This window comes from Misgurnus anguillicaudatus, chromosome 15 (assembly GCF_027580225.2).
Source record: "Misgurnus anguillicaudatus chromosome 15, ASM2758022v2, whole genome shotgun sequence".
Lineage (NCBI taxonomy): Eukaryota > Metazoa > Chordata > Actinopteri > Cypriniformes > Cobitidae > Misgurnus > Misgurnus anguillicaudatus.
This window is the reverse complement of record NC_073351.2, coordinates 21,504,539-21,630,000: the sequence shown is the minus strand read 5'-3', so window position 1 is coordinate 21,630,000 and position 125,462 is coordinate 21,504,539. Positions and strand designations below refer to the sequence as shown.

Sequence of the window (125,462 nt, the reverse complement as noted above, 5' to 3'; positions counted from 1 at the left end):
ACATGGAAGCTGGTGCCAGTCTAGAAGAGAAAAAGCAAGTTGTAAACGTCTCTTTTATGAATGTGTACAGACATTGACTGGTAATAAATGTTGAATAGTAGCTTTGAGGCACTGAACATATTAAGTTTATGATAATCAAGTTTGTATAGGAGATTGAAGATTTGATGCAATGTTTTACTTCTAGATAATACTGTTATGCCAAGAACATTTTTGGATTCTGTTTTTGTTTAAAGGAAACATATCATGAAAATCTGACTTTTTTCTGTGTTTAAGTGCTATAATTGGGTCCCCAGTGCTTTTATAAACCTAGAAATGTGTAAAAGAACAACCCGGTTTTGGTAAACCATTCTCTGCATGTGGAAAAATAGATTATTGAAATCTGTCTCCCCTTGTGATGTCAGAAGGGAATAATATTGTCCCTTAATCTGCACTATCAAACCACGACACTGCCATTTAGTGCAGAGATCAGCTATTCAGTGGCAATTTTAGCATGCTATAATAAATTATCTATATGGTATTTTGAGCTAAAACTTCACATACGTGCTCTGGGGACACCAAAGATGAATTTAACATCTTAAAAAGTCTTGTGAAATGTCCCCTTTAAAACAGACCAGTAGAAATATTTTTAGCATTAATACTACTCAACCAAAATCCAAACTCAGAATAACCCATGAATATAATAACGCAATGCATAAAAGTCCAAAGCAGATGAAAGAGAAAACCTTTAATCAAAGCTCACAAAAAAATCAAATTTTTAACTACACTTTAACTACACTAAACATGAATATACTAATATCAAAAATGAACCTATATATAATATTGTACACTTAAAGTCCCTGGCGATTCCAATTTCTACAGTCCTTCTGAAAGACATTGACATAAAATAGCAACAAAGCATAGAGAAGCATTTCCTTAGACAGAATAAGAGTCCTCCAATGCTTTTTTAACCTTTAGTGGATTTTCACATTCTTCCTATCGTTTTAAGGTTTTAATAAATGTTGATTAAAGCCTCGTTTTTTTTAACATACACAGATGCCATAAAGCAAAATATTTATAATTTGCGATCCTTTCCTTATACTTCACTGAAAAAATTATTCATTCAATTTACTCAATTCTTTTAAGGTAAGTGGTTGCAATCAATTTATTTAAGCTACATTTAAACAAAACTTTTTTTAATTTTATTTTACTAATCTTTTTTGTTTAAATGTAGCTTAAATAATTTGATTGCAACCACTTACCTTAAAAAAAATGAGTAAATTGAATGAATAATTTTTTTCAGTGTTGGAAGATAGTTTGTGTTGGACACTAAAGGATGGATGGTATTACAGGGATGTAATAGTTGAATATGGATATTATTGGGTGCCTTGAACCGGACAATATATTATGCCGTCTATACACTGAAAAATTTTTTCATTGAATTTAATCAATTTTTTAAGGTAAGTGGATGCAATCAATTTATTTAAGCTACATTTAAACAAAACTTTTATTTTATTTTATTAATCTTTTTTGTTTAAATGTAGCTTAAATAATTTGATTGCAACCAGTAAATTGAATGAATCATTTTTTTTAGTGTTGGAAGATAGTTTGTGTTGTTGGACACTAAAGGATGGACTCTCCACAGTTTCATATTGTTACGTCCCATCCATTCCCCTAAATATCTTTTGGGATCGTAACAAAAAACATTGTGTGAAAATACAAACCTAGATATCTTTAATATTGACTGAGTAAGGTTTTGTTAAAGATTGTAATTAATGAGTAAAATCTAACTTTAATGCTCCAAATCTCAGAAATAAATTATAAGACTTTAGCCTGGATTTCACAGACAGGGTCACATATATAAACGTGTTATATAGTACAGAAACCCTACACTCCGCAGGCTAATGTTACTTTTGAAGTTTCATCTGCACATATCCTAACAGATAAAAGTACTTTTCTATTAACGATAAACACCGATCAACACATTTCACCTGTTTTGCATGTTCAAATATTACTTCCAGCATTAACTAACAATACACTGTAAAAAAATCTGCATGAAGTTAAAACAACATTTCAACCTACTATTTTAATTTGTAACTGGTGACAAGTATGTTAATTTGTTAAGTTAAAGTAACATAAAAATAGGCTATATGTTGATTTAACATAATTTTTACAGTGTACATTTACAGTTAAGTGACCTTGCCTGGTATTTTCTTGTGATTTACCGTTTTCAATAAAATCCTAATGTAAAGAACATTCTTTGAAAATATAATTTTAATATAATAATCTTTAATATTGAAAAAGTAAGGCCATGTCAAACACTAAAATAAAAAAAATCAGTGATTGAAACCAAACTGTACTGCTCCAAATCTCATAATTAGATTATGATACTTTAGCCTGGATTTCACAGACAAAGTCTCATATTTTTTAAAAGTGTTGCCTTACAAATTTACTTAATGGTCGGCAACAAAAATCAGCCAAAGGATGCTATCAAGATGAACTCACAGAACTCCAGCAGATCAGATGATTTGTCTCTGGGTCCTCCACTAAAGTCCAGAGTTTAGTGAGGAAAGCAGGTACATTGCTGGCGTATCCCCCATCCACACCTACGGAGCCTGGATTCTCCTGCATGACTACACTTAGCCTGTTGTTTCTTTAATTCAGAAGTAATTTAGTCCATTTCCAAGTCTATGCTTTCCTGGAACCTGCGTTGCTGATGCCGTTTCTCTGTCTCCTCCTTTTCTCTATCTGTGGATTGGTCATAGGGCCATATCGGTCCCTTCCATTCTCACAGGTCAGAGTCAGCATAAAGCAGTGCCCTGCAGCATCACCACTCTACCCCCATTCAACAAATGAGAACAATACAGACCCACACAAAGCCTAGAATAATACCACACTGTCACGCCAAACAACACAATGCCCAACCTGCACGGAGAGTGTGATGATGTACAAAGGTATGAGTTTGAATGGTCATTTGTGTATTTAGGTTGTTGTTCAGAAAGTTGCACTACCTAAGCTGCTCTCAAGAGTTCTCTTATGATATATTGATATTGGTTTGTGATCAAAAATCTGAAATGTTTCTAGCTACTGTACTATAAAATCATAATAAAGTTATAAAGTTGAGAAATATGTACCACCCATTTATCTGCAACACTGTTGTAAGCTAACTTTAAACTTTAAGAAATAGAACGGCTTAATTCTGCTGTTAAATTTAACTTTAGAGTTAATTCAATAATTTTGTATTAAAACTTTAATAATAAAATAATAATATGCAAAAATACTATATATTAAAAATATAGAATTAAATAAAATATATTAATACATATATATTTTAAAATAAATATCTTAATAAAACAAAATAAAAATATGTAAAGTTTAAATCAGCCTTATGCACCCAGTTATCAGACACAAAAGAAATGTTCTCTCTCTTTCCAACAGCAGGGGGAACTATAATCTTTAAGTATTGAAAAAAATGCATTTTGGTGCCCAAGACAACACTCTTAAAGAGTCAACAAAAATATTTTTTTGTAAAAATTAATGAATAAAATTTCCAAATATTTTTATTTTCCTGTTTTACATATATGAGTTCTTTTAAGGCCACTTTATTATAACCTAGCTCAAATGCTATTTGGAGTGTGAATATTATTTGGATTTTTATAATAAAATAAATAAAAAAACAACCAAAAAAATTTTATTGAAATCAATGAAATTCTTCAAATATATAAACCAAAGTATAAAGTTTAATAAACACAAAACATGAATATAAGTAACTCAATATGGTTAGGTGTTTATATGCATTGCAAACCAAGTAGGTAGATAACAGTTGGGGAGATGATTAGTTAAGTCATTTCAATATAGCTTTAGTACTATATTAATATTACAGCAACTATTTAACCATTTATTCATGAATATGACAGTAGTCCTCTATGTGGGTATAGTATTTAGGTCCCATTGAATTAAAGTAAATGTGATTAGCAGCTGATGCATAAAAAATTAATTGCTGGTCAGCATCTTTACATGACATGTAGGACTTTATGAGCACTTGCTTATTTTACTTTCCTAACTTGTAACATCATCCAATGGCAAATTCCATGTTGTGATGTATACTTGGCACCAAAAGAAATTCCTTATATTTCCTGCATTCAGGGGCGTCATGCACCAATTTTTTAAGGGGGCACAGTGTGCACAGCTCACAGAACTTTGTGCATACACAGACATCTAACAAAATATTATAAAGCTTTCAGTCTTTTCCATGGCACTTACATTTCTAACAATCTGAAAACCCCTGCTTTCATGCAAAAACCTCCAAAATAAAAGTGTTGACTAACTTTCATATCAATTACTATTCAATCGGAATAATGACACTTTTGCATCATATTTACATCTGAAACGGCATGTTTTATTTATTTAAGTTTTAATAAATGACATGTTTAATTGTGTCATTAATGCATTTTGCACAATATCTTATTGCTGCATTATCTTATAAAATTAATGTAATTTTAAATCCACAACGAAAATGACATAAGCTATAGCCACGTGATTGATTTTAATGTTCAATAATGATTTAAAAATATATGTTTAAAATTTAAATTTAAAAACGTTAGATGAACAGATTTTTGCATTAAATTTTACCTCATATGTGAACATGTGTGATTCCGCGCCCCGTGAACTCTGGCGAACTTTGGCGTTGTTCCACCAAGAAGATGAATCTACAAATCTCTTCTAATATAACGTCGAGACCGTCACATTTTAAACCATACATTGTCTACACAGAGGAGGTTAACTGCACATTACCGTACTGGGGTTTGAAAATGTTATGAGCGTTCCTAACACGTTTTAATTCCTCGGATAGCCAAATGCAGCAGCAACAGCAAAGAGCTCTTGAGCGCGCTCAGACGCTGATGACGTCTGCGACTGCGGTGACTGCAGTGCCAGCTGCCGCCAGAATAAAGTCATGTAACACGATCAAAAACACTATAAAAATGGCAAAAATCTCAGAAAAGTGACTAGGATGCAGCACAGAAATTATAATATTGTGCATATTAAACAGATTAAAAGTCAATTAACAGATAAATGGACGTTATTTGATTTTGAGGTTGCATGCAAAGTCCATTTGGCTAAAAAAAAGGGGGGCACGTGCCCCCTCAGTTTGAATGGGCATGACGCCTCTGCCTGCATTTAAAGAATACAATTTAGACATTGGACAATGAAATTAAGTAAATTATTCATATGTACATTGATTTGCATCAGGATGCACGTGAAGATGCACAGTTTAGTCATATGAGAAGTGGCTCTATATGTGTATGTGTAAAAATGCACTTAACAATAGGTGTATTCGACTTCTTGAGGAGCTGTGCAGACCGATCGGCGTATGACATAAAGGTATCGCGCGAGCGATTCGAAATAACTCTCGCGATACTCTGATGTCATGCGCTGATCGACCTGCGCAGCGCCGCGTGAATGGAACACGCCAAAAATCACCAGTGATTGATATAAAACCCTCAGTCAAGGAAGAGGTCAAACCGTGATGCAAACAGATCCCCAATGCCTGCTGCTCCTAGGTCGGTCAGTCATTCGTGATTTTGTTATTAATATGTTGATATAGTCAGGAGGATTGATTTAATGACCCTGGCTGCTATAGACACCCATAGCTGTGATACAGCAGCGTTTATGCAGCACTGTGCTAATGCTAATCTGATCACTGAACACAATGTATTAGTGATTAAACTAAACACTCATAATTAGTCTGCTGTACCAGGGTGTATATTCATAATATTTAATTAGAAGTCAGGTTAGACCCAGAATCGAATTGAAGACATAAATGGCTTCTAATGATTAAGAGAAACAACTTCACAAATTGAGATGCAATGAACACCCTGAGGTTGTCAAAACAGATTATATTAGACATACACGAGAATGATAAGAGTGAAGCGAGAGAGTGGCAAGCCTTTAATTTCACTGGTGTGTTTGGACTGTGACATTTCATCTTCAGGTGGAACTTGGGCCCTTGAGATCAAGAGAGGCTCCTCGCTGCAGAGCAATGGGTTGAGCAGCTTGCTCTGCAGTGAGCACCAAATGGAGATCAAAGCCACATAAAAAACTAATTATCCATATCATACTCTAAAACTAAAGGTGTCAAAGAATGCTGTGAAATAATATGTTAAAGGGATAGTTCACCCAAAAATGAAAATTCTGTCATCATTTTCTCAGTCTCATGTTGTTACAAACTAGGGGTGAGCCGATCCGATATTCAGTATTGATATTAGTTCAATATTGGCGAAAATGGATGGATCGAATATTGTAGAAGTCGGGGTGTACAATCCGATCCGATACCAACACGGACCTTGTCATGGCAACTTGCTGTAATGCGCGACTTCCTGAGCAACATGAATTTGCACAAAGTTGCACTTTAAATGTCCAAAGTTACACCTTAAGTTTCATTTTGAATTTTTGTGCAGCAGTATTGCACAATGTTTTATTGAGTCTTGAATTTACTCAGTCATTTGTTGCACAGTTAAACATTTGAGTTTTGTAGCTATGTTTAAGGTTTTTGTAGAGCTAACCAATGTGTTATTTGCAGCTTAATTGAGGGCGCTAAAGATGGTATCGGATCTGTATTGGTATCGACTCAAGGTTGTGGTATGGACATTGGTATCAGACATGAAAAAGTGGTATCGGCCCAGCCCTATTACAAACCTGTATAAATTTCTTTGTTCTGCTGAACACAAAGGAAGTTATTTTGAGAAATGTTTGTAACCAAACCGTTCGTGGACCCCATTTACTTCCATTATATTGTTTTTTTCCAATTATGGAAGTGAATGGGGTCCACGAATGGTTTGGTTACAAACATTTCTCAAAATATCTTCCTTTGTGTTCACCAGAACAAAGAAATGTATGCAGGTTTGTAACAACATGAAAGTGAGTAAATGATAATCGAATTTTCATTTTTGGGTGAACTATCCCTTTAAATTGTTCTTTGATATTTACATAGATGGTATGTAAACATATCCAGAAAAGTTTTTTTTACATGTCCATTTACAACCCTAGGATTTGTCCTATGAATGAAATGGTCTATTTTTGCTCTTATTGAAAGGGTAATAAATAATAGTGTTAGCTCTGCTCTGATTGGCTCTGCTGTGCTCTGCTTTGAGGCTCATGCCAGTAGCTCACAATAATAAACATGTTGGTGCATGCGTTCATCTCGACTGTTCATCACAGTCAGTGTGATGTTGAGATTGGCTTGTTTTCAAGCAGTCTTTTGGTTTACATAAGAATGAGGAAGCAAATGCGTTTGAGGCTCACAATATGTCATTACAATGTACAGAAATATTATTCATCTATGCCTAGGTAAATACAGTTTTTTTATTCTATAGCACCTTTAATCAAAAGCAATTAACAACATTTTTTTTTAAGAAGTGCTATACAAAGTTACAAAGTTTCAACAAATGTTAAAGATAATATATTGGAAAAGGCAGAAGAAACGAGAAGGGATTTATGTAGAGTTTATATAGAGATTTTATATTGAGCTTTTTAACATGCTCCTATTAAATATCACTGGAAATGATATGAATTTTGAATCACCTGTAATGGTTGGATTGCTTGTGCTGGAAAACCAGCTAGTAGAGCACTCCAATAGTTCAGTTTAGAAATAACAAGGGCCTCTCATTTTTGATGATTTATTTGATATAACAGCCATTGTTGACCAGTAGACCTCAAGCTATGTCAAAAACCTATAGTGTACACTTGTACTTTTGTATGTACAAGTGTGTAATTTAGTACGTCCGTAGCCTGCTTTTGTCCGATTTTTTCTCATTTATACTGTATATACTGTAAGTCTAGCATCATAAGTAGTCTCAGGGCTCATTATAGTTGTGCGTACGTTCTACAGTGGTTTTCATATGTACTTGAGTCGTCGTTCGCTTCGATGTGCAAACACACATGCAGAGCGCTGGCAGGCAATATCCACGTGTGTAACCACAATAGCAGCTCAACTGCCAAAGAAGAAGCAGCTTGGTCAGTTAACCCACAAACGAAGAAGAAGCAGCAGCTTGTTGTGTATGTTTTGAGAAGACCAGCAGTGATGGAAGTAAATAGCCAGTGAATAGCCTTTTCTCTCTTTGGTTGCTCCTAGCAGATGGTAAAGAGGGTTTGTTACCCTCGAACAAACCAACAGCAAGCCCAGCTTGATGATCTGTGAAGGTGATGTTTACAAGTTCAGATTCTCTGCTGGCTCAGAATGCAAGAGACCAGCTGTCACTCAATACTGCCATGTGTGTTGAGAGTGCAAGTGATGTAGTATTGTTATCACATGACTTCAGGCACTTCCCCTGCCCTCACTGGTCATGTTGCAAACAAAAACAATGCAATGCATCCGCTTAAGGTCAAAAGGACACATTGGTCCTTTATTTGTATTAAAGGGGTGGTGATGGCGCAGTGGATAAGACACATGCCTTTGGTGTGAGAGACCTGGGTTCGAATCCACTGTGACACACCATTGTGTCCCTGAGCAAGACACTAAACCCCTAGTTGCTCCAGAGGCATGCGACCTCTGACATATTTAGCAACTGTAAGTCGCTTTGGATAAAAGCGTCAGCTAAGTAAATAAGTAAATTCACGTTATACAATTGATATTATCTATTAAATTGGTATTTATGGCAGGACTGTCCATATAATATTTAGCATGCATGTTAACATTTTCTAATGGCCCTTGGTAAGGATACTGTTGAAAACAAAACAAAAAATCCTGATTTTTTTTTTTCATTCTGATTAGACTCACATCTGTTTGTGAATTACTGTATAGACTGTCATACATAATGTCAATATAATTTAGATTCAAATGTCAAAGCATGAAATTAGATTTATTTATGTTTAATAGGCATCCATAATATGCCTCTGTCAAGCCTGCTGTGCTAGATTAATGGAGGTGATGTGGGTGATTGTATTGTGGTCATTGATTCATCTCGCTAATTTCTATGGCACTACCCTCATCAAATGAATTTGAAAAAAAAAATGTAGGAGCAATTTTCCGAATGGGTTCTCCACCCCCCAGTGTTTGGGCAAACGGGTGCCCCTCCTTTAATTCACATTCTTGATTGGGCCAATGTTGCTGTGTAAATAAAAATCTGATAGGGAAGGTTTTTTATGTGTAAAAGTTCCCCTTTATTTTTTTGTTGTGTGCTTGTGAAAGTGCTAGAAGTGTATTAATATTTTAAATCTACTATGTGCCTGTTAAATGCTTTATCCTGATTGGTTGAGAAATGTTCCAAGGGTGTTGATTATTTTTTCTGTAAGCTGCACACCTAAGCTGTCAAATGTCTTAAAATAACCACAGAACAATATCTAACTGTGGTATAAGCAGAATAATTAACTCTGCTTCAGGTCATGCCGCATTACCACCTTGGGTGTTCATTATTTTCAAATAATTCAATGGCCCTTCATCAATTATTCCTTACATATTAAATTTTTTAATATTTAAAAAAAATTTGGCAGCATATAATGCAAATTATGTAACATGTCATATTTTCTGCATTTTTGACCATATCTGATTTTTTATCCTGCCTGTTTACACATAGGCTACTTTAGACGCGCCTCATATCCGATGTGCGTGTTTACCAGTGGCGGCTCGTGATTGCTAATCCGAGGATGCGCTAATTCAAAATAAGTGTTCGGGTTGTCACGTGTGTGGTTCCCTTCCAAATAAGTGTCCTGCGTGTCGAGAGATCCTGTGTGCATCACGTGTCTTGTCAAAATAAGTGCCTGCTGCACACGCATCAAAACCGTTTATGATAAAAGAGACGCTCACGTTCCCAAAATACACGCTAGACACTTCCTTAACAGTAAACTCGTGATTACGCATGAGATTATGCGAGTATGTGGCAAACGCGAGCATCTCTTTTATCATAAACCCTTTAGATGCGTCTGCAGCAGGCACTTATTTTGGCATGACACGTGATGCACACACGATCTCTCAAAGCCCAGAACACATATTTTGAAATTACGAACCACACACATGACAAGCTACATACATGTCGTCACGAACTTTGCATCGTGCTCCCTCAAATAAAGAAGTTACCAGCTGCCACTGGTGTTTACATTAAACTCCCGCCCAGACAGAATGCTAGCTTAACTGGGTATAGTGTTAGTATACGTTAATTGTATGATAATCACTTATTTAAAGTAAAGGCCTTTGCTAATGATTACCTTCGGCATCATCATCCACATTGTCTTTCTCTGACTCAGAACAACGTTGTGTCTTGACGTCATGTCACTGTTGGGTCTTGACATCTGATCAAAGTTGGCCTAACATCAACTTGGCCTGATGTCAAGACCCAACTTTGACTTGACTTCAAAATCCAATGTTGATCCGACGTCAAGACCCAACGTTGATCCGACGTCAAGACCCAACGTTGATCCGACGTCGTCAAGACCCAACGTTGATCCGACGTCTAGACCAAATATTGTGCAGACGTCAAACTTTAAACTTTGAAGAAACAGCACACAGCACCGTCAAGTGTGCACTGTTCAATTAGTGTTTAGTAATCTCATCTTAACCATAAAGTACACCTTCTCTAAACCAAAAGTACACTGAAACGCAAGAAATAAACAATAACTTTATGCCATCATTATAAGAAATTAAGACTTGCTGCTCTGATTTAAGACTGTTTAAGGCCTGCAAAAAACCAATAGATTGAAAATCTGTTGAGATCTTCGGGGGGTCGGCAGCTAGGTTTATCGCCCGAAATTCTCTCCAATTGCTCATAAAATGGGCAAGTCGTTCTATCTTGAATACTGGGGTTAGTGTGATGCTTAACTTTTTAATACTTGGCTTTAATGCTCTTTATTTTGCGCTGGCATTGCAGCCAGATGCAGCCGCGTGTAACTCCTCCTTACTTCAGGTGCGAAATGGTGACAGTCAGCGCAATCTGTCGTGGAACACTGACATCATAATCGAGCTGAATCGGATATGTGTGTTTAGACGCAGTCAGATGTCTGGATATCGGATATGAATCTGATAAAAATCTACATTTGGAAGTGGCTCAGATTGGATAGGAAAAATTCGGATCTCTGTAAGTTTTTTGTGTTTACACACATGCAGCAATATCCGATCTGTGTCAGATGTAAGAACTAACTATTTTTGCGCCAGTGTAAATGCAGCCTTAGTTAAAGTGGTGTTCTGGCTGTTTTATTCAGGAGGAAACTGAATGAGAGAGTCCTTTTGTGGGCTAAGCCTCAAGTCTCTCATCCTCTATGGGTCTGTGCATTATTCAAAGACAGTGCTGTTAAGAGCCAAAGTAACATTTCATCTGCTCAACTGAACTGACTCAGACTGTCATCATGATAAAAACATCCTACTAGTGTATGTTGATGTACTGGTTTGCGGAACATGAGTTGAATGTTTTAAAAAGTTTTGAATGTGCTGAATAATTCATATTTTATACAGACATGTTTTTTCTATTTTCGGTGTAAACAATGTCTAGCAGAGGCTTTAATTTTCCTCTTTATTATCAAACAATTATTTCATACAACACATCATGTTGCTGTAAATTAGTTTTCATAAATTGTGCTGGTGCTTACTGAAGCACAACGCATTGCCAGGATGCTTGTATTGAGTGAAAAGCATTCACCCCTACTATTCTGATTTCAAGATATGTTTGGGATGCTTTGCTGTGCAGTTGCAAAAGTGTTTTTGGTGGTTGCTAAGGCAGTTTTTTTAGACATTAAACGGTTTCTTACTGCCGTGGGTCATTTAGGCGCACCTAAATATCAAGACCTTTGGGTTATTCTGATCCTTATACACTTTTCTAGGGATCTTTTGCCTGTTTCTCATATAAAATTATTATAATTAATTATAATTATACCGTATCTGTCCCTGTAGCTTAGTGGGTAGAGCATTTGCGTTAGTAACACAAAGATCATGGGTTTGATCCGAGGGAACACATGTACTGTTAAAAATTAAGCTTTTACACTGAATGCATCAGTTGCCATTGATAAAAGCTTCTGTAAAGTACATAAAATGTAAAAATTTAATCAGCATCGCTTCGTAAGGTTGTAACAGATTTAGTCCAGAAAATATAATATTGAATTAAAAAATAAGTTTAATTTCACTCTAATTAATTTCAAAACTTTTTTCAGAAGTTTTTTGTATTCATTTGGCAAAGCTAGATCCTACACATTTGTTTCCTGAATGCTGTTTATATTTAAAGCTTTTAGCAGTTTATTTCAGCACATAATATACAAGATATGTGAGCCTGCAGCACACTGCTGTTGAACCTTCATGTGGGTGGCTTTAAAAATGTAAAATAATACATTATGGGAAGCAGTAATTGTGTTATAAAGAAATAAATTGTTTTAAAGGAACTACAGTACGTTGTATGAATTCACATCTATGGAGTGTGCATAGCAAAGGTCGAGCTTTCAATGTTGTCATGGAAAGGTTGGTTGTTTTTAGTCACATGACCTGCAATCGTTTCCAGCGCTTCCAGCACTCTGTCTGTAACTAATGTCGGAAAAAATCGCCGACCACGGTAGCCACGTATCGGCCGATGCCAATACACATAAAACTCGCAAATATCGGCCCGATATATCGGTATATCACTATTTACAAGCACAAAATTTTGTCACTCCGATTGAATTTACGATTGAAGGTTACGACGATACAGTTTACATGCACCCTAAACACTGCAATCTGATTAAAATGTAAGTTTACATGTACATTCTATAGAATCCAAACCGAACGTCTGCGCAAGCGCACAGCCAGGGTTGCCAGATTCGCGTATCAGAACCATCCCAAATGGACATTCAAAACTAGCCCAAAAGCATCCCAATGAATATTTACAGCCCAAATACCAATAACTAATGAACGAAATACTTTAATTTTTAACCCACAGAAAAAAAAACACCTCGTGGAAACAGTTTAAACAGTAGCTCAAATCTAAACTCTTGGCAACCGGACCGCATCTCTCGTCGAGGTCGGGCTTTATCTCTGGATTAAAGTCAAAGCGAAGTTGGAGAAAGTTTTTATTAAGAAGTTTTCGATATAGGTACTGAAAACACACTTGTCAAAAGGCACAACGCTATTATATTGCTTTAATATAGCCTTATGTCATAAAAGTACACATAAACGCGGCAGAATGTACATCGCGTGACCCCAGTAATCCCCAGTTACCTAATAATGCGTGATGGCCACTGCCTTGCTATTACGTGTTTCTGTGATGAGAATCATGTGATATAAGAGTTTAATATATGATGTGAACTTGAGCACAAATGTTTTGCGCATGTGCACAATGTATTTTTGCACCCGATTGAGAAAATATTACGATTCATGCGTTTACATGCGCACTTTTCTCCTGAGAAGTTCACCACCCCCTTCAATACGATCCAAATTCGCATCCGATCGTCCTGAATCGTATTGATTAAGGTGTACTGTAAACCCCAATGTTGAATTTTACTTGCTTTTCGTGAGAGAATACTTTTGTGAAAATATGTATTTGTAAATAAATACAGACATGAATTTATAAAACATTTTAAATCCCCAATGTTTTTCATTGTTCTTCAGAACCCAAATACAGCTTTTTTTACAGCTAGAAAAGAGTTGTTTGAGGCTTTTCTGATTACTTTAATTAATTGTAAACATCTTGGTCACCATCTACTCCCATTGTAACCAGAAAACCCTTCAAGCTTTAAAATGACCTAAAAGTCCACGTGACTTGTGTATTTTAAGTGTTCTGTAGACATTCACTTCTCTATTTTTTTGTGGGTATCACTTTTATTTAATTTGTTACATATTATTTAAAAAAGTTAACATTCTAAAACTGCCTAAACCTCAATTTACACAGAGATAATGTGGAATGAAAGACAGGCAATACTTAAAAAATGCGGCATTTGGTTTATGAAGAATAAAGAAAGCATTGGGGATTCAGTGTATGCTGTAGCATGCTTTGGTCCAGATAGTGGGTAGTACACAGATTACACAGATGGATGTTTGGTATTGGTCATTTGATGCACTGACTTTCAGAGACAGTTCAATCCTAAACAACAATTTCCTTGTACAGTCCTTGATAGAAAAGTGATTAAAAATGTTGGTTGGTTTGTGCCTGCAGCCCAAGATTCCTGGCATGTTTGTCTCAATATATTACTTACAAGGACAAACACTGAAATGGTGCTCGGGGGGTTTCCATAACTACACTGTTTTTCAATACATCTTTTTTTTGCCAGTGTCTTCCTTCAAGACGAAATGAAATAATGTTTAATGGTGACAAAGTCTTTTTATGTGGCCTGTGAACTCCTGTGTGAACGTGGCTGGGTAGTGTGAATTAAATCCCTTCACATCTTAAGATGTGTTGCTGTATACTGTACCTTCTTGCTCTCTTTCTCTCTCTCTCTCTTTATTTTATATGCTCTGTTTGTACCATAAGCTCATTTTCCACCCCCACCTTTTTAAGATATATTATGCAGGACAGAAATTGTATGTTCCAGATCTAGAAGCTGAGCATTGTGGTTTCACTGTTGTAAGAACACACACTAAGATTCGGCTTAGTTGTTGCAGATAAAAAATGTTAACGTCCTTTGATGAAAGGAACTGAAAGTGAACAGTTTAAGAGGAAGTCATGAATCTTTGTGCCAACCTCAAAATAACCGACGACTTAGATCACAGTATGTAACATAAAACAAATGTGTAATTAGACTAACAGTAAAATGGTTTGGTTTGTCTAAAACATATAGGCTACAGTGCCCAAAAACGTATTTAGACACACGCACATCTATTTTTAAGTGCCCAACAATTAGGTATTATGATTTTACAGATGGATTTATTACACGCCAAAACCTTACGACTGAAACAAATTTGCCAAAATACAGAAAGCTAATATCTTAATTTAGGCACATCAAGCTGAAGCTGATGCCAAGAGCCTTGTAGAAATGTTTGTGGCTATCAACAGGAACGTCTATTAAATTTCAGTTTCTTTTAAACAATTGTGGGTGACCAAAATCAACTTGAAAGTCTTGCAAACCATAAAGGACCTTACAACCGGACTCTTTCGTAAATATTGAGTAATTTTATTTCTGTTGCAATAGAGGAAATTCAGTCTGATTCAGGATTTGATGGTTCAGTTGTACATGGCAATCATCAAGTTAATTACCTCATGAAAGGGGTCAGTCATACTTAAGCGTGCCTTTGCCACATTGCTCAGCAGAAAAGTTTCTTTTGTTCCCTATTCTGAGAATTTATGAATATGCTCAACACTAGTGTCTGTCGCCACAGCTTCTCTCATTTTTTACCATCACAATCATATTACTTTGTCAGCATGTGGCCTATAAAAGAAAAACAATCATTATAGCAAATATTATACTACTAAATTAAGAGAAGAGGCATACATAGTGGGTCATATTTGGCTGGTTGGCAATGGCCAGCCATCCCCTGCTGGTAGACGTCACAACTACACCATCTGGATAAAAAGCAAATTTCCTTTCCATGTTTGACTTAATTGGTGACCATAAATCTTAGAACTAATATGTAATGGGTGGTAGTGGGATTTCTGAATTGAATGCCTTTAAATATGCCATAAATAACTCCTTGTATCAGGGTCATGACCTCATTACCTCTGACCTTTTGATCACAACTCGTCTGGTGGCAGAATTCAATTATCTTTTTTGATGACACAACCATTTACAGATCAATAAAATAATTTCAAAACAGTTTAAATTCCCACAAAGCTGAGTGACACCAGCAGAGTTTGATTTTCAGTTCATAATCTTGTAAAAAATATGTAGATGTTGCTTGGAAGAAATGATTTTGAGGGGTGACATAGTCAGAAAGATAAAACCTGGGTATATATATAGCAAAAAATACACTGTATTTGTCAAAATTATTGTTTAAATTTTTTTTTCTTTTTTGCCAAAAATCAATAGGACATGTAAAGATAATGTTACAAGAAGATATTTTGTAAGTTTCCTACCAGAAACCTTTAAAAACTTTTTTGTCATTTGGTATAATACAATGTGTTTGCTTGGTTTATGATTATAAACACATTATTTCCAAACATACCATACTGCATATGTACTAGCTGCAGATTTCATTCTCTTCCTGAAACGCATGGATTTGAAAAGCTCTGTGTCCCTGTTTGGCCAGCTAATCTGTACGTTGTGATTGGCCTGAATACCTCTGACGTCAGCAGGAAATGTCACGCTCCTTACCATGTTTGAAAGATTCGGTTGCTAACAGGAGTTAACCTACAGGCTGTGAGTCCGAAGCGGGAGGAATTATGATAATGTCGGTCTTGTCTACATCACCAATCCCAGGAAGTAAACTGTTGCCTACAATCAGTGTAGATTTTTCCAGATTTTCAAATATTTGTATCTCGGCCGAATACTGTCATGGTCCTGTCTTCAGGTCACAGTTTTCCAAGTTATTACATGATCATGGCAGTCCCATGTTTTGTGTGAAACCACTGGCTTTGTTTATTAAGGCCATGTGCTTTCTGTCTCGTCTCCTGACCCCGCCCCCTCGTCTCCTCTTTAATCACCTTGTTATTGTTTCCTTTATATCATCTGTTTCTCCCTTGATTTGCTCCCTTATTTAATGCCCTTGTTGTGTTTGCTGTCCTGTGCTGTCGTCTGTAAGGAGTATTGTTCCACGTGAGTTTTATAGTCAAGTAAAGTCATATCAAATCTAGTCAAGTTTATTGCCTGGTCTACCCCTTGGTGGGTTTTGTTTTTGTTTAAAGAGCACCAATGGTCCGATTCATGATTTTACATTTTCTTTGGTGTGTAGGTGTGTAGTACATGCACCATATGGAAAAGGTACAAACCCCAAAGTAAACGATGATGTGAGTTATCGTCTCCAACGTAAATCTCTTTTCTTGGACTACAACAAACACACGGATTGTATTGTAGGCAACAGTTTACTTCCTGGGATTGGTGATGTAGACGAGACGACATTTCATAATTCCTCCCACTTGGACTCACAGCCTGTAAGTTAACTCCTGTTAGCATTGCCTTGTGAGCGAATCTTTCAAATGTGGTAAGGAGCGTCCAATTCCGGCTGACGTCAGAGGTATTCAGGCCAATCACAACGTACAGATTAGCTGGCCAATCAGGGACAATTTTGTACAAAATCTGTGCATTTCAGGAAGACAGAAAAATCTGAAGCTACAAAAATGTATGGTATAAACCATGCAAACACATTGTATTATACAAAATACACTGAATAACTTTGTTCTTTAGCAGTGAAATAGGTGCTCATTAATAAACCCATTTAGTGTTCACCAGTGTCAGCAATTGGGTTCTGTCTTACAATCATGACAATTGTCCTATCTAAACAAACCACACATCAATGGAAAGCTTATTTGTTCAGCATTTATATGATGTACAAATCTAAATAATAAAATAATCACCCTTATGACTGGTTTTGTGGTCCAAGGTAATAAACTATAAAAAAGATATTATGTGCAGTTTCTACCTAATGCCTAATCAGACCTTTAGAAATTTTTGGTGGTAAAAACTAATGTAGTCACATTGTTAAAATAACCTAAAATATATTTAACATGAATAATTTGATGAAAAATTCAATGCATATAGTTAGCTGCAATGAAAACATAATGTTGGCTGCTTTCACAAAGCAATACAGTAATTCATGAAGTGTGAAATCTAGAGATATTGACAACAGTATGAATCTCAATAACACTTTCGTTATCATAAATCTTGACTGCTTCTGTATTTTAGGGGAATTCCATTTTAATCTTAAGATTGCACTTTCAAGAGGATTGGAAGAAATAAGAAAAACAGATCTAAGTCTGTGTCTCACTTCTAGTGATTGTCTCTATAGCTCTCCATTACTGGGGTGAACGTTTTGTTAGAGGAACGTCAGAGACATGAGAAAACATCATGGTGGACTTAGTAGCCATGACACTGGTTTCCATCTCAAAAATAAACCTAAATGTTAATATTCTGTGAATGCACTTTGCTTTCTTTTAGAGAATCTAAACTAACAATCTTTAAAATATGTGGGTAAATAAAGGAACTTAGAGTGATTATAGCCTACTTTTGTATAACTGCATGTGCAGCGACATTGACCATGTACTGTAAATGGTTATATGCATTCTTATAAACATTGAAAACAAGCAGGTGTGAACTGCTTTGTAACAGTGCGTGGGTGGATATCCACTGCCAGATTCATCGTTTCACTCCTACCAGTCTTTCTCTCTCACATATTCTCTATTTCATTCTCTATGTCTCTCCCCCTCCTCCTTTATCTCGAATAAGACCAACAAAGCTGGATTGGCTTGATTGTCAATAATAGGATCTGTTAAGCATTCAAAATGGTTGCCATTGGAGAGAGTGTCACCGCAATTGAGTTTTAAAATCATCCTTTTAAATTTTGTGTTCTGATGGCAAATAACTGTACTGTAAATCCACAGGGATACTGACTGTTACATCATTGAGCTTGCACAGTATGTCTAGACGTACTGTCTAATGACTAGACATATAGCAATATCTTGCTCAATTGCCTTTAAAGCTAGTGTTTATATATTGTGCATGTTTTAATAATTTTGATAAAAATACTTAAGATTACATTTATCTACCTAAATTGAACAAACTGAAATAAACACCTTTATACCAGGGGCTGTTGAATGCTTGATTCTGATTGGTTGAGAAATGTTCCACAGGTATGCATTATTTTTCAATAACTCCACACTTAACCTTTTAAATGTCTTATACCTCGAGCCTGTTGAATGCTTTATTCTGATTGGCTGAGAAATGTTCCATGGGTGTTGATTATTTTTCTGATAACCGCACACCTAACCTGTCAAATGTCTTAAAAATAGGCAACACACAGCAATGTTTGTGGTAACCGTAATGTAAGCTGAATAATTGACTTCAGTCCTTCGTGCTGCATTCCCACCTTGGTGCATTATTTTAGAATAATTCAACGGCCCGTCATCAATTATTCCTTATATAACCACCGGAGAAATGTTTAAGCAATGTCTGTGGTATACCAATAAGCTGAATAATTGACTCCGGTCCTTTGAATTATTTGAAAATAATGCTTAATTCCACCTTGGGTGTGTGTTATTTGTCCAATAATTCAGCTGCCTGTCATCAGTTATTTCATACATAACATAAAATGCATTGAAAGTGTTGACAGAGGCTGTTAAATTTAAATATGCTGACAATGAAACTGGACTAAAATTTCCATACTCCATGCCATTATTGTTATAATATTATTGGTTTACTATACCACACACACACACCATCAGAATTTTATGTAGCCTATGGTTTTAGTGCATTTTATTTTGGGAAAAGGGCAACTCATTTATAATATTAGAGATGAAAATATTCACTTTGAGATTTTTTACTTGATTAAATGGGTTTAATATATTTAAATAAACTGGTGCATTTTTAATGATTTAATGAGAAAATACTATACTATATTATTTACAATAGCAGGCTAAACTGTAGTATTTTTTAACCTTACAATTTATATATTTATTCTAGTTATAATACTACAGAATACTTGTACTATACTATGGTATAATAATAAAATTACTGCAGTTTACTATAGTAAATACTATTGCATTTTTTAATTGGTTGAGTTAGATTTACGTTTAATTGTTTTATAATAAATCAGATTTAGTGAAATTAAACCCCTTTTAAATTAAAAATGAAAATATTCTGTTAACTTTTCGTGTTAATGTCAATATTTTTCATTCCCCCATTAGGTTTCCAGTCTGTTGATGTTGCTTTTACAGATTGTCAACACTAGGCTAATGGCCACACCTTTCTGTGATTCTTCCTGTGGACAACGGTTTTAAATCCACCATGCTTTTACCGTCAGCCCCATTCTCTTCCGTTATAACCACAGCATAGGCTTTACATATCCCTCATACGTTTTAAATTGAACTGGTTCGCGAAATATAAAGCGAAACTCGATTATTTCTCATCAAGATAACGGTGTAAACCTAGCGGTACTTAACGGCGCGCGACTCGGATGCGTGCTGCTCGCGCGCGCCCTCTCTCTGCTCGTGACGTCAGCGAGATTGTGTGAGAGCCTCGAGCCCTGCGCGCTCTCTCTTCATACTGACCCTCCATTGTGAGCACGCTAGCGATGCCAGCGCTCGCAGTCGCCGCCGCCGCCCAGTAGAGACCCCGAGGACCGAGCACCACGACCCCGCTACAAACACCGAGAGAGCGCGAAAGACACGGAGACAGTCTTATGCCCCAACCCAACGTTGGCTATTGCGGGATTTAATGCTTTAGCTAGTCGCCGACAGGGAGAGAGAGTGCGTGTGTGAGAGAGAGAGGGACAGGGACAGCCTTAGAGAGGGATAAGGAAGAAATATCGGGGAAAAGGATTGCTCGCTGTTTCTCACCCTAACCATTTTGGAGATAAAGAAGAGCCGAGGTTCATTTAGCCATGGGATGTACACTGAGCGCAGAGGAGAGAGCGGCTCTGGACAGGAGCAAAGCCATCGAGAAAAACCTCAAAGAGGATGGAATCACTGCTGCTAAAGATGTGAAATTGCTTCTGCTAGGTAATGCGGATGGGAGCAGATCAAATCAGTCTGTATCCTACACATTTCGGATACTATCATTGTCGCAGTCTCTCATCCTTTGAATGCACGTAAATTATTGGATCCCTTCATATTGTGACAGGCGATCTTATTCCCTTGTGTCTGTCTCTCCTCCACAGGGGCTGGGGAATCTGGAAAAAGTACCATCGTGAAACAGATGAAGTAAGTGTCATGTTTTAAATGACATTCATCAGTTAATGTGCACTTTGTGTGAGCTTGGACACACACAACACCCACACACATAGATACACACACACATACACACCTTCCCTCTATTGCTTGATGGCGAATTCTCAGGTCCGCCATATTTTCAAGGAGTTCTTGACGTTAAGATATGAGCGTTTTGCATTGGTACACTGTTACATGTTTGCGCAGATCTGCAATAGATTCTCAGGTTTGGGATACACAGGCACACTCGATGTGCTGTTCAGGAAAATGGTGCTGAAAATGAAGTGGGGGACCGTGCTTGCTAGTTTAATGCTGCATTCGTGTCCACTCTCTATGTAGCCTGCTTCACCCTTACACCCGGCCGGGTAACATTACCTGACTTAACGCCGATTCTACTTCATATTGTGGGCATTTATTATGAATACCTAATATCTCCCGGCGCTTTGTTGCTGTAAACACGCCCAATGTATATACAGTATATAGATAGTGTGTTACCAGTCTAACAGTGAATGCAATGGGCTGTGCCTCAGATTTCAGCTCACGCGGGCTGTGAAATGCAGCAGTTATTGCATGTTACCTCCGCATGCATATTTTGACCTGAATCATAAGCATTTAATACGGTGAATAAGAGCCATATGTTTAAATGGCAAATGGTGCCAGATTATTCGGTCAGCTGTGTCCATAGCTTTGGTGCAACATGGACAGGCCTTCATGCGTTTGTAGTCTGTGTTTAGGTTGATGCTCATGATGAAGGAAGAGGGATTGACAGCCAACCAGCCGAACTTCCTCACGGCCATTTTTATTCACAAGATACGACTGGCAGCCTCTTTATGCCTCACTGAATTGATCTGTTCATCTGCCTTGCCCTTGTGGTTTCAGTGTCGTGTGGTACTTTTAACCACGCAAATTCGTATTGATTATCTTATTGAATGCAGTTTTTCCGTTATTTGACGTGCATTGCAAAAAATATATTGTCACATATACCGAGTGTATTTTTATGGACATAATAAAGTGCGTTATTTTACAAAATGAATATGATGATATAAAATAACCGATAATATTGATAATAACGTTAGTTAAAATGTGTTTATAAAATCGCTACGTGTTGTGCGGTATCGTGAACAGTTTGTTGCTCGATGCAAAGCTTTCGATCAAGAAACGTCTCCTATTCTCAAGTGTCTGCACAGCCCTGCCTTTGTCAAATTTGTAGCAAGTGGAAAATATGATTTCCTTTCTGGCATGGTTATGTTATTCCTCCATAGTCCTTTTTAATGTGATCCTTAGTGATTATGATGGAAAATACGCATGAAATTAGCATGGATGTTTTGAAATAGTGAATTAGCGAATTTCAGGCGGTTACAGTGGTGGACAGCGCCCAGCAGAGCCCTTTTCTGTGATCGGCTTTCTTCGGCCATTTTCGGTTTTCTCCGTCGTTAAGAGCCTTGAGCCTGCGACGAGAGCGAAAACACGGAATGGATTTCTATGGCGTTCGTGTGTCCCACTTATGTTCAGAAAACGATGCAGTCTTTACATTTTTCCCACAGCTGTTTATTTGTTAATTCCATTAATGTGTAGCTAATAGAAAACATATATAATGAATAATTAAAGGAGAAACACATATTGTTTTTCAGTTAAACCCTATTATTATTGAGTCACTTGGTCAATAATAAGTCAAATGAATGGCAATATTCACCGCAGTGCTTAAAAATAATCTAGCTAATGCCTCGGGCATATTACTAAGTCATGCAAAAAGTGATGACTCTTTTCTCTCTAAGGATTCACTGTTGCTCTGATGTGCTTAATTGGGTAATAAGGGTGTCTCATGATGAAGCTGTTTAAACTGTCCTAAAGGAGTGGAGAATGTAGCTCTGTGTTTCTTACTGTAATATGCAATGAATGAGTTGCCTTTACAGGGCTTTTGTGGAGTTTTACTAGACAGTTAATGTTCTGCCACAGTCATTTAAAATGCTTTTTAGGATATTGCAGCTTCTGGGTAACATATTGCATTGAATGAAGTTATAATTAATATGCGGTGCTGTAAAATAGTTACAGTGAAAAACAGTTTGAGCAGCTTCATTTTCACGATCTGTTATGATTAGAACTGAAAACAAACTAAATTTAAAGCCCAGTTGATTTCATAATGATGGACAGAAATGACTAATGTATGTTCTCCAGCATCTCCAGAGACAACTTAAATACGAGGCCTCTGTTCCAAATTATCTGGTGGTTTAAACTAGGCTTTCTCTCCACTTAGCCACAGGTTTTTATTGTTTTGTTATTATGCATTGTATAGCTCTATGTGAAAATGAGACAAGCTGGTGCGCATTTAACATGTCAGGGTTAACCAGGGAATTGGGTAATGTGTGAAAGATGGAGAGAGAGGAAAAGAGGGCACAGCATGAGGAGGAGAGATGTTGGTAAACCCTGTGATTATAATGTAGTCTTCTAGGCAGGCAATAGTGTTTCCATCTGCTTCATTAGTTCAGCGTGAGAGGGGAATGTTTAAGTACACGGGCTGCACTCTTCCTATTGCAATAAAATGTGAGCGATTGAAGATGTATTTTGTATGTGATAGAGAAAGTGAAAGAAACTTGAGCATGTGGTTAGGGGGAACGGCTTCATGCACCCTGGAAATGAAGTCATGTGGGTTCATCCTGCATGTCATTTCCTCTCCCACGCATTTCATGCATAATGGTCAAAAGCAGCCATTGGAAAAAAATAAAAATGTGTATATGAAATTGTATTCATTTTAATGAGTTAGATGCTTATAGACCGCCATTCACATTACCGTTATACATCTGCAGGCATATTTAAGCCATATGTTACTAATTCCTGGATTTGAGTCATTTTTATGCTGTAGCGTTGCATGATTATGACAAAATTATAATTGCATATTTATTATATGAATAGAAGTTTCCCTATTATGGATTTTTTTTTGTTTAACTGCAGTAATTTTAGATGGTAAACTTTATGATCTGTGGATCAGGCTTTTTAAAACTTGCTCATTAGGACAAGTTGTCAAACCTATAGACTTGCTTTGTAGTGACCAATGTATTCGTGGGTTCAACTGACATAACTATGAGTTAGTTACAGGGCTCAGCTGCATCAAAAACAGTATAACAATGATGGAGTGGGTGTAACCTTAATGAGACAAGCTTAGGTTTTATACGTCATTGAAATAATTGAGACGTTGACCAATCTGACTAGTCAAATACTTTAAGACAACTAGTAGACTAATAAAAAAATCATGCAATAAATAGCACTAAAGGTACGTTTACTGACTCATAATAATAGGGGGACCATTTTTAGTGGTGCTATAGTCATGCTTTATGGTACTATGGGGTGGTTTCCCGGATAGGGCTTATCCTAGTCCCAGACTAAAATGCATGTATGAGCTGCCTTAATTTAAAAACATCTTGCACGGACACATCTTAACATACATCAGTGCCATTGCTTTGTCTCAAAATGCACATCGGTAATGTTTTTTGTAAGGTATGATTGGGAAAAACTACTTAAATGTCCTAAAATAGCTAAGGCCTAGTCCTGGATTAATTAAAACCCAGTCTGGGAAACTGCCCCTATATAGCGCAAAAATGGTTCGCCTATAATTATAGGCTTTTAGTACTATTATTTAGCACAAATTTCTTAAGAGTGTAATCACATCACCTCATTTAATCTGTAAGCCAAGGCCACTTGCCGTATTATCCTTTAAAAGCACTTCTGATGCGGGATACACTGATAGGATTAAAGATGTTTGCTTTTCTAGTTCTGCAGTATGCAGTATGCTGGGCTGTCCTGTAGCTGGCTAATTGAAGGGTTGCGTTGCAGCAGAGGACCCAGCTGTTCAGTTGCACTCCATCTGTACGGGTCTGGAGCTAAACTATGGCCGTACACTTGAGTAGCAGAGCATGAAACATTTTGTCTCTAGTGTTTAGGAGAAAAGTATTTTGATTGATTTATACGCTTTAATAATATATATCTTTAATAAGGCTCTTTTTCAACTTAAGATATAAATGAAAACCATATTTTACAGTTACAATTCAAGTCACTTATATTTTAAGAAGCTTTACAGAAAATTATACAGTTGTATCGTAAATGTCTAAAAGTGTATTTATAGTTTGTTTAGTGCTGCTTAAAGGTGGCATATACACACACCTAAAGGATTATTAGGAACACCTGTTCAATTTCTCATGAATGCAATTATCTAATCAACCAATCACATGGCAGTTGCTCAATGCATTTAGGGATGTGGTCCTGGTCAAGACAATCTCCTGAACTCCAAACTGAATGTCAGAATGGGAAAGAAAGGTGATTTAAGCAATTTTGAGCGTGGCATGGTTGTTGGTGCAAGACGGGCCGATTTGAGTATTTCACAATCTGCTCAGTTACTGGGATTTTCACGCACAACCATTTCTAAAGTTTACATAGAATGGTGTGAAAAGGGAAAAACATCCAGTATGCGGCAGTCCTGTGGGCGAAAATGCCTTGTTGATGCTAGAGGTCAGAGGAGAATGGGCCGACTGATTCAAGTTGATAGAAGGGCAACTTTGACTGAAATAACCACTTGTTACAACCGAGGTATGCAGCAAAGCATTTGTGAAGCCACAACACGCACAACCTTGAGGCGGATGGGCTACAACAGCAGAAGACCCCACCGGGCAACACTCATCTCCACTACAAATAGGAAAAAGAGGCTACATTTTGCACGAGCTCACCAAAATTGGACAGTTGAAGACCGTAAAAATGTTGCTTGGTCTGATAAGTCTCGATTTCTGTTGAGACATTCAGATGGTAAAGTCAGAATTTGGCGTAAACCGAATGAGAACATGGATCCATCATGTCTTGTTACCACTGTGCAGGCTGGTGGTGGTGGTGGTGGTATGGTGTGGGGGATGTTTTCTTGGCACACTTTAGGCCCCTTAGTGCCAATTGGGCATCGTTTAAGTGCCACGGCCTACCTGAGCATTGTTTCTGACCATGTCCATCCCTTTATGACCACCATGTATGTACCCATTCTACTTCCAGCAGGTTAATGCATCATGTCACAAAGCTCGAATCATTTCAAATTGGTTTTTGACAATAAGTTCACTGTACTAAAATGGCCCCCACAGTCACCAGATCTCCACCCAATAGAGCATCTTTGGGATGTGGTGGAACGGGAGCTTCGTGCCCTGGATATGCATCCCACAAATCTCCATCAACTGCAAGATGCTATCCTATCAATATGGGCCAACATATCAATCAATGCCACGTAGCATTAAGGCAGTTCTGAAGGCGAAAGGGGGTCAAACACAGTATTAGTATGGTGTTCCTAATAATCCTTTAGGTGAGTGTAGATGAATTATTTTATACATTTAAAAATAATGTAAAGTAAGTGATATGAAATTATGCTTTTAAATATGTCACTTCATTATGACATTTATGCTTTAACTACTCTAATGTTAATAGGGATTTTGGTGGGTCAAAGAAGGTTTAGTTTAGTCTGGCTTTCATGCAGCATTGTGTCTTCACCCAGAATTTTAAACGGGCACAGACAGAGCAGCATACCTCGGCTGTCTAAAGATGCAAATCCCTGTTGAGTAGCTTCAAAACTTCAGCTGTAAGAGTGACAAAGTCTTTCACTTCTTCTGGAAGTGAGATTGTGACTATACAACCAACTAAAATGAAATTCTAACATTCTGATTTAAACCTTTTTAGTTTTTACAAAACAAGCCAAGAACCTGTACTCCCTATTCGACCCCAGTGCTTCACTAGAACCCTCACTGAACCCTCCTTGAGTCAGGACCCACAGTTTAATTGGACGTCCTGGACATTTCCAGCGGTATGGTTCAAAGGTTCATAGCAGATGTAAGTTGAAGAGGGTTGTTTGGGTGGTTGAAACCTATTTTAATGCAATGACAGCAAAGAAAGGAAATTAGCATTCACACAAAGCATCATTACATGCTACTGCAGTACTGCTGGCACTGTTATTGGTGCGAGAGAGAGAGAGAGAGAGAGAGAGAGAGAGAGAGAGAGAGAGAGAGAGATTGGTTATTAGTTTATTATTGGTTATTATAATGGTTATTAGTTGTTATTATAATTATTCTTAGAAATCTTTTTATTTATTTACAGTATAGATGTAGATGTGTGTTTTTTGTTGTAATGTGCAATAGGGTGGGGCTGTGACCAAACACACACACATGCTGACTGTAATTTGTGTGCATGTTTGGGGAAGCTCTGACTCACTATAAAACAGCAAAGGGAAGGACGTCTGATGAAACACTCAGGCTGATAAACTGAACAAACGACAGCTTCCCTGTCCATCATTGCTTCCCCTTCTGTGCTCCTCTCACTGGATGTCAGTCTCCATCTCTCTGTTATGGGGGGTTTATGAGCTGATGTGATTGGACTTGACTGTGCATAGCGAAACAGGTTCTCATGTGTTGAGTTCCCAGGGTTCTGAGTGTAATACTCAAACCTGATGCCCTTTGGCTCGGCCCACAGACTTTCAGCACACGTCACCTCAGTTTTCTTTGTGTTTACAATTGCGTTCGTTTAAGAACCAACAATAAGCACAGAATACAGAGCTACCTGCAAAATTCCTACTTGGAATAGTTTAGAAACTAAAAGTGAAACGGCATGAGCGTATTTGCTTTTTTGTGCCACACTCTATAGTTTTTTTTGTGGCGTGTGTGTATTTGTTTCTTTACATCTGCAATGACAGCATAACTTTGCATCTGATTTGTAAGCGCTACCGTTTTCCAAGGTATGCAAAGCTGTCAAACCCACTAATTTAGATATACATGCAGCATTCTGAACATATAGGCAGAACACACGCATAATATATAGGAAATACTGTGGATTCATTTTGTTTCTTTGATTCCTTGTTTCTACTTAAAACATACAGTATATTAGCACTTTCACTTCTCTTCAATTAAAAACCACATGGACAGAGGAAGTGTTTATTGGGCAAAACGTCTCTCTCTCTCTCTCCCTTGCTTTCTCTCCATGTAGATTTTGCTTTGTCTTTACTGCAGTTAAACTGTGCATATTTAATTTAGTGCATTAGACCAGTGGTTTTCAAACTGGGGGCCGCGAGATGGTGTCAGGGAGGCCCCAGTTTGATGACATTTTATGAAATACGTTAATTTATCATGAATTCTGTTTAATTAAACCTAAAAAAAAATAAGGTCACTAACCAAAAGCACTACTTTTTTGTATAATTTAATGTTTTTTTTATTAAAATGTTTAGTTTTAGAAAATTTTTTGTCACAAATTTTCTTTGGGGGGCCGCGAAGGAATGCACCATACATAAGGGGGGCCGCACGCTGAAAAAGTTAAGGAACCACTGCATTAGACAGATTATCTTCTTCTGTGTTTGTTTCATTGCACATTTTCATCTGGATGTAAATCATACTGTGATCATTTAGATAATACTGTGTTTATACACAGGTCATCACATTTACATTGGCGACTATGAAACTGAATGTGACATAATATGGAGTTCCCCAGGGATCAATCCTTGCATCTCTCAGTACAATCTGTATGAAATCCCACAAGGCTGAAATTCTGAATAATTCAAAGCTACATTGCTTACCATAGCTATGCACAGAGCTCCATCTGAAAATCGTTTTACTTTTAAAATGACTACTTTATGTTTGCATTTTATTCATTAAGCAGAAGGGCTCAGATAGTATATATAGTTTACTTAGAAAATAAAAAAGGTCATTTACATAATCTCACATTGTTTTAAATCCAAATATTTTATCAGAAATGGAAAAAAAAACAGGATGCAGGTTTGGATTTCAGTGAGGGCAAAAATTAATATGAATTGAACTGTGTCTTTAAGTTGGAGTAGATTGTCAGTACTGCTACATTTAAAGTTACTAAAAAAGTAATCAATAGGAAAAAGGGGCGCGCAGGACTGTCAAGTGCTTTCCTGAACCCCTCAATGACCCTTGTTCTCTCGCCGGTTCCTCGTTCCCACCTCTCCATCTCTTTTGCTCTCTCTGTGGTGGGTCCATATGTACTTGGAGAGTTCTGGCTGATCCATGTGCTGGTGTGAAGACAAAAGGCTTCTGTCTTCGTGAGGTGTTTGTGTTGGGCTATAAAGCAGGTCCTAGGCCAGCCCCTTCAAAACCAACACAAAAGAGCTTTATTGCAGAGGCAGTTTGGGTGGATCCACTCATCTGATCCGGGGTCAGTTGATTTACAGCATGGCAATATGGGAATTCTTCTTATGGTCTGATTACATAATGTTCATCTGGAGCTTAATGTGACACAATATATGTAACCCAGAATATTGTATAAATTATTATGAGTTCAAAAACGCTCTTGTCTGACATGTTTTCTTGTAAATTAGCATTTTTTATCAGGCTCTTATGTTTAGGTTCAGTAGTTTTACTTTATGGGACACTCCACTTTTTTTGAAAATATGCTCATTTTCCAGCTTTCCTAGAGTTAAACATTTGATTTTTACCTTTTTGGAATCCATTCAGCTGTTCTCTGGGTCTGGTGCTACCACTTTTAGCATAGCTTAGCATAATCCATTGAATCTGATTAGACCATTTTAGCATAACCGCGCTAAAAATAACCAGAGAGTTTTGATATTTTTCCTATTTAAAACTTGACTCTTCTGTAGTAACATCGTTTACTAAGACTGACAGAAAATTTAAAGTTGTGATTTTCTAGGCAAATATGGCTAGGACTATACTTTCATTCTGGCGTAATAATCAAGGACTTTGCTGCTGTAACATGACTGTAGCAGGTGTAGTGATATTATGCAGCAGCCGAAAATAGTCCCCTTGGTAACTTTCAAGGGCAGGGGACTATTTTCAGCCAGTGCGTAATATCACTACTACTCTTTGGTTATTTTTTGCACGATGCTAATGGTCTAATCAGATTCAATGGATTGTGCTAAGCTATGCTTAAAGTAGTAGCACAAGACACAGAGATCAGTTGAAAGGATTCAAAAATGGTAAAAATGTTTAACTCTAGGGGAGCTGGAAAATGAGAATATTTTCAAAAAAAGTGTTCCCTTTAATAGCAATGAAAGGCATTATTAGTCAGAAACTGAAATGTCTTATTTTCACAAATGTCACTTTTGTCATTTTTTTGGTATTTAACAAATTTGACGGTCTTTCGCTGAAAACCCTTCTAACACTGTGTCCTAACTTTTTCTAGTTTGTATGGTATAAGTGCATGCAACCTTTTTTGATTTCTAAAAAATCGACTTCTTAGTAAACAGTATTAACCAGTTAGTAAACATAGATATAATAAAGAGTTGCAACATCACTTAAGATGCAACTACTGTATAATCTGAATGGTCAACGTGTAGCAGATTCTGCCAACAAAGCGGTATTTCTGAATAGCCTGAGGCTAGGATTTAGCGATTTGAAGCAAATGTATTTAAGGAACACATTATGCGTGCCAAGAGCGTTCGGTCAATATCATTATTTAATTTTTGATGGAAGTGGCGTTTAGGGGCTTTTGCATCTAAGCTCCTCATGTCATCCTTCCCATTATGCCCTCATGACATGCAAAAGTGTCATGTACATAGAAACTGTGTCACTCAGTGGTGTGAATAATTTGTTTATTTGTGGGTGATTTTGTGGGGTGATGCACTATGCAAAATGTGTTGCATCTTGCTGTGACATGTTTTCCAAGTATAATTTACCTGGTGACTCTAAGTAGTTAAAAATTGGTTTGTCTGTCAGTGGTTTCTCACAACCTTTGGTCCTGGGGGAGCAGATGCACACACACAAGTACACAAATAAACACAGTTTTAATGAAGGTATAATTGGAGATGAAGTAGCTTCTCCGGTTGTGTCCTTTTGCTGTGTTCACACAGACACAGAGTGGATCATTTCTGCTTTCACAACGTTCACTTCCTATTTCACTGGCTGATTCAGTTCAGATGTTGCCCCATCATTTACGGTAATCACATATAGCATCATTTGCGGATAGTTTAACCCTTACAGTGAATGATTTGTGAAATAGTGTGCCTTAAACGGTTGGTGTTTGCGCTAAGAATCAGTAAGTCTTCTGCGTGCACGTTCCTCTGGCAAGCGCTGTGGATGTGCTGCCTTATTTCATTTATCCTTTATATATATTCCCTCCCTCTTCTGCACTCTGTTGCCATGGAGATGACAATGGCTGCTGTAATTAGAGGATGACAAATGACCCAGAGTGGATAAGGGGGAAGGCTGGTTTTCGGTGAACCATGAATCAGAAAAAAAGTAATCTTGAGTCAGAGGGCTGGACAGGGGGAGGGTACAAAGACACTGATCAGTTATGACGGGCTGTGTGCAATATTATGTATTCATAACCAGACCAAGATCTAAACCACCAGTCTGACACTGGTGGGTTGGGTCAAAAATCGATCAAATCAATTTCACAATTTTATCAATTGCACACTCTGCTGGGTTGTTTCAACCCATGGTGGGATAAAATGTGGACAAAACCCAAATGTTGCTTTAAATTAATCTAGAAAATGTCCATATTTGACCCAACCACGAAATGACCCAGAATAGGTTAATTTAAAGAGCACCAATGATCTGATTCATGATTTTACATTTCCTTTGGTGTGTAAGTGTGTATTAGTACATGTTAATGATATGCAAAAGGTACATGCCCCAAAGTAAACGATGACGCGAGTTATCGTCTCCAACGTAAATATCTTTACTTGGACTGCAACAAACATACGGATTGTAGGCAACAGTTTACTTCCTGGGACTGGTTATGTAGACAAGACCGACATTATCATAATTCCTCCCGCTTTGACTCACAGTGGTAAGTTAACTCCTGTTAGCATTGCATTGTGAGCGAATCTTTCAAACATGGTAAGGAGCGTGACATTTCCGGCTGACGTCAGAGGTATTCAGGACAATCACAACGTACAGGTTAGCTGGCCAATCAGGGACAAAGAGCTTTTCAAATCCATGCGTTTCAGGAAAAGAGTGAAATCTGAAGCTACAAAAATGTGCGGTATGTGGAAAATAATGTGTTTTTTAACCATAAACCACAGAAACACATTGTATTATACTAAATACACAAACTAACATTTTTTTTTTGCAATGAAATAGGTGCTCTTTAAATCCAACGGCTGGGTTTGTCCATATTTTACCCAACCATGGTTTGAAACAACCAAGCATTTTTATAAGTGTAAATGTTATAATAAATATTATGTTTCTTCTGATGGATTGAATACAATTTGTATTATTTGGCAATCTCAGTATTTAATGTGAATGCGGATTTATTTGTAAAGTGAACTGAAACATCCACCAGCCACAAGCTAAATGCAGTTTATTGGTAAATTTCACACATCTCAATGCACTGTGAACTTGATGTACAATAGCTTTCCATAAAAAATAACACTAGTGACATGCTACTAATTTTACAAAACCTCAATTCTGACATCACACTGTGCACATTGAAAGAGACAGAGAGTAAGATAATAAAAGAAATAGTAGGCTGGGAACACTGAATCATACAGTCCTCACAATAAGCCTACAATTGGGATTATATTACATATTTTCTTCAGTTTTCATGTGAATTGATCCATTCAAACGTGACTCACATCTGCATACAGCTAAAGGTAACAGGCAGTGTACATGAGGGTTGACCTGCGAACTCTTGGGGAGAAGCGAAGCTCTGATTATTATCGTTATAAATAGATGTCCCTCTCGGCATTTGGTGGGATAAGTGGCCACGTCCGGAGGGTGATGACAGGAACAGCACTCAACGCCACCATCAGGACAAAGGATTCTCTTACAAATGACATAAGCCAGCTCTAGGTGATAGGAGGAAGAGGTAGTGTGGGTCGTTGAGTGTATGTCTGTACTTATGGTTTGGCTACCTACCTGATGTGCACATATGAGAAACTTCACACCACATTTCACCTCACTACTTCAGAGAAAACCCTGTACTTGGAGAACTTCACTTTTTTGATCGGATTAATGGAGTTTCTGTTTTGTTCTTTTGAAAAGCATTAAAGGGGACATTTCACAAGACTTTTTTAAGATGTAAAAAAAACCCTTTGTAGGTGTGAGCAAAAATGTGCCGTTTTTGGGTGTGTCCTTTAAAATGCAAATGAGTTGATCTATGTACTAAATGGCAGCGCTGTGGTTGCATAGTGCAGATTAAGGGGCGGTATAATCCCCTTCTGACATAACAAGGGGAGCCAAATTTCAATGACCTATTTTTTCACATGCTTGCAGAGAATGGCTTACAAAAACTAAGTTACTAGGTTGATCTTTTCACATTTCTAGATTAATAAAAGCATTGCAGACCCAATTATAGCACTTAAACATGGAAAAGTCAGATTTTCATGATATGTCCGCTTTAAATCTTTTTGACCGAATATTCATTGTAGCCTTACATATAATGAAGAGACCAAAAACTTTGTTTAACAGTTTCTGTTTTTCCACTTTGTGCGCGCATCGAAAAGTATCTTTGAATCTTAAAGTCACCATGTAATTGAAATGGACAATTCTTCATTTTGCAACAACTTGCACTGACATATCTTAAAATAAGGGCTGTCAAAAAATCATTCGCGATTAATCGCATCCAAAATAAAAGTTTGTGTTTACATATGTGTGTGTACTGTGTGTAAAATAAATATGATGGAGTAAATATATTTAAGAAATATTTGTCTTTAAATACTGTATATACATTTATATAATTTATATTATATATAAATATAATTTTTTTTATATATATTTTTTCTTAAATATATACATGATTGGGTGTGTTTTTATAGCCTGGTCCAACCAGACTCTCGTACATTCATTTCATTTGTACAACCAGACTCTCGTACATTCATTTCATTTGTACAGAGAGTCTGGCCACGCTCCATTGCAAAGCATTACTTCTGTTAAGGAGGGTCCTCTGTTGAAGTTTAAAACTATTGCATCTGCCCAGAGTCACTCTGAATCTGCCATAACCAATCGCTAACGTTTGGTCGTGACGTATATCATGCACCGATACCGGCCGGAAACAACAAGTAAGAATAATCAGACAAACAAAACTTAGCAAACCTGGTTCTTGCTCCGGCTTTAACTTCTGTATATTCGGCAGTTTTGCTACAACGGACCGAATAGCTTTTCTCACGTCTTTCTCCGCTGCCATTACTGAACTACAACTCAAACTGACGCATGACCGCAACGTCATCGTTCTTAGCCCCCCATCTGTTCGCTGATTGGTCCTGCAGATTTTTGCAGGAGAAAACGAAACTCTACAGAGCAGTCCCAGACGTAGTACTGAAGCGAAATTAAAATTAAGCGAAAGAACATAGGAGGGCGGAGCCAGGCTAGTGTTTTTATATATAAATAATAATTATACACAGTACACACACATATGTTATGTAAACACAAACTTTTATTTGGAATGCGATTAATTGCAATTAATCTTTTGACAGCCCTACTTAAAATACTTCAGTACTCTCTGTTTTGCTCAAAATGCACACAAGTAATGTTTTATTAAGGCATGTTTGTTAAAACTAGTTATATTTCCTAATTAAACTAAGGTTTAGTCCTGGCTTAAACTAATCCCTGTCCGGGAAACTGCCGCATAGTGTTTTTCAAATAAATGATTTATTTGTGCACGTCATTATTTAATTTCTTATAATTCATGTGCCCTAATAATCTTTAATTAAAAAACGTTAACACCCCTCGAAAAGACTTCTCTTTCTGTCACAAGTTATGGCACAACGGCAGAGCTAGGGACTAGGTGCAGTTGATTGTTCTCATCTTTTGTTAGCAATGCCAACTTCCAATGATCCAACCAGTTAATAATGGATGAAATTATGTTCCGCCCTACATTTTGACATTTTATTTTAGAAGCCGTTTTACTCAGATATACGTTACGATAGGAAAATAAAGACAATCGCAACTTTCATTTCATGCTGACTTTAATGTCCAAAAATAGACCTGATAATAATCACAATTTTCACCATGTTTCATAGTTTTATATCACCATCAAAAACACATCATGAATTCAATTCAAAGTGATTTCTGTAGCACTTTTTACAGTTTTCCAATATTGCAAAGCAGCTGTAAGAAAAACACATGGTGGAACAAACAGACAATAAATATAGATATGAATATTTAATGTATTGCCCAGCTCAATACAGCACATGCTATTTGTTTATATGATTTACCCCTATAATGAGAAGTATTTTTGTAGCTCTGTTTGTTCGCTTCGATCATTGCTTCGATCCCAGAAAACACATACTGATAAAACATATAATTTGAAAACTCTGTAAGTTGCTTTGGATAAAAGCGTCTGCCAAAATGAAGGGTATTCAACCCATGTCACAGGTCACAGAGCACAGTTTGTGTGTGTAATAAGCTCAGCTTGAGATAGTGCCGGTCAAATCCTCTGCCTCTCAGGACAGACACACAAATCACCTCACAGACAGTCTTGAACTGTGGGAAATTACAGTCTTCATGCATGACTGGCATAAGTTTTCCAATCTAGTATGATTCTTTTTCTCACTCTCCTTTCTTTCTTCTTTAATGAGCTGTTCTATAATAAGTCCTTCTGAGGGAAGGGATGCTGTAATGATGTCTTTTCTCCACCCACATGCTGGCTTTTCAAGATCAGACCTATCAGACCAGAGGAAAAGAATGAGTGTTAAACTCGCACAAACTTTCTAAAGGCGCCGCTGTCTTTTCTTATAACAACTTCGTATTGCTCATTCTTTTATATTGGTGCTAGATTTTGATCCCTGAAACTATACTCTCATTCTGACGTAATAAGCAAGGACTTTGGTGCTGTAACATGGCACAATGATATTACGCAGTGCCCGGAAATAGTCCCCTTGGTTACTTTCAATAGCAGGGTACTATTTTCAGGCAGTGCGTAATATCACTACGCCTGCTGCACCCATGGTACGGCAGCAAAGTCCTTGATGATTACACCAGAATGAGAGTATAGTTCCTAGCCATATCGGCCTAGAAAATCACAAGTTTTAATTTCCCGTCTGTCTTAGTACATGATGTAACTACAGAAGAGTCAAGTTTTAAATAGGAAAAAACATCAAAACTCTTTGGTTATTTTTAGCGTGATGCTAATGGTCTATCAGATTCAATGGATTATGCTAAGCTATGCTAAAAGTGCTACCGCAAGACCCAGAGATCAGCTGAATCGATTCCAAACAATAAAAATAGGGATGCTGGAAAATGAGAATATTTTAAAAAAGTGGAGTGTCCCTTTAAGACCAATTTTTCCTTACCACTTCTTTTTAGACATATTTTATGAGGAAGGCACTCATGCGGAACTGATGTAAAGATTTATATCTAAACATGCATACTCTAATCAGGAAGTGCATATTGTTCTCTGTACATACTGTAAAAATTTATTGTCTGACCAAAAATAACTCAAAAAATATGAAAAAAGTATGTGGCGTGGCAGCTTTTGCACCTGAGCTCTGCATGTATACATTATTCAGTCATTGTATAATAAAGTATTCATTCAGTACCTTCTTAAATTTCTGATGTTTTGAGTTAAGGTCTTAAACAATGTATAGGTTTAAATTGAGAAGATGCAAGCACTGAACAGTTGCTATCTTGCTATTTTTTCTTTTCTTTTTCTGCACAGTCACTTTTTTGTTGGTGCACTTTTGTAATCTGTTGTCACTTAAAGGAAAACACCACCATTTTTCAATATTTTACTGTGTTCTTACCTCAACTAAGACGAATTAATACATACCTATCTTTTATCAATTTGTGCACTTTAATTTTTGTACAGCATCTTGTGAATGTGTTAGCATTTAGCCTAGCCCCATTCATTCCTATGGCTCCAAACAGGGATGAATTTAGAAGCCACCAAACACTTCCATGTTTTCCCTATTTAAAGACTGTTACATGAGTAGTAACACGAGTAAGACTGGTGGCACGAAATAAAACTTTTGTTTGAAGCCATAAGAATGAATGGGGCTAAATGCTAACACATTCAAGAAGCGCTATACAAAGATTAAAAGTGCATGCATTGAAAAAAGAAACCTTTATTCTCTATAAATCAAACTTTGAATGTTTACATGGCGTGCAGATTCCTTTTGTCATTTTTCTTTGCTACATACTGTAGGCCTAAGCACAGTATTACAAGCATTTTAACTTGCACAAATATTGAAAGAATCAGCGAACTTTGTGTTTCTGGCAACGCCAAAGATGCATTGATATAGAGTGATTGAAGATAACATTCACACCTGAGCAGCACATCTCTTTTGCCAGATTTATGGTGGTATATCCCTACTGAAAAATCCAGCTAAAACCAGCATAAGCTGGTAGCTGGTTTTAGCTGGTTTTAGCTGGATTAAGGTGGTTTATGCTGGTCCTCCCAGCCTGACAAAGCTGGTCATGCTGGTGAGCCAGCTGGTATTCCAGCATGACCAGCTAAGTCCAGCTAGACCAGCTTAAAATGTGACCAAAACACACCTAGACCAGCTTGCTACACCAGCAAAACCAGCTTCCTTCACCAGCAAAACCAGCTAAAACCAAGCTGGGGACCAGCTAAAACCAGCTCACCAGCTTATGTTGGTCTTAGCTGGATTTTTCAGTAGGGATATTTGGTGAACACTTCAAAATCAGCTTACAGTGCATTTAAGTTATGCGTTTTATCAGTATGTGTTTTCACTGAGAATCAAACCTGTATTTTTGGCTTTGCAAGCACCATATGCTACCAGTTGAGCTGTTGCAGCAGTGCTTAATGAACAGTACAAAAGATCACATCCATCTTGTTGATAGTTTCTGTCGGCCTTCGGGATGCACCTAATTATTTTTTGAGTGGTTCATTGAATTTAAGCTTATATGTGAATGCTTTAAATGAGCACTATAAGCACAGTTCACTCCAGGTGTACTTCATTTAAAATGTAACATCATTTCAAACTTATGTTGACATGCTGCTATACCGAGTATATGGAGTTTGTGGAATGTGGATAGATGACCATGTACAGAACAAGCACAACTAAGGTCATGTGATTCAAAAAAGAATAGTCAAAAACCTGATGCAACTTCTAACCCCACCCAGACACATGGTCTCATTCTGTGGGAACCTGTCTGACCTCAGGACAAAATCCTGATCTCAGAGCACACATTAGTGACTAAGTGTGTATGTGTCAGGCCCTTGGTCTTTGCCAGGTCGACTGGAACAGGAGAACAGGAGCCTTATCAGTGAGAGTCTACTTACAGTGTCTCACATTTGAAACAGATCAATGTTTCCATCCTCCCTCGGGTATCAAAAACCGGTGTCCTTATTTATATTGCGACTTTCAAAAGACCCTAAACATTTGTTATTTTTATCTCCTGAATTATTTAGTGGTCATCTGAGCGAATTGAGAGCGAGAGAGAGAGATACTCTGAACCACTATTCAATTTTACCTCATGATCACAATGTAACGGTTTCTCCTGGTTTTCAAGGGCCAGCTGTTAGGACAGGCAGATTTATTTGCTTATAAAGTAGACCTATATTCACATAAAATATGGTTTAACAAATAAAATATTTCACAGGGCTGCATTCCCATAGCTGGGCTCTGTTTGCCATTAAACCATAAAGACTTCAATAGCTTATTTATTCATTAGTCAAACCTATTTAGGCTGTGGAAAGTGTATTCATTACTTAAAAATAGACTGAAATTTATTAGCATATTCAAATTTTAAGATGAACAGCCCCATAACCAACATAATGCTAAAATAAAATCATTTTATTATTTCTTCAGAACTGTTATTTGACAATGAGAGCAAATGTTTTAATAAGCTAATGGTAGACAGGTGGTTAGCAGCCCTCAGGTCACCTGAGTTTGTGTGTATGTGTGTGTTTTGCACGCGAAACTTTTTATACCCCATCACACCTCTCTCTGGCACCAGGCTAATAAACCAGTGTGATGTCTAGGTCTGCATAATGCCAGGCTACGCAAGTCTGTCTGGCTTTTCTCATGCCACACGAACACTGTTTGGATGCTGACACGATCATTCACGGGATTTAGCCGTCAGACCAGGCAATAGCATTGTGCAATAAAAAACACAAAAGGGGTCACAGCCTCATTCAGAGACGTTACTTCTAAAAATGACTTGCACAGGCCATATTTCAGTATGGCTGAATGGACAGATGTCCATTTCTAACCTAACCTAATTGCAACTAGATCAATTGAATTAGGAGACTTGGCCAGGGAGGGACCAAGTAAAAGTGGGGCCCCTTTTGTCATTTGATTTCAGCACAGTAAGAAAGTTCTACTTTAATTTTTCCAGATTAAAAACATTTGTCCTTTATTTTACTTACTTTAGTAATATTTTTAAAATGTTTTTATCTGTGTAAGCAGTGGAAGTGAGACAAAATAAGAGACAGAAACATTCAGGAATCTACCAACAGGGTAACATAGCTGGCTATGTAAACAGGACAGCATTTAATCCTACACAATTCTGCGCAATAAAGCCTGACATAAAGTATGATAACTAAAAACACTACAAGAATCTTTTTTCTTCCAATAGTCAGGGTTCCCACAAGTCCTTGAAATGCTTGAAAGTTTGTGAATCTGGGTGAAAAAATTCAAGGCCCTGGGAAGTTTTTGAAAATATACATACATAGATACAGGTCATTGAAAGTGCTTGAATCTATTTTATGCTTCCATATTATTTCCTGTTTAGTGTAGGATAATATCATAAAAGTTCTAGACTTTTTAAGCACAAGTGCTAAACTGTTTGCTTTAAATGCTTATATCTTCTGTATGTGAATGTTGATTTTATACCAAAATGCTTTTTTGCATAGTTGTGTTTGACACATAAAAAGTCTCTGGTTACGTATGTAAGTGTTGTTACCTAAAAAGGGAACGAGACGCTGCGTCTCCCTTGCCATACTTCCTGCATCCCTGTAACGCCGTCTTTGGCAATATTTCAAATAGCGATATACTTCCTGGCTCCCGCGTCACCCTGTCTTTGTCATTAAGCCTCACCATTGGTTGAATTTGATACACATTCAGACGCACTCACCCCTGGAGGGATCCCCAAAGTGTCTCCACAGTGATGCAGCGCGAGTTCCCTCGAAAGGGAACTGTAACAATGTATCTTAAAAGGTGACACAATGTAACCTTGCTCTCACTTGAAATGTGTCCCCACATTTAGTCCTTGATTTTGAGGTTATTGGACCTGGAAAGTCCTTGAAAGGTCCTTGAATTTGAAGTTAACTAAGGTGTGGGAACCCTGAATAGTGTATCCATATTACCATTTGAAATTAAACAATTATTATTTTGACATATAGTAGTGGCAACAGCAACTAAAGCAAGAGCGGTTCACATTTTGTGTCTAAAACCGCGCGGAAAACGCGACTGTTGGTTGGTTCTTGTCACATGACCTGCAGTGCGCTTGCGGCTTTCTGAAAAGTTTAAATGTTTTTAACTCAATGCGGTGTGGACACGCCTGGGAAAACGAGCGCGCTGCTTTCTTTATGCGCGCCTACATTTGAAATAACGAACTTGAGCGCACAAAAGACGCGATATGTAAATCACCCCTAAAGGTACATTCACATTATAAGCGACTTTGTCGCTCGTCTCTTTCAAAAGAGGCGTTTCTAAATCTGGTTGTCATAAACAAATAAGTAACGTCCACTCCAGTAACTGATGAGAGACGGATGACGTGAACTGCACTGCTTCGTTCTCATTGGTAGTCGCTCCCGAAAGTCGCTCATTATTTGCATAAAGTTAAACATTTCTCAACTTTGTTGCGCGACTGGACATGCCCCATCCAGTCACCAACGGTCACTGTCGCTTGTGTTGCCGAAAGTCACCAATTTTCCATATAAATTATCAATGAGATCGCATCACTCTGCTACTGCTAGTTGCTGCTAATCTGAATGCATCTGATTGCAGCTTAATACAGCGTTTTCTGTTTGCATGCATAAAGATTGTGAAGTCATTTATTACTTTCTTTATCATTTGCTATTTACTTCCAGTGTAATTCAATGTACAGTGTACCATGACATGCCTGGTTAAATTATGCAAATTAAAAGATATAATATACATAATATACTGTACTGGCACCCTTAAAAGATGACACATGTGTGCACAACACATCTTTCTGACTCATACGTCAACTGAATTCACTTCAACTAAACGTAGAAAATATAAATAAATAATTTGTCCCACTTGGCCTCTAAGGTTGAAATCCTCTGATGTAGATCATGTTAAATCTAATTGTCAGTCTGTGGCTTTGGCAATTAAGTATATTAACTTTAATGGCAATAAAGCAAACTTTAATTAAATTTATCAAGGCTTAGAAACAAAGAGCAGGACAGGAGCGGAAGGATGGAGCTCTTAAGTCCTTTTGAAGCCATGAGACACAGAGAAAGAGTTCGTACAATGCATTATTTATACAATCCTAAAGTTTTCATCCACATTGTAAATGTACCACATTGCAGAAATAAAGAATTGCCATTTCCATCAGGTAAATAATGGCAAGCTTTGATTTCAATATTTTAACATTTCGACTTAAGATTTGACAGGTTAATGACATCAAAGAACCGCAAGAGCGATTTTAGAAGCAATACTTTGATGTCATAAGCCTGTCGGTTCTTATAGAGGCGAGTCGAGCACGAGTCATGTTTAATTATTGAGTCACATGATTTGTTGTAGCAAAATCACATGATACTGGTATAGGAACATTTGTATTCTGTTGTTTATGCACATTTTTTGTTTTAGTTAATTCTCATCTGATTGTTTGTTTCCGTGCAGTATTTGTATGTTATTATTACTCACAATTTACTTGAATGGAAACCCAGTCATATCATTTTTCAATGCAAACATGCACACACACACTTGCCTCATTATACCTCGTGTGTCATTCACCAAACACACTATTTGCCTGAACAATTGATGTTTGTTAAATCTGTCAGCGATGAACACACAAAGATGCACACATGCTTGTACACAGACACACATGCCACAACTGCACTCTCTAACATCATTTGTCGTGTGTGTTTGTGTAGGATTATCCATGAGGATGGTTTCTCTGGTGATGATGTGAAGCAGTACAAGCCCGTGGTCTACAGCAACACCATTCAGTCTCTGGCTGCTATCGTGCGTGCCATGGACACACTGGGGCTGGAGTACGGAGACAAGGAGCGTAAAGTGAGTACAACACAAGTCCTGATAAGCTGTAACGCTTGTTAAGAATGACATTCCCATAGAAGGAATTGTCTATAACACTGAGGGTCGAATGTAATTTTACTGTGAAGCAAATACCCATATTTAAATTGGAAAAAATATTTGGCGACTTAAGAAATACTGTTACCAACCACCACTATTTATATGGACTAGCAGTATAAATGATAAGTTAATGATATGATGCACTGTCTGTTTCATCAGATTAATTGTAAATATATCAACTATTGCTGGGAAAACCCATTAAAGATGCATTTTCTCCATTTGGGTGTCATTTTAAACGTCATTTATCTTAATTATGGGAGATTGTTTCACATTATATGAATGTAAGTATGGCTTAGAGGGCATTTAATATTGTTTCTTATTAATTGTACTAATGAACACATTAAATTAACAGCCCTTCACACAATGCTGCACATTGTCTGCAATGATATGAGAGCACATTTGTTTTTCAAGTTTTGACCTGTGTGTGCACACCATGTTAATGTGGAATGAGTAGGATGATGAATTTATATTATAGATGTGTGTTTAATCATTTTGATATGTTTGACCATTCCACTATGCAATACAAATACGGAACTGCCAACTATAATAAGACACAAATCGATCTATATACATACATATGAAGAGTTTGGTTCCAAAACGCATTAAATCCATTTTGACTAATATCGGTAAAAACGTGTTTTCTATACCAAGAAAGTGACAAGATGAAAACCACTATTTTCTGTTACAAACTTTCACATAGCATCTTTAGGTTATAAAAACATCAAAAAATCAAATCCATAATTTGATTTTCAAAGATTTATTGTAAAAACTGAAATTTTTTTCCACAAAATGCAATAAATCCATAACAAGTTTTTTTCCAAAATTCTATAAATCTATTAAATATATATATAAATGTGCATTCATCTTTGCCATGTTATATTCATTTAGTTGACTAGTTGTACACACTGATTAAAAAATAAACATTAATGGCATTAATCAAAACACTTACTTTGTCATATTACGAACACTGTCATTGCTGAGGTTATACTTGGGACGTCGTCGCTTAACATTTTTCAAACGATCAGCTGTAAAATGTTTTGATCCTGTTCGATTTTCGTTCACTTTGCATAAAATAATTGAAAGTTTTTCATAAGATCCCCTGGGGTAAGAAGCTTGATGCTGTTAGGAGTACAAGCAACCGGCATTTTCTGTCTCCCAAGTGCCTCTCACGTAAGTTATTAGATTTTGATGGCTTACGTTTCACAGGTTTATCAATGCCATTAAAGTATTATTTTGTTTTTGTTTGTTGATCACGAAGTATAAGATGAGGAAAACTTGGAGTCCGTGTATTCAACGCGCTGCCATTGTTTGTTTACAATGCGTGAAATTGTGCGCTGTGATTTGTTGAGCGGATTTATTGCATTCTGCAGAAAAGGACGAGTGGCGTTTATTGCGTTTTGGGAAAAAAGGGAGAAAAGATGACAGAATAACACACGGATATTGCATTTTGCGTAACATTAAGAATTTACTTTTAAATATTGACCTGATATGATACTGATTTTGGCAGTAACTCATTTTTTTTTTTTAATGGCGTTTATCGCGTTTTGGAACCAAACCCTTCATATATACATACATACATACATATAACTGCCTGCTCCATACACACACACACTGCAGCATGAACTGTTAAATGTAAGATGAATCAGCAGCTGAGTCAGATAGCAGGGGTCAGTAAATTACAGGCTTAGCATCTTTAGTGGTAAACCAACTCGTTTCTTCTGGATGCAGCAATGATCTATTACTAGTACAGTATAAACTGGTTTCTGTGATTTATGAAATGAGTATTCAAAAAACAGGGATACATTATCCAATAGCTTGTTTCTATACAAAGTTTGAGATATCACATGAAAATAGATTAATGTCAAGATTTTAAAACTATTAGCCTACTCTTGCTCGACTATTAGCCTACTCTTGCTCGAAGGTGAACAGATTTCTAAAAGTTTCGACAATGTGCATTATAAACCACGATTCAGAAATATTCACAGAAAAACTTGTAGATGCTTATTTAAGAAAGTCATATGACTGTGCTTCGCCAAAGCATGTAATTGAATAAGAGGTGATGTTGAACCATTGATAGACTCTACCCACAATACATAATACCTAGATTATAAGTGAAATACTCATAAAGGAAAGGCGAAGCTCCAGGTGAAATTGCTTTCTATGTAAAGATTTTTCTGATAAACTTTTCATCAGTAGGAATATAAGATTCATAATACTGTGGTGCCCATTTCCTGCTTTTTCTGCATAATGTCATTGAAGTCATTTGGCCTAGCAGGAAGCGATATTTTATTTTAATTCAACCAAAAGCGTTGAAATGGAGGAAACAGTCGTCTGAAATCTAGCAATCATCGATTTAGATATTTTCTCTCTTGAGAAATTGAAAACCTCTTTGTTTCCAGGTTGAGTTACATGTCAGGAAGCTGAGCTTGAAAGACACCATATCTGCGTACCCGTAAAAGAGGTTATAGATAGCATATGGCATTATGTGTCAATGCGATTGAAAGTGACTTTTACTTTGTTGGGTAGCTTCTAAGTTTATGTTCGACAGAGGTGTCCTTGAATTTTCTTTAGTTAGCTTGTTGCAAGGCATTCATGCATTGTCTTCAGATACATGTGATGCTGAATTTGAATAAAACAAGGTATCTTACGATAAATAAATTTAGTCAGGACAGTTAAGTAAACGTCTTTGTGTCTGGACTTGTGTCTAGACATCTGTGATGTCTTTAAATGCTCCTTTTAGGTTTTGATCCAATGTGAAGGTAAAAACGAATGCATACCAAAGCTGCTTTGCATACATACGCTTATGCTGAGAACCAATCACACGTCCACACAAACTCTTTGGCCCTCTGTTGCTTCAGGCTGTGGAGGCCAGCTGGCTCACACCTTTTTAATTTGAGGTGAGAAGCTTTTATTGGAACTGCTCTTTCAACAACTCCACTCATGTAGATCTCTGTGTCCTTTCTCTCTCTCTCTCTCTGTGGGTCTCTTGCCCCATCTTATTCCTCCTTTCTTTTTACCCTCTCATCGTTCCACCTTCTCTCTCTTCTTTCCGTCGGCCTTTGTATGCAATCTCACAGCCCCCTCTCTCCTCCACATCACCCTCCCATATCTCCTCTTTCACCAATCTGGCTCTGTTGCCATGGTTACGTCTTGTTTTTCCTCTCTCTCAACACATTCCACAAGTCTGTGTCCATGGGCAATGTCACACTGACGGACTCTGCCCAGCATCAATGAGGCAACCATGTACTCCCGTGTATTATGTCTGAAAACTAGTATGCCATAAACACTATGGATGGACACTTTTCCAACCAATGAGGCTATGGTAGCCATATTAGACTTTATTTTATGGCATGTCCCACACAGCTGTCCTGCTAACCAGGCTAGTATTGTTCTAAAGCTGAGAAATGTAATGGCAGATTATGTGGTAGGCATCCATTAACCCTATTTTGATTTATGGCTTACCGTATACTCAACACATGATCTGATGACATGTCATACTGGTCCATTACGTTATAATGAACTAAAATGGCTGCCGCTCTGAGCAGAATGACTTCCGTTGCGCCCACTGTGTCAGTGTGACCCTGCCAGGATTCCACACGTGTTGAATAGGCAAAGGCCACAGTGCCTGTCAACCAGATGGACACAGATGTGCACTTGCCATTTTAGCCCTCTGGTTCTTCTGCACTGCTGTGGCAAAGACCCAAACTCTGCCCAGAAAACCCAAACTGGGTGTCCCCAGACTGCGTGACAACTGCATGCGAATGTGTATTCGAAAAGCTCCCAAAATAGAACTGAGAAATAGGACTGCAGTCAGAATTAGGGGAATTATTTGTTCACGGAGTGAGTTAAAACGAAAAGCTCTAAATTTAAAATGATGCATTAGGGCTGACACAATGGCAAGCGTTCTCCACTGAGGTCATTTCCATTACGTATTCACTTAGAAAGATAAATATGTGCATGCAAACTCCATTTAATGCATATTAGGTGTTGAATTGTGGTTTGTTACACAACGATTTTATGGGGGGATGCTACAGTGTACAAAGAACTTGTTCTTTCAGGCAAAACAGATGCGATCGGACAGTAACTTGTACTATATGTGCATAAATCAGGCCTTAGGCCACTAAAAATATGTTGACTAATAGTAGATCTTAACTTATGATGTGTACCTGGATGTAAAAGATCAGCATTTAATATGTGCAGTAATGTTCCCCGAAAGCAACACAAAGGTCATGGGTTTGATCCCAGGAAACATTCATACTGAGGAATTAAATGTGTAAATGTAATGTAAATGAGGAAATGGACATTCTTTAAGTTTCGTAGGGGGGTTTCGCTGTCTACCCAAATCATCACGGTTGTACATGGTTGTTTAGTGTGTTGGTACGAGTTTGTGTGTTTCTGTGTGTGTGTGTGTAACAGAGGATAAATAGTTTGGGAATAAGGAAGAGACTTAGGCTATTCCCAACAGTCCTTCAAATGCCCTAGTCAGGGTTCCCACGGGTTCTTGAAATTCTTGAAAGTTTGTGAATCTGGGGGAAAAATTCAAGGCCCTGGGAAGTTTTTGAAAATATACATACATAGATACAGGTCATTGAAAGTGCATGATCTATTTTATGAACGAAGTTTTCTGGAAAAAAATCCATATTCTCTGTGTAGTGTAGGATAATATCATAAAATTCTAGCCTTTTAAGCACACATTCTAAACTGTTCACTTTAAATGCTTATATCTTCTGTATGCGAATGTTGATTCATACCAAAATTATTTTTTGCATAGTTGTGTTTGACACATGAAAACGTCTTGGGTTACGTATGTAACAGTTGTTCCCTGAGAAGAGAACGAGATGTTGCGTCTCCCTTGCCATACTTCCTGCGTCCCTGTAACACCGTCTTTGGCAATATTTCAGATAGCAATATACTTCCTGGCTCCTGCGTCACCCTGTCTTTGTCGTTAAGCCTCATCATTGGTTGAATTTGATTTACACATTCATACGCACTTACCCCTGGAGGCGTCCCCAAAGTGTCACCGCAGTGATGCAGCGCGAGTTCCCTCAAAGGGAACTGTAACAATGTATCTTAAAAGGTAACACAATGTAACCTTGCTCTTACTTGAAATGTGTCCCCCCATTCAATTCTTGAATTTGAGGGTATTGGACCTGGAAAGTCCTTGTAAGGTCCTTGAATTTGAAGTTAACTAAGGTGTGGGAACCCTGCCTAGTGGTGTTCCCACACCCACGTATTATTATCCAATGAGGAGACCCATCAGGATAATCATCAGCTTAATATAAAGCTAATTTGGATAAAACCTGTATTTTGATACACCTGTATTCAAATTAGAAAAGTACCTGGTTATGTGGAAGTTATGACGCACATCTTATAAATAGAACAGTAGTTGGGCTAGTCCTTTGCATGCTTATTGTGATAAATATTCAAATAATACTTGGTCTGTTAAATATGCTGCATAAACATTTTGTTTGTGTGTTACATGTAATTTCCTGCTTTAGGAATGATTTATTATTTTTTAAGGTTTTATGTGGTACCTGTCCCACTTCTGTGTGCGTTGAACATCTGGTGTAAGTGTATGCACAAATGTGTGTGTTAGAAGATGTTGATAGAACCAAGCCTTTGAGGATGTCCAAAGCATGCGTAAGGGAGTATGCATCTGCTTGTACTCAGTTAGGATAAACATTTCGAAAGGAAAGCAAAGATGACTGTCCCAGTTTAAAGTCCACTCTATTTTGCAATACTGCTTGTGATGTCTACATCCCAGCCTCCATTTGTTTCTCTATACAGCTTTTTCCTTTGCGGCTGTAGCTGCTGTTGTGAATCAGGCATATGAATGACCAATCCATACCTCTACATCCCAGATGAAGTGGTTTATTGGCTGAAAAATGAGCTCTTGTGAAAATTTGCTGTTAAATAAATTTCTTCCTGTTAATATGTAGTGCTTTTAATTTAGTAGAGTATGTTTTATCAACATACAGTAGCCAGTGTACACACTTAAAAATGCTGGGATGTTATTTTTAACCCAGCATTTTTGACCCAACAACCCAGCATGGATTAAAATTAACTAGTTTTGTTTTTGTATTTATATTACATGTATCGGACCACTAGTATTACCATAAAGTGGCATTTTAACATTCTGATCTTGTCCAGTTCACCCACTTTTTCATTTTGATATATGTTTTGTGTTGTGGTTTGATATGCAGTCTGTACTATTGTTAAATATAGGAGGGTAAGGTTAGATTTATTTATAGGATGTGTAAATTAATTTTGTGTGAGGGAGAAGGAGAGCCCTTCAGATGTATTAACAGATCCCCATCCCAGCAGATTACATTGCAGCCTCCATTTTAATTGAGACTATTGTGTCAAGTCTCTGGTGTTTGAAATCAGTAATGTCTGGGTCTCTTCTTATAGCTCATCTACACAGATCCCAAATATAATTATTCCTGCTGCATCTTAATTACATTTTAGGTTAATCAGTTAATCTCTATGAATTTTTATACCACAGAACCTATGCTCCATGAATAAGGTGCATTTTATTTCCTTATTACCTTTATAAAGGCAAAAATTCAAGATTTGTACATAGTTTTAAAACTTTAAACATTGTCTAAACAAAGTTTTTTCTGTATGAAATGTATGGAAATAAAATTTTACCTATAACTACAGACCAACAGTTGACTGTTACTGTCCTGTTGTAAATTATTTTAGGTTAATTTTCCAGTCGTGTTCCCCATTAATATTTTGTCATTTAATTTTTGTTTATTAAATGATCATTGCTAAAAGATAAACAAAAAATATTTACACATTTCCCAGAGATTGCAAATCGTATAGAAAATTAAAATGATTATACACTCACCTAAAGGATTATTATGAACACCATACTAATACTGTGTTTGACCCCCTTTTGCCTTCAGAACTACGTGACATTGATTCAACAAGGTGCTGAAGCATTCTTTAGAAATGTTGGCCCATATTGATAGGATAGCATCTTGTGGGATGCACATCCAGGGCACGAAGCTCCCGTTCCACCACATCCCAAAGATGCTCTATTAGGTTGAGATCTGGTGACTGTGGGAGCCATTTTAGTACAGTGAACTTGTCATGTTCAAGAAACCAATTTGAAATGATTCGAGCTTTGTGACATGGTGCATTATCCTGCTGGAAGTAGCCATCAGAGAATAGGTACATGGTGGTAATAAATGGATGGACATGGTCAGAAACAATGCTCAGGTAGGCCGTGGAATTTAAACGATGCCCAATTGGCACTAGGGGGCCTAAAGTGTGCCAAGAAAGCACCCCCCACACCATAACACCACCACCAGCAGCCTGCACAGTGGTTACAAGGCATGATGGATCCATGTTCTCATTCAGTTTACGCCAAATTCTGACTCTACCATCTGAATGTCTCAACAGAAATTGAGACTCATCAGACCAAGCAACATTTTTCCAGCCTTCAACTGTCCAATTTTGGTGAGCTTGTGCAAACTGTAGCCTCTTTATTCTATTTGTAGTGGAGATGAGTGGTACCCGGTGGGGTCTTCTGGTGTTGTAGCCCATCCGCCTCAAGGTTGTGCATGTTGTGGCTTCACAAATGCTTTGCTGCATACCTCGGTTTTAACGAGTGGTTATTTCAGTCAAAATGCTCTTCTATCAGCTTGAATCAGTCGGCTCATTCTCATCTGACCTCTAGCATCAACAAGGCATTTTCGCCCACAGGACTGCCACATACTGGATGTTTTTCTCTTTTCACAACATTCTTTTTAAACCCTAGAAATGGTTGTGCGTGAAAATCCCAGTAACTGAGAAGATTGTGAAATACTCAGAACGGCCCGTCTGGCACCAACAACTATGCCACGATCAAAATTGCTTAAATCACTTTTTTTCCATTCTGACATTCAGTTTGGAGTTCAGGAGATTGTCTTGACCAGGACCACACCCCTAAATGCATTGAAGCAACTGCCATATGATTGGTTGATTTAGATAATTGCATTAATGAGAAATTGAACACGTGTTCCTAATAATCATTTGGGTGAGTGTATATTTGCTTAGGGAAACCTTGAAGTTCCTTTAGAAAAAGCATAACTTTTTTTTATAAAAGATTATATAATAACTTATCCTTTGAGATTTTCAGGGCCTTTGCTACACTAATCACAGAAAGTGTGACATTTTCCACTTTTGCTGCCTTTTCAGTATACTGTTATGTAAGGTAAATATACTAATAATATCCATGCTTTATCTGGTTTATGCTTTAGATCAGCATCAGTGGTCTTAATGTAACCACTCAGTGTGTGATGAATATGTCTGGTGCTCTCCTGGTGTCTGCCCTTGCCCAAATTATCCTGCTGTCACACGATGAGACCTGTCCTGTTCGTTCTTAATTTGAGGACAAAAAAAATCAGGAACAAACAGCACCTCAGCCAGATGGTCCCAGTCAGTGGGCTAGTGAGCTGTCCACGTCTAATACATATGGCCAGCTCTTATTACCACAGCTACACCACTCTTTCTGTGCATGCTTGTGTGTTTAAGCGTGAAAATGCACATGTGTGATTTTAGAGGGTGAACATTTGCCCTTGAGAACTGTTATAATAGCATTACTGACAGCTGTGCCATACCATGAGAAAGAAAATTAAAAAAGAGAAAACGAATTGAAGAGCCCTTTGTTCCGTCTTGTAGAAAATCTAATCTGAATCTCTACAGATGTTTGCTTTATGGACCACTGGTACATTTCCCCTGGTCATCACTATAATGACTTGCATCACTGCTTATTAACTAAGTGAGTCCAGTCTGTTCAGATTATGTGGTAGGAAGTCTCTTCAGGGGTTAATGTAGATAAAAGGAAAATGATTCTTAGCAGCCGAAAAGGTCACATTTTCATAATTTAATTAGAAATGTGTTTTTCTACATTTTTTTTGTTATGTGTTGTTTTCTCTAATAAGCTATTTGTTAGGCTGACCAATGGCAATGTTTGGGAAACCTTTCTGAATCAATCACTATTTTGCAGACTTGTTTGTTGATGCCAAGAAAAAAAGAAATTACACACTTGACTTTAAAATTAGTACATATTCTATTCTATTCTATTCTATTCTATTCTATTCTATTCTATTCTATTCTATTCTATTCTATTCTATTCTATTCTATTCTGTCTTAGTCCAGTCTAGTCTAGTCTAGTCTTATACCAGTCTAGTCTTATTCCAGTCTAGTTTAGTTTAGTTTTATTCCAGTCTAGTCTAGTCTTATGCCAGTTTAGTCTAGTCTAGTCTAGTCTAGTCTAGTCTAGTCTAATGTAGTATTCTATTCTAATCTATTCGGTTATGGAGTTTTTTCCCGGACAGGAATTATCTTAAACCAGAACTAGGCCTTAGTTAAATTAGGATTTTAAATCACTTTTAAAAGCATAATTTATAAATAAACTCTACTGTGGTGTATCTCGAGACATAACAATAGCACTGATATATTTTAAGATATTCTTAAAGTCTTATTCCAGTCTAGTCTTATTCTAGTCAAGTCTAATCTAGTTTTTATTCCAGGCTAGTCTAGGTTTATTTCAGTCTAGTCTAGTCTTATGCCAGTCTAGTCTAGTGTAGTCTTATTCCAGTCTAGTCTAATCTAGTTTTATTCCAGTCTAGTCTAGTCTTACTCCAGCATAGTCTAGTCTTATTCCAGTGTAGTCTAATCTAGTATTATTCCAGTCTAATCTAGTTTAGTTTTATATCAGTCTATTCTTATTTCGGTTTAGTCTAGTCTTATTCCAGTCTAGTCTTATTCCAGTCTAGTCTTATTTCAGTCTAGTCTAGTCTTATTCCAGTCTAGTCTAGTCTTATTCCAGTCTAGTCTAGTCTTATTCCAGTCTAGTCTAGTCTTATTCCAATCTAGTTTAGTCTTATTTCAGTCTTATTCCAGTCTAGTCTAGTCTTTTTCCAGTCTAGTCTAGTCTTATTCCAGTCTTATTCCAGTCTAGTTTAGTCTGATTCCAGTCTTATTCCAGTCTAGTTTAGTCTTATTCAAGTCTTATTTCAGTCTAGTCTTATTCCAGTCTTATTTCAGTCTAGTCTTATTCCAGTCTTATTCCAGTCTAGTTTAGTCTTATTCCAGTCTTATTCCAGTCTAGTCTTGTCTTATTCCAGTCGTATTCCAGTCTAGTATAGTCTTATTTCAGTCTAGTCTTATTCCAGTCTAGTCTAGTCTTATTCCAGTCTAATTTTATTCCAGTCTAGTCTAGTCTTATTCCAGTATAGTCTTTTTCCAGTCTAGTCTAGTCTTATTCCAGTCTTATCTAGTCTTATTCCAGTCCAGTCTAGCCTATTCCTGTTTCTAGTCTAGTCTAGTCACGGTCCTCGCATGGCTTCTTGTACCATGTAGTTGCGTAAAAAGGAAAAAATAAGTCAGTTGACAATATGGCCAGCAACTGGATATTTACTAGACACTCATATATGCCTTTGAAATGAAGCAGCAACAATATAAGCATTGGAGAGTTTCTGCAGTTTTTTGTCAAGTCAGTGCCATATATCTCCTAGTGACAGCAAGACTTTAAGAGTAATGACCTTAGAAAGTGTTTTTCAAAACCAGCACAAATGGAAGAATGAAAGTTTAAAATGCAATATAAAATCGATTTGTGGTCATGAACTCACCCCATAAGGCTCTCTAAGGATTACTGGGAAAAAAACAGCCATGTCTTTTATTTAGTTTGATAGATGTAAAGTAGGTTTGGTGGGCCTTGTGCGATATGTGTTGAATTGGCCGAGAAAGAAAAGAAGGGTTTTTTACATTTATTTATTGAACTGTTAGCACATTACTGTATTAACTCTGAGAGACACAAGCATTGATGCATTATTTCTCTTTCCATATAGGAAGGTACTAGTTATCAACATTATGAACTATATAGATACTTTGTTTGGGCTTTTAAGTTTGCAAGCTTTAAAATAATTATATTGTATGTACTGATTCCTATTATAACCTTTTGGGGGCACAATAGATAGAAAAGTGGTCACTATACTGTTCCTGGAGATCTACTTTCCCTTAGAGTTCATCTCGAACCCTAATCAAACATAAATGAACCTGCTATTCAAGCTTTTCACGGCTGCCTAAAAATTAGAAGCCAGTTTGCTAAAGCGTTGGATCTAAAGTATGCAGGAGGGTAGATCTCGAGGAACATGGTTGGTGACTATTGGAGCATTTAACATTGTTTTATTAGGCTATTAAAAGTCATTTGGGGAAGCTCATCTGCCTTACATAGTCTGTTGTGTGAAAGTCAAAGATTTTTGACTGCTCTTTTACGGTTATTTGGTAACACAATACATATTGGGAATTGTAGAAACGTCAATTATTAAATCACAATGGGGCAGTTTCCCAGAAAGAGTTCAGATTAAGCCAGGACTAGGTCTTAGCTATATTAGGACATTTAAGTTGTTTTGACAAATATAGCTTACAAATAGCGATACTGGTGGTGTGCATCTTGAAGCAAATCAATGGAACTTTAAATATGTTCAGATATGCATGTACAAGGTGCTTTTAAATTAAGGCAGCTCAAACATGCATTTTAGTCTAAGACTAGGATAAGCCCAACCTGCGAAACCGCCCCTAAGAGTATTGCTTAATTTGATCCTCAACAGCCAGGAATGGTTTTTATTGGCAGTTACAATAATGTGTGTCATGCTGTATCTAAATTTCTTAAGATTACTGCAGTGGCTCTGTGAGCTTTAAACTGTGAAAAGCTATAAGAATGTAATTTATGCATGTACATAGAGAGTTTTAGGATGAGAGGTTTGGTCTTGTTGTTCCAGCAGTTGCTGTTTTGTTTACAGGTACACATTTGGCAAATGATTGACATCCTGAAAATTACCCTAAACCAATCAATAAAGTCAACCGAGAGGGATTGGGAAAGAAATTTGTTCTTCAACAATAAACAATGGGTTATATATATAGTTATTAAAGTCATCAACACCCAATATTCTGTGTTCCTATGAATGTGTATTTCCGCGATTCCCATAGCCTTATTTTTCAGTTCGAGTATCATTGAGAAAAGCCTGTGGGCTCATTCTATAACAGTCAAGGCTTCAGGGCCCTTAGGTTTGATCTGAATACGATTTGACTTGTTTTTCAGAATTTATCCTTCCAGCACCTTTATAGACATCTTTGTTGCCAAGAATGACTCCTTCATATCATATGATCCGTTCCATGAATGGCCCCTCCAAAGTGGACATTCGTGCTAAAAATCACCCCTTGTTCCAATCCCTTTTCGTCAAATCCTCTCAAGCCAGGTCAGATTAAAAAAGCACAGTTCTGTGCAACGAGGAAAGCAATGAGGCTCTGGATCAAGAGTAATAGGTGATTGGTAGAGCTATCCACATTGTTAATGAAATGGAACAGGACAGTGAGATTGGAATCTGAAGCTGCTGGGATCATACTGTAGGAGAAACCTGCACCCTGGTGATGCTGTTTAAGACCAAAATGGGTGATTCTCATGAAATTAGACTTATGAGGTGTTTTAAAACAGTAAATGCATTCAAAATAAGAAGCATACAGTTAAAAACATCTCTTCATGTACTCTTTTGCACATGATTTCAAATGACATCATACAAACCAATTTTGTTGTTTTTCCACATTTAAGGGGAACATTTTCATTACCGCAATGTGTCCATGACTGGATTTGGATTCTTTGACATGGAAATATTTATAATTAAAAAAATCTAAAAAATAAAAAGCTTTAGTGCATGTTATACTATAAACATTTACAGTAAAGAAACATGTGGTGTTTGGTGATCATTGCTAAATGTAGAGACAATAATAAGGAATATTAATGTGTCCAAGACCAATTTTCTCATTCTCCGCAACAATTTTCAATCATTGTTTAAGCACTCAAGGAACTAACATTTAAAAAAAATGTTGGAAGGGACATAATTGACTGTGACACTCAAGATGGCTACCAGGTAAGCAGTTCTTATTTTATCTCTCCAGTTAAAGTTAAAATTTTGTTTGTCATAGTACCCAGACAACTTTTTAGTTCTCATTACCGAAACATGAGTTTGTAAATGCATATATTTAATGTAATATTATGTTGCGGTAATGAACATTTTTGATATTGATAATCTAAAAAATTTAAGTAATTTTATAGGATTTTTTTAAAATCCTCTAAAAATAATGGTTATTGTAAGTTCAGTCCTTAATCTTATATGTGCAAAAAAAAATGGCTTTACGGGCTTTTTAAAAATTATGATGCTGGACACCTTCTAAATCTGGATTTCATGAAATCACCCAAATGCATCTTACCATGTGTTAACAGCCCCTTAGCCTTGAAAATTCACAGGGTTTGCCAGATCTTGATGGAAAATGGAGGAGAAATAACACATTTTTGCGAGACTTGACTGGTAATTTTGTCATAGTTTTTTGACCATTTTTCCTGACAGTGTTTACACTTAACACATCTTCTTAAATTATTCTGTGATAAATATATATAGTGTAAAATGCACTGCTTTATTTTAGAAAAAAGATCACACATTAAATTTAGAATTTGAACCGAAAAAGGTGATCTATCACAGAATAAATTTAGAAGTGGTGTTAAGTGAAAAAAAAAACGTCTCTAGGTGTCACTGTGCTGATACTGCACTTAAAAAGGTCATAGTAATGCGTCAGAAGTACATATTGGTCCCAAAGAGTGCATATTAGTACCTCAGTGGTACATAATGGTATAATGTATACACATCTGCATCTAAATGGTGCCATATAAAGAACTTTTTTAAGAGTACTGCCCCAGTGACAGCTTGGGACATTGTTTAATTGATCATTTTTACTGACTGTAGTTAAACGTGAGTATTTCTCATTTTCATTCACAAGTGTTTTATTCAGTGGTCAAGAAATTGCCATTTGCATTGTGGTTTACAATATAAACAATTTCTAGATAAAGCACCATATAATTTCATTTAATTCTCTCCAGTAGGGGTTGTGGGAAAAAGTAGCTGTTTTTGACTTGGTTTATGCTTTGCAAGTGTAAAGGTGTGTGTCATTAAATTACAACTGATGTTTCTAGTTAGTTCAGTATATCTGAGATATTTTCTTCATACAGCTGGCTGTCATTTTAAAGAGCAGTGCAACAGGAAGTGTAAATGTTTGTAGATTGACAAAATTTATGACACAATTTATAAGAGTAAATGTCAAGCGTAAACAAGGCTTAAGTGGACAACTCGGCTTACAGTTTTACAGATGGTGACGGGCTCTTATGTTCTGCTGAGTCTTACTCTGCTTGTTTATGGAAGTAATTAACAGTGTATATGTTCACCTTTCTGATGAATGATGGTGGTTAGGGGTTTACCTATGAAGGGGCGATAGTGTTTCTGTAGTGTTGGGCAAAATTGGTGAGATATGAGCTTAAAGATTTCACTATACCACTGTTCAAGTTGTCCCTAATCCTACAGAGGCATAATATTCAAATATTAATATATAATAGGACAATAAAAAAACTCTTCATCTCATCCATCTTAAATTGCCTGCTTAAAATTCTGTGTAAGGACACAAGACTAAATTATGTCTTTTAAGTGATCCCTGACTAAGTGTTTTCTGGTCCCCCTTAACAACTACGTAGTATCAAAGGCTGTTTTTCCACCTCCGAGCAGCATTAAACAGTTTGTGTAAATACACCTAAATGTCACTTCTGTGCCACCTCTGCAGTGTAATTATGCTCTTGACTATGTTTATGTTTAATGTACAAGATGAGTGGGATTTTAGTCCAGCAACTGTGTTTTGCACATTGCTGTTGTGCCTTTTTAGTACAGATACTGTAACATAAAGATTAACAAAGAGATATGTGTATCCAACACAATCTCATGGCAAATTGTAACTATGTTGTGCAGTGGATAATTCATATGAATTCATACAATGTCATTTGAGTTTTGGTACGGTCTGCTTTTGTACCAGTGATGGGGTGTAGGATTGGGTATAGGGGTGGTGCTTTATTATAACTTTATTTGAGTGGTTCTCAAACTGGGGGGCAAGAGATGGTGCCAGGGGGGCTAGATGATAGTGGTGGTGGGGGGTGGATGATGCATGCTGAATCATTTGAGAACCACTGCTTTTTTCTAATAATTGTAAATTTTTTACATGTAACATTGATCGAATTCATACGAATTAGCCACCTTGTCAAATAATTACGATTAGGAGTTCTCATGAGATCAGACTGTTTGATCCTGTCAATAAAAATCCCTTTCATGACTCTCATAATCCTAAGGAAGTTATAAAAATGTTGGGTGTACTGTGTATTGTAAAACACTTGGAAGACGCTTGACCGTGGACTTGATGAAAATGGAAATACTAACATAAGAGCAAAAAAACGAAACAGTTCTTCAAAACAAGTGCGGACGGTAATAGAGGCTTAAGTGTTAACTGGGGAGTGCAGAAGAGGAGGTTAGCCGCATTGCTTGGATGATGTCACACGTTTGTGCTTGTGTTTGTCTCCTAGTGTGGCTTAAGTGTTCTTGTTTTCCTCCTTTCTTATTTAATGGGTAATTTGATGGAGTCTTGAGAGTCTCAGCGGCACAGCAAGCCAGTGGTGAAACAGCAATCAGCGAGGAACTGGTTTATACTCTCAGGGTTTAAACCAGTTTAAATATTTACTAAACAGTTGCAATATTTTTGTGTGAGGTACTTCAGTGTCTTGTTCGCTAAGTACCTGCAATCCAGTTTAACCAGCTATGTGCTGCAACAATGTTGTGGTGTAAGTATTGTAATAAAGCAATTTCAATTCCTTATAGTGAACACACATTCCTTCTGCACACTTGGTCAAAAAATTGTCCCTATCTGTCACTGGGGTGGTACCCTTTTAAAAAAAGTACACATTTGCACCTAATGGTGCATTCACACCAGGCGTGGTAGAGGTGGCAAAACCGCGATATTTGTGTGTAGTCTATGAAATTCTAGTCATTCGAGACATTCAAGCAGAAATTCGGGTCATGGGAGGGGCTTCTGCGACTCCGCCGAAACTCTGTGTTTCTCGTGGCAACCCTCAATTCGTGCAAAACGCTCCATCGGCGCTGCCCGCGCGTACTGCGCCGCAGGATGTCTATTCGCGTCTTTGCATTGTCTTAACATGTAAATCACTCGTGCTTGCCGCCTCTACTGCGTCTGGTGTAAATCCTGCAGAAGAGTTCACATTAGTACCACAGAGGTACATACCCAACAAGCAGTTTTGGCTAAAACAAGGTAAATTTTGGACCTTGGAAACCTTCTTGACTTTGCTTACATGATGAAATATCATACAACTCCAGGTTATTTTGGCAAAAGTGCCATGTAACCAAATTCAAGGTTATTTAGGGGAGAAGTAGGTTACTCACGGTCGGACTATATCAGGTCTATAGTTTGCCATCATTTCACTTTCTCTGTTTTTGGTTGCTGGGTATTGGTACCAAAATGTATACATATCTGTATCTAAATGGTACATATTAGGACCATTTAATGGGTACCGCCCCAATGACAGCTGGAGACATTTTTTGACCATTTTTTCTGACAGTGTACATATTGTAGATTAATATGACTTTTATGCCATTTTATCACCTACAGAAAGTAGCATAATCAGTACAATTCTTAAAATGTAAATTATTTTTATTAATCTTAGGTCAGTTTCATTGGCTATTAAAAAACAAACTTTGCACCTGGCATTAAGGTCATGAAGTACTGAAATATTTTACAAAGTAATTTAGTGTTGATAAAAATCCTTATGTGAGCCTAGATCTAACACAGATCACTTTATTCTTATTTAAATGAAGATGAATCGAATAACATTCTTTGCATTTATATAACACCAATTTATTGTTTCCCCGCCAGCGTTTTTTTTTAAGTTGCCAGCCAGCGCCAGCATTTTTTATGATTTCACAAAAGTATAATGCCTTCCAGAAAATGTTGTTCTTTAAAAATATAAAAATACAATATATCAAATGAAAGAACAGACCCTCGGACTTCGAAAAAAAAAGTTTCATTAGTTCTCTTTTTATCACCTCTCAAATGTGGGTAGGTTTCTTCAAAAACACAAAATCTTGAGCAAAAGTTGAGATAATTCCATTTTTGTGAAGGACTTTTGATAGAGATCAGATTCAGATCCTCAAAACATACATGGACATACAGCTGTTTGCCCTAGGGCGATACTTCCAGGTTTTATAAGTTGCAGAAGAGTGCTATCTGGTGGATATTAGCGGTATTATGGATTGCCGGAAATACTCGTCATTAGCAGAGAAGCGTTTTCTCTTAATTGACCAGATAATTCGTCAGTGGCAGGGAAAGAGTTAATCTCATATTTGTCATCAACTAATCCATTTCACCCTCTTTTTCCCAAAAAATCTAAATATTATACATGTGTTGCTTTAGGCATGCATTTCTCTGTGCATTGTGAATATTAACCAATCCTTATATACAGTACCATAAGAATTATAAAGGAGAAGTCACCATTGGGCTCTCTGTGTTACGTGTTTCTCAGTAATGTTCAAGCCATAAATGCACCTCGACCTGCGTGTCTCTCTGGGATTGGGGCATTTTGCGTGCCTGGACGAACAGAGGAGCTCCACCCCCATCCTGTCCTTGCGCCAGGGCTGGCGAGTCACTGGAAAGCAGTGCTGTGTGCTGAACTGGACTAATCCCCCTAGAAAACAGCTGAGCCTCCACCAGTTTGGCTCTTAACTGGGGCTGACAGGACAAGGGGCCACAGTGCTCTTTCAATGAAGCTGCTTGCTTCACACACACATACACAGATAGCAAGAGCCTGGCAGGCCTTCATACAGACTCACGCCGGGTTGAAGAGATGTGAGGGGTGAGGAAGGGGGGTGAAAGAGAGAGAGAGAGATGTACAGATGGTGTGAAGGGTCTAAAAATATTGTACACATGTACAAAACTGTACCACTTCGTGTTTCTTGAAGTGAAGTGTGAACTATCTTCACCAGAAACAGCATTAAACACAATTGCATAAAATAAGTGCAATTTTTTAATAGTGTTCTCAGGATTTTAAGCTTAAAGGGGGGGTTCAATGGTATTTCATGCATTCTGACTTATTGTTTCCTCATGCTAAACGTAGGCAAAGTGTCAAAAAAGCAGTAGGGCGTGTTCCGGAGTATTTCTGTGCCGAATGCCAGGGTTCGTACAAGTTTCGGAAAAAACATTTTTTGATTACGTGTCCAGCTGACGTTTCAGGGGTTTCTATACGTATCACTTATTTTAAGGGGCACTTCCCCCTGAAAACCCCACCCACCCGTCAATCAGCGGGAGACGCTAGAACTTACAAACATCATATCACGCGACAGCTTTGTTTAATTTGAAAACTCAACAATGGCACGAAAGAAGAAGTGTGTTTTTGGATGTAAGGAGAAGAAAGCCAGCCTCATGAAAACAATGGATATAGTATATTATCTGGGGTAGCAGCAGAGTTTTGCGTGTGTGTTTGATGCGGTGGATTTTCCCAACCGTGTCATGAGTTGCATGTAGTAAGTAAGACTTCTGTCTTATTTTGGAAATAGGCACTTACATATTATGTAAATGACACGAACATATAGTGAATCATAAGTTAAACTGTGTTGTAATGTGCATGACTCGTACTCGCTCCTCCCGCGGTAGTAACTCCTCTTCTTCATTTTTTCGTACGTTATCGGAAAGATTCGGTAAAGCTAATCCTTCTTTTTAAAATCTGATTAAACTAAACACTCTTTGGAGATATAAAGGATGTAATATTTCTCTATAGGCACTCTAGATTAAAATCAGAAATGCAGAAACAGCGTGTGTTATGTGAGCTTTAAATAAGAAATTATTTATGCAGAAAATAATGAACACATCGCATTTATGATGTGTTTATTCTCTATGTAAGCTTGGCTATCTGTGTATTTCAGGAGCTCAGGGATAATGGTGCATTTGTCACCATTTTACACATTTCTACCTAAAGACTTTGTAATAATACGTAAAAGATACTTATTAATACTTAAAAGGTAAATATTGGTACAAATCTGTACATATTAGTACCTTTATAAAGTTTAGTGGCAAGCCCAGTGGCAACAAGGGACCATTTCCTGACCGTTTTTTCTGACTGTGTAATGAGTCACAGTTGTCATCCAAAAACCAAGTAGTTGCCAAATCATTTGTCTAGACTTCATATTTTTGTTTCAGTTTCATACAGTGTGTCTGATACAAATATCACATAGCTCTTTGAATAGCTTCTGTCATAAATAAAGCTGAACTGTGATGGGACCAGCAACATTTGGGGCATCAGCACAGATGCTTTTTGCTCAGGCTCTTTACTGCAGCTTGTCCCAGTTTTCACATTGTGACGTTTACATGTGCACCCCCACTCTCTTTCTTCTTATTCCTCAGTTCATGTCCTGCCAGAACTGCCTGAGATCGACGGTTTTGCTGGTGGCTCTGAATAATACAAAATGTTTGCATTTATAATTGATGATTCAGGCAGGAATAGGACTTTGACCGAAGCACACCGTGTGGCTTTATAATGGAAAGAGGTGCACTTTGGAAAGTTTTGGGGCTTTGGTAACCAGCTGTAAATACTGAGACAGTATGGTAACAGGCTGAATGGGTTAAAACAGGCTACAATAAGGATCATATATTGTGTAAGGCACAATCATGTGAGCAGGTAGTTAATAATAAGTGTTAACCTCAGATGCTGAAAGTGCATTGTGCAAGAAGCAATGCGTCTGACACGTGAATTATGGTCTGGTGCATTTTTAAATGCAATGCACAAAAACAAGCTTGCACAGTTGTAAGAGTTTGGGTTCATGTTGTTGTGTAAATTATGAAGAATGCTAACAGTTGAAAACATAAAACCACTGTGGTGTAAGATATCATTTCTTATACCTATTGCAATGACCTGCTCTATGACACCCCCCTTTTTTTTGAGCCACTGCTTTTCTGTCATCTTTTTATAGATATTGTTTTTTTATATTCTGAGATATGTCACACGTGTTGAAATGTCTCAACTTGAATTGTTCAGTTTGTGTTTTGAGTGTAGATGACTGTGTGTTTGTTTGTATGACTTAAAGGTCATGTGTGTACTTTCTGTGCCACTAATGTCAAGAAGCCGAATTGTTACGGTTTAAGTATCCAGATTGGGCCTGACATAACTGCATTACTTCATAAGGAGTGGGAATACCTTTAACCAAACATTGGAAGACTGGGAACGTCTTTGCTGTGTGTTTGAAAGCAGTCATTTCTTACATTTATTTTATGTGGTGTTTACAGTTGATGTAAACCTATGCAAGCATTGGCAGATGGGAGAGTTTTGGGAAACCAGTTTTAGCTTTTAATTCAGTTAAGGGAAGGTAATGGTGCAGAAACTGCATACTTCACCTTTAAGACGTGGTGCTGTGTGAGGTTGATTCAGCAATGTTTAATGGTCCTTAGTTGGCTTGGTTGGCCTTTTGCTATTGCAAGAAATGAAAAAACTGAGTCAGTGCTTTGTCCAGATATCTCTCTCTCTCTCTCTCTCTCTCTCTCTCTCTCTCTCTCTCTCTCTCTCTCAGGCATCTCAGATTTACAGAGGCTCATGTGAAGTAGACACACCCTTTTAAAATCCATTACTGTCCTCAGTGGGTCAATAACACAAATGACTTACGATATACCCAGTCTGCATTTTCTTTGTGTCTGTTTGTGGATGCATTTTCGTTATTGTGCCTTAAAAATGTATTTTCTTTAGGTCAGTAGCTCTATTTCTAAATGTTTTTTGTTAGTAGCAATGGGAATCCTTTGTGCATTTGGGGGTGGGTGTCTGTAACACAGGTGTGTGTAGGTTTTTGCCCCCGCTGTGTCTGTGTCCTCCATGCTGCAATTAGCAGGGCTGCTCTTCAATAATGCAGAGACTGAGGAAGAGTCTGTTGTGTGTTTTGTGTGAGTGTGTTTGTGTAGAGGTGTGTGTCGCGCTGGCATTTAGCGCTTAATCAATGCCTTGCGCTGCCTGTGGCCCCTAATTGAAGGTTAAGAGATGAGATGCCTGCGAGCCTGAGGTGGCGCTGGTGCAGAAGAAAAGCTCCATTCCTCGCTACCCTTTCAAAATCTCTCTTTGAGTTTGAATCAATACACACACACCACACCTGCTGTAAACTGAACATATTTAACATACAGTGTGCATGTTATTCAACAGTATATACAGATATTGTTTATGTAAAGATAGATGAAGAAACAATTGATTTAAATTATTGTTTTGATGTTATGAGTATTATACTTCATTGATAGTGCCAGAAGGGTACATTTTATCTATTTCTTTCCTTACTTTTATCGTGTATATAATTTTATATTATAGTACCTTTTAAAAGGTCCTTATACTGTATGTATGTACCATTTAAGTACAGATATGTATACATTTGGTACCAATTTGTACCTTTGAGGTACTAATATTAACTACTAATATTATTAATATTTACTAATATTCATTTAGGTACAAAAGTGTACTTTTTAGAAGGGTTGCCCCAGTGACAGCTTTTGTACCTTCTTATGCTGCGTTCACACCAAACACGAATAGAGCAAATGCTGATGCTTTCCAGCCAAAGAGGAATGATTTCAATGTTAAGTCAATGTAAAGACGTGTTTACGCGAGTCTGGGGGTTCGCAGCGCGAATGAGGCGTTTAGCATGGCTCGGTAGATGAGAATACTTTTCTGTCAATTCGCACTGCGCTTACCAATCAGGAGCCTGCTTGCTGATGTGGCGGCACGACCGCCCGGAGTCACTTCTTGCCGCTCCCACAAGAAGCGGGTTTCGTCTAGGATGCGTGTCAATCACTTGCTTTTTACGCGCGTCTATTTCGCTCTAGACGCGCGAATGCTTTCAAAATGTTTAAGTGGCAAACTTAGACGTGGTAGACGCGAATTTGACACTTTTTTCCGTGTTTGGTGTGAACCCAGCATTACTGAGAGTGTATATACTTGGTAAAATACTATGGATATCATAGCCATGAACAAACAGTGAACAATACTTTAGCCCTTATTAATACATTTTTAAAATCAAATACTGTTAATGTTGGTTAATGCAAAATAAACAAAAAATTTTACTGGCATTAATGAACATTAATAGACCAATGTTAATAAAGATTAATAAATGCTGAAAAACTATATTACTCATTGTTAGTTCATGTTAGCCAGTTTGTTTACTAATGTTAACAAATACAACCTTGTTGTAAAGTATTACCAATATATTTTGTATCTTTTGTTGAAATCATACTTAAAATAATCAGGTTAGAGTAGCAAATGCTCACATGATGGCTTTTAACTGTAAGACGTGGCCTCTGTTCCTACATCTGCTATATTGAACGTTGTTATTTATTATTTTGGTCTATCTCTTCTGCTTACAGTCTCTGAATAGGCTGAAACGTGATGCCATACATGAACAATATATTGCATCTATATGCTTGTGTATAGATGGTTTTAGCAGTAACAACATAAACAAGCGGCTTTAGTGGTCAACACGTAACTTCCGGTAAACACCGCTAAGAATAAATAACCACAAAGTCCTTTTAAAGGCATGGTATCTGGTTTGATTCAGAAACATTTTTAATTATGCTGGTTAAAAGTCTCCCCACATCCTGATAGCAATCACTATGTTAAGTTGTTTAAATGTATTTGTAAAAAATGTATGTCATATGTTAAAGGCGTAGGACCAAAAAATGTTCAACCAATCATACATGTAGTTCTCGGTCCGAAAAGACGTTGCCTTTTTTGTCCCTTATCCGTAAGCGTAATTTGAAGGAAAATCTGCCACCGCGCAGCATGTTCACGCAGACACCATACGTCATCGGCGCGTTCACGTGCGCTCACCTCCCTTCTGTAAACAGAGGGAGAATTGCAAACTTTCCTGCTGAATTGACAACCTGCACAGGAGCCACAAAACGAAAGACATGTTTTATAATAACAACAGCAAAAACAATAGCAAAAACCCAAATGAACATCGGTAACTTTACTGCTTTACCACAAGGTGCAAACAGCTGCAGGAGGAAAAGGGTCTGAAAGAGTCGTTGCACTGTTTATTTTGGTATGGTAGGTATGCAATATGTTTGTATTGAGATGGATTCAGATATTCTACTTTGATGAAACATTGTGTTGCTTAGGGATTAGCGTAAAGATATAGTTACTACGTCTACACAACCGAAAGCTTTAACTAATTCTGATGTAAAACAGTTTTTAATGTTGGTTATTTTGGTAATGTTATTCACTTTGTACTGCAAAGCTTTCTTACTGTTGAATGAGACATGAGATGTGACCGTCTGATCTGTGCGTGTTCATGTGTTTTGAAAGAGGCGTGACTTTGCACGACGATTTGAATGGAGGGTAGGATCATGATTTCATTGCTAGTCGGCTACGTTAGCGTTTTTCAAAATTAGATACCCTACCTTTAAAGTAGTTTATTTATATAACAAGCAAAATAAACAACACAAAAAAATTTATTTTCGACAAGGTATTTGTTTAAGAGTTCAGTTTAAGTACTAGTCAGACCATTAAACAAACAGAAACCGGAAGTAAAGTTCGGACCACCAGACGCGTAATCGCGCAACCACACGTGTGTTCGATGAAACCGTCTATACTCCTTTACTTCTTTATGAATAAGATGCTGCTCCATCTAAAACTCAGTCTAGCTCAAGCAAAGCAATTGGCTTGTGTAGTGAGTTTGAAAATGATTGATTTCTTTAGACCATCTTTTAATGGAATACATTTTTTAGACATGCCAATTCAGTTTAGTTTTGCAAGCAGACTACTAGGAATTGTTAAGTTTGCATCATGGAAATAACGTTGTTTCATCAGTCCTGTTGTATGATTGAACAAGGGTGCGCATTGTAAAATGTGCATATATATTTGAATTTATGCGGACGTAAATGTATGCATGTTTATGAGCTTGTGCGTTTGTGTCCTAGGCAATGCATGCTTTTCCGTTTGTCTGACTTGCAGCATAAAGCCTGCAGCATTTCCATTTGCATAAGCTCGGCTTGAATAGATCACTGTTTGGGGGGTTGCTGTGCATTCTTCTGGCAAACAGTGATTGAATCTTTTCAGCTCAAGAATATAGACACTTTCCCATCTCAGACATACCCAACAATGATGCTGTAGCTGCAGGGTGGGGCTTCTGTATCTGGCTTTTCAGAGCATCAGCGGCACACAAAGAAGCACAGGGTCTTTTACAGCGTTCTGCAGTGTTCCACTAGAAATGTGGCCGGAGGAACGGATAGACCACGCTCACAAGTGCAGAGACCACACTTTGAATAATTCACTTCAAATAAAAAGCCTACATCTGTCTGTAGATGAATTATTTACGTTTAAAATGGGTCTCCCCGCCGTGGGAGTGTGCTGGGCATGGGGTGTTGACGGAGAGATGTGGATCCGGAAGAATTAGCTTCTCTTGTTTGACGGATGTATTTGGTGTACTTACATTTAGGGCTGTATATTGGGGCTTTTGTTACAAAGCTGGTTTTGTGTTTTTAGTTTTCAGTGTATCAAAAGTATAAATGTGGTCCAAAATGTACCAACATATGATTTTTTTATAAAAATGTGTTTACAGGCATTAAACTTTAAGGGACATTCCACTTTTTTGAAAATATGCTAATTTACTAGCTTCCCAGAGTTAAACGTTTGATTCTTACCGTTTTGGAATCCATTAAGCCGATCTCCGGGTCTGGCGCTACCACTTTTAGCGTAGCTTAGCATAATCCATTGAATCTGATTAGACCATTAGCATCGCACCTAAAAAATAACCAAAGAGTTTCGATATTTTTCCTATTGAAAACGTAACTCTTCGTTAGATACATCGTGTACTAAGACCGACGGAAAATTGAAAGTGGCGATATTCTAGGCAGATATGGCTAGGAACTAAACTCTCATTCTGGCGTAATAATTAAGGAGTTTGCTGCCGTAACATGGCTGCAGGAGGCGCAATGATATTACATTGTGCCTGAAAAAAAATTTGGCTGCTGCGTAATATCATTACGCCAGAATGAGAGTGTCCCTTCAACTGTCCATCAACCATCACCATAAATTCTGTTTCACATGCACAACACATGCACCTTCACCTTTGTTTGGCTGTTTGGTTCTTGAGAGCAGTATGCAAATCCTGAAGGTATGTGTTGCTATGATGCCAGGAACATAATAACGCTTCATCTTCTCTTTGTGCCCGGCTCTACTCTAAGTGCTCATTTATTGATTGAATGAGAGAGACAGACAGAGAGAGAGAGAGAGAGAGAGACAGACAGAGATCCAATGATCTCTCGCCCTCTTCTCTCCCTTTCACTGTTTCCACTTCTCACTATTGTTTTGTTTAGATTGTGAAGTGACCATCTCTAGACTGCAATCTGTTTTCCTCCCTGTAAACAGATTGCATCCCCCATATTTCCACATCTTCATCTCAACCCATCTCTGTCTGTGTCTGCCCTCTTCCAAACCCTCTCTCTTGATGATCTGAATAATTTACAAATAGGCAGTGGTGAAAAAATGTTAAAGCTGCGTTCTTAAGTGGAGGGAGGTTCTCCTATGGGAAGCAAAAAGGATGTGGTATTAAAGCTAGTCAAGATTGAAGTCTGCTTTGTGAATATATTCATAGTAATAAAGTGCAATTGTAAACCAAAGGGTGTTGTGTAATAGTTATGTATTGTGTCTGGTTAAACATTACTTCTTAATGACTTGCAGTTTATATGTTGCTTGCAAAAAAAATGTTTGGGTAACCTTGAGGCCTTGGTAGGTCAGATCCTATACAGATCTTTAATATTAAATCTCACATTTGAGAACAGGCACGTTATCTTAGACGTTGTCAAACGTTGTAATAAATTTCAGTGCAGGTGGAAGTGTGCATAGGAGAGTTCGACTAACTGCACACAGATTATTATTGCAGAAATGCTTCCTAGAGATCCACTGTGGAGTGAATGCAAGTGTGTGTATGTGTGTTGCTTTTCTTACAGGCAGACTTGTATGTGTTCTCTCATGCATACAGTAATATGCATGTGTGTGTGTGTATTCATGTCAGATCCTCATCATTGTCCATTTGAAGTGTGAAGAATTCATAAACATTCATGGATCAGTTGTTTTGTGTGTGTGGTGAGATGTATGCAAATGCGTATACCAGATACCAGCCAACATCCCTTTAAGGAAAATAGCGTACACTCTTAAAAAAGAAAGGTGCTTCATGATGCCATAGAACATTTATGGTTGCATAAAGAACCTTTAAAGGGGACATATCATGAAAATCTGACTTTTTCCATGTTTAAGTGCTATAATTGGGTCCCCAGTGTTACTATCAACCTAATAAAAAGTGAAAAAGATCAACCCAGTAACTTAGTTTTGGTAAACCATTCTCTGGAAGCATGTGGAAAAATAGGTCATTGACATTTGGCTCCCCTTGTGATGTCAGAAGGGAATAATACCGCCCCCTAATCTAAACTATCCAACCACGGCACTGCCATTTAGTGCAGAGATCAGCTCATTTGCATTTAAAAGGACACACCCAAAAACGCATTTTTGCTCACACCTACAAAGTGGCAATTTTAAAATGTTATAATAAATTATCTATGGGGCATTTTGAGCTAAAATTTCACATATGTACTCTGGGGATACCAAATATTTATTTTACATTTTGAAGGTGCAGTGTGTATATTTTAGTGGCATCTAGTGGTTAGGATACGAATTGCAACAAACGGCTCGGCCCACTGCTCACCCCTCGCTTTCGAAACGCATAGAGAAGCTACAGTGGCCGCCACCGGAAAAACATGTCATCGTCGGAGACAAAAATGTTTGTCCGTTAAGGGCTTCTGTAGAAACGTGGTGGCACAAAATGCCGACTTCCATGTAAGGGGACCCTCGTGCATGTAGATAAAAACATCTTAAGGTAATAAAAACATAACGATTCATTATAGAAAGGTCTTTATACACCCATGATAATGTTGTTTTGTATATTATATTGCATTTCTGTCAAGAGATCCTTCTAAAAATTCCACAGCACCTTGTGAAATGTCCCCTTTAACATCTGAAGAACCTTTTTGTTTTAAAGTTTTTTTTAGCTATTGTGAACGAGCGCTAAAAAATACCCATCATTTGATGTGTTCAACTTCAGCATGTGACTAAGTTTGTGTTGCATTATGCATCACTTCATGTCTTACTCTTGATATGCTTTTATGTATATGTACGTGTTTTGTGTGCATCTGCATTGGGCTCTTCGGGTTAATGTTCTCCTCCCTGTGTTCTTGCGGCCCGCGGCAGTATGAGAAAGGGCTACAGTCCTCAGTCGAGCTGCACTGAATACCATTAATGGCTGTAGGGGGAGGGAGAAAAGAAAAAGCATGGAGAGAAGCAGAAGGATGGGAGAGAAAGGGGGAGATGAGTATTGGAAGTGCCCAGTCAGTGAGACGGTCGCCGCAGAGCTGATGCTTTCCAGCCATTTAGCGCACAGAGAGCAGAACTAAGCCAAGCTGAGGCTGCACCCTTTTCTTTCAGGAGTGCAGCACTCGCTCTCTTTCACCCAAACTGCAGGAAGTTTTCTGTCTTTCTTTATGTCGATCTGTCTTCCTTACATCCTTCGGTTTTCTTCTGCACCACACTTGATCTATTTCTAGTGTGGTACAGCTTGGACACAACAGCAAACTATTGCAATTGAATTACTATTGAATTACATTTGTTTTGATGTACATTTTACATACATTACATAAATAGAATGTGTACTAAGACCGTTGGAAAATTAAAAGTTGCGATTTTCTAGGCTGATATTACGCAGTGCCTGAAAATAGTCCCCTGCAATTGAGAGTTACCAAGGGGACTATTTTCAGGCGCTGCATAATCATTGCGCCTCCTGCAGCCATTACCAGGGTCCCTTCATCAGGACTCACATCTCTATCATCTGATCTTTTATTATAACATTGTTTAGGGCACTGACATCACCAGGATTTATCAGATTGAGGTTATTATGTTTATCATTAATGTAAGCATACTGGTTAAGACTCGTTGTTCTCATGCCATCTTATGATAACTTTGTATTAAAAAAAAACTTTGCATGCCATAATCTACACAGGACTGGTGGAAGGTGTGCATTGATACACCTTCAATTTTTACAGTATATGTAATGTGGTTTATTAAAGACGCAGGGCTCTATCTTACACCCTAGTGTCTTTTGCTAGTTTCCACCCTGCGCAATTATCATTTTCACGTTTAGCACCACGTTGTTTAAGTAGCAAATGCATTTGCGCCAATTTTGTGCCCATGGGCGTTCTGGTCTGAAAACGAGGTGTGTTCAGGCGCATTGTTGGCGCGTTGCTATTTTGAGGCAACTAAAATAGACTACGCCATTGAGCAACTAAAACCTGGTCTAAAGTCAGTGGCGCAATATGTTTTTTGTTATTTAATGAGCGCTGTAGTAATATGCGCCTATAAACGTGACAACAACGCGGGTTTGCTTATCACATACATGAATGCGCAGCAGCACAAAAAAGATTTTAAATATGAAAGATTAAAGGATTGATATAAAAGATTATTATTGAGTCTCTTTGACATAAATGAGGACTAATTATGAGACGTTAGAAGGCGCAAAGAGCTGCTTCACCTGCAGCCTGGTAAGTAAATAAACGCTTTGCTTTAAACAAATGCATCTGTTTTTAATTGTTTTGTTTTAAATGCTACCTCACGGATTTATTGTATATGATGACTCTGTACCTGTGGATATGGTGAGATGAGAAACATTTTTAAGTAATGCTTAAAAAAAACTGACGCTGTCCAAGTGCTGAAACGTGCGGAGAGCCGTTTGTAAATTATTTATCTCCTGTTTGTTACAAATGAAGTATTTTTAGAGTACAAACCTTTTCTTACATATTTGTAAATTATTTTTTGATGATATTGGATAGCCATACATTTAAAGCAATTAAAAGCCTGCTTTTTTACTTCCATGACTAAAAGAAAACGGGTTTTAAAGGTTTTAATAAAAAAATAACAATTTCAATACAATTGAAAAAACAACACAATTATTTAACATTAATCTTAAACTGTGGATCTTCTTCCTCCGTTTTTCAGTTTACAAAGTCCGTCATATAAATAGGGATTAGACATAGCGCCAGCGCAACAGGCTTTTAAAGGGGATGAGAGCTGAGACTCTCATTGGTTTATTGCACAAAATACTCCCATTACTCATTAAAAAAATAGGACCAACCCTTTTCCACCATGCGCTCGGCGCACAAACCATTTTTCCCGTCCTTAAATTAGCAAAAGTGGATTCGGACACGCCCATTTAGACGTTGTACTGTTCGCTTTAGACAATGCGCTTAGATCTTTGAAATAGGGCAAGGTCTTTTAAGCTTGCCATTATAAATTACCCTTTTTCTGCAATTAACAAGTGAATTTTGCCTAGATATTTTCAGAGACGATAGATAAGATGTTATAGTATAATTTAATGAGATTCAACAAATATTTCAATTTTTCCGAAAATGTTCCAGCGCCCACATCCGACAGATTTTCCCAGAATGCAGCACAAATTAGATATTACAGAAAACAAAAGGTGAAAATAATCCCTAATGCAGTCAGAACCTCTGCTGAACATATTCAGACAGATTAATCAATAACAAACAAAATGTGCAGGAAGCCAAAAAAAGACTTAATCCTGAATATCTTAATCCAGTCACCATGCAGATTGAATGGAATCCACAAGGCCACGGATAATCTGAATTTGTAGTAATTTTATATAATCATCTACAGCTAGTGGCCGCAATCTGCGTCAAAACTAAAGCATTCAACAATGCAGATTCTAGTAAAAAAATGTATATCTGTACGGCATATACGGCATACGGTGCGATACATACACAAGTTAAAGATTAATGAGCAGCAAAGCAATGAGATGAGTTCCCCAAACCTCACAATTCTGATGCTGTGAAACAAATTACACGTGTAATTGTGTATGTTTGCGTTATAGTTGCTGTTTGTATGTGTCTAACACATACTTGTCAGGAAAGTGTTTTGTGGAGTGCTGCACTTTGCCTGGTTATTTATAGCTAGCTGTGTTAGCATCTTTACCCTAGCATCACCACAGTGTGCGCTTTTGCGTCCAACAGACTATGACAGGACAATAATCTAATACAACAGCCCTTATCTTAATGAGTCTTATCATTATCAAACTAATGCAATCAGTCTGGCTTGCAGTTATATTTAGAGCTCCTGTGAAACAAGGTACCAACCAACCTGATCATAGGAGGGTTTTTGTTGTGGGCACTCATGTGGGTGCCATTTTAATGAAATTGTACTTTGTCGATTGAATTATTTTTTTCTTATTTTTCTCTCTTCGTACTTTTGTTTGTTGCTTGTCTCCTTACAAAGGAAAGGAACATATCGTCTTTCTGTTTGCCACATTAGCTTTTTTGTCATGGACTTTATATCTCAGCGGGTAGATTTTCATTTATTTTTCCATAAGCTGTGTTGCGCTGCTAGGAAACCGTCTGTTGCCGTAGAGACGCAACTCATCGGCTACTTGGACTGGAACACTGGGTTTGCATCCATGCCATTTCAGCCTTGCTTTATGAACTTCATTTATTTCTCTTTCTACCTGTCTTTCTATTTATCTCTTGTTTATATATAAGCACAGAGTACTGATAAAGAAATTTTATATAAAATATTCTTCTATTCTGTTTTTAATAAAAGGGTTGATTTAAACAAAAACTTTTGTAAAACCACACCCAACACTACTAAAGAATTAATGCAGATATAATCAGTGTAAATTGCCATTTACAAACATTTTACGTTTGTACTGTAACATGTTCTGGGTGAAACTGGATATTCAATGAGAATCCGTTCCAATCCATTTTGCATACCTGAAAGCAGCCAGACACTGCTAAAATGTTATTGGTTTACATATTAACATACTGGTTAATATCAAATAGGCCATGTAACCCAAATACTGACCTAAATATTTGAATGTTTGATAAAGAAGCCAGTTAGGTTAAGTTCTGATTTTATGTTTTCATGTTCATGCATGTAATTAGCATTACACCACCAAATTCTGAAAACACACCCAAGTGCCTGATGACAGCTTAGAGATTCCCCCCACAATTATAACAACATACAGTGATGACCCAATGAGGGCATAGCTAATGAGGCACACAGTGGCACAGCTCCCTTGTCTCATGCCAACCTCCAGGGACTCTTTAGGGAGGATATATGTTTTGTGTACTTGTCAGACTCACTTGGTATCTTCAATATCTTCTTTAGTTTTCTACATATGCCAAGCATAAACATGAAGCCTACACCTTATTGACTCTTGACCGCATGCCTTCTTCTGTTGTTATCCGCAAACACTATTTAATTTGATTTCAGCCTCCTGTTGGCTGCTATGCATGTTTTTAAAGCGATAGTGAGACGACCACACTGGTTTTAACTCAAACCCTGTGGCCAGACCTGACAACCAGTGATGCCTTTTAAATCACTTTGAAAAAAAATGCTAAATCAGTAAATGTTACCAGTTTTGTTTTTATAACTTTGACAAAATCCAAAACTTAATCCAGATTTTCTTATTTCTTTGAAGGTGAGGTAAAATCTTAACAGTGTCACATAACGTTTAATTTACACTCGGATTGTTTACGGTAATTGAGGTCATCTGTTAAAGATTTACTAAGAAGGTTTTCTGTTCAAATAAACATAGATCTGTTCTTTGTAACGAGGAAGTCGAGCAACATCTTTGAGAAGTCTTTAAGCAGATCCTAGCAGTATTTCTGCAAGTTTTTAAAAATTTGCCATGTTGTCATGGTGATCACCTTGTTAAATAGTGAAAATCTGTTTTGGCTAGGAAAAATAAGCTTTTAATAAAATAAGCTAAATGACAGTAGGGATGACATTGTTTTAATGAGGTTACTGATGGGAAAGACAGTGTGTTAAACAGGGTGCATGCTGGTAGAGATGACTGCTAATCAGGCTACTGTTGTGGATGGTAGTGTAAAGTAAATATTTTGTTGCACTTTTGAAATTGGAAGTTTGGGCGGGACCATAGACTGTTTAAAACATAGACGTAATGTCTGTGTTGTCAACCGTAGGTTTCTAAAGAGACTTCCAGTTGAAAGAACCAATTATATAGACGGTTTCTGTGGGAGGAGCTCTATACAAAGTTGCTTGAGAAACAACCCGGAATAAGTTGTTTTTAGCTTAAGAAACAAAAGTTATGGTATTGCGTAATTGTTAGTCAGAAATACACTTACCTAAAGGATTATTAGGAACACATGTTCAATTTCTCATTAATGTAATGGTGTGGGGGATGTTTGCTTTGGCACACTTTAGGCCCCTTAGTGCCAATTGGGCATCTTTAGATGCCACAGCCTACCTGAGCATTGTTTCTGACCATGTCCATCCCTTTATGACCATCCTCTGATGGCTACTTCCAGCAGGATAATGCACCATGTCAGAAAGCTCGAATCATTTCAAATCGATTTCTTGAACATGACAATGAGTTCATTGTACTAAAATGGCCCCCACAGTCACCAGATCTCCACCCAATAGAGCATCTTTGGGATGTGGTGGAACGGGAGCTTCGTGCCCTGGATGTGCATCCCACAAATCTCCATCAACTCCAAGATGTTATCCTATCAATATGGGCCAACATTTCTAAAGAATGCTTTCAGCACCTTGTTGAATCAATGCCACATAGAACTAAGGCAGTTCTGAAGGCGAAAGGGAGTCAAACGTAGTATTAGTATGGTGTTCCTAATAATCCTTTAGGTGAGTGTATGTTGTTTAATTGTAATTTCAGCATGTGATTTTAGAGATAGCTGTCTTTCCCAATTCACGTCAATAGTACTTTAGTCTTGCATAGCTGAAATAACATAGCTGAATATAAAATAATGCTTGCAAAGCTGGCTGCAGATGGCAGGTATAGAAAATAGACAGCAAGTGGTTTTAAAGGGGATATTTCACAAGACTTTTTTTAAGATGTCTAATAAATCTTTGGTGTCCCCAGAGTACGTATGTGAAGTTCTAGCTCAAAATACCATATAGATAATTTATTATAGCATGTTGAAATTGCAACTTTGTAGGTGTGAGCAAAAATGTGGCGTTTTTGGGTGTGTCTTTTAAAATGCAAATGAGCTGAACTCTGCACTAAATGGAAGTGCCGTGGTTGGATAGTGCAAATTAAGGGGTGGTATTATCCCCTTCTGACATCACAAGGGGAGCAGAAGAGAGACTGTCAGTTTTCAAATGCATATGCCTGCTGAAAGTTTTTGTCAACTTTTAAGTATAACAGAGCAAGATGGCCTCAAAGCAAACACAACTTTTTAAAATTTGGTTGTCATGGCATCCTTAAAGTTTTTGATGGACAACTATTTTAGGCTGCTACTAAAAATAAATATGTAGGGAGACCAGAAAGAGTATGCAGTGGAAAGGAGAGAACAGCACACTTTAATAAATGCCAGGCCTCAGAAGACACCACACAAACCTGCAGGCCAGAGAGAGAGACACCACACAAACCTGCAGGCCAGAGAGAGAGAGAGAGAGAGAGAGAGAGAGAGAGAGAGAGAGAGAGAGAGAGAGAGAGAGAGAGAGAGACAGAGAGAGAGAGAGAGAGAGAGAGAGAGAGAGAGAGAGAGAGAGAGAAATGGCTGCAATAGAAGATGATTGCAGAAAACGTCAGATTCACTCTGTGTCAGTATTTTAGTAGAAGAGTTTAAAAATCAGCAGAAGTGCATAAGCATGTTAACTAGATAGCTTCCTCCTTTATAACGAATACATTTTTTGCATTAATCAAGTAAGTGCTTCTGATGGGAGGTTGGGGGCAGGGCTTAAAATGTAATTATTAATGTGAATATAATTATTCCTTCATAAATCCCAAGAGAGCACCCCCTGTCTATCTGTGTGTTCCACTTCAGGAAGAGTACAGTAGTAAGTGCATGTCATAGCAGAGACAATGGCAGCGTGACCTGTTTTATATTTTCTCCCTCTCTGAATCACTGAAGAATTCTGATGACATGGAGGAAAGCTGTAGAAAAATTGATATTATGATATTAATGCTGCAGTAAGGGGACAGCACAACTTCAAAGGCTTTTCCACTTGACTTTGTTCTTTGCTTCTTTTTAAGGAACACAGTCTGGTCAGGCTGACATGGTAATATGTTTCATACTTCCACTGAAACTTGACAAAATTAACTCTTGTCACATTGCCTGCATTTCAGCCAATGACGCAAATAACTATGAAATTACATAATTCTCAGTACTAGTTTGGATTTCATGTGATATTAAATTTACCCCTTCATTTAACACATAAACCAATAAGCCTATTACAGTGATAGTTTACCCAAAATGTAATTAGGCTTTATTTCATTATTTACTAACCCTCAAGTTGTTCTAAACCTGTATAGAAACACTCACCTAAAGGATTATTAGGAACACCATACTAATACTGTGTTTGACCCCCTTTCGCCTTCAGAGCGGCCTTAATTCTACGTGGCATTGATTCAACAAGGTGCTGAAAGCATTCTTTAGAAATGTTGGCCCATATTGATAGGATAGCATCTTGTAGTTGATGGAGATTTGTGAGATGCACATCCAGGGCATGAAGCTCCCGTTCCACCACATCCCAAAGATGCTCTATTGGGTTGAGATCTGGTGACTGTGGGGGCCTTTTTAGTACAGTGAACTCATTGTCTTTTCAAGAAATCAATGTGAAATGATTCGAGCTTTGTGACATGGTGCATTATCCTGCTGGAAGTAGCCATCAGAAGATGGGTACATGGTGGTCATAAAGGGATGGACATGGTCAGAAACAATGCTCAGGTAGGCCGTGGCACTTAAACGATGCCCAATTGGCACTAAGGGGCCTAAAGTGTGCCAAGAAAACATCCCCCACACCATTACACCACCACCACCACCACCAGCCTGCACAGTGGTAACAAGGCATGATGGATCCATGTTCTGTTTACGGCAAATTCTGACTCTAACATCTGAATGTCTCAACAGAAATTGAGACTCATCAGACCAGGCAACATTTTTCCAGTCTTCAACTGTCCAATTTTGGTGAGCTTGTGCAAATTGTAGCCTCTTTTTCTTCTTTTTTTGTAGTGGAGATGAGTGGTACCCGGTGGGGTCTTCAGCTGTTGTTGTTGTGGCTTCACAAATGCTTTGCTGCATACCTCGGTTGTAACGAGTGGTTATTTCACTTAAAGTTGCTCTTCTTTCAGCTTGAATCAGTCGGCCCATTCTCCTCTGACCTCTATCATCATCAAGCCATTTTTGCCCACAGGACTCCCGCATACTGGATGTTTTTCCCTTTTCACACCATTCTTTGTAAACCCTAGAAATGGTTGTGTGTGAAAATCACAGTAACTGAGCAGAGGGTGAAATACTCAGACCGGCCCGTTTGGCACCAACAACCATGCCACACTCAAAATTGCTTAAATTTTCCCATTCTTACATTCAGTTTGGAGTTCAGGAGATTGTCTTGACCAGGACCACACCCCTAAATGCATTGACACAACTGCCATGTGATTGGTTGATTAGATGATTGCATTAATGAGAAATTGAACAGGTGTTCCTAATAATCCTTTAGGTGAGTGTATCTTTGTAAATCAGATCTATTTTAACTGAATGCGCTCACTGTCTCTTTTGGTAAGGGAGTGAGGAGCAGTAGCTCATTTGCATTTAAAGGTACATACACAATAACAGCTCATTTTTGCTCCCACCCAAACAGTGGCATTTTGAGCATGATATAATAAATGGTATGTGGAGTATTTTGAGCCAAAACTCAGCTCACCAGAGACTTTTGTTATATCTTTCAAAAACGGTGCCCTTTAAGTAAACAATCAATAAAATGCATGTCCAGACAACAGTGAGTGCACTCGGTTAGCAATTTCAGCATTTGGGTACTATACCGTTATTATTGAAATGCTATTTTAGTGTTGACTTGGTACCAAAATACCATTTCTTCTGATTCCCTTACTTTGTTCTAGACTCGAGCAGCCTCTCATCCTCTAACAAACATGTATTAGACAGTCACAGAGATGGATGAGGGGTTTGTGGAAGCCACTTAATGAAAGAAGAGGAAATTGATCTTAAAATGGACTTATTGCTCAAGGAGCATCGATTTCCTTCTTCAGTAACCACGAAGGATATTATAAGGATGACTGATACGGAATAATGTTTGCGGAGGTTGATGTAAGACAGGAGGCTTTTGGTTGGTTCATAGTGCTAAGTGGGTGTGGCCATCCTGATGACAGATGTACATGTTGGTAGAGCTGATTGGCCAAGGTGTGGTCTCTGCTCTCAGCTTTGAGGACCTCCTGCGATTAAGCCACAACTGGAGCTTTCAGCAGGAGAGCAGAATAACAGCTTAATATTTCATCAAATCAATAATTCAACAGCTGCCATGGGAGCAGAGAGAGAGAGAGAGAGAGAGAGAGAGAGAGAGAGAGAGAGAGATTGAAATGGAGAGTGAGAAAGTGGGAGGGTGAGAGAGAGGAAGAGAGAACACAGAATCTGCAATCACATTCCCCAAGAAAGGCCCGGTAACTATAGTAACTGGAGATGACTGTCACATGATGCGGAGGAGTGGAGCGGGAGGAAGGGAGGGGTGACACATGAAGAAAGAGAAAGAGAGGGATGATAATCACAGGAAAGACACTAAAGGGCCGTGTCGAGATCAGATCGAGTCGAGTTTTGCACCTCCCTAATTCTAAAGGCTTTCCCATCACCCAGTCTGCTTATTTCTAAGTGTGACATAGTAAGCATTTATCTAAAGGGGGAGAAACAGAGACATATGTGAGGAATACTAACGGGAGATTTTGTTAAAGAAACAGTTCACTCCAAATGAAAAATGTATGCTTTGTTCCTCTATGGAAGTGTTTCCCAATCTTATTTCTTGGTCCCCAGAATGTTTTGGATGTCTCCTTATATAAAACACCTGGTTCAACTCATCACCTTGTTATGGAGACACTTTTGTACTTGTGTATGAAAGTAAATAAGGCCTGGGGTTATAAGCTCTAAAATAACAAAAAACACCATGAAAGTGGTTTGAATGAGCCATGCACTATACTAATAAAGGGATAGTTCACCCAAAAATGAAATTACCCCATGATTTAGTCACTCTCAAGCCATCTTTGAAGTATATGATTATCCTTTTTCAGACGAACACAATTCGAGTTATATTAGGAAATGTCCTGGCTGTTCCAAGGTTTATAATGGAAGTAAATGGTGCTTCTGATTTGAAGCCCAAAAAAGGCCATTCATCCTTCACAGAAGTAATCCACACGGCAAAAAATATAAAGATTTCAAACTTTTGACGCATTTGACGTGGGTCAGAGGCAAAATCCGCTTCTTGGGGGCAAGTGCAAGCGGTTGTCTGTTTGCAAGATGACTGATGTTGATTGTGCATTTATCAAAAGAGTTACCGGTTTGTATTTAGTCACCTTACTATAGGGGGAAAATAAACGCCGCGGGTCGATAAACGTCACGTGAATCAAAAGTTTAAAGGGGCCATGGCACAAGACTTTTTTAAGATGTCAAATAAATCTTTGGTGTCCCCAGAGTACATATGTGAAGTTTTAGCTTAAAATACCACACAGATAATTTATTATAACATGTTAAAATTGACACTTGTAGTTGTGTGCAAAAATGTGCCGCTTTGGGTGTGTCCTTTTAAATGCAAATGAGCTGATGAAATTCAAACACTGATCACAATGATGGTGGTTTGTTGCAATTGAAACTCAATTGTGTTGTGAATTATTTTTTTCGCTTCCCTTTTTCTCTGCACTAAATGCAGTGATGTGATTGGATAGTGCAGATTAAGGGGTGGTATTATTATAATAAGAGCTCCTTATGACATCATAAGGAGAGCCAAATTTCAATGACCTATTTTTGTATGTGCTTGTACAGAATAGTTTACCAAAACTAAGTTACTGGGTTAATCTTTTTCACATTATCTAGGTTGATAGGAGCACTGGGGACCCAATTATAGCACTTAAACATGGAAAAAGTCGGATTTTCATGCCATGGCCCCTTTAATGTGTATTACAACTAACCAGGTTGCCTAAAGTCCTCACTGACACTCTTCCAAGCAAGGTCCTTTTTATTCCTGTCTCAAATAAGAACTTGTGTCGTATAGCTCCGGGTGACTGCTTACGGACAATATCAAGCGTTAGTTGAGTGAGTGACTCCCGGCGGGGCTGCCACCACAGCAGCAAGCAGGCTCCTGATTGGTTAACGCAGCGCGAAATTCCGCCAAAGTTAAAATTTTTCAACTCGGCCGTCAGCCGCAAATTCGTGTGAATCGCAAATGCACAAAAAGCACCATTTGCACGTACCGCGCACAACGTTCAATTCGCGCCTTTCACGCGAGTTCCACGCCTCCTGACGCACGTCTACGCGTCTTCACATTGACTTAACATTGAAATCACTCGCGCTTCTACCGCGGTTGGTGTAAACGCAGCATTATAGTTATCCAGTGAGGTGTTAACTGCTGCTAGTTATCTTGTATTTCTGTAAACATATTGTTGCTATTCATTTACAGTGACTGGTCTATTGTCTGTATATTTTATCTATTTAATGTACTGCACAGTATGTGTTTTGGCAGACACTTCATTAAAAACACTTACTTTACATTCAGAGTATATTTATTGCATTAGTTACACAAGCATATCTACAGTATAACTAAAAATGTAATTTCTCTGTGTTTATTATTATTTTGTTTTGGCCTTGCTCTGCACAAACACTGCACACCATTATATTTAGTTTAATGAAATTGAGTCACTGTTTATCAGTTGAGTCATTATGATGTATGCAGTGCATAATAAAATGTGTGTTATCTTAGTTTTGTTTGTGGTAGGACCAAGCCTTTTCTCTGGAATTGTGGGATGTATTGTATCCTCCACACTTAATTAGCATAGATATTTTACAGCACATACTGTATGTGAAAGCCTATGTGGTTTATGGTGTAATGGATGAAGCATGGAAATGAGGAGTGTATGTTCGATTATACTAAGATGTTTTTTTGAATGTTGATCTGCATTAGGGTGCTTGCTAGTAACAGTCTGCCTCGTGTCCATCAAATCGTCTCATCTTGGTGAGTCACTTTTGATGTCTCATCGTTCTGGCGTTGCATAAAGTTGTGACAGATATGCTTCTCCATTCAGTCTCTAGGGATTGAGGACGGTAGTATTAGTCAGTACAGGCCTTAGCATCACTTGATCCATGTGATGCGCATACCTTTTGTGTGATTGTGGTGGATCTGTATGACCCAAAAACTGCATTATTGTGTTGGTTTGCGTGTTGCGTTTTTATAAAAACAGCGATCATCTCACTGGCTAAGACGATAAAGGCAGGAGATAAATGATCATCACTGCAGCCGGAGGTGTGCATATCATAGGTTTACATCATCTTGTTTCTTGCCATGGGTTTTCTTTCTCTGCAGTAGAGATAATAGCTTATCCGCTTGGGATAAAATTAATCTGTATCTCTATCCGCGTTCCAAATTATTATGCACATGCCATTTTTGTTTATCTTCCCAATACAGTCAGCAAGTTTACAACCCCTCAATACTTATATGACAGTGTGGATGTTATTCTATTTAAATGAAATAAAGATACTGTAATACATAATAAGATACATAATAATTTGGAACGCGGTGTATAGCCTTTTTTTTTTGGTTAGTATATTTCCCTTCATTGTCTTTCTGATTACTCAACTTCCTTTTAATAGTCCAAATACACTTACTGGAATGCTTGATTCTGATTGGTTAATTGCAGCATTCTGCAGTGAAAATAAATCAATAGTTAAATCAATATTTCAAATACTATTTGTTTATTTGGTATGTAGCAGTGTAATCAGAAGGTAATGTGCAGCCAGCTGTTCACAAATTATATGATCCTTATCTAAAGGCCCAAGAAGGTATTTGTGCAAAATGTGCTTTGGATATCCATGTCTAAGTGGATGTGCACTTCAGCCGTAGGGTTCCTTCATAAATTAGCCTGATAGACCTCATCATTCCTCAACACACGCTAAACGCTCCTTATCCAGTTGATGACGGCCTGGGGATCCCATCTGGTCATAGCACAGCATGCGGTAATGATCCAGGGTCACTCCAGCTAATGTAAGACTGTGATGTGCTGCTTTCTTACTTCATGCAGTGCACCCAGGGATCCTCTAGGGCGGCGCTATACTATGTATCTACATTCTGCCATGTATGCATGAAAACACCAGCTATTGCTGTGTAGACTGTGTGCTGGAGGGCATCAGTTAAGTTAAATGTGCCATACAAAAGTAAAATTACCTGATAGGTATCTCTGAATTCGATGTCCCGACTCCTGACAAATTAGTTGTTTCTGTGACAGCTATAGGCTATTTAAACATTCACAGCAGATTTCATAAGATTAAAGGATTAGTTCATTTTCTTTAAAAAAATCCAGATAATTTACTCCCCACCATGTCATTCAAAATGTTGATGTCTTTCTTTGTTCAGACGAGTAGAAATTATGTTTTTTGAGGAAAACATTCCAGGATTTTTCTCATTTTAATGGACTTTAATGGACCCCAACACTTAACAGTTTTAATGCAGTTTAAAAATGCTGAGTTTCAAAGGACTCTAAACGATCCCAGCCGAGGCCTAAGGGTCTTATCTAGCGAAACGATTGTTATTTTTGACAAGAAAAATAAAAATATACACTTTTACACCACAACTTCTCGTCATCACGTCAAGAGGTCACGGATGATGTATGCGAAACTACGCCCCAGTGTTTACAAGTGTGGAGAAAAAGGACCGTTCCGACATTATTGTATGTGGAATGATACTAATTAATGTCTTTGTGTCAGTTTATTGTTTAAAATGGTATGCAAATGTGTGTTTCATATATGTAACACGTCACCTTTCCACGGCATTACGCAATTCCATGAGGTCGCGTTGGCGCGTCACAGGACCGGAGATAGACGAGAAGTTGTGGTGTAAAAGTGCATATTTTTTATTTTTCTTGTTAAAAATGATAATCGTTTCGCTAGATAAGGCCTTTATGCCTCGATTGGGATCATTTAGAGTCATTTGCAACTCCTGCATTAAAACTGTTACGTGTTGGGGTCCATTAAAGTCCATTAAAATGAGAAAAATCCTGGAATGTTTTCCTCAAAAACATAATTTATTTTCGACTGAACAAAGAAAGACATCAACATTTTGGATGACATGGTGGTGAATAAATTATCTGGATTTTTTTAAGAAAATGGACTAATCCTTTAAGTTTAGCAGCATATTTTACTTAATAAGCAGATGTTTGTGGTACCACAATAAGACATTGCTACCAACAGTTAAAGCATCACTTCAACCTCTGTTGTTCACCTATAAGTAAGGGCATTAATGCAGTTGAAATGCAATATTCTGTACATATTTCAGCATTGCTAAAAATAAATTAAAGATATCAATCATCACGCCATCCTGCTTTCTAAATAAAGCACATCCTCAATGCATATTTGTGTGTGTGTGTTTGACTGAAGGGACTTCGCTTGCATGCAAATGTTCAACATTTGACTTTCTTTCACTTCACTCAACTCTATGACTTTCACACTTTTGTGCTATTAACATCAGTAATGGTTATTGAAGGAAGTGCAACAAACTGGGTTTTCCTCTTATGAGACTTCGCAGAAAGTCACTGAGATAAAAAAAATTGAAAATTGTTGTGTGGGCTTGAATAAGCACTCACAACATAACAAGGATTAGTGTTGTAACCAGAGGTGTTTTCTTAAAGGGGATAAATTATTGACGGTAAAATAATACATCAAAACAACTATTACAGTATGAAATGTGAGATGCAGATGGTATACATAGTATATACGATAATCAGATTTTTTTCCCCAATAACCAGCTGAAGTGTCCAGCAACCATACCAGCAGAATACACTTTAAAGGCAGTACACACGTTTCCATTACCCCTCAAATTGCGCAAATTAAAATAGTGAATTGAAAATGCACCCAATGGAAGCACGTCAATTTCTCAGTAACACTCATATATCGCAAATAAGTTTATACGCTAGGGTAAGCTGGGTTTTCAGGCAATTCATAAAAACAATAATCGCAAAACTTCTTTTGAACGATTTTTTTTTTGCATTTACAGGTCAGCTGATGTGCACAAAAGTCACATGATCATTCTTTAAAAAATTGTGCGCTATGTTTGGTTGGACTTCATGCGACGAGCAGATGACATCAAAATACAGCGAGAGTGATTCAAGAGTAAATTGCTTTCGAATATCTCTTGCGGTATTTTGATGCCATTCGCATGTCGGTAAAACTTAACCACACCTGTCGGCATGATTTTTGCAATGACTTATTGCGAGAAAATTAAATTATGTTTTAGTCGCATAACATCCAATAATGAAAAGTCTTAATTTCGCAATAGTTTTTGATAGAAATTTAGAAAATAACGTTAAAGTTTTGTGTGAATCTTTAATGGAAACCAGGCTTAGTGTGTATATAAAAGGGTTACGGCAAATGTGATTTTTAAAACATGACATTAGAGCGTGTTTGATCAAATTATTGTAAAAATATACCAAGAATCTCAAGATACGATATGTAGGGTTGCTGTGCAATATGTTCTGCTACATTGCAATACTGTAACGCAAGACAATATGTTGGGATATTTTAAGAATATAATAGAATGTAATTTAAGGAAAGCTGTCATTGAGAACACACCACCATATGCAGACCAAAGCAAAAAAATTGTGGCGTGCCCCTATGTTAGTACTTCCTTTCAATGTTTAAAGACGGGGTGCATGATCTCTGAAAGCCAATGTTGATATTTGAAATCACCTAAAGAAACACGCCCCTACCCCTATAGAATCTGGACCCTACATTTGATAGACCCGCCCCACATATAGGCAACCCAGACAACGATCGGTTAGTAGACACGCCCCTTACTGCTGATTGGCTACAAGTGTTTTGGTACTCGGCCAGACTCCCTTTTCCAAAGCGTTCTTCAGAAACCACACACCCCACCTTTAAGTTTACATTTCTTTTTACATTTTGATGTTATAATACATATTATATTCAGATGATCCAGAAATCACAGTTTCAATGGCGCAATATTGATTTGCACGCTTACAATGATTTTGCTCATTCCAGGTGCAGTGTCAGGGTGTAGGATACTGTCTGTCACACTGAGCTACTGACTGATCTGCGATTCAAATCTGCCCTGTGTTGAGGTCTCTCCTCGCACTGTTTCCTCTAATAAATGAATGCTGATGAAGATTAGTCCATTCTCTTCAGCCTGTGCATGGGACGTAATGAATAGCTATTATGTGCCTCTATGAGCCTGATCTAAATTCAATAGGCAATCACTGAGAAATCGCATGTTCTTTTAGCGCTCCCCCCCCCAACAAAATAAATAAATAAATAAATAACAAGGAAGTGTAAGAGTGAGAGGCGTGACCAATGTCGTGACATTACAGATGGACCCACCTGCCTGGAAGTGCATGGAGAGACAGGAAGCAGGTGCAAGACTGCCAAATCTGTCAGCATCTGTCTGCTTTCATGCTTGTAGTAGCAGCTTATTTTCATTAAAGAAAAATGCATTGCAGAAATGTTCCTAACTCAAAGTATACCCTGGGACTCGATGGGTGTTGGGACATGGCATTAGGTACTTTAAAGGCCCCCATCTCTCTGGACCCCAGTTTGATGTCTCATAATGCCGCAAGGGTATTTGTTCAATTAATCCTGTAAGATGCCTGGATGGTGCGCTAACCATTACCATCACCTCCTAAAATGGTTAGATTTAATAATTGTTAAAGTTTTTGCTAGTAATATTATATTTAATTTGATGCAAACATTGTTCAGTCTGTTAGGTTAAAAGGCAGTATAGAGAGTGTGTGTGTTATGAGGACTCCAGAAGGTTTAAACATGCTGAGTTCAGAGGACTTGCTCTCAAAGGTCACACTCACCAGGGGAGGAGGAAAGGGAGGAACCCTCAGCCAATCATACGGCCTCCTGCTGCTGATGCTGCCCCCGCTGCATCACCATGGAGATGGCAGCAATATCTGTCTCTATTGACAAGTCATTCGGAAGATGCATCCAATCCTTTCACTTGAGTGAAATATATCCTGCTGCTTTTTTTAAAAGTTGCATTTGTATTAATCGCGGATTAATTAGCAACAAGCGTTTTTGTTTTTTCCTCTTATTCAAACCCAACCCCCCACGTCTCTCCTCTTGGTGTGTGAACGCTCTACTCTTTCTCACAGCAGATAATGGAGAGGGTGCAAGACCAGCCTTTTTGAACTGACCCCCATCTTCTCTTCCACTCTCCCACCATCCTCTTTTCACATCTATTTCTCACGCTCTCCTCTTTTGGCTTCACATATTGCACCTCTGTTTTGAATTCGCGGGGCAGCGGAACTCACCCCTTCTGTGTTGTAAATGTGTGTGATGCCTTTAAAAAGAGCGAAACGCTTTTTTCAGGAGTCATTATTGCTTTCAAGCTTTTAACCGTGCTTGTAGAAGGAAATGATGCCATAATGAGCGAGCAGGAGTTGGGGGTGGAGAGAATGAACAAGAAACAGGAAGTGAGATCATAATAGGATGTTCAAGTAAATTCTGACAAATTTTGTATAAATAATATATAATACGAGAAGGCAAGAAAAAAGAAAAATCGTTTGTGAAAAAGAAAATCAAATGATATGTGAAATGTAGCCTATATCTTTCTTCTATGTGTAGATAAGTATCTGCACCACATTTCATTGTGAAAATAAATTACAGTGCCATAGAGAATGGATAAAAAGATACCGAGAACACCATCATGCACACAGATTGTGTGGACATGGCTTTAGCTAAATTAGTAATTTGCAGTATGTTGGTGGATCACGTTCATCTTTTGGTATTTTTTCACTCTTTTTACGTGCAACAATACCTCATCCTGGATTATTTGAATACAATATGTATTATAGCATCAAAGTCAGAAGCAGCAGAACTAAAAAAAAAAAACAATAATTACAAATCAAAAACGTTTGTCTCCTGAGTGTCTCTTTAAAGTTCCTCTCTTTGAAATGGAAGAGTGCACTTAACACTTTATGCAAATGAGGAGCGACTAATGTCGAATAAATAATTGCAACAATATGTCACTTTTAGATATAGCACAAGACGGTATGATTCTGTTATTTCTTTTCTTCCACTGTGCTTTCTCCAAGTTGTACAGCCTAAAGTTGCAAAGATAATCGACAAAAGAGGTTTTTTTAAGTATAGCTTGTGGCTCTTTTTAAACATTCAGTGCAAGCAAGAAAGAGTTCCCTTTAGGGTAAAAACAATGTGAAATTGCAACTTTCTTTTAGTCATTCTTTTTTAAGTGCAGTCACTTCATCCCCATATTGCCAGTTATAACCATAGGATTTGCTTTATCAAAGCATATGAGACTATATGAGGAGTTCAAATGCAAAACAGTGTAAGTGTATCTGATATGTTTTCTTGTAATGAGCATTTTTATCAGACGATTTGGTTTCGTATCAGTAATTTCCCTTATTTCCACAAATATGACTTTAGTCATTTCATTGGTATTTTAAGAGATGCTCCACTTTTTTTGAAAATATGCTCATTTTCCAGCTCCCCTTGAGTTAAACATTTGATTTTTATCGTTTTGGAATCTGATCTCCGTGTCTAGCGCTACCACTTTTAGCATAGCTTAGCATAATCCATTGAATCTGATTAGACCATTAGCATCGCGCTAAAAATAACCAAATAGTTTCGATAATTTTCCTATTTAAAACTTGACTCGTATGTAGTTACATCGTGTACTAAGACCGATGGAAAATTAAAAGTTGTAATTTTCTAGGCAGATACGGCTAGGAACTATACCCTCATTCTGGCGTAATAATCAAGGACTTTGCTACTGTAACATGGCTGCAGCAGGTGCAATGATGTTACGCACTGCCCGAAAATAGTCCCCTTGATAACTTTTCAATAGTTACACAACTTTTAATTTTCCATTGGTCTTAATACACTATGTAACTACAGAAGAGTCAAGTTTAAAATATAAAAATATAAAAACTCTTTGATTATTTTTGAGTGTGATGCTAATGGTCTAATCAGATTCAATGCATTATGCTAAGCTATGCTAAAACTGGTAGCGCCAGATTCCAAAACGGTAAAAATCTTTTTGGCTCTGGGGAAGCTGGAAAATGAGCCTATTTTTAGAAGATGTGGAGTGCCCCTTTAACAAATTTGACTGTCTTTTGCTGCAAAGTTCATGCAAGTTTTTTTGCAAAAAAACCCACTTTTACTAAAGATGCAACTAGAAACATTACAAATGAGGAAATGTAAAATGAAACTGAACCACACATTAGGGGGCGCTGTGATCCATGTCACTGCCACAATTGGGTTGTATTCAGGTCCATCTACTACCTGAACTCACAAGGGATTCAATTTTGAATGTGGTCCACGTTGTTTCACGGGCTGTCGTTCATTCAATTCATCTTCAGTGCACTTAGAGGCCTTCACTTAAAAATCGATGTGCCGTTTAGCCAGCAAACCTGTATTTCTGAATACTTTGAGGCGTCTTGAAGCAAAGGTATTTGATGAACATATAATACGTGCTGAAAGCATCCAGTTATGGTGATGGAGTTGACGTTTAGCGGCCTTTGTATCTGAGTTGCATATATATTTATTTGTTTGTTTTTTTGTGCAAAAATGTCAACTACAATGAAGTCTTTGCTATAGAAACTTATTAGTCTAACAAGCATACCATGTACTGTAGGAGGTGGGATGTGTTGATCTGTAGTTTGGACATCATTCTACTCTCAGCAAGCATCTCCAGGGGTTCCAGATCCTCTTCAATGACAGGCTTGGAGAGTTTTATTTAGCCGTTTGACATTTCTCGCCTTAGTGCACATAAAACAGAAATCTGGCAACCACAGACTAATAAAATACACACTGATGGACTTTAGTATTATAACAGAAAGTAGAGACAAATTTGGCCCTATGTCAGTTGCCTCCATGGACCAGTTGAGTTTGTTATCACTGTAAATCCTCAGGTACTTGTAAGAGTCCACATCATAGTCATGTATACAGAGAGGAGTGAGTTAGCTCTAAGCGAATTGCCAATTCTGTTGTTTTATCACATTGTTTGGTACACATCAAAACTTTTTTGCAATGCAATGCAAATGTATATTGTTTAAAGATTTTACTGTAGAAATGTATTTTGGAAAACAAGAAAAATAAATACTTATGTTCAATTTAAGCATAGACTCGCTCAAATGCTTCTCCTTAACTCACTCTCTATTTCACTCATCTATCTCACTGCTGAATACTATATAAGAAACATTTCAGAAAAATGTTTTTTTTTTGTGGTGAAGTTATTTGGCCTAATGTGTTCATAAGTGTCCTCATTAAACTAATGGATGTATTCTTCCTTGCGTTTTGTTAACAGGCTGACGCCAAGATGGTTTGTGATGTTGTGAGTCGTATGGAGGATACTGAGCCCTACTCCCCAGAGCTGCTGTCCGCCATGATGCGCCTGTGGTCTGACTCAGGCATTCAGGAGTGCTTCAGCCGTGCCCGCGAGTACCAGCTCAACGACTCCGCCCAATAGTGAGTAGAGCCCTCTGCTGGGAAGCACCATTAGTGTTTCATGCTTCATTAAGTGGGGAGTCCATCTATGTATGTTCTCGTTTTATTATATAATTTACAATCACACCACAGTCTACATCATTTATCAGAAGAGCCAATGAGGTATAGATTTTATGGACTGCAAATTAAACTTGACAATGTAAGGTTGTGTCAGAAGTACAATGTTTATAATCTATTTCAGTTTCAGCAGGTTATTTTATTATATATAGTATTACATGGGCTCAGCATAATAACATAGTCCACCAGGAGACATAAATTCACAGATGCAATTACGTTCCCTGCTGAAGGAAGGTCTTGAGATGGTGTGTGTATATGTGTTGCACGTATATGTGTGTGTGTGACAGCATGAAAAGATTTTAGTCAGCATTACATTTGAATCTGACGTTGTGATTTACTGTAATAGTCTGGGAAGCCTGTAGTTTGAAGTAGGGTTTCAAATTACTCAAGTGTAGATTATGTTACTAATAAGAAAGAAAAAAAATAGGGTGCCAAAAACAGACTTCGCTGGAAAGGTCTGAGGTAGACATTTATCGGCTGTGCTATTTGCATAAACACCACAGGGTTTTGCATAAGTGGTGTGCCCTCTATCCAAATTCTCTTTAGGAAAGTCGTGCCACTAGGTGGCCATGTTTGCAACGCCTCTGGGCAGTTATGTCTGTCATGCACGACTAAAGTACTATGCACTTGAAAAGGAAAAGACAGATATCTCTAAATTCACATGTTTAAATCACATTTAAACAATATATTTCTAACCATTTGGCACAACAGATGCAATAAGAAAGACATGTTGTCTTTTTACCTCGTGGCGTTCAATTGCAAAAAATACTTTAAGATTTTGATTAGAAAACCTTTATTTTGGCACTTAAAGGTGCAGTGTGTAATTTTTAAAAGGATCTCTTTACAGGAATGCTAAATAATATACAAAACTATATTATAAAGGGTCTATAAAAACCTTTTAATAATGAACCATTATGTTTTTATTACCTTAGAATGAGACGTTTTTGTATATATACACCGAGGGTCCCCTTACGTGGAAGTCGCCATTTTGTGCTGCCATGTTTCTAAAGAAGCCCCTAACGGATAAACTTTTTTTACTTAATTGTCTCCGTCGATGACATGTTTTTCCGGTGGCGGCTACTGTAGCTTCTCTATGCATTTCAAAAGCAAGAGCAGTGGACTAAGCCATGGGTTGCAATTTGCAACCTCACCACTAAATGCCGCTAAAACTTACACACTGCACCTTTAACAGTGGCACAGAATAGTGATGCAAAGTCGGATTAATTTCCATGAACCGGCTCTTTTCGGACAATTCGGCGGACAGTTCGGCTCATTGAACTGGTTAAAAAAGCCGATTCACCGGTTCCTGATGTCATCAAGAAATGACATCACTACACATTTATTTTCTAACTACTTGTATCAACGAAACATCCAAAAAAAGTTGTTTGTGTCAACACATTAAAACATTCAAATAAAAGGTTGTTTTTGTGAAGGCAAAGCTGATTTATTGCCTTCATTCACAAGTTAGTAATGTTTGTGGTAACAGTTTCGTAAATGCCAGATACAACCAACCAGTTTTGACTAGCCTACAACTTGAATAAGATTCCTAAAAGACACAATTGCGGATGTGTTCTACATATCTTAAGTATAACGAATAAATAAACTTGTCTTTTATGCTCATTGGTCTTCCTTAAACAACTACAATATGATTTGCATACACAAATCATACTAAAACTAAAGATTTTTAATTAAACAAGCAAATCAAGCAACTAATAAAACAAGAAACTTTGCTCGTTCAAATCCTCTGTGATTCACATGCAGTGTCAGCAATTCATCCGTCAGAATCGTCGGCAATCCTCGCCTCGGCAATCATCAACAAACTTTGTTTGGTTCTTTTTGAGTCCGACGTGCTATTTCGGCTGTGCGTCCTGCGTCATCAACCTGGAACCTATGCCCAAAACTAAAGTTCGATTCAGTTCGATTTGTGAACCGTCTCGACCGGTTACTTCCTGAGAACAGGCTCAAAAGAACGATTCGTTCAAGAACCTAACATCACTAGCACAGAAAGCTTTCCTGTACACCTGTGTTTATGTTTCTTATTGCGTATTTGTGTTTATGTACACTTAACACATGGCCAGCTTGACAGGTACAGCCTGTATGTCCGAAACATTCTTTCACATCAATGACGAAAAGAAGTTCTCCACTAAAAAAGAGGCGCGATATAATTTCCTTTGGGTTGTTTTTCCACACCTGAGGTGCACCGCGTACAGTACATTTGCTTCCACATGTTTTGGGGCTGTGGGCCTGTCTTTTTCTTCCCCAAGCTCCTGTGAACTTCTGAATATATCATGAGGAATATACTTCAGGTGACTTCCAGATCCACAAGGCCCTCCATGGTGTAGCGGCCCTTTCCTTAAATCTGCACCAAAGTGGGATAATCATATCTGACCGCACACAAGTGCCATATTGTCCTGGAAAGCTTTTTTATTATATCTTTTCTTATACAGATCACCTTCCAGTATGTTATTTTGATATTGTTCTCTTTATGGTGTCACATCAGGTTCACCCACCCTCTTTTACTCCAACTGAATCATATTTTGACTATACAACAGCAATAGTATTTCCCCTCATGCACACTAATTTCATTGGTCTGGTAATTTGTTCCCATAATAGCATTAAAGAAACGTCTGTTCCACTTCTGAATATAGGAGACGCTTCTGAATTCTGATGCTTTTGAATGTAATCAGATATGGTAGTGCTGATTTGCTTTAATCTCTGTTTATATTACACCCTTGTTAAAGCACTTTTGACTTTGTATGTTTCAGTGCACCACATATTGCATTAAGACCTATATATGGCACATATATGGATAAAAAGATTCTATGAAAATAACCTTTAGTGGCTTTTTTGTTCAGATTTAACAGTGTTTCACTAAAAAAAAGTTGTTCTTTCCAAATTTTTGTGTTATGTGATACACTATAGCATTACTGAATTATCGTCACAATCGAAAGTACTTGTTACCTGGCAACTAGGTAATTTGTCATTGTCAAAAAAAAAAAATCCAAAAATGAAAGCTGGTAAAGTTTTTTTTCCCATTTAAAGCTTATCTAAAATACTTATTCGTTTGGTGCAGACTAAAGTTTGATTTCTAAAGTTTCTCTTTGCCCCAAAGATATTTTTCACATTATTTGGTCCTAAATCATAGTATGTTTGCTTCACCAAAGTCTAAGTGACATCCTATTACCAGTTTTAGCTTAGTAAAAGATTAAAAGCTTTTGGTGTCTTCTTTACATTTACAGGTTTGATTGACCCTTATGCAGAGCGACTTGATTTAAAACATCTGTTGACATGCAATACCAAAATATTGTTAGCCTTAAGAATGGGATTATACTATTACAGGCAGATTTTGTTTAGTGCATAGTTATTTAATAAAACAGTTCTGGATTTGTTGGTGTACAGTTTTATTTTTTAGGAGTTTGAGAGTTTTTAGGATATATATATATACGCTGGGTAGTTTGCTTAAAAAGTAGTATACATTATGGTTCAGATTTTCTTATATTTTCTCTAAATGAAGAGTCAAAAGTCATTTTCCCCAAAAAGATTTATCAAAAAGATCAAACATTATCAAAACAATTTTAGTTTTTGAAAGAGAACATCAATTCTGTATTAAACTCATTTATATTACATAAAAAAATAAAGGTGCATAAAAGATTCTTAACAGCAGTGTCATAGAAAAAACATAAAGAAACATTTCTTTCTTATCTTTTTATAATCTGAAAAACCTGTTTTCACCACAAAGGACCCTTTGTGAAACAGAAAAGTTCTTCAGATGGTTCTTCATGGAACCATTCATTCAAAAATGGTTCTTCTATGGAATCAAGTGTATGATAAAATAATATCCCAGTATATTGAAATATCAAAATTCCCCACACTGTGGTATAAAGGCACCCTTCCTGTTTAAAAAAAAACAAGACATTAAATATCACACTTCTTATAGAGGTCACATCCTCCTTTTTTATTACCGAGAGTGTTTTCCAAAAATAACGATGGTGCTAAATGATGCTAAATAGCACTAAAAGTGGTTCACTGGCCCATGGGGAACCATTTTTAGTGCTAAACAGCACCTATGTAGAACCTGTGTAGCATCTGTGTATAACCATATTGTGCTATGTTGAACCATAAGTGGTGCCATAGTCATGCTTTATCACACCGCCACCCGCTAGAGTGTCAAAGTGTCCGGAAGTCATTTATTTTCAATGAGAGCCGGCAACTTTATGGTAATGAGCTATGATGCGGTTCGGCGGCAACAAATCAGAAGGTGAAAATGTTCGGCGGCAACCAATCGGAAGGCGGAATAGGATTCCAGATAATGCATGTGAGCGTCAGAGCGTCCACTACTCTTTTTCTATAAGCGTTGTTGGCAGGGCAGCCAAAGCGTTTTTTGAGGCACTCTCCGGTGGCGTTGTGAACGTACAGTTATGGTTCTACAGAGGTGCAATATACAGTAGGTGCTCTGTAGCGCTAAAAATGGTTCCACTATGATTACAAGCTTTTAGTACTATTTAGCACCATTTTGTTTTAGAATCTAATAGCACTTTATTATGACGTCAAGGTACGTTTAAGCACCTTATTACGACGTCAAGCTATTGTAAGCGATTAGTGCCCTTTAGCGGTCAGCAGCTTATGCACTCTGTGGTCACTTTTTATTGTTTTTTGCCTCTACGTCTTATTAGACGCATTTATAAATGTAGAATCAGTTTCATACACATTTATAGTTTTAAATATATATTTTGGAGCATCTAACCCCACCCTAACCCTAAACCCAACCTGTTCTCAACCATATAAAACAAGGCACACAAGTAAAAAGTACAGTAACGTGTATTTATTGAAAACAACAGTATAAATATTATTTATTTCGCTGTAAACCTGGCGAACTGAAGCCATACGATCATATTTTATGAAGAAATACATTAATGTAATGCACACACTCAGATCTCATTTAAAGGTGCAGTGTGTAAATTTTAGCGGCATCTAGTGGTGAGATGCTGGTGAATTGCAACCAATGGCTCAGTCCACTGCTTACCCCTCGTTTTTTAATCACATAGACAAGCTACGTTAGCCACCACTGGACAAACATGTCATCGGAGACAACTTAGTAAAAAAACATTCATTAAGGGCTTATGTAGAAACATGGCTGCACAAAATGGCGACTTCCATGTAAGCTGACCCTCAGTGTATGTAGACAAAAACGTCTCATTTGAAGGTAATAAACACATAACGGTTCATTATGAAAGGTCATTATATACCCCTGATAATATAGTTTTGTATATTATTTTGCATTTCTGTCAAGAGATCCTTAAAAAAATTACACACTGCACTTTTAAACATAAACTCAAGCACTAGAGCATGATGCAATCGATGACGCCAACCAATAGCGCTTCACATTCTTAGCTAACGTAATGATGCAATGCTATTTCACAATCAAAGATGACGTATTATCGCTTCTTCTGGCGGCAGTTTTTGAACAAGTGTACACCGGATCTGATATTTACAGCAGATTGTGATCACTTTAGCATCTTTTCTTCATAAAATCGATCGTTTGACTTTGGTAAACTTGGAAATACTTTTTAAATAAATTTTTTGTTGTTTTGTATGCTGTGCTTTATATCATAAAATATAAACAAATAGGTAAATGTCTGAATAGCGTAATATAAATACAATTAATCCTGGCGATTTAAATTGAAAATCATTTCCCAATGCATGTCATCATAGCTAAAACGATACCCCAATATACAGTAATATAATTTCATACCCTAATATATAAAGTTTCACCTGCTGCCGGTAGAGACGCTAATGTAGTAAACGCATCTGTTGATCTTATTTGGGAAATGGACAAGCGACCAAAACAATCGGATTGGTTATAGGATAGGTTGGTATCACAATGCCTACATTTTAGTAGATCTTTCTAGCATCCCTGCAGAGCTCAAGTGTTTCAGACCATTTTGTTAGTATATTAAATATCTTGCTGGTTCATCCTGCACATATCTCTCTCTCTCTTTCTCTCTCTCTTTGTGAGGGGGAGCAGATAACAGGCAGGCTGCTGAGAGGTGTTGCCAGGCAGAGCACTCAAACAACATCAGGAAACAGAGCAAGGGTGGAGAGAGACCAGAGAGTAAGGAGAGATGCTGAATGAGAGCGAGCGAGCAAAAGAGAGAGAGAGAGAGAGAGAGAGAGAGAGAGAGAGAGCAGGGGGAAGGGCAGAGCTGGCAAGCAGCCTGAGTGGTAGAGAGATACGAGTTTCTCATACTAAAAGCGGAGTAAAGAAAACCCTAGAGCACAACAAACGGCCCTCTCGCCCCACCCGCACATCCATTAGGCCTAAAACGACAGAGTGAAGTCCACATAGAGTGTCGTCACTTTTATAAAAGATTTACAGTAATGCATACAGCTCCTTTACAGAACAGAATGAGGGCACTGAGTGCACAAGAGCTACACACATCAGCATTGCAGCAAATATCAATCTGTGCTACACTAGTGTTGCTGTGACAGAATATAAGTACACTCTAAAAATGCTGGGTTCTTTTCAACCCAGCGTTGGGTCAAAAAGGGACGAACCAAACCGGTTAGGTTGTAATTTAACTTATGCCGAGTTGTTATAACCCAAAATACTGTGTTGTTTTAACCCATTGTTGGGTAAAATATAAACATTTTCTTGGTTAATTTAAAACACACACTGTTTCTGCATTTCTGATGTTAATCTGGAGTACCTATAGAGCAGTATTACATCCTTTATATCTCCTTATATCTTAGTCTTTAGTTTAATCAGATTTATAAAAGAAAGATTAGCTTTACCGATTATTTCCGATGACGTACGAAAAAATGAAGAAGGAGGAGTTACTACCGTGGGAGGAGCGAGTACGAGTCATACAACACTGTTTAACTTATGATTCACTACATGTTTGTGTCATTTATATAATATGCACACACCTATTTCCAACATACGACAGAAGTCTTACTTACCGCATGCAACTCATGACCCGGTTGGGACTTTTCAATGAAATCCAGTGCATCTAACACACACGTAAAACTAAGCTGCTACCCCTGTGTCACGTGATGTGATGTTTGTACGTTTTAGCGTCTCCCGCTGATGACGGGTGGGTGGGGTTTTTCTCGGGAAGTGCCCATAAAAAGAAGTGATACGTATAGAAACCCCTGAAATGTCAGCTGGACCCGTAATCGAAAAAAACTTTCCGCAACTTGTACGAACCCTGGCGCAAGTGCATTCGGCACAGAAATACTCTGTAACACGTCCAACTGCTTTTTTGACACTTTGCCCACGTTTAGCATGAGGAAACAACTCTATAGTTGTGTTAATAAGTCAGAATGCATGAAATACCATTGAACCACCCCTTTAACTGAACTGCTGGGCTCAACACTTTTTGACCCAACGCTAGGTTGAAAATAACCCAGTAGTGTAGTAACACTACTAACACTACACTAGTGGTGTGACGGGTTTCACCTATTTTTAAAAAGTCACTTTCTCCTAATGTTACATTGGGTAGTCAAAAGATTTGAGTGAATCAGTTTATTCTCTAGTTCAGTTTAAAACAAATTATTTGCAGATTAATGAAACGTTTCTGTGTTATTTAAATAGGAAAATTCTCTCATCATTTTCTCACTCTTATGCTGTTACGGACCTGCATAAATTTCTTTGTTTTGATAAACACGAAGGAAGATATTTTGAGAAATGTTTGTAACCAAACCTACCAGAAGCCCCATTGACTGAAATATAATACTATGAAAGTCATGGGGCCTCTTATCTATTTAATTACAAACATTCCTCAAAAAATCTTTGTGTTAAGGGGACATTCCACTTTTTTTGAAAATATGTTAATTTTCCAGCTCCCCTAGAGTTAAACATTTGATTTTTACGTTTTGGAATCCATTCAGCTGATCTCCGGGTCTGGCGCTACCACTTTTAGCTTAGCTTAGCTTAGCACAATCTGATTAGACCATTAGCATTGCGTTAAAAAATAACCAAAGGGTTTCTATATTTTTTTCTATTTAAAACTATACTCTCATTCTGGCGTAATAATCAAGGACTTTGCTGCTGTAACATGGCTGCAGCAGGCGTAGTGATATTACGCAGCGCCCGAAAATAGTCCACTTGGTTACTTTCAATAGCAGGGGTCTATTTTCGGGAACTGCGTAATATCATTGCGCCTCCTGAAGCCATAGAGACAGAGCGCAGTTATGCTCATTTGAAAACCACACCCACAGGGGGAAAACAATCCAGCCGTCTCCGTTGACTTTTTATTACGTGAATCTGCCTCCATGTCATTTCTGGATAATAACAAAAAACGGAGTAATGCCAAATAGCTGCTGTGTGACAAGGTGTACAGCTAACAAGCAAAAAAAAAAACAGAAATACATTTTTAAAAGCTATCGACCCCAAAAAACGAGCTTTTAAAGACACAAAAGTGGATCGCAGACTATGTTTCCCCGCATTGGTTGTAGTTCTACTAATAGTAGTACTATGAAAAGTTGCCTGTATGCACTTTTGTGTTTTTAAACGCTCGTTCTTGGGGTCGACAGCCCACAAAAACGTATTTGTTTTTTTTTTTTGCTTGTCAGCTGTACACACCGTCACACAGCAGCTTTTGGGCATTATTCTGTTTTTGTTATAAGCCCGAAATAACAAGGAGGCAGCCTCTCGCAATACTAAGTCAATGGAGACGAATAGATTGTTTTCCCCCCGGTGACCGTGGTTTTCAGGTTATGGCGCGTTGTGGTTCTGTTCAAAACTTTCTTATTACCTTATTTGGATTCACAATGGCTTATAATAATGATTTTAATAATGAACAGCTGAAGTAGAGCTGTCAATTTGACGTTATTTCACTACAACCCACATAAATAAAAACAAGTAACTTGCAATTTTAGTTTCAAACTTAGATGGTTATGGCTTTACATTTAAGAACAAAATACCTTTAATGTAGTTAGTTACATTTAGTAAGGAATGTGTGTGTATGTTCTTCACATGCATGTACCCGCCATGATGTCTGTGTAATTTGCCTTTAGTCAAATACTCTGACATATAGAATTTAGTCATTTTATCAGGACAGTGCTGCCTGCTGCTTTCTAAAAAAAGCTTATGGAAATCCTCAGTAAACATAGCTGGCCTACATCTGATATTGGCTAATAGACATAATATATTGAAAGGGTTGTGACACAGATGAGAGAGATGTCATTGTTATAATGCCATTCAATTGATGCCCTTTATGAAAGTGGTTTACCCTTAAGAATATTTGTGTCAGGTAGACATAAAGAAACCTGAAGAAGTTAAGAGCGTTTTGATCTTGCACACCAATAATGCCACAATCAAACATGAGTCAATGAGTCACAGTCGCAGCAAGTGCACCTCCTACAGCCAGTGAGCTGCACCACATCTATAAAAATAAACAGAAAGACAAATCGAAATCCTTTTAAAAAGCCCCCTGTATTGTTATAATGGACAGAGACATATGATTTCCAGGAATGGTAAGACTTTTATGTTCTTTTATGTTCTCTTTGGCTTCCTGTTAAGGGTTGCATCACTATCATCATGCGTCTATACAAGTCGCAATTTCTATAACATATAATCTATAGCAATTTTGTCAACATTAAGGAGCAAAAAAAGAATTTGGAGGAATGGATGAACGACACTGAAATGCTCACATATAACCTGCAATTCCAGCTGACTGAGAAGCATAAGATGGACAGGAAAGGGATAAAAGAAAACAAAATAAGAAGAGGGAGCGAGAGCCAAATTTACATCTGAGAATACTGTCTATTTACACAAGATGCAAAATTGAAAACGGAGCTGTTCTGAAATGATAGTTGTTTAAGAACCGAGCCTGTTCCCGGCAGGAATTCTTGCAGTAATTTCTCTCTAATTGTGTCAAAACATTTTTGAATTTGCATTTTTATGTAATCAGGTATTAGTGTCTACTGCTATCAATATTACCAGCACAGGGCTTTGATGGATGTTTCAACACCTTGCTGCACAACTGAACCTTCAATTCTGCCAGCATCTAATTTGGACGCACAAATATTTCACAGTTTCTTTCATCTGAAAGATAAATGACATCCACAGCCTTAGAGAATATACATCATGCATTGTTGAAAATCAGACTCATCCTTGCTGTCACGTTGCATCATCGTTTTCTTTTGAAGATGACAGTGTCTATGTATGTTTCAATCAGCTGTGAGTGGCATAAGGATAAGGTTGTTTTAGAATCTCACAAGTTTTATTTTTTAATAATTGAAACGACCTTCCTTCGTTTATATTGAAGATATCAAGGTTATATATTTGTTCTTCATGATTTTATGGAAACAGTGACTAAATCACATATTAGCATTGCTACAGATTTTCTTTTTAGGAACAAATTTAAGAGCCACATTAAATTTGACCATAACTAAATCTTTCTCCATTCTTTCTCCAGTTACTTAGACAGTTTAGATCGCATTGGTGCTCCAGATTACCAGCCCACAGAGCAGGACATTCTGCGAACTCGAGTGAAGACCACCGGGATTGTAGAAACCCACTTCACCTTCAAGAACCTGCACTTCAGGTAAGACTGAACGTGTTATTTATGCATCTAAACGCACAGCATGTCATTAAATCCTGTTAGAGAACTACACTTACCATTACAGTCATTCATAAGCAGGCATTTTTATTAGAAGAATTCTCATCTAACAAACACTGCTGAGACTAAGCATTATCAGTTTTTTCCTCTCCTGCTGATAGCACGTTAAAAGAGAAGACGAAAATAAAGGTGTTGATGGGGATTAGACAGACACAGAGCTGACACCAATCCAAAGACAGATTTAGCATCATGGCATAGAGAAGATACAACTTTGGCTAAATAATGTACATTTACATATGCATTTGACACACGCTTTTATCCAAAGCACCTTAGAGTGCATTTTAAGGCATTCATTTTTACTAATATATGTGATCTTTGGGATTCCTCTACCAACTGAGCTACAGGCACACTGATTATTACATATTCTGCTATTTTGCTGTTATATTTGTAATGATAAATTATTCCCAACATTTAAATGGTTTACACACCTTTGAACCTTTGACCCAGCAGTGGGTTTTTATTATGCATTAGCAGTGTTATATGAAATATGTTTGCATTTGTGATCTCATGATGAGTTTTCTCCTCCCAGGCTGTTTGATGTGGGAGGTCAGAGATCAGAGAGGAAGAAGTGGATCCACTGCTTTGAGGACGTGACCGCCATTATCTTCTGCGTGGCTTTGAGTGGATACGATCAGGTGCTCCATGAAGACGAGACCACGGTGAGCAAAAAATACACATACAGTGGACAGGAAAAGGCATGCACACAAATACACACATCTGTGCTATGTACTCCTCTGTGACGCATACAGACTTGCAAAGCATGCATGCATACTCTTGCACATACTGAACAAGTATGCTTACACTTTAACACACTTAACACTAACACGGATTATATAATGAGTGTTTGAACTTTTTTAACACGCTTTAAAGGAACTTGGTGACTCTGATCTCAAATTAAATGTTTGTCATGAAATCCGCTGATCCACGACAATTTGTGACCCTGCCTGTGAAAACCCAGCTAAAAAAAGATTTTCTGGTTTCTACATAAAATCATCCTAAATAATTGTAATTCTTTATCTTTAATATTGACTGCAAGGCCATGTCAAAGATTTAAATTGTTGTAAAAGGAATGGTTGAAATCAAACTTTGATGCTCCTAATCTCAGAATTTGATTTGAAGACGTTAGCCTGGTTTTCACAGGCAGGGTCACATTTTCTGTACCTGGTCTTGTTTCACAGCAGTACTGTAAGTGTTACCATTTAACAAACATGATGATAGTGTGCTGGGTGATCATACATAGCCTTCTTATTAAAATAAGGGCCACAGAAACCTTTTTTTTTAAGGTGAATGGTATTGCAGGTTCATTTGATGTGTGGGTGACTGTAAATCCAACTTGGGTGGTGTCTTAACTGCCTTTGGATTGTTCTTGTCGTGGGCACCAGGTGTTGACATCTGTGTGTTGCAGTTTGCAGATTGATGTTTTTTGTCTCATGAGTATATTTCTATAAAAAAAAACACGTTTAACACATTTAAAATTGATATTACATGTAAGTGCACTTTTGTTAACATAAACATCAAATAAATAACATAAACATTTGGCACATTTGGAGTCGTGAGATAAATGTTCGTCTAGTTCAGATATGCAAGTAAGTGAGTGAGTAAATCAGATTTTTATATAAACACAGGACAAATCAGCAAGTCTGTCTTCGTATGTTGTGAGAAATCGGGTGTACTTTATGACCCAGAAGTAGAAAGGAGCTTTAAACTCATCAGGTCACATCATTTAATGGAAAATGAATAGAAAAAAATGGATCTGTCTAAAGAAATATTAAGTAAACATGCATCAGTACAACTTAGTTCTGTGACGGATCGCAGTTGAACCGTGATCCATACGGATCACGACATGCGGTTTGGCTCGCATGCGTTTCGCGGATTAATATGCAAAATTAAATAGGAAAAGTGTTTCTAAGGCTTGCAAATGTTAACATTTCAAGTGATGTAAAACAATTTAACCGCAAAAAGACGCTAAAGTGAGTGTCATGACTCTCATGGAGAGGAACAGGACCCAAGTGCAGGGAAGGTAAACTCAAAAGGGTTTATTAACAAAAGAGCCCACGTGGGGGCAAAAGACAAAACATTCACAAAGATTCACAAGACTAAGACTAGATGACACACTAAGACAAAACTTCACAGGACTGACTTGAATTGACTATGTCAAAGACACCAAACATCCAAACAATACAAAACGATTCATGACACGGGACAAGACACACTGGGGCCTTAAATAGGGAAACTAAACAAGATAACGAGGGACGTTCAGGTGCGGGGAGTTAACCAATAATGAACCAGGAAACAAGGGGGCGGGGGCAGAGACAAGACACTGCAGCACACTACCCAAACAAGAGGCCATGCGCTACAACACAAAACATGGGTACCGCCACGATCCTGCCACATGACCATGAACAACTATGAATAACTATGACAGACAGGCAGGATCATGACAGTACCCTCCCCTTAAAGGGACGCCTCCAGTCGTTCCTCAAAAAGGTATACAAGACAATGGACAAGACAGGGACACAGACTATGACAAAATGACAACAGATTAATAAAATAAACTAGAAAAACAAACTAAACACAGGAAATTAAAGTTCATAAGGATAAACATGACTAAGGGTCCGGAGAAAAGTCCAAGGAGGCTTGGGCAAAGGCCTACACTGGAGCTGTTGCTGTAGTGGTTGCAGCTGCGCAGACGGCTGTAGTGGCTGCTGCGTAGAAGGCTGCTGCGGCTGCACAGATGGCGGTAGTGGCTGCGGCTGCGCAGACGGCTGTTGGTGCGCAGACAGCTGCGGCAGCTGCAGGAGCTGCGGTGGAGCAAACTGCTGTGGCTGAGCAAACTGTAGGGGCTGGGGCTGAAGTTGTGCAGACTGCTGTAGCTGTGCAGATCGCTGTAGCTGTGCAGACTGCAGGGGCTGTGGCTGTTCAGACTGCTGTTGATGTGGTTGAATAGACGACTGAGGCAGCGCAGACGGCTGTAGAAGCTGTGGCTGTGGCAGTGCGGACGGCTGCAGGAGCTGTGGCAGCGCGGACGGCTGCAGGAGCTGTGGCTGAGCAGGCTGCCATGGCTGTAAAAGGCAGATCTCCAATAGCAGCCGGTCTATTAAAGTCCAAGATGAGTCTTCCAAAACCTGCTGGGTCCCTGACTGGCTGAATCGTTCTGTCATGACTCTCATGGAGAGGAACGGGACCCAAGTGCAGGGAAGGTAAACTCAAAAGGGTTTATTAACAAAAGAGCCCACGTGGGGGCAAAAGACAAAACATTCACAAAGATTCACAAGACTAAGACTAGATGACACACTAAGACAAAACTTCACAGGACTGACTTGACTTGAATTGACTATGTCAAAGACACCAAACATCCAAACGATACAAAACGATTCAGCACAGGACAAGACACACTGGGGCCTTAAATAGGGAAAACTAAATAAGATAACGAGGGAAGTTCAGGTGCGGGGAGTTAACCAATAATGAACAATTAACCAGGAAACAAGGGGGCGGGGGCAGAGACAAGACACTGCAGCACACTACCCAAACAAAAGGCCATGTGCTACAACACAAAACATGGGTACCGCCACGATCCCGCCACATGACCATGAAAAACTATGAATAACTATGACAGACAGGCAGGATCATGACAGTGAGCAGATTTCTGTACGCACATGCGGTTAAATGTGTCCGGTACAGCTCCGGTCAGACGTAATTTCCTTCAAAGATCAGAACTCCTCATGTGTAAACTATAGAGAGAGTTGCGCTACTGTAGTCCATTAACATACATTTGCTGAATAGAGCAATGAAAAACAACAAAACTGTTTTATGTGAAGCGACTTTTTATGCTGCATTTTCTTCCTGTAGCGGCGTTTGAAATTCGCCCTCCGCTTGTGTGTGTGTGCGCGTGTTTAAGTGCCCTCAGTAGTGCATACACGGAGAGACGCGTTTCAAAAAGTAAGCATAAAATCTTTCTGTTCTTGACAGAGCACATACACAAAAAATTATCTCCACAGTATTCTTTTTCTAATAAAAACATTTGTTTATGTCTTAAGTGAATTATAGAGTCAGAAACCAGTCTGTGCTTATTTGTTCTTAAAGAGACAGTAACCTCAATTAACCTACTAAAGTCTGTGTCATTAATGTAAATAAAACAACCCAAGACAAAGTAACTTTGTTCTTTTTTATAAATGTTTGTAATTTTTTTGTTATTAGATTTTTGCCACCAATTATTTTTATTTTTTTTGCTGAAAAATGATCCGATCCGTGCCTCAAAAACCACTATGTGATCCGAACCGTTAGTTTTGTGATCTTTCACACCCCTTGTACAACTATATTTCCCTAAATATGAACATTTTTGGGATTAAATTTAGTCAGTGAAGCAGTGTCATCACAAACATGGGTTTGTCTCAGATTATTACTTAAATTAGTTGATGCTGGACTAGGGTTTATGAGCTGTGACACTTGCACGGTTAGACGGTAATTTAAAAATGACGCTGTAATACTAACTATTGGACATTTTTATTGCGGTTAACCATTAAACCGATAATCGTTACATCTACATTTAAGTACAGAGTACTTATAATTAACAACATGTACTTATGATGTTTTCAAGTCATGCTGGATAGGTCGTGTTTAAGAGATTAACGCTCACAAACGGTGTCACAAAGTCATAAATACCACTTTGTACAGTAAGTCGAGATTTTCTTTAAGTGCCAATTTTTGGAGTTGGGGGCGTGTCCTTAAGAAACATGGTGGATCCATGACTTTGGTTTTAGGGTTTGGTTTAGGGTTGCATGTAATCATACATAATTAACTGTTATTCATATAAAATTCTAATAAAAATTAACATGGGTAACAAAAAATAACTGTAAAAGTGTTACTGCAGGATCTTTTACATCCCACGCTATTTGATGGAGTTTGCTACCAGGTAAATTGTGGCAGGTGTGATGAGTCATATTTGGATGCCTTGCATTACAGCCAATGTGCAACACAACTCAGACCTCAGATCTGCCCAGACGCACACTCACAGCTATAAGACATTTTTTACAACTCTGCCCTCTAAAGCAAGGATTTATGATGACGTCTTTTGAACATGGGTGGGCTTTTACGGTTAGGAACCAGGATGACCGCAAATCTTACACAGTCATATTTATCTGATACTCTAGAAGCAATAAAACAAAAACACACATACTACATTATTCTATAAAGAAGTGATAAAGACTCACAGATTCACACTTGCCTTATGTTTCTTCTTTTAATGCTGTACTATTGTTTACGCATGAACAGTCTGTTTTTCTGCCTTTATGAATCTCCTATGCTCTCTGACTTTCATCATCACCTAGTTTTAGCATCTTCAGGGTGACCAGACGTTTTCTCAAGGTGTGGGCAGTATCCCGTCAATTTATAAAAAATGTTCCTTAATAATAGGATGACAAAAAAAGCCTTTCGTTTGCCGCTTCAAGCTGATTTGTTGGCGCTTTCATTCTGGAAAATGATCAGCGAATCAGCGTGCAGTGTATCTGGTTGCCATGACAATAACTTCACGCATCAGCTGCCGCTCTTCGTCATCTTCTCTAGGGCAGACAGAGGTGGAAATGGACAAATGAGAATGTGTTTTTAAGGATGACATGAGAAGATAAAAGAAAGTAAAAGAAAAAAACTGATATTGAAGATCATATTTGGACAGCTAAGCACATAAACTTTTAACATTGGAATAACACTTAATGGGTTTATATAGTAAATATATTTAGCTTGGACATTTAATTAATGTAAACTCAGATAAGTAAGTAAATTCAGATGCCCTGCCTCTGGTCACCCTACTTTAAACGCTGTCGGTTTCTTTGAGTACGGCTTGTGTAAACATAACTAGGCCTATTTTTATCCGTATGGAGCCGTTCTTAATTCACAACAGTGCGTAGATGTTTCTGCATCACTTTGCTGTTTTTTAAGGGTGGCCATGTGTGCGAGAACTGTTTTAGTGACCGAACGTGTGCCTGTATGGGTGTCTGAATGGCAGTGATATCTGCGGATGGTGATTGTGAGTGATGTGTTGGGTTTTGGTGCATGACGATTTCTACTCGGTTGCTCCGATGGCCTCCAGCGGCCACCTCTCCGCCTGTGTCTCTCCTTCAAAGCATCTCAGCTGCTGTCCTGTCATCTCTCGCCATCGGCTTTCTTCTCTAACCAAACGCTAAACAATCCAGCCCAGCTCTACAGGCGGCTTTTCCACCAAACCCTCCCACAGGTACGAAATTATCATCACCAGCCCAAGCAGAAGTAGAGGATGAGTTGGAAGCAGTACATTTTTACCTTGTGCTTTGCTTGTGTGCTTATTCTGATGCCCGTTTCGCTTATATAATTCTCTCTGTGTGTTTTTCAAAACTCTTATTGGCTAATGCTCCAGCATATTATGCAAACCTAACCGGATTGGCTGACCTCTCTTTCTTTTTCTTTTTCCGAAACCATCGCCACTGCATATACACAGATAAAAGAAAGTGACTGCTTCCAACTCTGCGTTCGTTACCATTAAGATGATAAAAAATTATTTATTGATGAAATATGGAAATAAGGGAAAGCTGTTATTACACATCCTCCCAATTAGCATCACATTTATTGAATAGCACCTTTATGGGAGAAGTAATTCAACAATAGCTAGTAAAATTATTTTATTTGAATCTCTGTTTCTTTCTTATTTCACTTCGTGTCCCACCTCGTATTAAAGATTATTCCCTCAAAGTGTGATCGAACCTGAATGTGTGTGCATGTGCACCTGAGAGTGTGTTTGTAGTGTAAATAATGATAGGCTAATGTCTGTTTTTTATTCCGGCAGAATCGAATGTTTGAGTCTTTGAAGCTGTTTGACAGCATCTGCAACAACAAATGGTTCACAAACACCTCCATCATTCTCTTTCTCAACAAGAAGGACATATTTGAGAAGAAAATCTTAAAATCTCCCCTAAGTATCTGCTTTCCAGAGTACTCAGGTAACTTCATTACCCTGGTGTTAAGCTATGCGAGAAATCTCTCTCTCTCAAGGAAGACAGATATGATTAAAAGAAAAATAATTGATGAGGAGAGAACTGTAGAAGACCTTTCCAAAAACTAATTAGTACCATAAGTCTTCAGAAGAACCATCCTGTCATTTTGATCCTTTTCATCTAATGTATAAGCTGAAATCCCTCAATGTCTTCATATCAGAATATTACTCTTTATTCCCCGTCTCAGTTTTCAGTTTGAAGTCTTTCGTTTTTTCCACCATAGCTGTATTTAACTCTCTAGTCTATTGGGTAACAAACTCATTTTGTTTAGTTGGCAAGCATAGGATGCATGTGAGATGAGATAAAATGGTTAAAATGAAGGAATGGTAACACTACATGCTGGCAGTCACTTTAAAAATCATCTTCTGGCACCATGTGGAGGATGCAAGTATCTGTTTTGGAGAGCTGTTCGCAGTAAATGATTATTTTTTATTATGTTACCCCCCAAAAAATATGATGTACATTTGTAAGGGATTAAATTTCATTTTCAAACATTTGGAGCCATATAATTTATTGGCATCATGTTTTGAAAAAACGCTTGATGTGTTTTTTTGCAAAGCATTCGTACTTAAGCAACATTATGTGACAATTTAACTCTTATGTGCAGTTTTATGCAGCCACAAGAGAAGCTTTAGCTTTGTATTATAAATGATAATAGTTTTAATGACCATCCATATTTATTTTTCGCTCTCTAAAACAGAAAATACAGGAAATATGCACACAAAATGTAACCCCCCCACCATTTTCTGATCCAAAATTCAGTATTTAGTGTGACCTCCCTTGGCACTAAACACATCTTGAACTCTTTTGAGGAGACGGAAGTCATTACTGTGGGTTCACACCAGCCAAGTTTGAGGCGTCAAATTCGCGTCTACACTGTAAAAAATACTTTGCTGCCTTAATATTTTTTGTTAAATCAACTCAGATTTACAAGTCATGTCAACAAAGATGAGTTGTCACAACTTATAAAATATAGTTGAGAAATGTCAACTTAATTTTATAAGTTATAACAACTCACCTGTAGTTATAACAACTCATCTCTAGTCAAGATAAATAATAGTAAGTTGAAATGACTTGTAAATCCCAGTTGATTCAACAAAAAATTTTAAGGAAGCAAAGTATTTTTTACAGTGTATCGTGTCTTGTTTGCTGCTTGAACATTTTGAGTTTACTCGCTTCATTCGCGCGTGAAATTCTAGTCTAGTCATCTAGTCTTCTGCGAATCCGCTCGCTTCCTGTAATCACGTCACTACTAAAGCAAGCTCCTGATTGGTTAACGCGGCACGTTTTTCCGCCATTGTTAAAAATGTTCAACTTGCGGGCTTCCCGCGGCAACGCTCAATTCAAGGCATTCGCGCAAACGAGGCGGAAACGCGTCTACCATGGCGCGCTACACGCCTCATTCGCAGCGCGAGACCTCCAGACGCGCATCAACGCGTCTTCACATTTACTTAACACTGAAATCACTCGCGCTTGACGCCTCTACTGCAGCTGTTCTGAACGCAGCATTAGACTTGAATTAGAAATTAAATAAAATTTAATTTAGGTTTAAAAGAGCTGGCAGGTTCCTCTATTGCTCAAGTGTAAGATGAGCTCACACTAGACACTTATTATTCTGTTTTTAAAGGGGTGGTATGACGTTGCTAAAAAGAACATTATTTTGTGTATTTGGTGTAATACAATGGGTTTACTCGGTTTAAGGTAAAATCATATCATATGACCCCTATAATACTGCATACCAATTTTCTTGTTTTCTAAAAAAGAGCAAAAACAACAAATCTAACGTGGCATGGTATTTACTTAACATTTATGTAACATTTAGCTGGGAGCCAAGTTTTTCCTACCCACCATATACAGTACTGCCTTTTACTGGAGCAGTTAATGCACTTATAAATCTAAATTTTTATTTTTTTGCTTGTACAATTTACTTTTTATTAACATTTACCATTGTATTTACTTTTTGCTCCTTTTCCAAATTTTCCAACATAAAATCTGACTATTAAATCTACTTCTATCCTCATTCATCTGCTTCATTTCCATCCTTGTCTGATTCATTCTGTGCTACAGGTTCAGACATTTTCGAGGAAGCGGTGAAATACATTCAGTCCCAGTTTGAGAGTAAAAACAAGTCAGTTGACAAGGAGATCTACACGCACATCACCTGTGCTACAGACACAGACAACATTCAGTTTGTCTTTGATGCTGTTACTGATGTCATCATTGCATGCAACCTGCGCTTTTGTGGACTTTACTAATTCGCAGGATAGGTGACTTCAGTGTCCTTGTGTTAACAAGTGTATTGGTTTTCTTCACATATGTCAAGCCTTTAAAGGCTTTTTAAAGGTGAGAAAAGTTTAGATAGTTCTCACATAGCTGTTATTTCATTTATAAGGGGGTGGATGCTAAATTTAAACCAAAGGTCTTTGCATTTGATTTTGGTACATTGTTACAAATGCAGGAATGTGCTTTTAATGTCCTTTTTGGGATATGTTTGGGTAAGGTCAAGAGAAATTGTATTTTGAGGAATTTTAGGTGCCAAACTTTCACTAATTCACCTACTTTTTTTCCTGTTGTAACTGAGATTTGTAAAATGTCAGACCTGACTTTTTATTCCTAATACACATTGTGTAGATAAATTATTTCATTTTATATGTATTGCATTCTAATGCAGTGTGTAGGTGGATCTATAAATGTTCTGTACACTTACTGTATATATGAGATATATATGATTATACATGAATGCATTGTGGGATATACATTTTAAAAATATTCACTAGCTGGCTCAAATTACATGTGTTCAGGGTTGACAGCAATCCTGGAGTGTTGATGAAACACTAGGCTTGACATTTACTTGGCATTTAGAGGAGTGTAAATGTCCAGTGCCCTGAGCCAAACCACAAAAATGTTTGCCTCTTAGCATCCCAAAAAGCAAGAAGACTTGATACTTTTCAAAATTGGATTTGGGACATATTAACCCATACACACAGGAGATACCAAAAACAAAATCTGTCATTTTTAATATTCTTTCAGTCAAGAAGCGTATCCTTGTGTATTTACAGTATATGTACTGTACATGCAGGATGGTTGCATTGTGTTGTTTATCACTTGATTTTAGGCAATAATTTAAATCAGTTTTGGCGGCAAATATAATTTACATCCTAAAAAGTGCCTTATGTCTTTCTATGGTTAAAAGAGACATACAGCAAGAACTGGACTGTAATAGATATCACTAGGGCTAAAGGGATGAAATCATTGAGCTGTTTAACCCCACTTCATCTGCTGTTTGTTTTAGCTATAGTTCAGTCTGTTTTTATATACAGTAGCTTGCTGATAGTGTCAACAGCTGTAGTTAAAAGCACTTTGTTAGTCATAGAGAAGCAAGACAGCAAAAGTAACAAGGTTGATGAATCAGTAGAAACCTACTTTTAAACAAAGCAGACCTTTTTATGCATCTTGCAGTATGTCCTTGCTTTGAATACGTCCTTTTTGTATAAAATTACAGATACGGTCATTCACAATGATATTTGAGCTGTGGATGAAAATGCTTTAAAAGCATTGTAGAAAACTGTCATACACCGTAAAAAGCAAAAAGTTGGTTCAACTTAAAGAGGGACATTTTTAGATGTTAAATACATCTTTGGTGTCCCAAGTGTACATATGTGAAGTTTTAGCTCATAATACCATATAGATCATTTATTATAGCATGTTAAAATTGCCACTTTGTAGGTATGAGCAAAAATGCTGTTTTGGTTGTGTCCTTTTAAATGCAAATGAACTGATCTCTGCACTAAATGGCAGTGCCGTGGTTGGATAGTGCAGATTAAGGGGCGGTATTATCCCCTTCTGACGTCACAAGTGGAGCCAAATTTCAATTATTTATTTTTTCACATGCTTGCAGAGAATGGTTTACCAAAATTAAGTTACTGGGTTAATCTTTTGCACATTTTCAGGGTTGATAGAAACACTGGGGACCCAATTATAGCACTTAAAAAAGTCAGATTTTCATGATATCTGCCCTTTAAGTAATTACTTCAATTGGTAACACCTAAAAAAATTAAGTTAAAAATAATTGAGAGTGAAATTTAAAGGCGGGGTGCACGTTTTTTGAGAAACGCTTTGGAAAAGGGATTGGGGACGAGTACCAAAACACACTTGTAGCCAATCAGCAGTAAGGGGCATGTCTACTAACCGACATCATTGCGTATGTGTGGGGCGGGTCCATCAAAAGAAGGTCCAGATTCTCTTTCAGAGATCGTGCACCCCACCTTTAACTTGAAAAAAATATTTTAGGTGTTACGAATTTAGGTTATTTTTTAATTGATCCAACGTTACAGTATGTTGTCTTTTGCTAGCAACTGTAAATTTGTGATAATTATGAATAAATGTAAGAATTTGCTTTAGGGTGCCAAAAGACAAGGATTTATTTTCCTGAAAGCCAAAACTGTATAATTAATGGTACATATTATAATGGTTTCTTATTAAAACATAGTGACCTGTGCCAGTTATGAGTTGTTATTTGTACTATTGAGGCCAGTTCAGTACTGAGTGCCAATAAGATGACTTATTGGCAATTTCCGTTTTTGAAGTGATGTAAATGCTTTCACTGTAGAGAGCAAGTGTATGGTGTCGAATATAGCGGCTTGCATTCCAGAGGCCATCAGGTACAGCAATAGCATTTTTTTGTAAACTTTGGCCTAAATCCCAAATTGATTGTCCATCGAATGTGAATCGTACTGTAGCTTTACAGAATGATTCAATGTTGTGCAGCTATGTACAAAAACTGTGAGCTCAGAATTATGGGAAAATAGGTCAGTGGCCAATGCAAAAGAAACTTAACGGGAATTGAATCTGTCTGGTTATAAATGACAATGGCAAGTTTATTTACTGGGTTGTAGCTAAAGTATACTGGAAATATCTGTTGGTCATGTACTCACATTCCTCTTATCAAACTGACTTATTTCAAGTGTAACAGGCTTATTCAGTGCTAATGTAGCGTGAAAATATTTCATGTTTTATTCAGAATATGCCCCAAATTAAATCTTTGAATTTTAATAAAAATATATAAACATGGTTGATATAAAATGAAAGACCTGTGTATAAAATTAAGAAAATGTGTTGAATTAAGTTTAGTCCTCCCCACTGACAAATAATATTTTCATGTTTATTAATATGTATTAATATTTATTTATAAAACAAGAAAATGCTTTTACATACATACTTTTGCTTCTCAATGTAAAAACAAGCAGAAATTTGAAAAAAAGTATAATAATCTAATCCCTGTGTCCATCAGTACAATAGTTTTTTGTTTTAGTTTGTTTATTGTTTGTCACACTGCTGTAATTACTGTTTGTATCTTTCACCTCTGTGATTATTTATTGAACAATGGATGTTTATTTATGTGACATAAATGAATAAAGTGCTTATGAAATTCTGTGTGCGACACTCAATTTTCAGTGTGTGTTTTTTTTTCACAGAAATTAAAGCAGATTGTGAAAGCTGCTGGCTGATTGGATGTATGTTCTTTGTAATCAGGACGTTTGTTGTAAAGATTGCTATACTCGCGTGGGTTAAGCTAATGTTCATATCGGTCTTTATTGCCAACTTCTTACAAAATTGTCTCTTAGGATCAAAGTTAATTTATCATCAGATGCTTGCAGTGCTGCTGAAGCAATATTTACAGTGATTAGAAGCTCAGTTTCCTCTGGTGGATCATACAAGATCCAAAATCTGGATCCTGTGGTCTTGTGCATGTTCAAATGTTGATGTTCTGGCCAAAGCATATTGAGGTCATTGCATACCAGTTAAATAGCATATAATGTTTTTATACTGCATGAACAATTCACATTGTGCATTAATTGATATAAACCAATTAATGTTTCCTTAACTAGTTGCTTATCTTCGCTCTCTCTCCCTTGCTGTTTGTACATTTCTCCACTAACTTTTTCTGGTTTCTCTTTCTCTATCTTCCTCTCCACTTCTCTCCTCTGTCTATCCCTTTATTCTGTATTCTCCTCTTCTTGCAGAATCGCATGCATGAGTCTCTTATGCTGTTCGATTCCATCTGTAACAACAAATTCTTCATTGACACTTCCATCATTCTCTTCCTCAACAAGAAAGATCTCTTTGCTGAAAAGATCAAGAAATCTCCCCTGAGTATCTGTTTCCCTGAATACACAGGTAAGAACGCTTTCACATGTTATTATCGTTGCATGAATATCTAATACACTCAGCAGTCAGCACCTATAATTATTCCCTCGATTCAAAGGCAAAACTTGTCATAGATGTCACTGGGCGGCAGTGTTTGACATGGAGGGCTTCCCCACACATACAATCGAAAAAATGCTGGGTTATTTTTAACCCTGGATTGGTTAAAAAGGGTTTTATTCAGCTGTTGGGTTAAATGAACCTATAATAAGGTTGTTTCCCGGACAGGGATTAGCTTAAGATATAGGCCTTAGTTTAATTATGAAATATAACTAGTTTTAACAAACATGCCTTACTAAAAACATTGGACAATGATATATTTTATGATATATCAGTGCAAGTTGTTTTCAGTTTGAGCAGCTCTTACATTTATTTTAGTCTACACTCTAAAAATGTCTGGGTTACTTATTTTTGACTCATAATGGGTAAATATTGAACAGAACACATGCTGGGTTAAACATGACCCAATGCTGGGTTGTTGTTATGCAACCATCGGGTATAATAACCCAGCAATTGGGTTAAACAACCCCGCATTGGGTCAATTTTAACCCAGCGGTGTGTTCTGTCCCAATATTTACCCATTATGGATCAAGAATAAGTCCAGCATAGCTTTAATTACAACCAATGGGTTGGGTTTGTCCCTTTTTGACCCAGTGCTGGGTTTAATGTATTTATTGGACAAAACTATTTGGCAAAAAGCAAACTACAGCATATCAGGGAATATGGATTTTATTCAAATAAACAAACAAAAAAAATTAGCATACACTAAAATAATGCTGTTATTTTCAACCCATCGTCAGGTCAAAAAGCGACAAACCCAGCAGTTGGGTTAAATTAACCCATAAAATGTACACTGTAAAAAATTGCAGCATTTTTGTCAAATCGACACATATTTTTGTGTTTCTTTAACTTAAAAAATTAAGTTCAACACTTTCAACTTGAATTTATAAGTAATGTTAACCTTTTTAAGCCAAAACTTTAAATTGTAGGTTGAATTCACTTGCAAAACCAACACTGTAAAAAAATTCCGTAAAAATGACAGTGTTACTTGCAGCTGGTTGCCAGTAACTTACCGTAGATTTAAATTTATGTTATTTACTGGCAACATTTTGCTCAAAGTTAAATGAACATTAAACTTTTACAAGTCTTTGTCTTTACAGAGTAAACCTAAAATAAAAGCATCAAGCAAAGCATTCTGGGAAACAAAATCTGAAGCAAAAAACAGAAAAAGGTTGATGATGATTTCTGGTTCCCAGAATGCTTTGCATGAGGCTGTTATTGTAGCCTATATTTTTATTCTATAAAGATAAAGACTTATATAATATTTAATATTTATTTAACTTTGAACCAACTCTTGCCAGTAAATAACATAAATTTAAATCTACGGTAAGTTACCGGCAACAAGATTCAAGTAACACTGTAATTTTTTTTACAGTGAACTTTGTGCTGCATTTTTTTACAGTGTTTATATGTGTCCCAACAATGGGTTAAAACAGTCCAGAATACTAGGTTAAATTACAACCCAGCGGTCTGGGTTCGTCCCTTTTTGACCCAAGACTGGGTTAAAAATAATCCAGCATTTTTTAGCGTATAAAAACAGAAAATAAAGCATACATTGACCACGATTTTATGTGTCATTAATATTTGTTAATACTTTTGTGTAATAGTATTTTGTAGTGTTATATCAGTGCCAACATTGTACAGGGTTTGACTCTGTGCTGTATGTATTTTTTGCCAAGCCTCCATAAATTCCTCTCCAAGCTGAGCTTTGGTTTAAACTCAAAGTACAACTGTGCAACATGAAAAGTTTTTATATATATTTAATAATAAATTGGAAACAAATGCGAAGATGTTAATTTTTGCAAGTTGGACATTACTGTAGCTGTCACAAAATAAAATGCAAATGTTGCCAAATTCTTGTTATACATCAACTAGTTTTAAAAATTAATGCAAATTATGAAACTTAAAACCTATATATATGATATAACTCTAAGTAATAACTCCTTTTAAAGATAAAATCCTACAGTCACCCAATTGGATCAGAATAGTTATGGTCACCCAGTAATGGTGGTCTCAAACTCCTGTTCATTTGGATTTTACAAATTAAATGTCGCCTGAAAATCTCTTTCATCTTGAAGGCACATTGAAATTAATGTTGCATGTGCTGGCATGAGTTAAAAGTGAAACTATTGACAAAACACACTTCACTGCCTTTCTTAGGCCCACTCCTGCTCTGCAAAACCCTCCATGTTGCTTTCCAATCCCTGTGTATATCTCTCAAACACAGCAAATATACAGCAGCTTTTATACTGAGAATCTTCTTCATAATGAGCCAAGTTAAAACAGCATAAAAGAAAAGAGACATTTGTGAATGTCAGAAGTCAGCAGTGTCATTTAAATAATGGAACTAATAAGCATCTAGAATGACAAGCACAGAGCCAGTTTGAAGTTCACAGAGTGCTGCTTTTATCCAGTTTTTTAATTTAGACATAATGTCATGGAACATCTTTCAGTGTCTGAACGTCTCTCTCTCTCTCTCTCTCCGCTGACATATTCACTCTGTTGCTTGTTCGCCCTCTGTAGGTCCAAACACCTACGACGATGCAGCCGCTTACATCCAAGCACAATTCGAAAGCAAGAACCGCTCGCCTAATAAGGAGATCTACTGTCACATGACCTGTGCCACGGATACAGGAAACATCCAGGTGGTGTTCGATGCCGTTACCGACATCATCATCGCCAACAACCTGCGAGGTTGCGGCTTGTACTGAGGCCCGCCCCTTCCCTCTCGAGCCACTTCTCTGGAAATGATTACTATTGAAAATGCAAGTTGGTAAATAATGATAACGATAATTTTAAAATAGGCATATACAAATATATAAATATATTATATATATGAAATGTTTTTAGTTTGTCTTTCAAAGAGCTGCCAACAGAACTGATTTTCTTATAGAAACCCAGCCTTTATGGTTTTAGAACAAAGTTGGGACCTTTCTATGTTTCATTTGGTCGTTGTTTTGCCGTTGTACGTTTCGTTCTCCCCGGTACTCCACTGTGTCTTTATTGTTTTAACTAAACAACCCTCATTTTTTTGAGAAACGTTTTTTTCTTTACTGTTTTTTATGTTTATGTCATTGTATGTATATTTATTACACAACAATTAGTCAGGGGGATGACCTGAGTACATGTTTGCCTGAGTATACGAATATACTTCAGTGATAATAAAAATCAGCGATAGCTTAATCCATGGCTTAAACAGTTATGCTAGTCTCGAGCACTATCGTAGAGAATGGAAACACCCAGATTGCACCCATCAGTCTTTTCTTACGTTTCGTCTCTATACGTCCCCGTCACTTCTGCAGGTCAGCTCTCTTGCCCGTGTTTATCTCCGGGTAAGGGCCCGCTTAATGCATGGCCCCGGGCCCATTAAACCAATCCGACGATTGCAAGTGTCATATCAGTGCCAACTTTCTGAGAATGACGTGTCTGGGAATAGTACTAGGAACACTAGGTCACTGTTATGAGAATTTATTAACATTGTCTTGTATGGAACTTTTACTTTTTTATTGTTGTTGATTAATTTATTAATTTATTTATTGATCATCTGTCCCACATGCTTCCTTTTTACTTACTCCACCTTCTCCTTTCTTCTACCTCTTGTCTTCGGTTACCCTGACCTCTTCATTCCATCCCTTCCCTAGATTTCCTGTTTTAGTTGGCTGGGTAACGGAGTCCCATGTCTCTGATAGCATGACCCTTCGGCCTTTGTATAAAGAAACAGCTAACTGCTTCACATAGCTAATGGTGCGAAAATAAAGAATAAAACTTCAAAAAAAGACTAAAAAGTGGAAAAGACAGGTGCAACAGAAAGAGAAAAGGTATCTTGTGGGTGGGGCTGTATGGGGGTGGTAAAAGGGTGGGGGGTAGATGTAGGACTCGGGGTAAGGTTATCCTGACCAATGAAGTGGAGGCTTGCAGGTGAAGGTCTTTGGGCTGTCAGTCTCTGTAGAAAGCTGTAGATCCTCCAGTTTTAGAAACTTTACAAGTAGAAATAATTGAAAAAAGAAAAAAGTCAAAAAAGGATGATTATGACAATGATATCGACAACAACGATGATGATGATGATGATAACAATACCAATATCAATAATTATTCTGTAATATTATTCAAGGTATATTTCTTGTGCTTTGTAGCTACAGAACTTTTATTTCCTCTCCCCTTTTTTAAAAAAATGAATTTTGCAAGGGTTCCTGTGATCCACAGTTCTTACTGACTTACCCATGTTGATGTTGATGAACTGTACCAATTATTTTTGCCTGTTCGCCCTGCATTGCGATGTCTTTACTTAGCCTGAATTACAGTATATGTATTGATTTTTGTTTTTTGTTTTTGAAAGAACCACTTTTTGGTGGCACAACCCCGCCCCTTGTGCTGGAGAGGGCGGGGCTGCGCACGGCTGTACAGATTCATGCGCTTTCTCTTGGTTTTTTGAGAATTGTACTCAAACACCTTCCAGGTCTGCATAGAAAAGCACAGCTCTCACCTATCACACGTAGATTTGGAAAGATGTATCTCCTTCCCCCCCACCCTCCGCCTTCTCAGTTGAAATTCAAAGAAAAGAAAAAACTGTACAATTACCTACACCACTTTTGATTTGTATTCTCCTTCCCTTCTTTTTTTAATTCCTTTCTTTTCTCTCCAAGTGAATGCTTTTGTGCTGCTTTTCTCCCTCTTTAGTGAATGGTTGTTCTTTCATGTGGGATGTTCGTGCTGGAAAACCAATCGAATGTAGTGTTTACATTAAAAGCCACAGTTTTCATGACTACAACCTTGAGCTTTTCGCTTTTGATTCTGTTGTTTATGAGAGTTTGTTGTTTGTGTCATTTAACTGTTGTTGACCTGCTTTGCTATTTACTATACTGTACACTCACCTAAAGGATTATTAGGAACACCTGTTCAGTTTCTCATTAATGCAATTATCTAATCAATCAATCACATGGCAGTTGCTTAAATGCTTTTAGGGGTGTGGTCCTGGTCAAGACAATCTCCTGAACTCCAAACTGAATGTCAGAATGGGAAAGAAAGGTGATTTAAGCAATTTTGAACGTGGCATGGTTGTTGGTGCCAGACGGGCCGGTCTGAGTTTTTCCACAATCTGCTCAGTTACTGGGATTTTCACGCACAACCATTTCTAGGGATTAAAAAGAATGGTGTGAAAAGGGAAAAACATCCAGTATGCGGCAGTCCTGTGGGCGAAAATGCCTTGTTGATGCTAGAGGTCAGAGGAGAATGAGCCGACTGATTCAAGCTGATAGAAGAGCATTTTGACTGAAATAACCACTCGTTACAACCGAGGTATGCAGCAAAGCATTTGTGAAGCCACAACACGCACAACCTTGAGGCGGATGGGCTACAACAGCAGAAGACCCCTTCGGGTACCACTTCTCTCCACTACAAATAGGAAAAAGAGGCTACAATTTGCACAAGCTCACCAAAATTAGACAGTTGAAGACTGGAAAAATGTTGCCTAGTCTGACGAGTCTCGATTTCTGTTGAGACATTCAGATGGTAGAATCAGAATTTGGCGTAAACAGAATGAGAACATGGATACATCATGCCTTGTTACCACTGTGCAGGCTGGTGGTGTAATAATGTGGGGGATGTTTTCTTAGCACACTTTAGGCCCCTTAGATCCAATTGGGCATTGTTTAAATGCCACAGCCTACCTGAGCATTGTTTCTGACCATGTCCATCCCTTTATGACCACCATGTATCCATCCTCTGATGGCTACTTCCAACAGGATAATGCACCATGTCACAAATCTCAAATCATTTCAAATTGGTTTCTTGAACATGACAATGAGTTCACTGTACTAAAATGGCCCCCACAGTCACCAGATCTCAACCCAATAGAGCATCTTTGGGATGTGGTGGAACAGGAGCTTCATGCACTAGATGTGCATCCCACAAATCTCTGTCAACTGCAAGATGCTATCCTATCAATATGGGCAAACATTTCTAAAGAATACTTTCAGCATCAATGCCACATAGAATTAAGGCAGTTCTGAAGGCGAAAGGGGGCCAAACACAGTATTAGTATGGTGTTCCTAATAATCCTTTAGGTGAGTGTATGTACCACGCAACAGTGCTACCAAAAATTAATTTTTTCTATTTGATGGCTAAAACATGGTTTATGGCACTATTAGAGGACCAAAGAAGGTACCAGTAGAGTTCTGTCTAAAAAACACAATACAACACCATTAAACTACTTCCATAGTAACTCAAAAGGATAGAAAAAGACATCCAACATAATTAAATATCCAGGAAATTGCAAAGTGCCATCACCCAAACCTTTGTTCTATAACTTTAATGAAACCACAGATCTCATGTCACAATTATCAGTTTACAATCTCTATTAACTTTATGTACTTGTATCAGAGTATAGCTTAGTGTTATATTTACCAAAAACACTTATATATATTTGAAGCTGCTACTGCCCGACATTACACTATACAGGGATGATGGGGAAATGGAGGAAGCAGTCTAATCTCAAGGGACATAATTATGTTTCTGTGCCTCTTAAGTGCGACTTAAAAAGACAGAGCTTGATGGAGTAGAAGAGATGGTCAGTCACTCTATACAGCATCAGAAGTGGAAGGCCACTTTGTGTCAGACTGTTCGGATGATAATTGCAATGAGAGAGTCACGTGAGGAACGAGAGACACGAAATGAGTTGTGAGTGTATGAGTTACCTCAAGAGGATGAAATGCAGAATATGATGGCAATCGAAAAGGTAATTGTTATCGACTTTGTCTTTTCCAGGTTTTATACAGAGCTCTGTCTCAATGAACATTTATATTACACCAAACATTTTGGTGTTAAACTACAGAATTAATATTATTGTATAATACTATACCTAAAGCAGTTTTGCAATATTTGTTTTTTATAAAACAACATAGCCTACAGTATGTTGCGACCTGAGCAAAATAATCAAGACCACTACAGAAACAATGGCACTGTACCATTGAATATATTGAGCACATCCTTCTTTTAAATCATCTTTCTCCCTCTTCTGGTGACGGTGAGTAATAGCTTTCTGGCCAACAGAAGCTAAATGGACCTTATTAGGCAGGCACCCTGCTACACTATATTTTGTTTTACACAATATTACAGAAAAATGAAATGTGTATAATTATGCATAATCAAATATGTTAAATGTGTCTACACCAGCATTCACACAAAACCTTAACTGCTATACACAACCAGTCTAAATAATAATATAGGTACATGCATTTTTGGATGTAATGACTACGTTCTGTTTGATCTGACACCACTCTTAATCGCAGTGTGAAGCTGCAGTATCTGAAACCGTAATTTCTCGTTGCCCATAATTCTTTGTTTTGTTAAAGTATTTTGGCCTTGTAATAACACAAAGATGAGTCAGTGTAGTGTCTTGGTATGCCTTAAAATTCAGTCCCAGGACCCTGTCCCTGTCAGCTATTTTTCCACAAACACAGACACACACATACACTAAGTTATTTATAGTGCAGCACCACTGTCTGCCTGTTGCTAGGAGACGGCCTAGTGCAGATTTCTTAAGCATGCAATACCCAATGGTTTCATCAATGGTAGTTTTATGTGTTTTGACACAAATTATATAGTGTTGGTTACTTCACACTGAATAAAAAAACCCTGCATGCATTACTAAATGGGGCACCATGCAATATTTCTAAATATCTGTTATTCTGCCTGGTTTTTACAGGGTCACAAATACCTTCAGAATTTAATTGAGGCAACTGTTTTTGATACTGTGAAAAATAATGCAAGAGATTTTGGGTAAAAGGTGTTATGTAGGCCTACTATAAGTGTGTGTGTGTGTGTGTGTGTGTGTGTGTGTGTGTGTGCGTGCGTGCGTGTGTGTGTTTGCGCGCGTGCGTGTGTTGAAAATGCTGATCAAGTGTATATCATAAAGGTGGAGACCTCAAAGCTGTCATTTCCATGGTAACTGCATAATTTACTCCAAAGTTGCCTCACTGCTGGAATGATGTCAGCTGTTAAGTGCAGTTTACCTTTGCCTCTCCCAATAACAGCTAAAACTGCTGAACTTATAATCAGTTAGCAAATACTGTAATCCTTGGAGGAAAAATAGAAAGGAAGATGATGAATAGGTCTAGTACTGAGCGGTGTAATATTGGATAAAAACAATTGGTTTTATTCTAATGTTTCCTAATTTATGTTTTGTACAAGCATAAAACAAAACAAAATGAAACGTGTTTATTATTTATCTATTTTTTTAAACAAACACCATTCTTTTGATGTCAAGACCATGCTATGCTTGTTAAAAAACTTTAAAACAGCATTTGTACACATAATGACTAATTTGCTTAAAGGGGTCATAGCATGAAAATCTGACTTTTTCCCTGTTTTAGTGCTATAATTGGGTCCCCAGTGCTTCTCTCAACCTAGAAAACGTGAAAAAGTACAACCCAGTAACTTTGATTTGGTAAACCATTTTTTGCAAGCATGTAAAAATTGGGTCATTCAGATTTCGCCTGTTTTGTGAGGTAGGTAGCAAGGCCATTTACTATAATACCACCCCTTGATCTGCATTTCATCAGCTCATTTGCATATTAAAGGACACACCGAAAAAGGCAAATTTTTGCTCGGCCAACAAACTGGCAATTACCTAAATAAATTACCTGTGGGTTATTTTAAGCTAAACAAACCACCATCATGCAATCATTGTTTGGATTTCATCAGCTCATTTGCATTTTAAAGGACACACCCAAAAACTGATCATTTTTGTTCGGGCCTACAAAGTGGCAATTTTAACATGCTATAATAAATTATTGTGGGGTATTTTGAGCTAAAACTTTACATACGTACTCTGGGGACACCAACAACTTATTTTACATCTTAAAAAAATCTCATCATATGACCCCTTTAAGAAGGATATATTTAAGGATATACATTAACATTTAAATGTTTAGGGTCACTTACTCTTTATATTTTTTTAGAATAATAGTAAACTCATCAAAACTATAGAATAACACAAACGTAAACACAGGAATTATGTTGTGACTAAAAGCTTCCAAAATAACTCAAAACTGTTAAATTCGAGCATCTTAAAATGTAGCCGCCCTTTGATTACAATTTGCAGAAATATCCTAATTTTATCAAGCATTAATATTTAGTCAAGTCATCTCTATTACAAACTTTTTTTTTTAAATGTTTTGATTTGTAATGAAAGAAATTATATGTTGGCACAATTATTTTTGTGTCCTTTAGATCAAAAGATTTTTTTTTTAATATTTCAATGAAGCCGAATACTTTTAAATGGTAGTGTATATCTACCTAATCTAACCTAACCCACAACAGATTAAATACCTTTGTGTAACCTGTGGTCAAGGATTAGCAGTATTCATTCTGTATTTTTTAGGGCCTAGAAAACACATATATATTTAAACCTAAAAATAAGTTTCTAAACATGTTATTTGTCAATTACCCAAGAGTAGGTCTATTCTTTTGAAAAGTAATTTTAATTCCACAACAGAGCTCTAACGAGTTTAATGGCTTATTTTGTTTAAGAAATTATAAAACACAAGGCAAAAAAAGAAAAACGTGATCAAGCCCTCCCTCTGGTGGACAGAACCGGAAGTGAGTTAGTCTATATCATCCTCGTGGCTAACCGTCTGTCACGATGTTTTATTTTGTCAGACATTTTTGGACTTCCAAATAAACATAATTATTAACGGCAGACCTGCGTGAGGACAGCAGACGTCGCAAGTCACTATAAAAAAAGCATCTTCAAAGCTTGTTGGTGGGGTCACTTTTCTGTAAATGTATGATGACATACTTTCTTGGCCTATTTAGACAGCCAGCGTGACGTGAAGTAAAATTTAATATCCGTTCTGAAATAAACTGACCCCCGATTAACATCTCTTCACTTAAGCACTAACAACCGTAAACAGATGCGCAATATTTTCCCGCCTGAAATCTGATAGTCGCTTCGACTGAAGTTATTTTGCTTTGTCTCACCCAGTGAGACTGACGGACACCGATGCCAAACACGGTAGGTCTCGCCGTCTGACCTTGCAGCACCCCCTTTCGGTTTCCTCGGGGCAAGCGTCCAGCAGAGACAACTGTCGCCCGCGCGTCTTGTGCCATTTACGCACTGCGCGTGAGAACCGGGAGAGCCGCGGAGATTTGATAACAGCAAATCATCTCACGCGCCGATTCTGCCGCTGATTCTCAGTCACTGACGTGTGTAATGTGTGTAAATACAGCTCTCAGTGAACTCAGAGACTTCTCTATGCTTTATATGTGGATAGACAGACATAGACATGCATACATAGGCCTAAATATACAATTATTAAACCCACATGACCCAAACTTATAGTAAAATTCCTAGATGCAGTACTGTTTTTTAACACTGCCTTTGTAAACACAAAAGTATACTACAGCATCAATACAGTACTACAGAATAATATAGTAGCCTACATTAGCAAAGTAATTACTATAATTTTCTAGTCCTGCTTGATTCTTCAATGTACAACAGTTTATTAAAGTAAATTCTAAAGTATACTGTTTTTTTTCATGTGGGAGCCAACAAAATTATTTGGCAAAAAGTCAGACTATTGATTTTGGGTTTTATTATAATAGAAAAACAAAAAAGTGCACTGAAAAACAAAAAGCCCACAGGAATAAAACATAAAATGACTTTGCACATGTGAACTTCAGTTTACATTCCAAGCACAACTAAGCAACATACACTTTTTCTTAAACTTTATTTATTTTTTAATAATATATTTGAATACATGACAAAATGTCAATTTTCCAACGTTGGACACCACTTTTGGCCTGTATGACCGACAGACAGATAGATGGAAGACACAATGTACTTAAGTATACACAAAGCATAATTGCACAGATTAAGTATACACAAAAATAAGTAATGGATTTTAGGATGCTTACACAAACTAGTTTGAAGGCCAAGTCAAACCCTATTATCATACACCATCATGACAACCTGAAAATATGACCCTCTCTCTTTTAGATCTTTCAAAAGCAACGAAGCAGTGAAAGTCAAGTATAAAGCTCATCAAGATCTCAGTCCTCTTACATGATTTAGTACTGTTGTTGTATAAGGTCATGTTTTTGTTTACCATCTTTATTTCCAGTAAGAGCCAAGAGTGTGCTCATACTTTTAGAGCTATGTTTAGCTTCCTCACCAAATTGCTGGCAGGCTTTTAAATCACATCATTATCTCGACAGCACCTGAGCTTTGTTTAGTGTGTAGACACAACAAAACCCAACTTGTATAGTCAGCAGACTGAGCTATTATGTGTCTGACTTGTTTGCCTGATGCAATTTAATATTTAATATAATACGCGAACAAAGGGTTACCCTAGTTATATTTTCAAATCACTTGAAATGCTGCATGGCTGACGAGGTGTAAAATACGGGGGATTTTTTTGATCTGTTGTTTGTGCATTAAGTACAGCTGTGTCTGGCAAACAAGAAATAATAGACACCAAACTGCCGAGAACTGTAAGAAACTTTTTGTCCAACAGACAAGACAAATATTTTTTTCTACCAAAGTTTTGAGCCCTAAGTGCAAATGGGTAAATTCTTGTTTGTCCATTCAGCTGAAACCTATTGGAAAATACACACAGCCTCTTGACTGCATCCACTCTGTCAAAATGGGTCTCCAACGATAACCACCGAATATTTCATTAATTAATAAGCATTATGTGGTGCTACTAAAGCACTCACACGCCCCATTTGGCCAAAAGCACAGCCTTTTAACACATTAACTCACCACAGATCTCAATCTAATGCACAAGAAAGAAAAGAAGTGAAAAGCAGAGACAAGCTAAAACTCATCACATGCACTCTGCAAAGAGTCATATCTGCACAACTGGCACTCAAACCCATTTATTACTGGAATGTACAAATGTTTAAATTATTGTATTATTATGCAATACTTTTGTATATTTGCCCATTGCATCTAATACAACACATGAACATCACTGATAATATTGAAATGTACATTTTTGGGCCAGGGGAACAGTATGAACAAAGCAGTTCACCTGGATATGTAAACCTCAATATGTGTCTTCAAAACACATGTCTAAATTGTGACATAGTATCGACTGCTGTT

At 37.5% G+C, this 125,462-nt stretch overlaps 2 protein-coding genes across 3 annotated transcripts in view; one reads left to right on the top strand and one right to left on the bottom strand.

Annotated features, from left to right (window-relative positions):
* hsf4 (heat shock transcription factor 4) overlaps nt 1-3,002 on the bottom strand; it is an 11,106-nt gene extending 8,104 nt beyond the window's left edge. Inside the window, exons 1-2 of the mRNA XM_055174713.2 lie at nt 2,482-3,002; nt 1-20 (exon numbers count right to left, since the gene is read on the bottom strand). The exon at nt 1-20 is cut by the window's left edge and continues 89 nt beyond it. Coding sequence (XP_055030688.2) covers nt 1-20; nt 2,482-2,607 — 146 coding nt within the window. The 5' untranslated portion in view covers nt 2,608-3,002. The remainder of the gene's footprint in view (nt 21-2,481) is intronic.
* A 16,774-nt stretch (nt 3,003-19,776) lies between these two features.
* Nucleotides 19,777-118,127, top strand: gnao1a (guanine nucleotide binding protein (G protein), alpha activating activity polypeptide O, a). 2 transcript variants are annotated; one of them, XM_055174989.2, is made up of 8 exons: nt 19,777-20,504; nt 20,663-20,705; nt 41,664-41,805; nt 89,192-89,352; nt 99,870-99,998; nt 100,603-100,732; nt 106,888-107,041; nt 109,163-112,325. In XM_055174989.2, the coding sequence occupies exons 1-8, from the start codon at nt 20,387-20,389 to the stop codon at nt 109,348-109,350; spliced, it is 1,065 nt and encodes a 354-aa protein (XP_055030964.2). In that variant the 5' UTR covers nt 19,777-20,386; the 3' UTR covers nt 109,351-112,325. The 2 variants fall into 2 exon arrangements, with proteins under 2 accessions (XP_055030964.2, XP_055030963.1); XM_055174988.2 differs by lacking the exons at nt 106,888-107,041; nt 109,163-112,325 and adding exons at nt 113,119-113,272; nt 115,883-118,127 and having other exon boundaries at nt 19,803-20,504.
* The last annotated feature ends 7,335 nt before the right edge of the window (nt 118,128-125,462 follow it).

Excerpts from the sequence above, each read along its gene's own strand:
- gnao1a (XM_055174988.2), top strand. The coding sequence starts at position 20,387 with ATGGGATGTACACTGAGCGCAGAGGAGAGAGCGGCTCTGGACAGGAGC. Across the intron at positions 41,806-89,191 it reads ACGGAGACAAGGAGCGTAAA|GCTGACGCCAAGATGGTTTG; the intron begins GTGAGTACAACA and ends TTTTGTTAACAG. Across the intron at positions 100,733-113,118 it reads TCCATGAAGACGAGACCACG|AATCGCATGCATGAGTCTCT; the intron begins GTGAGCAAAAAA and ends CTCTTCTTGCAG.